At 34.9% G+C, this 144,179-nt stretch overlaps 2 protein-coding genes across 6 annotated transcripts; one reads left to right on the forward strand and one right to left on the reverse strand.

The window, feature by feature from the left end:
* Positions 1 to 14,992: 14,992 nt before the first annotated feature.
* Positions 14,993 to 80,615, forward strand: TMPRSS15 (transmembrane serine protease 15). 5 transcript variants are annotated; one of them, XM_039349352.1, is made up of 27 exons: positions 14,994 to 15,200; positions 18,613 to 18,734; positions 18,891 to 18,958; positions 23,966 to 24,117; positions 25,562 to 25,603; positions 25,707 to 25,736; positions 25,846 to 25,890; positions 27,380 to 27,493; positions 30,344 to 30,452; positions 37,771 to 37,880; positions 39,173 to 39,310; positions 40,817 to 40,963; positions 44,788 to 44,893; positions 45,618 to 45,768; positions 48,681 to 48,822; positions 55,700 to 55,789; positions 57,564 to 57,689; positions 58,860 to 59,000; positions 59,992 to 60,102; positions 62,928 to 63,060; positions 64,409 to 64,504; positions 67,791 to 67,840; positions 72,061 to 72,235; positions 75,545 to 75,726; positions 75,952 to 76,047; positions 78,000 to 78,139; positions 79,515 to 80,615. In XM_039349352.1, the coding sequence occupies exons 1-27, from the start codon at positions 15,056 to 15,058 to the stop codon at positions 79,671 to 79,673; spliced, it is 3,120 nt and encodes a 1,039-aa protein (XP_039205286.1). In that variant the 5' UTR covers positions 14,994 to 15,055; the 3' UTR covers positions 79,674 to 80,615. The 5 variants fall into 5 exon arrangements, 3 of the variants coding, with proteins under 3 accessions (XP_039205288.1, XP_039205286.1, XP_039205287.1); XR_005557430.1 differs by lacking the exons at positions 75,952 to 76,047; positions 78,000 to 78,139; positions 79,515 to 80,615 and adding exons at positions 72,939 to 73,039; positions 74,712 to 74,923 and having other exon boundaries at positions 14,993 to 15,200; positions 75,545 to 75,673; XM_039349353.1 differs by lacking the exon at positions 59,992 to 60,102.
* A 995-nt stretch (positions 80,616 to 81,610) lies between these two features.
* CHODL (chondrolectin) lies at positions 81,611 to 113,400 on the reverse strand. The gene is made up of 7 exons (XM_039349355.1): positions 112,892 to 113,400; positions 94,542 to 94,848; positions 93,622 to 93,779; positions 92,757 to 92,804; positions 92,300 to 92,386; positions 87,747 to 87,849; positions 81,611 to 82,992 (listed from the first exon to the last, which is right to left on the reverse strand). The coding sequence occupies exons 1-7, from the start codon at positions 112,983 to 112,985 to the stop codon at positions 82,908 to 82,910; spliced, it is 882 nt and encodes a 293-aa protein (XP_039205289.1). The 5' UTR covers positions 112,986 to 113,400; the 3' UTR covers positions 81,611 to 82,907.
* Between the last annotated feature and the right edge of the window lie 30,779 nt (positions 113,401 to 144,179).

Genomic DNA, 144,179 nt, shown 5'->3' on the forward strand with positions numbered 1-144,179 from the left:
AGAGAACAGAAATAGCCAGTAAAATGTTTTACAGTGGTTTATTTTCTTAGGTTATTTTTCCCAATTCAGTAGTAGCAGATTTCTGTGTTTTAGAATTAAGCAGGAGTGTTCTGCTTAAAAATATATGTGACAAAATAACTGCATTTTCAGGATTGCAAATGGGTTCCATGCTCAAAATTATTTGCCATAATGGATTTTAATAAAAATTAACAATTTGTATATGGAAAAAATATCAATTTACAGTCTTTTACTTGGGGCTCACTAAGGAGCATGCAACCACGGGGCTTATGTGTCCTGAAGCTCTTTCCTTGCCTTTTAATTAACTTTTAACATTGAATTTTAAATATCTTTGCCTCTTATTTAAATTTAATATACTGTTTTTATGTTTTTAATTTAGAAGAAGGAAATGAAATGCATATTTTTATTTCATCTGAAGTATCTTGATATATATAGTGCAGAGGGTGATAAAAGACACCAAGGCTTTATCTGTATCGCAGGAATTTATTACTAGCCAGGATACTGACAATATGTTGGCATATATTTTAGGTTGTCACATAAGCTTTTACTGCTGTATCTTGACCATCATCTTTACTTCTATGTTACTCACTACAGATTCCCCTGCTGCTACTGATGTCTCACAAATAGGATAGGGACTCATTCTCTCACATACAAATATTAGATCTTCTGCCTCTGCTTGCCTTGTATTTTAATTGTTTTTGCATATTATTTTATTTTGATCTCATTGTTTTCACCTAATTTTGTTTTGATCTAATAGGAATTAATATGAATTACAGTGTATTGATTTAATTTTCCATACTAGCATAAAGTTCAGTGAAATAATCTGATTCCACTGATATCAAATTCGTTTTAGAAACTATCAGTCCAATTAACTAGAGATATTAGATGGATGAGCAGTGTCTTATAAAATCAAAGTGTCACGTCGGTATGATTTTTCCCCTAAAATGTACCATATACAATATAACAAATAATCCACTTAATTTTTTTCAATTCAGACTTATAAAATGTGAGCAGAAATGGGTAGTTTATTAATACTTCCTTAATAAATAAAACTTTTCAAACTGGAAAGAATCCAACATCATTCACAACCCAGAGAATCCAAAAGAATTGCATGCATTACCTGTATTCTATATATTAATTTTAGCATTAACAACTGTGCCTTTTCTTCTCGGTAACATTTTCACACTATTATATGCCCTATTTTTTAAAAAAAAAATGCCTCTCCAGTAAATCATTAGCTGCTTCTGGCAAGAATAGACAAATACACCATGTAGTATCTTTAGGAAAATTCTCTTGCCTATTTTTTTAAATGCAACTCAATGCTTTGAGAAGCATGACTACTTGGAATTTGGGAATATGCTGCCCAATAAATTTTGTGTTGAACATAGGCATTTCCTACAATCAAAAGGCCCATCATACCAATCCTTTTTTCATATTTATTTCTCATTCCTCTTGTTAATTATCCATTATGAAGTGCTAATTAGGAGCAAGAAGTTAAATGGATTATCAAGGAGGTGTATCTGGAATACTTTTTCCTATGAGATTCTTAAAAGGTATCTTTCCTTCAATAGGTTCCCTGTTGACCATAGATTTAATAAAGTGGAAAATAGTAAATGTGACAGAGAATTTGAGAATCCAAAAAATTACTTCCGTCAAATTGTTCTCTCAATTATCAAAGGATATAACATAGTTTGTGAGCAATATTGTCATCCATTCATCAGTAAAATAAATGTAACAGATCAATGGGTAAAGCAAGAACATAATATTGTTTTTTCATGAGAGTTTTTTTCCCTTTCTCCTTACTGTGTATAAAAAAGGATTTTTAAAATATATATCATTTGCTTATACACTATTCAATAAAATTCTCATTAGCTAAGTTATGTCCAGTTGTATTTCTCTTCAGTCCAGTCAGGTGAAGCTGAAAAAGGAGATATTGATAATATGGTACAATTTAAAAATTACATTCACTGTGAATAATAGGGCTTTTTTTTTAGAGGAAATTTATCTGTCCCTGAACCACTTATTGCCAATTACAAGCATAATGCAAAAAGACCTGATATAATCTATGAAGCCTGAAGGGACTATAATATCTGAAAGATTGTCTTGAACCAAATAATACAACCGAGTCTTCATCTAAGTTCTTCTCCACGCTTTCCCACAACTGATGTTTGATGAGCAGCCACCGGCAACAAAAACTTTTGTTGCTTCTGCAAACTATCTGTTGCATATTACCCCAGAGAATTTGATCTAACAGTATCTTTGTTGTTGTTTCAGTAGGAAGTGAATAACTTTTTATTTGCCAAGGCATTTTAGCATGTCATTTAATTTGCCTTGGGTTTAGTTTTACTTGCTCTGCTGAATTTTATGACTGCTTTAATTACTGTTTCTGCTGTGATATTCTGTAACCTACAATGAGAGGAGACTTCATCATTTTATATAGGCACAGTAATAATAAATCGGAATATCTGGGTGGTTGAAATTGAGAATAGAATATATTAAAGGTGATAATTATGTTGTTCTGGGAAAAGGCTATATCCAAGTTCTTTTTTGGTAAATATATTTATGAGATGTGCTTTTTATATTTATTATGTAATGTATTATATATAATCTTAATTACTTAGTTGATGATACTGTTTCAACCCAAGAAATACTTAAGGTGACTTACATAATAACATGTTACATAAATAACTTATTAATAGTTATACCTATTAACATGCACTAAATGTGTTTTAATTATACTGCAAATAAAGCAGAACTCATAACGACAGAAACATATGTTGAAATATGCAGGTGATCTTTTTTTAATGGCAGGTATAAGACTTTGCCCATCACCTAGTTATAATTAATTATTGCTCTTCTCATTAGTCATAAACATACACAGTGGCACCAGTGTTACTTCACTGCCCTTTTTATCTTCCTGAAATGCTCACCTTTGCTGCTATTAATATTATCAGTACAGATACAAAACTGATTCAGTTCCAGTTGTATCACAAAACTTTACCTTTGGCAGAAAAGACTTTGGTACATCTTATGTATATTTATACAATAAATGATACTCATTTTCTAAACACAATTTAACTCAACAAAATTAAAATTAAGCCTGTAATTCTCCATGTTTCCCCCATGTCATTTATCTAAAAGAGCAGTGCCAAAATAATTTTCAATGCTGTGATTTGTGATTTAAGAAATCACAACAGGCTAAAGGATATAGAAGACTGGTCAAAATGTGATATTTTTGTAGCGCTACTCCAAGTAAAAGAGTATAATTATATATGCCCATAGCTGTAGATCAAACACCTGCGACCCCCAGGGAGGACAATGAATCTGTAGCACGCCCTGAATTCAGCTCTGGGATGGATGTTCAGGCTCGGTTAGAAGAAAGGGGAAGGGAAGCAAAGAGCAAAAGCAGCTGGATAATCAGCCTCTGGGCATTTGCAGGCGTGCTAAGGGAGTGACTGAGGGCAGGGGAACAGCTTGTGAACCCACCAATATGCTGATAGGTGCGGGACAACTAGGAGCATTACAGCCGATCAAAGCAAATGGACTGGTGACTCACTCAAGGAGCAGGGCACAAAAGCAGCTGGCCATGTAAGTAAACTCCCAGATCCTTTACTTTCACTCTGATGATGTCGGCAGTTTGGCCGATGAAAGCTAAGTGGTTTTATATTAAACAGTTTTGTTTATACTTTTATACTGGTGCTCAATTTCTTTTGTTTTTCTAATATTTTACTAGTTCATCTTTCAAAAAAAATCAGTTGATGAATTGGATGCTGTCTAACAGGATAACAGTATCTTCTTTCATACCCCATTATTGTGTTCTGATAATTGTAATATTAAGAAACCACCTTTGTTATTTACATAGCAACAATGGTTTTATTAAGTGTGATACCATATATCTATCCTAAAGTGTTTTTCTTTTTTATATTTTCTGAATGGGAGACTGCAATTACTAGTTATAGCAAAGAAAACTAATGAATTAAATACATGGCAAAATAATTAATTAAAATACAAATTAAATAAAGATATGTAGGGGGCAAGATAAAAAATCTACAAAATGGTGGGAGCAACATTGCTATCACATCCCTGCCTGTTTTTGTTTATATGAACTTAACATATGGATGACTAAGGCTTGACATCCATGTGTTCCTTCATATTACAAACTATTCTTACACTTCTCTTTTATGGCCTTTAAAATAAAAGGGAATTGGACAAAAATCTAAGGGTACTGATCTATTGACATTTTAATAGCAATAGAACAGACTTATATACCACCCCATAATGCTTTATAGCACTGTCTGGGCAAGTTACAATGTCAGCATATTGCCCCCAACAATCTGGGTCCTCATTTTACCAACCTCAGAAGGATGGAGGGCTGAGTCAGAATCAAACTCCAGGCTGTGGTCAGAGTTGGCCTGCAATACTGCATTCTAGCCACTGCATCACCAGAGCTCTTTAGGCTCCAGCTCCATTATTTCCATCAAATAACTCATAATGTATACATCAAAAATTTTGTTTTGGATTATAATTGATGTTTAAATTACAAATTATTTTATAACATGAATGTTGCTCATTTGGGTTTAGACTATATGTTTTGATAAGTTATTACAATAAACTACTCTGGCTCATAATTCATATGTTCTCTCTAGGAAGCTTAGTGGTTAATTATCATCATCAGAATGTATCATTTGAAAATTCCTAAATAAAACTATGGAGAGCAATTTTCAATTCATCTTGACAATGCTATTTATTTCTTTATTTTATTTATTAAACTTATTTTTCCCCGTCTCACCATAAGGTGACTAGCTAACTATGTTAGCTGACCCAATTGTTTTAATCAAAAGAAGGATAATGGAAGGGAATACTATATATTGGAAAAATTGTGTCAGGAGTTCATTCAAGCAGAAGACTGATCGATAGTTTGCATATTTTTTGCTGAAAGAGATGATTCTGGGCAAGGAGTAGGAGTTCAAAACTCCAATGACTATTAAGTAACAAAGAAATCAGGGGTAAAACCCCATCATTATCCAGGAATATCCCTTTTGACATTTTAACAGGACATCATGTTGATTTAGGTTGGTGCCAACTGCCAACATTTTTTCTAGGTTCCCTACATATAAATGATCCAAATATGGATAGCTTCTTTTAATGTAGGCATCAGCAACAACCTTTTCTAGATATTTATTGCAGATCTGTCAGTGTACTTTATCCACTTAGTTTTGCAGCAGCCAGCATTGCAGAATGGACCAATTATTTAACACAGCTGCCATAGAAAAGCTGACTCTGATTTCATCTTGCTAATGAAGGGCAATCCTGTGCACATAACCAAGTCATTTTCTCACAGATAACTTAGAAAAATGCCAAGGCCTGCCTTCTTTTTTCATAGATTTTAGCACTAGAATGCTTCTTAAAGAAATACAAACACAATGAGCCAAAAACACTACAGTAAAACTGTATCTCTCACAGGAACTGCACATAATGCTGAGATAGCGGATGTTTCATTACAATAGAAATCTCCAGAGTTACTGCATCAGATATCAAACCAGTGCTTTGGAAAGAAGCAAACAAGCTTCCTGGCCTGGCTAATTAGAGAAAACATTTAAATAACGTTAAATAAAAACACAACATTTAAAGAAAAGTAAATTAAAGTGAGATTTCCTTTCTGGCCATAAGCAGTATAAAGGTTAATTCCTATTAATTTAATCATGGTAAAGGATATTAGAATCCTAGTCAGCTATGAGGAAGTAAAGGGGATAAATGATGACCATGAGTGATGATATAATACCTCAATTTCTATACTTTTGTCAGGTATTGAGACACAAGTTGAAATGAAGCACCTGTGTGATTATATTATCACAAACATATGTTTGTGCAATTTGCTGCAGAAACTACTGATCAGAAATCATTGGAATAAAAACAGTACAGTGGTACCTCGGTATTCAACTGCTTCAAAACTCATTGAATTTGGTACTCGATGCTACAAAAGGAAGTGGGGGACAGCCACAGGGTGCAGACAGGAAGTTGGCTATGCTGAGAAGGTTGCTGCAAAAGTCAGTTCTACCTTGTATTTTAAAACATAAGAGGCATTCTCCATTTATGAAAGAGGGTTGACATACTTGACTTAGTAACTCTGAAAGCAGTTTGATTTTATTTTTAAATATAATGTTACCCTGAATTAGTTTGAATAGTATATAAATGTCTAATAATATATTGTGTACATTACACAAATATTCCCTGTAATTGTAAAGTACGACATTTGTACATAACCCTAGGTAGCAAAGTATTTCTATATCTATCTATCTTTATCTATCACTATGCAAAATGTTGCCACTTGAAAATTTAATACAGGGAGATAGCTTTGGATTTTCAGATTACCCTAACAGATTGATATATGTACTCTACAAAGTTTGTCATAATTTCTAATTTAGTCCTTTATTGTATTACTTTGCAGATGCTCAACAATTCCAGGAAAGAAAGGAAATTCTCCCAATTATATTAGTTGCCCTGATTTTCCCATATCGTCAAAAAGTTCATATTTTAAGTTCATACAGCAGATACCATTTCTAAAATCAGCAGAAGATTTTAATGATCAGAATAAGTTATATGATATACTGTATCTACTATAGCTCTCTTTAGAGGGAACAAAATCACTACTAAAGTCCAGAGTTTGCCAGCTAAGGCAATTTGGTGAAATTATACAATAAAAGGTTTTCTTTTAAAAAGGTTATTCTCAGTAAGCAAATAATTTAGAAATGATTCACACAAAAGAACAGGTTGTATTTTCTGTTTTCTGCCCTATTAGGGTTGATGAGTGATCTTACTGGTAATATAATGTATAGCCTTTTCAAAATTTGAATAACTTGCTAGTTCTAACCTTTATCACCTTATCTACTATTTTCCCTAAAATGGAGGAAAAAATATGTGAGACAGGAGGCATTCTGTATTTATGTCTTCAGTCTACTGAAGACTCTACATATGGAATATAGGAGTGTAAAAAAGACTCCCTGTTGTAAAGTATTGTTTACACCTTGAGGAAGAAAATGAGATTTTTCCCCAAGTATGTTTCTGACTGCAGTGGAAAATAATGTGGCACCAATTCCTCATGCTACAGATGGAAAATGACACATAAATGTGTCTTTAATATTGTTGTTGAGTTGTTAATACCATTTCTGCTATTCCTGAAATCAGCAGAAGATTTTAGTGATCAGAATAAGTTATATGATATACTGTATCAACTATAACTCTCTTTATAGGGAACAAAGTCACTACTAATGTCCAGAGTTTCCCAGCTAAGGCAGTTCTCTCAAGGTACTATTTGGTAGGACTGTCCATGAAAAAAACATAATAATGAACTAGCATTTTTTTTCCCAGCTACAGAAAAGGGCAGTTTTTTATTCCATGGAACAGGTATCCTCAGTTCTACTTTTACATACCTTAGTACTTCAATCATAATTTGTAAAAACTGAAAGATTATTTTAATTTCATGTTGAGTTGTGACACACATAAGTGCACTATACATATTAAAATATAAAACTTCTTTTTTAAAAAATCCAAGTTTACACCAGATTCTCCTTAAAATTTCCTTGTTCTTGTTTGTGAAAGTCTTCTAACCACATTGCATCTCCCAGGCTCCCAAAATATGTTAGGTGTGTTTCTTGTCCAATAAAAAGATTCCCCATTGCTGCTTTACATTTTACATGTAAAAAACAAGAAAAAAGGTTAAGGAAATGATTGGTACATTAGTGGGGGAAAGTGGCAAGAAGGTGACAAGCAACAGGGAGAAAGCAGAATTATTTAACTCATTTTTTGCATCTGTCTTTACACAAAGGAAAAAAACAGTCCAATTTATCAAAAACAGTACCATAAAAAATAGAATAGAAACACAAGTTAAGATAGGCAAGAAAATGGTAAGTGAGCAGCTGCCCAGCATAGATGAGTTCAAATCACCCAAACCAGATGGATTACATCCCAAGGTTCTCAAGGAACTGGCAGATGTGATCTCAGAACCACTGAACTATATTTTTCAAAGATCCTGGAGCACTGGAGAAATACCAGAGGACTGGAAAAGAGCTGATGTAGTTCCCATCTTCAAAAAAGGAAAAAAAATAGATCCAGGAAACTACAGACCTGTCAGCCTGACCTCAATATTTGGGAAGATAATCAAGGAACGAATCAGTGAACACCTAGAGGCAAACAAAGTCATTACTAAAAGCCAACATGGGTTTGTCAAAAACAGATCATGCCAGACATTGCATTCTTTGACCAAGTGACAAAATTAGTGGACCAGAGGAATGCTGTGGATATAATTTACTTGGACTTAAATAAGGCATTTGACAAAGTAGATCACAATCTACTACTTGATAAGATAGAAAAATGCAGGTTAGACAGCATCACCACCAGATGGATCTGTAGCTGGTTGACCGGCTGTACTCAGTATGTGGTCCTCAACGGAACTGCATCTACATGGAGTGAAGTGTGCAGTGAGGTGCCCCAGGGCTCTGTTCTAGGCCCAGTGTTCTTCAACATCTTCATCAATGATCTAGATGAGGGGATAGATGGGGAACTCATCAAATTTGCAGACAACACCAAGCTGGCAGGAATAGCCAACACTCCAGAAGACAGGCTTAATATACAGGAGGATCTGGACATACTTGAACACTGGGTGCTATCTAACAAAATGAAATTCAATGGTGAAAAAGTAAGGTTCTACATTTAGGCAAAAAAAAATGTACAGGTATAGTATAGGGGGTACCTTGCTCAATAGTAGTAACTGTGAGAGGGATCTCGGAGTCCTAGTGGACAATCATTTAAATATGAGCCAGCAGTGTGCTGCAGCTGCCAAAAGAGCCAACACAGTGCTAGGCTGCATTAGGCTTTTCATGCTTAAATGTAGAACCTTACTTTTTTCACCATTGAATTTCATTTTGTTAGATAGCGCCCAATGTTTAAGTCTGTCAAGCCTATATTCTGGAGTGTTGGCTATTTCCGCCAGCTTTTCCAGTCCTCTGGTAGTTCCCCAGTGCTCCAGGATCTTTGGAAAATATAGTTCAGTGGTTCTGAGATCACATCTGCCAGTTCCTTGAGGACCTTGGGGTGTAATCCATCTGGTCCTGATGATTTGAACTCATCTAGGCTGGACAGGTGTTCACTTACCATTTTCTTGCCTATCTTAACTTGTATTTCTATTTTGTTTTTTATGGCAATATTTTTGATAGGTTGGTCTGTTTTTTTCCTTTGTGTAAAGACAGATGTGAAAAAAAGTTCTGCTTTCTCCCTGTTGCTTGTCACCTTCTTGCCACTTTCACCCACTAATGGACCAATCATTTCCTTCACTTTTTTCTTGTTTTTTACATGTTGAAAGAAGCTTTTTTTGTTATTTTTGACTTTGGTTGCAAGCCTTAGTTCATTTTGAGCCTTAGCCTTCCTCACTTCGTCTTTGCAGGCTTGGGCTATTTGCTGATATTCTGACTTAGTTATGTATCCCTCTTTCCACTTTCTATATTTGTCCTTTTTATCTTTCAATTGATCAGAGAGTTCTTTATGCAGCCATGTTGGTTTCTTTTGAGAGCTGTTATTTTTCTTCTTTGTTGGTATTGTGCTAGACTGCACCTTTATTATCTCACTTTTCAAAATTTCCCAAGCCTCTTGAGTTGTTTTCCCCTGGAGGATTCTCATCCATGGAATCCTTCCCAAACCCTCTCTAAGTTTATTGAAATTAGCTCTCTTAAAGTCCAAGACTCTAGTTTGACTGTTTTCTATTGCTTGTGCTTCCATAATGTTGAATTCCAATATTGCATGATCACTTCCTCCCAAGGTTCCTATGGCTTCAACACCTTCTATCATTTCATCTCTGTTAGTGAGAATTAGGTCCAAAATGGCTAATCCCCTAGTTCCCTTCTCTACTTTTTGGGAGACAAAGTTATCTGCTAGGTTTGTCAGGAATCTGTTTGATCTTCCACTTGGTGCAGAGTTTGTCTCCCAGTTGATGTCAGGATAGTTAAAGTTCCCCATTACTATTGTGATGTGCTTCCTACATACCTTAGTTAGCTGAATAGTGAAAAGTTCATCTATTTCCTGTATTTGGTTGGGTGGCCTATAGTATACACCTATGGCAATGTCGTTTCCCCCCCCCCCCTTTTTTTTTATATTGACCCATATGCATTCAAGACAGTTTTCATCATTGTTGTGCTCTATTTCTGTAGAGATGTAGTTATTTCTTATATAGAGAGCAACTCCACCTTCTCTTTTATTTGGTCTGTTTCTTTTAAATAATTTAAATCCCTCTAGCTGTCTTTTCCATTTGTGGGTTTTATCCCACCATGTTTCCGTAATGGCAACAATATCATATCTGCCCTCATTAACCTGAATTTCTAGTTCACCCTGTTTGCTGTTCATACTTTGTGCATTTGTGTATAGACATTTGAGTCCTTTATGACCGACCCTGTGTTTACTTCCTACATAACCTGTGTGGTGTCTGGGTTTCCCTAATGGCTTACTACCTATTTGGTTAGTGCACTTTGTGTGGCACTCGCTATTAAGAGCCTGATTTTGCTTGACAGCAAGGTTGATGTTCTTGTTCACACATACATCTATGTTACATGCACTGATAGCCCTATAATTTTTAGATTGGAAGGGACAGGGATGTTCTGTTTCAGTTAGCTCACTGTCCCCGTTGTTTAGTTTAAATATTCCTCCAGAAAATCTGTAAATTTATAGCCAAGTAATGCAGTCCCTTTCTTTGATGTATGCAAACCATCTCTTTTATACATTTTTTCAATGGACCAGCTGCTGACATCGTGACCTATATATCCAAAGCCTTCCCCTTTACTCCATTCCTTTAGCTACATATTGAATTGTGCTATACACTGGCCTTTTCCATTTTGGGCCTTATACACTGGTAAGACCTCTGAAAAAAATAAGCCTACAGCAGCGGTTCTCAACGTTTGTGTGACGGCGACCCCTGTCACACAAACGTTATGCGCATGCGTGGCGCGGTGGCACCCCCATGCGCGGCGGCGCCCCATGCATGGCCCGCATGCACAGTGGCGCCCCCATGTGCAGCACGCATGTGCGGTGGTGCCCCGGGGGCGCGCCGCTGCCCCATGCGTGGCGCGCATGCGTGGCAGCGCCCCCGGAGGGGACAAAATGGCAGATCGCCGCTTTTGGCGACCCCCGAAAAGTGGTCGATCGACCCCAAATGGGAACCGCTGGCCTACAGCCTATTCTGCTAAGTTCCTGCTCCAGGCTCTGGAAATCATTCTGCACAGTGAGTACATCTTTTTGGGACAGATCATTAGTGCCAAGATGTACAATAGCCTCCACATCACAGTCTTTACTGGCATTCTTGATTATTTTACAAATACGCTTCTTGTCCCTACTGGCAGTAGCACCTGGAAGATACCTGACCTCATTCAAAACCTCATTTGAAGATCTACCAGCAGTGTTTTCACTACTAAGTCAGCCTATATCTATGCACACGCACAGACTTAAACGGAGGCTTCCAAACCTGACAAGCATACACATGTGGATGTCTGCAACCAGTCATTGCAAAAAATAAGGGAAAAGGGGGAGAAGTAGGCGTGACTATTTAAAGATCCCCACTTTTCTTTCCTTCCTCCTCTTTGGCAGTGTTGACTTCTGCACCTCCAATCCTGGCTGCTCCTCATTGTCCCTGCTTGCCAGCCACTGCATTCAACTTTTCTTTCATTTGCTTGGCAGACTGGGGAGAGAGGCACTCCCCTGCTTCTTTCCACTCCTGCTGCGGTGATTTCTGAGAGCGGGGAGCAGCTGCCTGCTGGGCAAGCCCCGAAAGCTTTCTTCCTCTCCCCAATCTTGCCTTTCTTGCTCACCCTCTGATATAGGCATCTGCCTATATCTCTCCCTCTTTCACAAAGTTGACATTCCAGGGATTCGGACCTTGCTCACTCCCGGAGTCACTTGGTGAAGCTTGAAGGAGAGGCCGCCTGCTCCTACCTCCTACAGAGCAGAACTGCTGCTTCCTTATCCTCCCAGTGAAAGAACCCCAGAGAGCTGGAAGACGTCCTTTCTCCCACTTTCTGCTTCTCTTTTCCAAGCACCCCTTCCAGAAACCAGTCGGTTGAGATTGCAAACTCCTCTTCATCTCCCTCCTTTCCCACCACCAGTTCTGGATCTGTGGATTCCGGCTGGTTTTTCCTCCATCCGTCAGCCAAAGAGGAGGAATGGAGCATCCCTCCCAGAGCAAGCCAGAAGCCTCAATTCCAGCCTCCCACAGCAGGCTGAGATAGGCAAGCCCAAGTGGCCATCTGCTGCTGCCTCGGAAGATTTGTCACAGCAGCTCCTTCTCCTTGTCGGCCTCTTCCTCTGCTCCCTCGGGACCTTCACACCAAAAGGCAGAAAGAAGAAAGTCCCAGAGAGGGAGAGTGTGGGGAGGGGAGGGGAAAATCTTTTCCAAGAAGAGGAGAAGCCAGGATAGCAGAGCCATCCATACCAGAGCTGGACAGGGGCATGAGCACATACCTTTTGCAGCTCCCAGTTTTTTCTTTTGTGAGAGAAACGGGTCCAAGTGGCTTTTTCAGTGTTTCAAATTGCTGACCCCTGGTCTAGTTTAATGAAGAGAAGGACGAGAGAGGACATAATAGCAGTGTTCCAGTATCTCAGGGGCTGCCACAAAGAAGAGGGAGTCAAGCTATTCTCCAAAGCACCTGAAGGCAGGACAAGAAGCAATGGATAGAAACTAATCAAGGAGAAAAGCAACCTAGAACTAAGGAGAAACTTCCTGACAGTTAGAACAATTAACCAGTGGAACAATCTACCTCCAGAAACAGTGAATGCTCCAACACTGAAAGTTTTTAAGAAGAAACTGGACAGCCATTTGTCTGAAATGGTATAGGGTTTCCTGCCTGAGCAGGGGGTTGGACTAGATGACCTCATATTGTAGTTGTTGTTGTTGTTGTTGTTATTATGGATCATCACACAATCAGCCAGATGTTCAGACTGAATTTGGCATTTTGTCTACCTATCTAGTCCTTACCCAGGACCTTGGATAGGCAGATGTGGATGTTTAATGATATTACAGATATCGTCGCAGGATGGAAGCAGTTCCTAGTAAGGCCGTCTTTTGCAATTGACTAATAGCGAATTTGTCAAGGCCAATGGTGTTCAAGTGGTGCTCCAGTTGTTTTGGGATTGCACCCAAGGAGCCTATTACTATTGGTACTACCCTTGCTTGCTTTTGCCACAGTCTTTCTATTTCTATTTGTAGGTCTTTGTATTTTATCTTCTCCACTTCTTTCTCGTCTATTCTGCTGTCTCCAGGCACTGCCACGTCCACTATCCAGACTTTTTTGTCTTTCTTATCGACAATTGTTAAGTCTGGGGTGTTATGTTGCAGGTGCTTGCCTGTTTGAATTCTGAAGTCCCAGAGCAGTTTAATTTTATCATTTTCTATGACTTTCTCTATTTTATGATCCCACCAGTTTTCACTTACAAGCAAATGGTATTTTTTGCAGATCTTCCAATGCAACATTGTTGCTACTTTGTCATGCCGCTGCTTGTAGTCAGTCTGTGCAATCTTCTTGCAACAGCTTACCAGGTGGTCCACTGTTTCTTCAGCTTCTTTGCATAGGCGGCACTTACTGTCTGTTGCTGTCTTCTCAATTTTGACTTTATATGCATTTTTCCTTAAGGCTTGGTCTTGTGCAGCCAGAATTAGTCCCTCGGTCTCTTTCTTCAATTTTCCTGCTCTTAGCCATTGCCAGGTTTTATTGTTATCTGCTTTCCCAGCTATTTTTTTCATGTATCGGCCATGTAGTGCTTTGTCTTCCCATGCCTCTATTCCGTTCTTCATTTGGTCTTTCTTGAAGGCCAGTTTGGTCTCTCCAGTAGTTAGTAAGCCTTCCTATATACTAATTTCAGTGCATCTTCATCATTGTTCTTCAGATATTCTTCCAAAGCCATTTTTTCTTCTTCAACCATCTGATGTACTTGTAGCATTCCACGCCTACCTATTTGCCTTGGTAGATAAAGTCTGTCAATGTCACTGTGTGGATGAAGGGCATGATTCATTGTCATTATTTTTCTGGTCTTCCTATCCATTGCTTTTAGTTCTGCTTGAGTCCAGTCCACTATTCCAGCTGTGTACCTAATGACTGGAATTGCCCAGGTGTTGATTGCCTTTATGGTATTTCCTCCATTGAGTTTGGACTTTAAGATCTTCTTCACTCTCTTGATGTATTCACCTTTAATCTTTTTCTTGACTTCAGTGTGCTTGATGTTGTCAGCTTGAAGGATACCGAAGTATTTGTAGTACTCTTCCTCATCCAGACTCTTAATGTTATTTTCGTGGGGCATCTTGATTCCTTCAGTTTTCACTATTTTTCCTTGTTTGATAGTAAGTGTAGCACATTTGTCCAAGCCAAACTCCATTACAATATCTTGGCTATATATACGGACAGTGTTGAGCAGCGATTCTATTTCAGATGATGTTTTTCCATACAGCTTCAGATCATCCATGTAAATTATTATTATTATTATTATTATTATTATTATTATTATTATTATTATTATTATTATTATTATTATCTTGCCAGATGCATAATTTGATCCATAATTTCCAGAATTTGCAAGTAATTATAAACCAAACAACTTAAAGTAACAACATGGAATATCATTGCAATTGTACTAGTAATATATCAAAAAAATAATGCAAAGTTGAAGATTAACATTTACAGCCCTGGGTGTTGAATATGTACATATGTTATCTTGAAAAATATTAACTTTTGAACAGGAGTTATGTATTCCTATCATTAATACTTTTCCTTTGAGTATAAAGTCTGCTATGTGACGGAACCTAGAAATGAAATTACTAAATGCATTATGATTAAAGCCTTTTGGGGCTTTTTTATGTCTTACGATATAAATCTCTTGAATCACTGAGTCCAGCAGTATATAAAAATAAATAATTAACTAGAATCATCTCATGTATATATCTATGCCTGGATTATCACTTTTCTTTTCAAAGTTACAGGGATCTGGCAACAATTTCAGTTCCCAGACTAAAATGAATCCAAAAAAAATGTTCAAGAAGACAAACATCCCTTTTAATAGCTATGAACTTTTGCTCACTGTTCTATTTATAATCTCCCTATGTATTTGTACTGTTTTATTAACATTTCTGTGGCTGTTCAACGAGACAACTGAACAAGGTAAGAAACTACAAACTTTGCAATTAGCTCTTTGTTAAAAATCTTAAATTGCTGTTGATATACAGTATTTAATTGCTCGTTCTTTTTGACACTGTAATGGCTACTGCTTCTTTGAAATATATATATATTAAAAGCAGACAGTTTGCCCTTAAAGCATTCTTTAGACTCTAAACTATATGTTTAGGAAGGAACTGACTCAATTCAAAGTTTATGTGAAAATGATTTGGTACTTACATCTTTGTGTAAATTCCTTTCATTAAAATGATTGAGAAAAATTATTATACCTAAATCATGTAATTAAATGTTATTGTTACGTAGAATGAAATGAAAATAGAAATAAAAAGAACTCCACTGCTCCCAGACCTTCTGTCTCCTGGTTGTGAAAGCTGGTGGCCTAATGGATGTTAAATTCTTAAGGAAGTAACATAATTTTTCATCAGAATTGAATTGTAGCATATTATTTATTTTAATGTTAAGTTTGCATACGTTCTTCCTTTCACTTCAGTTATTTTGTGAGTGACCATTTCCCAATGTTATGCTGCTGGTCACTGTTCTTTTGTTTTATTTCTTCTAAAAAGTATATTTTTGTTCAAAGTTAGTTGGCAAGGTTATACAGAGTTTCAAATGGTTACATTATTTTAAAATATACACAAACAATCTGTTTTCTTCTTGTTGTCATAGTGGCTCCATGAACTAAAAGGCACTATCAAGTATTTTTCTTTTGTTTTCTTTGTACTTTAACAATAAAGTACAAAGCAAATCTTGACCCCAAAGTCCAGACAATTAATAGATGATAGGATGGATACAGTATATGGTTATGAGATTTATAAGATCTCTATTCTATTGTATTATACCTTTTCAAAAATTTCTTACTGAGATAGAATTGATGAAGACAATAAAAATAAAATTTTTCCCATAAATGCAATAATTTCTTGAAACTCAAACATTTTCAAATTTTCTGATGCAGTTTCTGGAGCAAATAAGTAAAAACAGTCATACATTTTGGAAAAGTGAGCACTTTTCCTAAATGGATAAAGTAAAATATATACTATTGAAAAATTGTGGGCAAAGTTATTTAAATTTGGAAAACTGCATAGGAATATATATACTGTTTATATTAACACGAGGGGGAATGAGGGGGGACATGATAGCAGGCTGCCACAAAGAAGAGGGAGTCAAGCTATTTTCCAAAGTGCCTGATGGCAGACAAGAAGCAATGGATGGAAATTAATCAAGGAAAGAAGCAACCTAGAACTAAGGAAAAACTTCCTGAAAGTTAAAACAATTAACCAGTGGAACAACCTGCCTCCAGAAGTGGAAAACACTGGAAGTCTTTAAGAAGAGACTGGACAGCCATTTGTCTGAAATGGTATAGGGTTTCCTGCCTGATCAGGGGCTTAGACTAGATGACCTCCAAGGTCCCTTCCAACTTTATTATTATTATTATTATTATTATTATTATTATTATTATTATTATTATTATTATTATAACATAAAAGTACACAATATGAATATAAAGATATACGCTGATTAGGAAATATAGCTGATTAGGAAACGAAAAAATAATAAATTGAGCATAATTACACTGGCTTTACCTTTATTGCTTATTTATTATAATGAATATGGCTCTTTATAAATAATCTTTTTCTTGGCCGCCATTCCATTGTGGATTCCTATAGTTTTGGTAATAACCCATTAATATATAAGAGTGTTCTATAGAAAAAAAAGAAGGTAGATTAAATTCAGAACAAAAGTATTGCTCTTGAATTTCACATCTGTCACAATTATAGAATTCCAAAAATTATCAAATTGTACCTTGTAATAGCATGATATATTTATAGATGAGATATTTATTAATATATATCAGAGAAGTGAATACTATATTTAATTTATTTTAAACAAACTTTAAATCTATGCTCTAATTATCAGTTTTTGTAATATTGTCACTGTATACCAGTCGATATTAAACTGCAAGAGTCTTTTTCCAAATTTATAAGAAAACTGTTTCGTGCCCAAGAAAAATGTTAATCTTTGATACTCTGAAAGTATTTGCTTCCTAACATTATACCTGATACTAAATAAAATTGGCTGCCTATTATTGTTCTCTCAGTAGTATTTCAGCAATTTAATCTATTGATTTCAGACTAAAGCCACCTACATGTTTTTATATGTATTATATCAGTTTTCTATGTTTTTATTCGTCTGAATTAAAAACAACTGCTAAGCCTCTTCTTAGGTAATCTTTACAAGATGGTCTGTGTAATTCATTAAAGAAAATAAAACAATACAGCAAGATTGATAAAATGTAAATTAATAACTCTGTTTACATCATGTATGCATCAGCACTATATTATAAAGGAGACTAATAAGAAGAAGGCCTTTTATCTTACAATAAATATAGGGCTCAGTATATGACTAAGGTTGGATGACTATATCTTTAGATCTGTAAAAGATAACACAACACTATTTTCCAGAAACATAGATCTAACCTTTCCCAATTTGTATCAAACCCAAGTGAACTTCAAAACAGCAGTCTTGGCTTTTCAAAAAATACATACTCTCCTACAACTACATCCTGGTTTTCAACTGTAGAATCATTAGTACCGAATAGTTCAGTTGTTGTTTATGTTCTGTCTGGACTAAGGATAGTCCTGGAGTTTCTGCTTGTCCTGTTGTCAAAATGGACTGTCCATTTTTTACTGAGTGCAGAAAAATATTATGTCATTCTCCATCAGCTCCCATGTTTTGATTTGTTTTGTGTTCTAAGTTGTCTTAAGCCCTTCTAAGCATAGGAGTTCTATTCTAGCAAGAATCTAAACAACAACAACAACAACAACAACAATAATAATAATAATAATGTTTGAAGGTAGCTTGGAGGTCTTCTAGTCCAACCCACTGCTCAGGCAGGAAATCCTACCTACACCATTTCAGAAAAATAGTTGTCCAATCTTTTCTTATTGGGGATACAGCACTTGCCAAGCTCCCTCACCTCCAGTAGCTGATCATTAATCTGTGTAGCCATTTTATTCTGGCCAGCCAGGCTCTGCTGCTTTTTTAAAAATGTTTTTTTTTTCAGTTGTTCCAATGATTGTTTATTAACTCAATGAATTTTCCCTGACCCAGGTTTTCTCACCCTCTCTAAAGGCTCATCATTGCATTTAACTGTTACATCTTGCAGTGGGCATCCTTTTGGTTTCTATCTAAGTTTGGAAAAGCACATTTGCATTACTTCAGTGCTAGAAGTAGAATAAAAACTATTTATAATGAAAATATATACGATTGAATATTTATTCCATCTTTACTTGCATGAATCAATATTCATAGATAGAAAAAATGCAACAAAAAAAGTCTAAACCAACAGCAAAATGAGAGAAACAGTTTGCTTTCTCACTTCTATGCTTTTTTTAATCAGGAGCAAAAGACCATGAAGCAATGGGAATATTTACAATAAAATCAGGAGCAATGTTCAGCCCTGCTTTGCAAAATAAATCATCAGTAGACTTCAAAATTCTTGCCTTTGATGTCCAGCAAATGGTAAACTATTTTTACTGGGTTATTTCTGTAGTTCCACATTCCCTTTTTTCTGTCTGTCTGTCTGATCAGCTTTCTTTTCTTTTTTCTCTCTCTATATTAGAAAAATATAAAATATATTCCACATTTGTTTTACATTTTTTATATTTGTATATCTAGGTAGATGATATGTTACATGAAAGTGAACTTCAAAATGAATATAAGGGAAGTAAAGTTACGCAGTTTAGGTAAGTTAATTTTTAATGAAAATTAATATGTTTGAAATATTACTGAAACTTAGGATCTTTCATGCTAGAATTATAACATGTTTATTCTTCTTCATCTGCTTCTAAGGCTACAATTTTAGAGTTCCTGGATGGTTGTTTTATGCTCAGTATAGATCCTATTCTATGCACTATAGGGAAATTGGAATAAAATTTCCTTATTCCAGGTATGAATGAAAGAGTAGTAGTAAACTTGAATGAAAATGGAAATGAATGAAAAAAATCAAAAGTGGGGGGAAAGTTCCTTTGCTTTTCATTTATCATCCCAAAGTAATCTACTCCTGGATGAAGCATATTTACAAATTATGGATTGTAATACAGGTAGACCTCAACGTACAATTGAGACTGGAACTTCCATCACTAAGTGATGCTGTCATTAAGATGCACCCGATTTTATGATCTTTTTTGCGATGGTTGTTAAACAACTCACTCTAAAGCAAGTGACTCATTAAATAAATCAGGCCATCATTAAATGAATGTAGCTTCTGCCTTTGAATTTGCTTGTCAGAAGCCCCTGGAAAGGTCATAAAAGGTGATCATGAGACCCTGGGACTCTGCAACTATCATAAATACATGCCAATTGCAAGCACCCAAATTTTGATCATATGAATTTTGTGCAATGACCATAAATGGGAGGACTGTTCATAAGTCAATTTTTAGCTTCAAACAGTCATTAAATGAATGATCATAAATTGAGAACTACCCATATAACCATACTGGTCTGGTACAATTTGATAAAAATATATTTTATTACTTTCTATTCTAGAGGTGAAAGAAAGAGTAACTGATCAGCTTGGTCCTCCATACAGAGAACTGATTATCCCAGTTCATAGCCATTTCTTTTACCTGTCACAAAACTATGGAGGATAAATTTCTCCAGGAATCATTTTCTTTAGTTCATATCCTAATTAGATCTGTTAAGAAATACAATGCATTTCCTCATCATTAATTTTACTAATTTTTTAATATTTTTCCTAATGTTATTAAAATATAGAACCACCATTCTCAAGTTCAGTTGTTTTAACTGTCAAAATATATTATCTATACTATGTTAAATAAGAGGGGAAAAGTTTTGCTCTAATAAAAATGAAAGTATGTATTTGCTAAATTTTCACCATCCAGTATCATCATTCTCAAGTTCCACGACATTAGCTATCATGTTATATTAATAAAAAGTTAAATAAAAAGGGGAAATCTTTAACTTGAATAAGAATGAAGATATACAGAGAAAAACATCTCCACAGCAATATCCACTTCAATATTCCAAAACTCTCATTCACAGGCTAGCCCAGAATTCTGGCATTTCTGGTGGAAACTTGTCCAAATCATAACCGCTATTTAGCTTTTAAGGTTAGACAACCTCAGCTTGGTTTTATATTCCTCATTTCAATTAACAGATGGATTATTGTAATAATGCTCTAAATCCATTATTTTAAACATTATTTTAAATATGAGAGTAGAAATCATATTTTACATACCGTATTTCCCCAAAAATAAGACCATGTCTCATATATATAATGCCCTGGCTTGATGTTTAGGTGTGTGCCTTGCCCCAAAACTAGGGCTTATTTTGGGGGTAGATCTTACTTTCAGGAAAACACAGTATAATTTGTAGAGTTTTTTATCTTTCACTTCTCAATCTTTCTTCATACATAATATTTAAAAATGATAAAAATAGAAAAGGAGTGTACCCTCATACACTTGACATATAATTATAATTCTGTGTGGTTTAGTTCAGGTTTCAGTTTTAGCTTTATTAAGTGTGAAAACATTGATGCAGAGCAAATCAAGTTTATTTTAATACAGAAAATTGCACTAAGCTGCCATGGTCATTAGGACTTAGGCTGGTATATGCAAATAACCCCCACCTAATTATATGTTTGAGTAACATCTAATATTATACTAAAAACAACAAACCAACAAAGAAGCAATGCTATTTTGTTCTTTTCCAAATGTAAATCATAGGAGTAAAGTATTATGAGTGTATTTATATTAACAGATTAATATAAGTGACAAGTAATATGGGCTATAATTAAGCTCTAATATAGTCTGCTATTAATATGGCTTGTTTGGCTTAAAGTCATAATGTGCAAACTTATTTGTAATTTTATCAGTAAACCATGGGTTAAGAAATTGTGGTTTAACTGTGAAATGTGAACCCATAGAATGTCTGTTCGATATTTATACTTAAACTGTTCTTGTTTAATTAATTGCAAAACAAACCTGCCCAACTTGTAGACCTTTGATTTCATTGCTTTTTCTGCAGAACAACATGTATCCTTTTAATTCAAAGAACATTTCCATGCAATTTTTCTATAAAAGATATGCATTACTATGTTCTTTGGTGCAATATGATTTCATATTGGAAATTCTTAAGTCAGAAAGGTAGCATAGAAATAATTGCCTGAAGCATTATATGAAACATTTAAAAAATTAAAGGAAAAGTATTTGAATATACTGTAACCTTCCCTTTGACCTTAAAATAATTATTCATCTCTTACTCATGGCTACCTCAGTGACAAAATGCTGATATAGGTTTTTAAAAGATTAAAGGTTACTTGCTCTGTAACAAAAACAAATGTTTTTTTACAAAAAAATTATATAGTCACACATTATCCTCAGTCCTGATCTTGCTAGAGAAATTGATATAGAGAATAAATGACAATAAGAAAATCAAACTAAATTTCCTATTGATAAAAACAAAAATTATGGAAAATCACTAAAGGAGAATATCTGTAGCTCAAGGTTGAAATGGGGATAGGTCATTAGATGATATGTTAGCTAGTTTGTATAATCTGCAACATGTTAAATCTGCAATAAAATGACCAAGCTCAGAGAGTACTAAGGACCCTTCATTTGTGGAAAATGACAATATTCCAGTTAAAGCAAGGGTTCTTAACCTTTTTAATGCCGTGACCCCCAACCGGTCGTAAGTTGAGAACTACTCAACCGGTCGTAAGTCAAGGACTACCCAACCAGTCATAAGTCGAGGACTTTCCCTGCCCGGGAGCGCCACTCATGCGTGGTGCTGCCCCCTGCGCCGGCCGAGGCGTAGCTGGCAAGGGGCAGAGACGGAGCAGGCCGACCACCGGCTGGGCCACCAGCCCAAGGGAGGTAAGGCACCCGCCAGGCCCCATGCACACCAGCAACCTTCCCTGCGCCCACCGGCCTCCTACCTCCCACCCCTGGCCCTCTTTTACTTACATTTTTAGTAGTTGCTCAGCAGGGAGGGATGGAAACTTCCAGACAGCTCGCCTTCGCTGCAGACAACTTGCAGCACCGTTTGCAGAATGGAACTTTTGGCGGGCTCAGCAGGGGAGAGACAGCCTGGACAATTCCTATTGGCTTTTGAAAGCCAATAGAATTAGACTCTATTCAAGAGAGTCTATTCTATTGGCTTTTAAAAGCCAATAGAATAAAAGGGAGTAGCACAGCTAAGGAAAGGGGGGGAAAATGCCAGACTGCGTTGTTTGGCAACCCCCATGAAATTATCATTCGACCCCAAATGGGGTCACGACCCACAGGTTGAGAACCGCTGAGTTAAAGGATAGAAGAAACTTTTTTATGTCACATCAACAATAGTATACAGGAGAGAAACTAAGATAAGATTTACTATATTTTTCAGTCTCTAAGAGAGTAAATAATTTATCTCAGGGCAATTACCTTCTTTAGCAAAATCAATAAATCATATTTTAAATAGCATCCTTTGACCTTTTTATTTCTTGGCTGAACTGGATAATATTTTTAAAGATTAATTTCACTTAAAATGATGCCACATAGTCAAGATAAAGCTATAAGCCAGGAGAGTCCAACCATATGGGGTCACAAATAGCATGTTAACATAACAGTCTTGAAGAATATCATAGTTAATTTCCCTGGTGCTCTTGTGAATTTCTGTAGTGTGGCAGTATAATTAAAAAGAGTTATTTTATAGTTCCATGGAACAACTTCTTCAGAAAATGTCTTTCCAATGAAAATAAAAGTGAGATATTGGGTAGCTAATTACCTTATGTTAAATCCCCACACGTTCTTTAGGAAAATTGATTTTACTAATCTCCATTTATCTAAATTTATCAATAAACATAAATTTTAAATTTTTTAAAATTAAAGTTCAAGTTTAAATTTGTAATTTAAATTATTTTAAAATTAAATTTAAAAACTACATGTTAATTACTTTCAACTGCTATACTACAATTATTTGTAATTTGTACTTCTTTATTACTGTCCTTACTGAGTATCTCTATGAATATATACAGGAAACAGGGCAAGCAATAACTGATCATTATTCTGGGTTCTGTGAATTTATCTATATCTAGATTTTAAATTTACATTTTTACTTATAATCATAATTTCCTCATTGGTCTTAGACTGGTTAAGCAAATCTTTGAACTTACAATATTTTCAATATTAATCAGTCTATTTATTAATATCATTATCTCACTGCAAACATGATTTGCTACCTATATAAGACAGATGTCTGATTCCATCTTTTTAAAATTAATATTTTTAAGAAAATAGGAATCTATTATAGTGATATGAGCAATTGTCCTATTTATCTCACTGTGTTCTACGCAATGGGACTAGCCCGCCCCACTCATTCCACCAAAAGGGGCTTGCTATGGGTGGAATACTCTACCATTAGAGGTAAGGACTACTCTCATCCTTTTGGCCTTCTGGAATGGTATTAAAACATGTCTTTGTCCATTGGGCCCCATATTCAAACTGGCTCTCCAAGTTAATCAAAGTGGGTGGAAAGCAAGCATATTTTAAGCTTTTTTGCCTTTAAATTGTTACAAACAATTTCAGTGTTATATAGTTAGGTGTGTATGATGCTGTAAAGGAGGAAATTTTTAGCCATTAAGAATCATTCTAGTTTAGTGCCAAGATTCTGATTATTCATCTGTTATTCAGTATAAATTAATTTATGGGGGGTTTTTTTACTAATTTTTGTTGTTGTTTTCCTTTGGCCAGAAATGGTAGTGTAATTGTATTCTTCAAACTTTTCTTTGTACAATGGGTGTCTGAAGTAAAGATAAAGAATGCATTGGTCTATGGCATCAAGGAGAATAAAAGTGAACTCTTACAGACTTTGACCATTGATGTGAACAGCATAGAAATAATAGGTAATGCACGTTTTTTAAAACATAGAAAAATGTTATTTAATTAGATATTTTCTGCTGATTCTTGCTTCGATACTGGTATCTTCAATGCTGTATGTATGTTTTATATCAACACTTTCTATTGTTTTCAGAATTAACCATTCTAAAATATTTATGATCATCACAAGCACACAACTGCATGTACCTATATGAGCACATACACATATATACAAATGTTAACAAAATAATACCAAGAAGCAGACTGAGTGATAAATGAAAATTATGCCAAGTTTCAAAATTGAGAATTGGCTAGTGAATCTGGAAGTGAGAGAGAGAGACTTCATATTCAACAAAATGGGATTAAAGGGGTTTACATTAAAAAAAAGATTTTAAAAAAATAGTGTTGAGCTTTAAAATTCTGATCCAAATGTTATTTGAGATTCAGGATCTACTGTTCTGCTTTCAGCACTGAATCTGATAACTATGAAACACTGAGGTAATTTATTTAGTACATAATATATATACAAAATTTCTTCTGTTTTGTAATTAGGGGTCCTTGGTGCTCTCTGAGCTTGCTTGTTTTCTTGCAGACATTTCATTACCCAAACTAGGTAACATCATCATTTTGGGTAATGAAACTGCTGCAAGAAAACAAGCAAGCTCAGAGAGCACCAAGGACCCCTCATTTCAACCCTAAGCTAAAAAAATATTCTCCCTATTGTTGTAATTGGTATAAGCCATGCACTAGGCCGAAAATCTATTTTATAACTTACATTGTGTAGGAATATTTAAAGTAGCATACTTTATATTCAGAACTTGAACTCCAAATTGAAATTACTTGGAAAAACTCCATTTAAAAAATCCAGCATTTGGCATAAATTTCCTCACCTGTCGTTGGTTCCTACATATGAATTGCTCTCTTAACAGTTTATTTCACATGGCTGAAGATGTTTTAGTTGATGATACAGAAAAATGTCCAATTTTTTATTAACTTAATTTAGAAGACCAAATTCTGAAAGTGCTGTGCATGATTCAATTCTAACTATTGTTAGGAATTTAACAATACAAAGATGTAATAACATATAATCTATTGAAGGAATTAAAAGTCAGGAAGCTGACAAAATTATGATCACTTCTCACTACCAAACAATAAAACATTTTTATATTTAGCTTTGAACAGATTGGAACATTTGATTTAGAAAAAACTGTGCAGGGAAAGCTGTTCATTTCCTTTATTTTCTGTTTCATTAATTTTGGAATATTTGTATTACTAAAGTAAGCCTTTAGTAACACCTATTTAGTAAGAACAAGATTTATTTGCATGACAAATAAGAAAAAAAGTGGCCAACAAAATTCATTCACTTTTTTGCATTATTGTGTAAAGTGACAATAATAAATAAAAAATAATTTAGAAATATAAAGCAAAATTTGTATGTTATTTTTTAAGTCTGTTTGGTTCATTTGGCAGATCTGGGAATATTTACTACAAGCAGCTCTTTGACAACATCCGGTTAGTCAATATACAACATATATTATTGTTTTATTAATTAGTGAAAAACCCTTGAGAAAAGTATCCTTCTTTCTTCATTTTGTTTGTTTGATTTATTTTGCAGGTTTGGAAATATTTAGTACAACAACACCTGGTTAGTAAATATAGAATGTATTACTATATAGGGGAGCTTTTCACTCTATTAATTAATAAAAACTACTTTAAAAAAAATAACTTTGTTTTGTTGTTTATTCACTTTCCAGGACTGGGAATAACTAGTACTACAAGTAATCCTTCAACAACACCTGGTTAGTAAATACAGATTTTATTAGATATATATAAAAAAGCTTAGAAATGGTATATTTCCCAACTTTTCAGAATAAAATTGCTTTGCGAAACAAATTTTCATTTCATTTTCATTTTTGTTTTTGAAACTTTCATTTTCCAGGCCTAAGCACATTAAATACCAGCTCTGATTTCATTTAAGTTAATGTATGGATTGTGACATGATAAAAAAATTAAAACACATTAAAAATTCTGGGTACATGTATAAATAAATTGTATTTTATTTAATTTTCCAACTCAAAAATTCATAGTTATTTTTTTTAAGTTTACTAAGGACCTTCTATCTATTTTTCATAATAGAAATAATCTGTGTTTATTACTTATCTATTTCTGCCTGTAATTATAAATAGTTTATATTAATTATTTTATACAACATTCAAATACTGGATTCAAGAACATTTCTCTTTTTTCTGTAATAGTGAATTGATTTCCATCTATTTTAGTAACTGGAACCTATAACAATTAATAAATATTTGGATAAATAAGCCTCATTTTTAAAATTTACATTTCAACAGGAGTTTGTTGAATCTCTCTCTCCTCCTCTTTCTCCTTCTCCTTCTCCCCTTCCCTCTCTCCCTCCCTCCCTTCCTCTGTGTCTATGTGGTCTGTGTGGTCTGTGTTTGTGTCTTTGTGTATGTGTATGACTCTGTCTTGGAAAGAAAATCAGTCACTGAAGAAAACATTGCCAATGGATTCATTTTCCTTCTCCAGTAGATGGCATTGTTGTTTAGTTTTCAAAAGAATAAATAAAGAAAACAAAAGAAATAACCCTGTTAACATCAGCAAAAAAATTGTTCTGAAATTTGATAATTTTTGCCACTGGAATTAACCAAGGCTGGACTTTCTCACAATTAATAGCAGGATTAAGTTTCCAAAATAATGAGAATACATCCCATTAAAGAAAGGCATAGTTCATCTATTTTATCTATTTCTAAAAATTCTAAACAGTTATTGTAATCATAGTAATAGCTCCGGTATTATTTAATATTATTATCCTTTGTATCAGTTTATTGAGTGCATTTATAATTCATCTGCAATGCAAAAATCTGAATAAAAAACTACTAAAAAGCAAGCGCATTTTTATTGTCAGATGCTAAATACTGTAACAGCAGAAAGAGAATCCAGTCTACAGCCTCTTCAAAAGTTGTATTTTTTTTATTTCAGATGAGTAGCTGTATTACTTTACTACATCCATCTTCATTGCGTATTCACATCACAGAGTACAGTATATGTCAATGTGAAAGAGAACTTTCTTAGATAAATGCATTATGGAATTTTTCATTACATTTTAAGGAATCCTTTGAATTGACTGTTTCTGAAAATTTGTGTTTAGAACATGACACACTTTTTGGATAGTTTCTTCATTATATTCTACAGGTAGAATGTTTCTATTTCAGGAAGCTAAAATTAACCACGCATTCTATGTTATTTTCTTTTTGAAACATATGTTAGGTAAATGTTTGCCTTTAGATGGTCTTTGTGCTGATGATATAACCTGCATCAGAAAGGAATTATTTTGTGATGGAATACCACACTGCCCAGATGGCTCTGATGAAAACAAATGTGGTAAGAATTTAAACTTCTGTAATTAGTCTTTGAATTTCCAAAGGAAATTTTTAAATTTAAATTTTTAAAATATAAAAATAAATTAAGTCGAGCAGGGCTGGGATTTGTTTTGTTTTGCTTTCCTGACAGATAGATAGATAGATAGATAGATAGATAGATAGATAGATAGATAGATAGATAGATAGATAGATAGATAGATAGATAGATCTCCTGATATATATTCTTTAAACTTCCATTAATATTTTTTTCTTTTCTAAGGATATTAATAGATAATTTATTGTGGATGTCAATACTATATGACAGCTAATTTGGTTAGGGTGCCAGTCTATAAACATGAGTTCCAGTCCTCCCTTAACTATAAAGCCAATTGGTGATATTGGTCCAGTCAACCTCTCTTATCCTTAGGAAGCACCTAATGGCAATCCACTTCTGAAATCTTGTCAAGAAAACTGGAAGTTTTCTATGGTTCACTTCTATATGAAGTGAAATGCTTATAAAAAGCCATCTGAATTGAACCTTCAGAAGACTATACATAACTGGAAGCCAGTGTCAATATACTCTCTTCTTCTATGTAAACCCATACAATAAAAAGGAAACAGGTACTTCCATGCAAGACCATACATAGTCTTCCTTTCTTATTAATGGAATGGTATGTTTTTGATTACTTTTCCTTTATTTACTTCCCTTATACAGTACTTGAAAAATTCCATTTTCCCATCTGGCAAAAAAGACAGGTTGCACTCCCTCTCTGAGAATATAAGCAGTTTTCGATATGAAAAATTTCCTGAGAAAAACATAATATTTTTATAAAGAGAATGTAGTTGTGTGAGTGCATGCATATGCAATGGATTTTTCACTTTTGTCATAATCATATTTTACTCTAGGTTCATCAGATATTTAACTTTGTTTACACAACAGTGTTTTCAAACTTTTAATATCATTTTCTTATAATTAAGGTTATCTCAAAGTTCAGGATTCAATATATTAGTATAACAAAAGAATTATCGAAATTTGAAAATGTCTTCGGTTCTCTATATTTATTTAACCACCTTATTGGTGACATTTAAAGGCATTCAAACAAAAGGCAGAGGGAGTAGTGTTCCTTCTTCACTGATCATCAAGTAGATAATAACAAGGAAACAGCAATGAATATATGCAAATTGTAGAAACATTTTAGAGTGATACAAAGGTCCCTCTTTTCAGCTTTTCAGTCATGAAATTCATTAACTGAGAAATTAAATTTAGCTGATTATTCTCATTGAATATTTAACAAGTAAAAACTATGAGTTACAAGCTTGATTTTTTTCTAGTTAAATTAACTCAAACATTTCTACCAAGAATAACTTATTATACTTAGAGAAGGTCACTTCAATTAATATTAATGTCCTTATACTGAGGTTCCAATAATAATTGTATGTAGTCAATATATTAAGTTCCATTTTCTCACACTACGTAGTGTACATAAAGTACAGGATAAGAGATTTATGACTGGAATGCAATTTAATATTATTATTCATAATATTCAGAGCTTTAAATAGAAAAAAATTGAAGGGCCTAGATTAGAAGACCTCTATATGGACAATTCACAAAGAGCAGAAAGAAGATACTTGCAAAATTATAGTGCATTATATTTTGCAGCTTTTCGGTGTTTCTTTTTTTCCATTAGCCAAATAACAAAATCACTTCTATAAGCATACAAAATAATGTAGAGAATGGATGTGTGTATATTAGTAACGTAGTAATTAGTAATGTACTGCACTGATATTTAGCCAGTGCTTTTTTTCTAAAAAAAAAAAAAAAAAGCTGCTGGAACTCACATACTTCTTACTACCCGCCTTGCCTATTCTATAAGGTTCCATCCCAAAAAGGTGCCGGAACTCCATTCTGGGCTTTCTATGGGAAAAAAAGCCCTGTATTTAGCCCACAAAATAATATGTCAGTAGACCTCAGTATATGATAGGGATATAAAGCCAGGAGTCAGTTTGGTGGTTAGAAAGCTAGAAAGCAGGAGACCATGATTTCAAGTCCTGCCTTAGCCATGAAAGCCAGCTTGGTGACTTTGAGCCAGGCACTGTCTCTCAGCTTAGCCCACCCCACAGGATTGTTGTTGTGCGGAAAATAGGAAGAAGAAGATGTGTTGGATATGTTTACTACCTTGAGTTATTTGTAATAATAATAAAGGTGGAATACAAATTAATTAATTAGTTCAAGGACATACCACAGGAAAGGTATAATTTTAATAGTTTCAGTAAATCAGTGAACATCTCAGGTAAAATATAGGCAATGAGTAACACAAGAAGCCCTTCTTTCATAAAATTAAGCAACTATTCAATATCTTATTTGAGCTTTCAAAATACTGTACATACTGTAGTGAAATATGAATAATAGTAGCATTTTCTGAAAATCCAGAGTTGTGTAGAACATTTGAACAAATTTTATTAAGCAGGTTTTTTAATTTTTTTAAAGTATAGAGTAGGCATTAAAAAAAGATGTTGGCTCAGAAGGTTCAACTCTTTGAGCAATCTTTGTAGTTTGAAGTATTATTTTGAAGTATTATTTTAGAGTGGTGTTTTTTGTTGTTGATGATGACGATATTTATTATTGTTTACTAATTGTATTTTTAAATAGTTTTTCTAAGATTAGAATTTCATGTGAGCCATGCAGAATTTGTCTCTAGATAATAAAAATAAATTAAAGCTCCTAAATTCTGTTTTCTAATCAATGACATTATTTTTTGAATGGAGATATTTTTACGATTACCAATGCTTTACTTAATCAAAAACAAAATACAATTAGATTGTTTTATTTTCATCATATGCTGAAACCATTTTTATCACCGTCCATTTACAGCTACACCCTGTGATGGAAAATTCATTCTAGATGGTTTATCCGGATCTTTCCATTCTATTCATTATCCAGAACCCTATAGCTCAAATCTTGTTTGCCGATGGATAATAAAGTAAGGCACTTCATAACATTCTACATCTAAAATGGATACTTTCTGCAACTGAAATGATCTTTTCCTCTTATATTAATATTTTCATGTTCAATTTATGCAATCCAATCAATATTTATCACAATACCCCTCATAAATCCATGTTTTCCTAATATTTGATGCCTATCTAATTTTAAAACATAACAAACCATGCTCTGGTATAATTTTAAACCCCTATCCTAGTGGCTGTCATCTGAAAGTTCTTCCAGCTAATTCATGTGAGCCATTTTCATTTTTAAGCTACATCCAAATGATTATGGGCAAAAAAATAACAAAAGTAGAAAAAAATAGTAACAGCAAAGATAATATCTACTGCTATGTACAGTACATGACATGGGACCAAAGAACAAAATGCTAATATCAGTGTGGGGTCCCAGTCAATAGTAATAGTAATAGTAGTAAAGTTGGAAGGGACCTTGGAGGTCAGTTTTTATCTGTTTGTCTATCTGGTCCATATTAACTACTTACCTGAAGATTTTAACAGAATATCTTTTAATAGCCTTGAGACTACAATTTGCATTTGTTTCTGGATCCAAATATTAAAATGTGTAAAAAAAAAAAAAAGGAAACTATTCCAATTTATCAGGTGAAGAAACTGTTCACCTGCTTGTATGGATATTAATGAAAGCATTTTTTGGGTAATTTTGCAGTTCTCACATGGTGATATATACAAATATATCAAATTGCACACAACATTGTCATTATCTGCTTCTGGAAAAAGTTAATAACAAAAAAGCAGTATTTCATGATGAAACTGAAGCAGAATTTTTTTTATGATTGCTGTTTGTATGAGCATTACTTTTATGATGACATTATTGCTTCTTCGTTTAATTTTGTGTTTCTTCCTGAACCATATAATATTATTCTTTTTAATATACTGATAAAAAAGTTGACGTATTGTGGTCAAATGGCATTTTATGAAACAAATGTGTTTTACTAAATTGCATTTCCCAACAGTTTTATTGTGTTTCTTTCTTGTCAGATAAAATTTTAGAATTATTTTCTCATCTGCATAAATACTATGTAGGAATGAACAGGAAGAATTATAGATCACATGGAAATATGCTTAGATGCTTTTTCCAGACTGACTCTGACAAGTTGAAATTATTGGGGTCAAACATATATTTTTCATATCTTTTGGGAAGATAAGTAACTAAAATTAAAACAGTTTTCTGTTTTGGATTTCATGCTTGCCTCTTTAAAAATAACTGTGCTTATATAACAGAGACTATGATATAGCTGTGTAAATAAGCACTGTTTATAATTTAATGCAACCGCCATGTTTAATAATTAATATAATTTGCATTCAATCCTATGGTCCCTGGGGTAAAGTCCTAAAGTTGTAAAATATTTCTATTTCTCCAAATTCTCTTAGACAGAGACTTACAGCCTAAACAAAGAAAATAAGAAATCTGTTTCATCTTCTATATTAGATAACCATAGATAGTTCTTTCGGTAATTAGAAATCTATGATCTTAGAAAATTACAAAAAGATGTTATATAGAAGACCATTTACCACACCCTGAAATTCATATAAATTTACATCAGCTTGAGGTACTATTCCTACCCCCACTCTTCAGATTTGGAACCATTATTATATTCAAATAAAAAGCTTCCATCCCTCCTAAATATTATATTGCTGCACTGAATATAATAATCCTTAGCAAACCCACAAAACTATTGGTTAATTGGGGGAAACAGGACTGTCCCATTGGGGAGTGTATGTAGATATGACATTATATTCTGATTGGAAAGCCAGAAGCAGTAGTCATATATAACCAAGTTTAGAGAATGATAATCATTCACCATTCAAATTAAACCACAAGAAAGTTTGGCCCAAGTATCACAGACATCAATATCAAGTTTGGATATAGTATAGAATTAGAAAACAGGCAAAGGTTATGGGAAAGAAATGTTAAATTAACTAAAGCAGTGGCATATAAAGAAAACAGCTGGCATATGACACCAATGAGATTAGCAAAAATGTTTAAAAATACTTCAAACAGTGTTGGAAATGCAAATAAAGTCTAGGTACTTTTTACCATATCTGATGGACATGCCCTAAAGCAAAAAGATTTTGGTTAAAAATACATTCATGGTTGGAGAAACTGACTAAAAAACAAACAGACTTTAAGCCAGAATTATTTTTGTTAGGAATAATAGGAGCAAATTATGAGAAAGACTGTATATATTTAATTCTACATGTACTAACTGTAGCAAGAATTGTATTTGCCCAACATTGGAAAAATGAAAATTTACCAACTGAAGAATTAATTAAGAAAATTTTAGAGTGTGCAGAGATTGATAGATTGACTTTAAAGATAAAAGAGAAAGAAGATTCAATGTATTTTAGAACATGGGATAATTTTTTATTAATAGCTAGAAAAACAAGTTAGAGAGAAAAGAATGTGATATGTAACTTTGAATATATATTATAAAGAAGACTATCGAGCAATTAATTAACATATTGTTTATGATAATTAACTATTACTTTTTTAAAAACACATGAACCCAGACATTATGCTGTTTGCTAAACATTGAGAATACTATTTGAAAAAACCCTTACTCCAACCCACAACCCTAACCTCAAACCTAATCCAAATCCAAATCCTGACCCCACCTCACTACTAATCCCATAGGATAATATTAAAACAAAAACTGTTTAATATAAAAGCTAAAGCTGAGCCTTTCATCAGTCAGCACTACCGACATCATCAGAGCATAATGCAAGATTGCTGGGAGTCCTTTTTATGCTGCCCGGTGGCTCTGCGCTCAACTCCTTGACCTAGTTACCGGTCCGTCCATTCTCTCTACCTGGTTTGTTCTTAAATGGCCCATGTCTCTTACTATATTGGTGCTTTCCGAGGTTGCTGTTTTCTTTTTCCTGGATCCAACCGCTCTCTGTCTGCTAGCGTGAGCCGATTGTTTCTGCTCACTTGCTCCCACGTCTGTCATCTTTTCTAGTTCTATTTCGGGGTCTATCTGACCTTCCTTGGTTGAACTGTGCTTGTTTACATTCAGGGGAGGGGGGTATTAAATGGATCCGGACACCTATCGGCGTAATCTCTGGTGACTGCATTCCTGCGTGTGTTCTTCCAACCAGGGACGCTGCCTTCCTCCATGGGTATCCGTGAGTATACCACACCACGTGGGCTGTTTAAGAACAAACCAGGTAGAGAGAATAGATGGACTGGTAACTAGTTCAAGGAGCCAAGCGCAGAGCCACCCGGCAACATAAAAAGGACTCCCAGCAATCTTGCATTATGCTCTGATGATATTGGTAGTGCTGACTGATGAAAGGCTCAGCTTTAGCTTTTATATTAAACAGTTTTTATTTTAATATTATCCTGGTGCTCTGATTGTTTTATTTCATATATATATATATATATATATATATATATATATATATATATATATAGTGAGAAATAAAATGATCACCAGGGTAATAAAACTATAAAATTTATTAAAAAGCGCCTAGCTTTCGCCGTCACCTGCCGGCATCCTCAGGGCTAGTGCGCCAGGGAGTGAGAGAGTCACTTTTATAGGAGTAGTAAAGTCTGCGCACGACTCCTCGACCTCGTCATCGGGCATAAATAGGGTGATTGCGCACGATTGGTCTGTTCCTTTTTATTCATTTCAACTGCACGTTCATCCTCCTCCACCCTTCTTTCCCTCAGTCTTGGGGTGGATGGGCAAATGTCTCTGTAATTACAATGGTCTCTATGTTTTAACCCTTCTCCCTCGGGGGTAGGTGGCAATACACATTTCGTGTTTATTTTGCAATCCTCCTTCGTTTCATTCTTCCTATGGTAAGTTTTTCTTTTGGTTTTGGTGTTTTTATTTCTTATATAGATGTCATCTGAGTGATCCTGTAAGTCCTTTCGAGGTAGTTGTAATACACTAATGGTCTGGGGCTGGGCAATCCATCCGCACATGGAAGAAAATGCATTGGCTATCTCTGAAAGAAAAGAGAGATCCCCCTGTCAGACCATGACGACTGATATGGGAGAGAGGGAACCGCAGAGCATGATCGGAGACGGATCTCCGAATGGCATTGGAGAAGGAGAACGAACTCAGGGGACTGAATTGCTTCCCCCCCTGCTTGCGTACCCCAGAGAACTCCGGAGGACCCGCACAGCCGTCAACGACGCAAGAGAGAGGAGACAAGCTGAGGAAGGACACTGTGAGGATCAAATGGATCGTGATTCCATCATTACTCTCCCCCCCGGACCGTTTACCCGCAGTAGGAGACGTGCAGGACGGCTATGTGCAGTGATGACCGGGGAGCCGCCGCCCCCTTCCATCCACGATCGAGCAGCTTATCCCCCAGTTCCGGACCATCGACGAGCTGCACCCACTTAGGAGAGGTCTGTGAGATCATCTGGAAGAGCGAAGACATGATTCCGCCGCTACCCCCTCCGGACTGTCTGATTATGGTGCGGCGTGCATGAAATGGCCGGATGCGGGGGTGATCGAAGAATCGCCACCCCCCTCCCCCTCCGCGACTGAACGGTTCTCCCCCCAGCCCCAGACCATTAGTGTATTACAACTACTTCGAAAGGACTTACAGGATCACTCAGATGACATCTATATAAGAAATAAAAACACCAAAACCAAAAGAAAAACTTACCATAGGAAGAATGAAACGAAGGAGGATTGCAAAATAAACACGAAATGTGTATTGCCACCTACCCCCGAGGGAGAAGGGTTAAAACATAGAGACCATTGTAATTACAGAGACATTTGCCCATCCACCCCAAGATTGAGGGAAAGAAGGGTGGAGGAGGATGAACGTGCAGTTGAAATGAATAAAAAGGAACAGACCAATCGTGCGCAGTCACCCTATTTAGGCCCGATGACGAGGTCGAGGAGTCGTGCGCAGACTTTACTACTCCTATAAAAGTGACTCTCTCACTCCCTGGCGCACTAGCCCTGAGGATGCCGGCAGGTGACGGCGAAAGCTAGGCGCTTTTTAATAAATTTTATAGTTTTATTACCCTGGTGATCATTTTATTTCTCACCATGAACATTCCCAGGGTTCACGTTTTTAATTTTCTTAAACGCGAATATATATATATGTATGTGGCGCTTAATTCTTTGGCGCTCAGCCTCTCTCTCTCTCTCTCTCTCTCTCTCTCTATATATATATATATATATATATATATATATATATATAGAGAGAGAGAGAGAGAGAGAGAGAGAGAGAGAGGCTGAGCGCCAAAGAATTAAGGCTTTTGAACTATGGTGCTGGAGAACACTCCTGCAAGTCCCTTGGACTGCAAGGCGTTCAAACCGGTCAGTCCTAGAAGAGATCAACCCTGACTGCTCTTTAGAAGGCCAGATCATGAAGTTGAAACTCAAATACTTTGGCCACCTAATGAGAAGGAAGGACTCACTGGAGAAGGGCCTAATGCTGGGAAAGATTGAGGGCAATAGAAGAAGGGAATGACAGAGAACGAGATGGCTGGATGGAGTCACTGAAGCAGTAGTGTTGTGAATCCGTGCCAGCCTGTGCTCCCAACAGCTGAGTCGGAGGAATCTGAGGAGGAGGTGGAGGAGGCATTTGAAGGGCCATCAGAGCCAGAGGAAGGGTCTAATGAAGTACAGGACTCACAGTTGGGCCCTCCAGTCGTGTTTCTGATGAAGCTCAGCTGTGTGAGGAGCATGAGTCAGACTTGGAAGAATCACAACTGACGGACTTGCTAATTGACGCACGCAGACGGCGTCAATTAGCAAGAGTAAGTCAACAGAAGTCAATGAGGTACCTCCAAAGTAAGAAGAAACGGCAAGGAGAGGCACCACCTTGGGACTGCTAAATAAAGAGAGGAGATGTGGGTGGTGCTGGTTGCTGAAGGCAACCATTTGAAAACTGCGTCTGGGAATCTTGGTCTGTGACTTCTCTTGTGACTTCGTGTCTGCTTTTCATCGTGTTCTTTTGGACTTGAGTTTGCTGTATTTGACAGGTTTGTCAACAAAATTAAAAGGGGTTTTTGTTTTTGTTTGCAAGTCTCCAGCCTATTGTAGTAGCAGGGGTTTTGTCCTTGTGCAGTTAACAAGGACGGCAATAGGCTGGGATAGAACAAGTAGGTGTGAACTTAAATGGACTCCAGAAGATGGTAGAGGACAGGAAGACCTAGAGGAACGTTGTCCATTACATACATATATATATAAAACGTGAGCACCAGGAAGAGTTAAAACATTAAAAGTTTTATAAAATGTTAAAAGTTTAAATATAAAACATTTAAAAGTTTTTTAAAAAGCAGACCTAGCTTTCGTTGTCTCCTGCCAACATCATAAGGGTGCAAACAAATCAATGGGAGAGACATTTATAAACAAGCCAGTGCCTGCGCTCGACTTCTGGACCATGTAACAGGTCCCAACCGGCCAATCGCTGCACCTGTGTCAATTGCTATACAATTATTCAGTTTGTCCTCATTCCCCCCATCTACATGCATACTAGCTTTCATTTTCCCATCTCTCTGCATCTGTGACTTGAGAGGGCATACGGTCTTTCTACAATCCAGCATGTGATCATCATCACCAAGTTGCTTCCCCCCTCCTCTCCCTTGAAACCTTCTGCACAGATGGATCTCTTCCTCCCTTCACCCTTTCGACATCCATCACCATCATGTTCCTGCTCTCTATTCCGAGATCCTATTACAGACATCCTGCATGCACTCGCACTATCTGACTTCCCTTCACACTCGGTCTTTCTAACCACCCCCCTGCTGTATCCTTGACAGCATCAATCTCCTTTTTTCTTGTAATAGTTCCTATTCTATTCGGAGAACCAGTCCGTGATTCCTGCCATCCACTAAGCGGGGTGGCAGATACTCTCCGGGGTGATCGAGTCTGTTGTTGCCTATGATTTATGACTCTATCAAAGGAGGAGCACGAAGCTGAAAACACCAGCCTGAAGATGACGAATGGGATTTCGTCGAAACGTCGCCAAGACACTTCCAATTTTACGCGGGAGAAAACCCGAATAACCAAAGACATACATATATATATATATATATAAAATAAAAAAGTTGACATGTTTCTTAACCTGTTCTATTCAGCAGAGCATCCTGACTTTCAGGAGCATTTTCAGATAAGGCTGGAAAAGGGTGGTTATCAGGAGAGATTTTTTTTTCCAAGAAAGTGAGTTTTCCCTACTTTTCCTACTAACTAGAAACAACCAGTGATAACAAAAATTTCACTTCACATTATTTCAACTCTGCAATACAGCTATGATTTCCTAATAATTAATATGGCATATTTCCTGATGTTTTTCTTTTAGTATGGAGAAGCACCTATCTATCAAAATAAACTTCACTTCTTTTGAGACACAAAAATATAGTGATTTTTTAAGTATTTATGAAGGTATAGGTCCAACAAAGATATTAAGAGGTAAGATGCCTTTTTAATTCAATTTTAAAAATAAATGAACCCTATGATTTGAATAGAAATAAGTATTTTATGGACTTTGAAGGAGCAGGATAGAAAGAATATTTGGTGTTGGAGAAGACGTCTGAGAATATCATGAATAGTCAAGAAAACAAATATTTGAAGATCAATCCAGAGTTCTTATTCAAAGTATAAGTGGCCAGGCTTATGTTATTATATTATGGACACATTACGGTATATGAAAATCTAGTTCTCCTGAAAAGTTTATAATGCTGGAAAACATAGAAGAAAATAGAGTGGAATAATCAGCATGAAGATCAAACTAATTATAAAAGTGTACTATTGGAAGGTGTGTAGCACCAGGTTTGGACAGATCATCCTTAAGGAGATCTGTGTGATTGCTAATTTGATGGGACATAATCATCAATCAGAGGTACATTCATGTTTTGTAATGCATTTATACTATTCTGAGCCTTTTAGTATTTACTCATTCCGGTGAGTGTAGGAGAAAATATATTCAGTTTTTATTGCCCTATATGACAAGTGCAAGTTTTGAACCATCAGAGGTTTTTTTGGGGGGGGGATTTTAATATTTTCTTTTTTGCTTACACATTTCAAGAGAAATAATAATTACTATTTTCTCAGGCCCAGCACAGAACAGCATAGAACAAGCCAACCAAATTTCAATTCTTTATTTGCTCACACCCTCTGGACAAAATCTTGCCAGATGAAACCTATACCACTCTTATCCTAACAGATATACTTAGGGAAATTCTAGGGAGTAACTATCCTAAATCTCTTCCTCTGACTCCAATCACCACTGGGCTGTGTTGTCTCCTTCTTGGAATATGCTCCCTCTGTCCTGGGAAAATGATACTTCACTGTAGTCCATCACACTGCCTAAACCTTCATAGACAAAATCCATCCCACACACTTTCTGAAACATTTTCTTTGCATGGAATGATAGCTATGAAAAACCAGTAGATATAATCAGGCCTCAATCTTTTGTATGAAGATGACAGAGTTTACTTATATTTATATAATGGTTTGTTTACTTTAAGTTCGAGTTAGCTGCACTTGACTATTGTGACTAGAATCCTACTGAAAGTATAGATACACTTGATTTAAAATTGTTACTAAAAAGGATGAACATTAATGAAAAGATTTTTATATTCTGAAATAAATATAGTTTTGTATCAGCTTTCCACAAAACAAAATCTATTGACTCACTTTTACTTGAATACGTATAATATTATTCCATTCTGATTTTTTTCATTATGTTTTTTTGTTCTTAGCTGAAACCTCAGGTTCTAACCCTGGGACAATTTATATTTTTTCTGATAAAGCCACTGTTGAATTTGTCACAGATTTAAATAAAAACCTTAATGGTTTTAATGCAACCTACACTGCTTTCAATGCAAGTGAGCTAACCAGTAAGTATGCCTGTAATTTATATTTAAGCACTACAGCACAATAGAGATATGACTATTGTTTGAAAAATATAATTATAGCATACAGCTTCCTCTGTGTGCAACAGCTGATCAACTATGTAATTTAAAAATGACAAAGGAACAGGTCCTTTTTTATCCCATCCAACTACTCACTGAGACTCTACCATCACTTTCTTATTGCTATCTTGTCAGGGCCCACTTCAAAACCTCATCCTAAGAAAGCAGAACTCGTGGAAGCAGTTTCTTCCAAAAGGAACATTTATTAGGAGAAGCTGACAGCAGGCATAATAGACAGTATCTGAGGATTTCCCACTCAGATCAATGGGTTAAAAGTGTCCCAACAAAACCCCATCCCACGTTCAGTTCACATGGCCAATGCCCAGGTGTTAAGTCCATTGTGGGAAAGAGTTGATAATGCCAGGCTGTCTCAGGGTTTCAGCGATGTTTTGTCGATTCTTCATACCTTCCCTTCTGAGTGTGGAGATAAACCATTTGCTGGAGGCACACTCCATTCTCCTCCCCCCTTCTCTAGCTGACATCAAGGGGAGAGATAGTATGCAGGAACAGCAAAGTGTTACAATGTAGCGACAGAGGAAAATAAAGCAATAAAGCAACAGCCCACAGTGCTTTCCCCCCTCCCCTCCAGGAGCATGGCAGAACCCAGAAGTATAGAGAGAATATAGTTTGAGTTTAAGACAAGAAAGGGGTCCCCTTAGAATATGGATTCTGACATATCTGTTTTTTATAATTTTCTTCTTAATTAAATGCTTTGTTGGTGATAATATCACCAAAAAAAAAACCAATATGATAGACTGGAGTCCTGCATCAATTCCCTTCAATTAGGTAATATATTGGGCAATTAGGTCTGTTATTAATGTTCGTCAAACTCACAGAGTTGCTACTTTAAGAATAAAAATGCATCATCTTGACCTCTTGAGAGGAAAGTCAGCTATGAGATATCATAGTTCTTGTGATGCCTACTCTATTTCGGCAGACAAGGCTTTTTCCAGCAGTGCTGGCTATGAGAAAAGTGAATAAATAAAACAAACAAATATCATTGTGCGCAGCTTACAAGGGCAGAGTGCATGGCTGTTTCATGTGGAACAGCCATTACTTTAGAAGGATGTCCAACTCACTGTAACAATAATACTAAATGCTGGCACTCTGTCTGTAGCAGTTATTACATTAAATGCCATGAATATGGAAACCTAACAGTTCCTCATACATATATGTGTTCCATTATATATCCAAGTAATTGTGGGTTGTTTTTTTCAAAATCTCTTTTAAACTAATTTCAAAGTGAGACTTTTCACAGAGAAAGTACCATAAGTAAAATTATTTTGTGTACACTATCAAAATGATAATAATCAGGATTTTTTTTTCTTTTCATGATCCTGTAATCCCTTGATTCTGGATATAATCAGAATATACATTGTAGAATTTCACTGCTTGTTTACTTTATTATTTTTACTCCAACCTTGTTTGAAGACAATGAAAAAATCAATTGTACTTTTGAAGATGGGTTTTGTTATTGGATTCAACATATAAAAGATCGCACTGAATGGGAAAGAACTGATGGCCCTGTCTTTCCTACAACTGGCCCAGATTTTGATCATACCTTTGGCAATTTATCAGGTAAGAAATATTATGTGCAAAAGCAATTGTTGTTGTTGGTTTTCATTTTTAATGTATTTTGGAGACAATAGAAATATTTTATATTCTATTTCTTTTGCTTAAACTGAACATATCAAAGCAGTGCACATATCTGGAGGATTAGCCCCAATAAACTCAGGGCTTCAATCTATAAAGATGGCTCCAAGTAGCTTTTTCTTGCCTTAGTACTCTAATACAGTTATGATGTGATGATAATATATTGAAAAAAACAGGCCCTCAGAATATTTTATATGCATATTTATCCACATAATTTCTTTTCTACCGCATGCTAGGCAGGTGAACCTATGGACTGAAATAGAAAAATGGATGTCTCTTACAGAAATTCAGTATAGAAATTCATTAATTATTTAATTAATAGCTATTTATTTCATTTGATTTGATTTGTATGGCCATCCATCTTTTGCAGCATGGTTATTTTTATTAATCATAGTTTTAACTTGATGATGCTTGATGTATTCCACCTGTAAAATATCCAGACTCTTGTAGACCAGGGCTTTTCAATCTTTTCACCCATTGTACCACTTTTAGGATAAGGCAATATCTGAGTACCACCAGTCGCCCAGCAAGGTGTCAAAAAAAAAAGGAAAAAAATGATAAAGTACAGGTAGTCCTTGACTTACAACAATTCACTTCATGAACGTTCGAAGTTACAATGGCACTGAAAAAAGCAAATGATGACCATTTTTCACACTTAATGCTGTTGCAGCATCCTCAGGGTCATGTGATTTATATTTGGATGCTTGGCAACTGATTCATACTTATGACAGTCACAGTGTCCCAGAGTCATGTGATCACCTTTTGCAACTTTTTGACAACAAACTCAATGGCCAGGGGTGGCGTGGCCAGCTCATTACTCAGGTTGCGGGGTACCTGTGGGGGGGTGCAGGCAGGGATGTGAGGGGATTTGTGAGTCTCTGGTGGAGGGGAGTGGTACCTTCCTTTCCTCCCTCTCTCCCTCCCATTGTGCCTTCCTTCCTTCTTTCCTTCCTTCCCTCCCTCCCTCCCATTGTCCAGCACTACGGGAGTGGGGATGGCATAAAACAGCCCGGAGGAGACAATTGGAGTTTGGCCGCCACTGCCACCACCGCCATTGTTATTGAGCCAGATGGCTGCGTGATGGTGGCTGCTACGGTTCCTGCCCACTGCTTCTCCTTGGCTGCTTCCTCTGAAAAGGAGTGGCGGTTGCGCTCGGTGCAGCCGGGAACCCAGCACAGCTGCTGTTCTTCTGCAGGGGGAGGAGAGCACAGGCAGCGGAGGAACGCTTGGGGCAGGGAAAGAGCCACGGCTACCGGACTCCCTCTGGTGCGTTGCGCGTGGCTGCAGCCAGAAAAAAGAAGAAAGAGAGGAAGCGCCTCATTCATTGCTGCAGCTGCAGCCCGCAACCACACACAGCCCCGGGCATTTCTTTTATAGGCACGATGCAGCCTCAGCACCAGGCTGGACCCCAGGAAGCTACTCAGCGCCGAGCCAAAATGAGTTGCAGCTGCAGCAGCTCCAGCCCCTCCTGGATGCAAAGGGGCACTTTTTGGGCTCCAGCCCCATCACTACACTGACCTGCAGGCAAAAATGGGCCTTGCTTTCCAGATGACAGCCGAGCCCAGCGACCGGAGGGTAGCCATGAAAGTGGCAGGAAGAGCGGGTGGGGCCTTGCCAAGGAGGGCCACCACAGGCCCTCTAATGGTGATTGGAGTGACGACGCACAGCTGCCAATCCCACCCATTCTTGCTTGCCCATTCTTATTCCCTCCTCCCAAAAGGCGATGCTGTAAACTTTACAGCTTTCTGCAAGCAAGTAAGATGAACAGGAGCATGAGATCAGCGTTTCTGAGCACATGCTGATTTGCGCCCCTGCACATCTCACTCGCTTGCCGGCACCCACAATCTGCCCAGCCTCCCCTCTGCCTGCTTTACACAGCTCCTCCTGGGCCCTCTGCACCCGCCGTTAACCCTCCCGCTACCATGCAGAGTAAGGTTGGTGCCCCCACCCCTGCCCAGATGCCCTCGCCTCGCCCAAGCATTTTTTTACTCACCTGCTTTAAGTTGCACTCCCTTTCTCCTTTTGCTTCTCTGCCTTCACATGTTTTTGTGGGTAAAAAAGAAAAAAAAGTTCCATGAAACTTTCTAACTTCTTTCGAGAAATTGGAAAATCTCATGGAACTTTTCTTTTTGTCTTACAAACACATGAAGGCTGAGAAGAACAGGAGAAAGGGAATGCTGCTGAAAGCAGGTGACTAAAAAAAAACGCTTGGGGAAGGTGAAGACATCTGGGTGGGGGTAGGGGTACCCAGGCAATGCGTTGCGCAGCTCCAACGGAATCTCCACTGAAGACTGCTTGAGGCTGCCTGCTAGCCCCAAGGCCACCGCCAATCAGCTGGAGCTGCACGCTTTGATCCTGGGCAACATGCAGTTCCAGCTGACTTTGCCACAAAGCCTGTGCGGCACTGCTGCTGCTTCACCTCATCCACTTTTACACCTTTTTTTACATTTTTTAACATTTTTTTACATTTTTTTCAACCTATCCTACACATACCATAAGCCAGGTGCTCGCATACCACTGGTGATATGCGTACCACTGGTTGTAGACTACATCCCGATGGCTTCTTATGGTTTGACCATTCAGCATTTCAATTCCATTACTATTTGTGATTTTACCTCACTTTATTTCTATTGCACCACATTTCTCTAGACCAGAGAATTAAATTATGATTCAGGATCCAAATTTGGCTAAATACTTATGGTATTTATGGATTGGAACCATTTCAAAGAAGAACAACAATGAATTGACAGTAATAAAAAAATAAGAAAAATAAAAATAAAATCACCATTAGTTCCGTTGGCAAAACTGGTTCAAATTGGCATTTACTATAAATAAAGTCGCTTTTCTAGAAATCTTGGCAAACATGTACCGTGTTTCCCCGAAAATAAGACTCAGTCTTTTTTTGCCTCCAAAAAAGGTACAAGGTCTTATTTTCAGGGGGTGTCTTTTCCACTCACTTACAGCACTGACAGCCCCACCCAGCTGGCCCACTTTTTCTGCAGCTGAAGGAGCAGCTTCATTCTGCAGCTGAGAATGGAGCTCCAGTCTGCATTTCGCAGACCGGAGGCCTTTCCAGAAGGCCTATGCACCCGAGAACCAAGGTACGGATTGAATCGATAGCTCTGTTCTCAGCTGCACAGGCCTTCCACAAAGTGAAGGCCTGCACAGGCCTTCTTATGACTGTGAAATGCAGGCCCTAACTCCATTCTCAGTTGCAGAATGAAACTGCTCCTTCGGCCACAGAAGAACTGGGTGGCAAGGCAAGAATCAATCCATGGGAGGCTTGGCTGCAATGGTAAGCTCCAACACCTCATCCCTGCCCTAGCTTGATTTTTATGGATGCGCCTCACCCCAAAACTAGGGCTTATTTTGGGGGTAGGGCTTATATTATGCCCACCCCCAAAAATCAAGCTAGGGCTTATTTTGGGGCTGGGTCTTATTTTCCGGAAAATGTGGTACTTCATAAAGATATTACTTAAGTGTTGTGTGTATTTATCAATGCATATACTTTCTTTCTTTCTTTCTCTCTTTATTTGTTTTCCTTCTTGTTACCAGTATATTTAAAAAATAAGCTGACCAAATATAAAGGAGGTGGGATAAAAATAAAATCAGCAGCAGCATCACCATCACTGATTTGATATCCAAATTAGCAGGATGCTTCCATAACCCATCAAGAATCAGACATCCATATTGAATCTCTCATTAAGTGCATTTACACTTATATGTTTTTACTTTGATTTTTTTTTCAGGCTACTATATTTTAACATTAACATATCGTACAAGTGAACAACTGAGGATTGAAATATTTAGTTTACCCTTAGACCCTATTTCAGATGCATACTGCCTAAGCTTCTGGTATAGTAAATATTTTGTTTATATAATAAAATTATTATGATTTTTAGAAATAGTGATTCTTTAAAAGCTTGGGGAGAAAGAATTTTTTTAAAAAAAATGAATAATGAGTTTATCGAAAGCCCATAGAAAAATTCTGTGGAAGTATCCTTGCCTAAATAAATGGATGGAACACTGAACAAGCACATTCTGTCTGCAACTTGTTTACTTTTAGAAAACAAGATGTACAACTTTTTTACTTGTAGAAAATGACATATAAATTTATTGTGTGAACATTTTCTATAGACTCATGTAGTAGCTATAGTTCTGCATTATGAAAGGATCTTAAATGCTTGTGGGACAAGGTAAACAAAAGTTCATTTGTTTGAAGATGGGGTTTATGGAACCCTATTAGACACTTCTGAGCAGAAAGCTTTCTAACATCTGAAGCTGAAATAAGAAGAGGTCTGACCAACTAACTAAATAAATAAATGGTGGAAGATTCTGGTTTGGTCAGGGAAAGCAGGATGGACCTATATCTAAAAGGACATTAAGTGTTCTACCATTTCCCCAAACTGGGTGTAATTTAGAACAAAAATCATGTGTGCCTAAGAAATAAAAGCTATTTCTTCCCCAATTCCATCTACTACTGACAGAGCATGTTCTTCTGAAGTTAAATTGATAGTCCACTGTATAAATTTCATTTAATAAGATATTACATAATTTATGGAATTTATTTTTAATTTAGGTATTACATGTATGGTATTAAAATTTACCGTCTAAATGTTAAAATTATATATGATGATAACAGTGAAAAGATCATCTTCCAGAAAGAAGGAAATTATGGAAATATTTGGAATTATGGACAAATAACATTAAATGAAACATCTAAATTTAAGGTATGTTAATATATTCTTGTTCAGCAGAGTTTGTAATCAAGATTGTCTTCATTTTGTTATCGTTTCTCTACTTCTTTCATTATTCATAGCCAAACACACACACACACATTCACAATTATAGCACTGAGATAACAAGATCAGTTGGTATTCATATATATTATGCTGTCTTTTGGGCAGCTAAATTTATTATTGGAATGTTTCTTTTGCCTTTGGTAATTATGTCACTAATTGAGAACTAAGTGGAGTAATTAGCTAGAGTAATGAAATAAATATACAACTGATACTAATTTGATGTGCATTCGATAATGTTTAGTATAAAGCTTTTCTCTCCCTCCCAGCTTTTTGATCTCACAGAGGGATTTTAGACTCCCAGCTAATACTTCTAGCACTTGATTATAAATATATTTGCCTTGTCAAACTTGGCTTCTAAAGGGAAGGGAAAGTGTGGGAATGTGTAGTTTATAAATTATTGTCCAAGTGTGTCTGATAAATCATCAGAATCTACTACAGGGGATTTTTTTCCTTTATCTTCTGTGTACTCAACAATTGAGTTAGCCCATATGTTTTCAGAACTCATATCTCATCTTCCCAACATTTCTAGTAACAGTATTGTTAGCAAAGGAAAAAAAGTTCCAAACAATATCTGAATCTGAATTTTTATTAGATGTGTTTATGGGCAATAGAATTCCTTATAAAGCAATTCTAAAATTAGTAACTTATGGCTATTCACATTAATACCAGAAAGGTAAATGTTCTGGACCAATAGAGATAATTAGAATTTTGTAACCATGTCAAGATATTTCTACATAATAGAGGTCAGAGTGCAAAGAACCAGTTGCAAACATGTATTTTGGCAATTTGAGAAGATGGCACAAACCCAAACCTTCTTCTACTCTTTCTTTGATCTTTTTATAATTTTTCTTATAGATCAAGTAATTTTGATTACCTAACATCTTTATTTTCTATGAATGCTGAGAAGTCTGTTTATAAAAGAATTAAAATATCAACAAAGGTTGATATTCTGTTTTACAATATGCCAAACGCCTTTGTTATAATTAAAATAAAATGAGAAAGGAAGGAAACGTTGCCTATACATGATTTTTTTACTTTATAAATTGCAAGACAGAAATGGTTTCATTCAGAAATATAATCTAAAACATCATAACTCATACATAAGCTTTTTTGAATTCAGTGGAACATATTACTTGATATAAATTATTGTTACCTTAATCATTAATAAAAGTAAGTTTGTAATGCTCTGATATTAATTAATGCCATCAATTTTACATATGCATTCATATTTTACAAAGTTATTATAGGTTAATGAAGTTGCCAATCATATAAAATAATAATCCAATATTAATAGTCCATTCTCTTTATAAACCTTAATTCCAACTTAATACATATTTTCATTGTCATTTAATATGTAGATTCTAAATAAACAGAATCCCAACATTGTTCTAACAGCTGCAAAATTATAGAATGATTAGCTGTCTAATTTACTTCTTAAATGTCTCAATCTTTTTCACATAACTCATCCAGGATGAGTATTTAATATATATATATGGCTGACAAGAGTCCCAAACCTGTTATGATAAATCAACATAAGAGCACAAAATGTTTACAAAGTGAAAAAAAAATAACCTGATCAGCGAATATACAAAGATCAAGGTCTATATTCCTCGACAAACCTACAGATAATGAAACAACAAGTAGGAGATATTCACATATTAGATATCTACAGATAATATAGCATGTATGTATACAGTACACCTTCTATTCCCCACATCATTAATCATGCAAGATGCTGGATTTAAAAAAAAAAACTATCAGGCTGAACTAAGTGCCTTTTCTTAAAACGTGTTATAAGTATAAAGAATTATTCTTTCTTATTATGCATTTTTCTAGGCTTAATATTTCAGATTTTAGTACAGTTGTTGTTAGAAAATGAATTAAAAAAAAACAAAAATAGGTAAAAGCAATATATTTCTATGTACCATATTTAAATGGATATTTTTTCCTAGAAAATAAATTACACAAAATAACCATCGTTAAAAGGGAATTGAGTCAATCTATTTCATAGTACGATTGAATTGATTATTGATAGCAAAAGCATTCCAAAACAGCATAAACATCAATAGCACAGTAGTAATAAAAGCTACTTAATAATATTAATATTATTTCAATCACTTCTATAAATGATTAACATGTTTTTAAATGCTTGGGAAAAATAAAAGATGTCTAACTAAGATATTGGATTTACTTCTCGTGAAATGGGAGGTAACATAAATTTGATTAATGAATAAATTTCCTCTCTCAATTTTCTTCCCAATAATGTCTCTGGATTTATCACTAAATTTAAAATAGAGTAAGCAAGTGCCTTTCTCATCAGTCAAGCCTCTTTTTACAAACCAATAAGAAATTTATACCACATAACTATTTCCAAATTCCAAAAAGCACTAACTTATCAAGCTTCACTGCAATCCCCCCCAGCAGTTTTGGTAGGCCAGTATTAAAATGTCCCTATGAATTGCAATTGTAGCCCTGTGAACAAAGTGCTGTTGAAAGTACAGCTCATATACTGCTATATTTTTCCCAGTTTAAAGAACCAGGGGCTCACCTTATAATTCGTCACCTGGTAAAATACCTGGGAAGCACCTGTACAGTTGTTATCAGATCAATATGATTCAGTTTCTTTGAATGTGGCTAAATTTTGCTATACTGCCTATAAAATGAGGCAGACGTTTATTACCCATTGATGAACCCACCGCCAATTGTAATATTTTATCTTGTTTTGTTTTTACTTCATTTTTAATTTTAATGTGTTTGTTTGCAACTCTGGTCAGTGGCCATAATAAAAGTATTCATTTATTATACTGTAGGTTTGCTCACTCTGTAACATTTGTTTCTAGGTTGCTTTTGAAGCCCTTAAAAGATATTATTGGAATGATATTGCCCTTGATGATATAGGACTTTCAAATGGAGCCTGTGCTAAAAGTATTTATCCAGAACCAACTTTGGTCCCTACAATTCCTACAACATTTCTGCTACCAAGTAAGTCATTATTATTTCTTAATTATAGTTGTATGAATGTATATTGAAGTTAATATTAAGATTTCTAATGGCTAATTTACCTTCATCACTTATTGCATAACCTACTTCCAGTAAAGGGGAAAAGCAATCAGATATTTAGTATTTGTTTTTCATATATTCTTATGCTTTCCTGTTCTGTTTGAATCGTTCATATTTACTGCAAACGTGAGTCTCACTAGCATTACAAGTAGTCCTTGATTTACGTTACCATTCATTTGAAGTTACGATGAAGCTTGCATTTAATTGTGGCAGCATGCCCATGGTCACATGATCAAAATTTTGACACTTAGCAACTGTTTACAATGGTTGCATTGGCCCAGAGTTGTAGGATCAACATTTATGCCCTTCCTGGGGGCGGGGAGGGGGGGGGCTTCCTCAAAGCAAAGTCAATGCTAAGCCCAGATTTGCTTAAAGACTGTGTGAAATGCCTAACAATCATGGTGATTGTCTTTATGGCTGTGGTAAAAAAACTTTGTAAAATCAGGCACTACTTACTCAATTACTGCATTCCTTAGCAATGAAAGTTCCAATCCCAATTGTGGCCATAAGTCAATGTCTATCTGAATTGCATATTATTAATTACAATTTATATTTAGGATTATAAAAGTATTCTTAACTCTAAATTTTGAATATTTTTGCCCAGGTTTTATTGCTTAGCTTCATTTCACATTTTTAATTTATTGCTTTATTCTGCCATTTTGCATTTTGCAAAATGTTATACTACCATTAGTAATAGTTCAATGGTCAAAACTATTTTTTTTATCAATATGTGGCAGCAGATAGATGTTTTTTATAGGAATTCTTGCAGTTGTACATTATGTTATCTTTAAGTCCCAGGCCATGAATAGTATTCTTCCATCTAAACTCCTTACAGTAATCAAGTTATCCAGAAAACAATTCACAACAGAACAATCCTTATCCAAATTTTGTAAAATGTTAAATAAGCTTTGAATCCACTGGAGCTGTTAATATTCAGATACCCAATTAACATAACATATTGTCAAAAAATCCATATGTTGCATTATTTTATAGATGTAGATCATGGATGTAAACATTATGATACACAGCACATGATTTAAGCAAAGAACTAGGAAATCTTAATTAAATTCATTCATTTCCAGATTTGTGACTTCTGCAGTACTTAATGTTGAAAGACCTATCTGATGATGCATAGACCTAATGTATCAGTTTTAGGAGAGAATATTAAACTTATGTAATAAAAGCACAGTAAATTGCAAATGGGAGTAAGGTTAGAAAGCACAAAAGGACAAAAGTTCAAACGTGTATAGTCATGAAGCTGCTAATGAAGTTCAGAAGCAGATCAACTTGTTTGCATTATTCTTTGCTAACCCTAATTTATATTCTGCAAAGATTGACTATCTAGATTTATTATCTTCTTTCTGCAGCTAAACATTTTTCCCATATTAAAATATTGGAAATCTAGTGTATCATCAAACTGAATAACTAACCTCATATTTTATAAAGCCATGATATTAAGTCTGTCTCAATAAAAGCAGCCAATAAAAACTATCTAAATTCAATCTAGACTATCTGAATAGATATTGATGGTAATCTACTAACTGCTAATACTTGCTTACAAAAAACTTAATTAACTTGTGTTAATCTTGTAATACAGGAGTCTGAAAAAATGGCATATTTTTCCATTTTTCCACATATTAATATTCATCAAAATTATATCCCTTTTCATTTTCTGTTTTATTTTTTATTAACTTTTAGTACAGGTTAATACCATATAAATGAAGTTGTTGTTGTTGTTGTTAATTGCGAAGTCGTGTCCGACCCATCGCGACCCTATGGACAACGTTCCTCCAGGTCTTCCTGTCCTCTACCATCTTCTGGAGTCCATATAAATGAAGTAGAAATACTCAATTCATGGAATATATTTTCATAGAAACCAGGAGACACTAAGCCTTCTTTAGCCATAAAAATTAGCTGGGTAACTGGGTATAGTAGGATGGATGGATGGATGGATGGATGGATGGATGGATGGATGGATGGATGGATGATAGACAGACAGACAGACAGACAGATAGATAGATAGACAGATAGACAGACAGATAATTGAAAGAGAGAGAGAAATACTAATAATCAATACAACCACATCAAATATACAATATAGCTTCATTAGTAATTGTGTTTCTTCACAAAATGGCTGCTGTGGTGATAGTAATGATATTTTTTGGAAAAACTAAGGGATGAATCTGAGAAATATCAAATCTGAAGGAAGTCAGATTTGTTTAAACTTTGCTTTACAGAAGCAAAACCAAAAAAAAATTAAATAAATCTAAAGGACAGTTTTCTGTATAAGGACTGTATGATCATTGTTGCTAAGGTGGATGCACTCAGTCTCATCTACAATTACTAGAAAAATAAACTAATTCCTCAGAAATCTTTCTTTGTGGCCTCCCTTTGCACAAAATTGATGCTAGAACATGCTCGAACATGCAGCTTGCATGTTATACTTATGTTATACTCTTAGTTTCTGTTTTTGCAGTGTGATAATTGCCAAGCCACACAATATCCAAGAGTTCAGAGCCCATTTCATTCTTACATATAAGTATAGCATGTCTGCATGTGCATGCCTTCTAGTTGCTATTTTTTGGAGGTAAAAATAATAGTACTATAGAAGAACAAATAAAAAAAGCATGATTACTCACACTCCGTTCTTTGTCTAGGATCACAAACTAAAGTCAAACAAAACTAAAGACTTTTGCAATGTACTCAATATATGTTATAACTGCTTATTCTTTGATATATCATGTTTGCTATCTGTAACACAAAACATTTAACAGGGTTGATTTTATCTTTGTCACTATTTTTAATCAGTTTTTTTTTTTAATGGAAATGTTAAGAACATACACATTTACCTATCATGAATGAAGGCAAATATATTTATCCCAGGATAATGTTGCAGGATCCAATCTGGGTCAGTCACCAGGACCAGAGGTTTTGGACTTGTGCTTGAGCCCATCTTCAGGGAACTTCTCTCTAGCAAGGAAGAAACTAGAGAGCAGTTCCCTGAAGATAGGTTCCAGCACAAGCCCAAAAACTCGGAAGAGAAGCCTCTGGTCCCAGTGACCAACCCAGATTGGATCCTGCAACATTTACCTATAAATCAAATTCAGCTTTTCTGAAAACAAGTTACCTTGAGACATACAGAAACAACATATCGGCACCTTCTTTGAAAGCACTAAAGCTTGAAATTCTTCCACCCACTTCTGGCTTGTTACTTCAGAGTTTTTAAAGCTGAATGCTCTACAGCTAGACCTCATTGTAGAAATGAATAAGCAACTCTCAATCTATCTTCATTACATGATGGTCTGCAGCTGAAACAACGTTGTCTAATAAAAGGGTATAACTGGCTGCATGAAGCACTATTAGAATAGAAAATCTGTTCCACCCAGACTCGTCAAATTATCATTAGATTTAATGGCAGCATTATAAGCACAATGGCAGATCCTATAAGTACTTCTTTCAGCCCATCTGTATCTCGACTGCTGCTAATATATTTTGTTAGAGCAAGAATAAAAGATGCCATGCTCAGTGAGCTGTTTAATGTAAAATTATACTTTAAAATTATCTTAAAACTTAGCTCATTTTTTAAGATAATGATAAGCTATTCTATTTGGTATAGTAATTTTGTTTGGCTCATTAGTGTCATGACCCTGGTTCATTTTTTCCCTAGGATCATTTTAAGATATCTTAAGATAACTAGCTTTCTTTTGCAGACACCCAATTTCCTCTTGTATATTTTAAAAAGATATCATTTGATGTTTCCATGTTGCTATTAATTCTGAAATGCTAATAATAACTTTTAGTATTATACATAAATATTAGAAATGATATAATTAGATGATGTAGCTCTTTCCCTAGTTTTTTTTTAAAAAAACACCTGATTTATGTTATGTTATTTTTCCATCAACAGTCAACAGTTATCATACTTTCTGTATTAACTGTTCATTTCTTTAATTGGAGTTCCAAATTTTTGGGAATGTTGGAGAGTTTTTCAGATTCATAAAGCATGTTGTGTACATTGATTAAAAAATGTCTTAGCAAAGTATTTAATTACAAAATGTCTGCTAAGTTGAAGGATTACCTGTTCTAAAGCAGCTGCATATCAGAACATATCATAGCATCTTCAAAGAGCAAATATAAACTTTGAAAGCAAGGAGCTGCAATCAGAAAGTATAACTTTACCGCTCACAATATTTTATTTGAAACCATGCCTCAGTTATAATGGGCATCTGAAGGACATTAAATGAAACTCGTATATATCCAACTATAACACTAAGTACCTATAATATCAATGCTGTGAGAAAAGCCTTAGCTATAAGGAAGCAAAACAATTGAAAATCTGCAGCAAAGTTTTTTAATGGCCATGCAAAGAATACAGTGATAACTGGTCTCCCAGGTAAAATAACATTCTACAAGGGCAATTTGGAAATAAACCTTCATTTGGTTATCAATGACAGATACTCACAGATACAGAACTTTTATTATATACATTAGAAAACTACAACATTACATTACTTTTTGACATAATCACTATTCAAATTGAGGCACTTGTCATAACTTCTTACAAGGTTTGAAATTCCCTAGTAGTAGTCGCTCAGTGCCAAATCTGGGCTATGGGGATGATTAAAAACATCCCAACTGGAACTGCTTCAAAAAATTTTGGGCATGTCTAGCAGTGTGCAGATGAGCATTATTGGAAGTGGTGTCATAGAAAATCCCGCCAAATGTGAAGGGGCCAAAGGAGTACTGCTAGTGAAGTTCATGGAGCGTGGTTCAACCATCATGTGAAATGTTACAAAAACTCAGACAAGCCATCCAGAAAAAGCATCAGGGCATGCTGATTCCGGTGTGGTACTGGTGCACGATAATGCTTGTGTGCACACCACTAAATGCACCCAAGAACTTTTGAAACAGTTCCGTTGGGATGTTTTTGATTATCCCTTCAGATTTGGCACTGAGCAACTATTACTAAGTAATTTCAAACCTTGTAAGACATTATGACAAGTGCTCAATATGAATGGCAATAATGTCAAAAAGTAATGTAATGTTGTAGTTTTCTCATGTGTGTAATAAAAATTCTGTATCTGCGAGTGTCTGTCATTGATAACAAAATGGAGATTTATTTCCGAATTGCCCTCGTATGTACAAAATTGTATAAGGCTAGGAATATTAGATAGATAGATAGATAGATAGATAGATAGATAGATAGATAGATAGATAGATAGATAGATAGATAGATCGATCTTTGGTTATTCGGATTTTCTCCCATGTCAAATTGAAAGTGTCTTGCCGACATTTCAACGAAGTTAGTTTCTCTTTTTTGACTGAGTTCTTGTGTTTTTCAATGCATGCACTTATTCTTCTGTTGGTTTGTCTGATGTATGTGGTGGGGCAAGTGGTGCATGGGATTTCATATACTCCCTGATTTTCTAACTCAATTTTGTCTTTGGGGTTTCTTAGGATGGTGGATATTTTTCTCTTTGTGCAGAATGCTGTCCATGTTGTGTTTGTGGAGGATCTTGCTGATTCTGTCTGAGGTGCCTTTTATGTATGGGAGGAGGGCTTTGCCGTTTTCTTGTTCTCTGTCTTGGATTTTGGTGGGGGTTTCTTTTTGGATTAGGTTGGTAATCTTATTTCTTTGGAATCCGTTGGATGTTAGTACATTAGTGAGAGTGTGTAGTTCTGTTTTTAGGTGTTGTTCATCAGCTAAGCGTTTTGTTCTGGAGATGAGTGTCTTGGCTATGGAGTTGATCTGTGCTGGGTGGTGGTGTGAGAGTGCAAAGGATTCAACACACCTCCACCCAATCAGAACATAGCCAAGCTCCCACTCAATCAGTTCATACCCCCACTGGCAGTTAAAAGGAAGAAACAGCTATGATCACACATTGCTCCTAGAAGCACGAAGCCGAAAACACCAGCCTGAAGATGACGAATGGGACTTCTTTGAAACATCAATTTTACGTGGGAGAAAACCCAAATAACCAAAGACATACATATATATATATATATATATATATATATATATATATATATATATATAGAGAGAGAGAGAGAGAGAGAGAGAGAGAGAGAGAGAGAGAGGATATACATAAGGATATGGTGGGCAACTGGTCCTTAACTGGGATGATGGTCCCTAGAGGCCATCATGACAAGAATTTAGCAACCCACATTAGTATAATAAAAACTCAAATAGTATTTTAAAAAATCTGCATCTGACTGTCCTTTATTGTAGCAATATCTTATTCATACTTTCCTTCTAGAGTCCCAAGAAATACCAAATAGGGCAATTGGCAAGAATAATTAATCTGTCACAATAAAACTATATAAAAGACAAAAGGATACTATACGGACATGCAGGCTCACAAAAGGGACCTTTATATATTGGTCACATAAAAGAATTTTCATACAACTACAAAATATATGTAATAGTATAGATCATTTTTAATGTAAACTACATATGCAGAATATCGTACACCAACAAGCTGATCTGATGATTCGCCACCTCCTCAAACAGAATTTATATATTGTTGAATTTGGAAATATTTAACAGCAAATCAGGACATGAGTGCATACATTTTCCAATACTTATAGGAGAAATGATATATAAGTCCTGTCACCCATATTAGAAGCATTCAAAAGATGAGATAAGGACATCCAAAGTATATATGTAGATATAGGGATGAGGATTTGGGTTAAATCATTGCTTCTTAATTTTTAATTCAATAAGCAATTGACCTATGCAGTTCTTTGGCTATCCAAAACTCAATGGTTTGCCATCTCTGATCTACTTTATTTCTTCTAGCTGATTGTGGAGGTCCATATGATTTGTGGGAACCAAACACTACATTTACTTCAATAAACTACCCAAACAACTATCCCAGTAAAGCGTCTTGTAAGTAAAATGTCTTCAAAACTTTAGACAAGTTTGTTTAAAATATGGCATATGCTGTATGGCCATGAATAGAATTTATGAAGATCATATTGAAAACCTTCATCAGAAGCTTTTGACTTCAGCAATAAATTTTCAATAAAGCTTTTTTTTTAAAGAGAGAGAGAGAGAGAGAGAGAGAGAGAGAGAGAGAGAGAGAGAGAGAGAGAGAGAGAGAGAGAGAGAGAGAGAGAGAGATTATACTTTTCTATGATCTTTTTGAAGGAGCACATGTTACTGTAAAAATTGTAAGAAATATCTCATAATGTCTCATTTTTTATCTGGTAGCTGTTGTAGCAGCTAGAACCTAAGAAAGCAACCCTTGAACAAAGCTAAATCCCCATTCTCATTTAACTAAGCTTCAATAATACAGGCAGTTCATCATATCCACAAACAAATGGTAAATGGATACGTTCTTTTTATCCACACATCTGGCATTAAAATGGAGTCAAAGTGATTCAATGGTCTAGCTCCAGGAAAGAGGCAATTTGACCAGAGAGAGAGAATTTTACAAAACTTTTCCTAGGCAGTCCACCCAATTACCCATTCCTATGGCAATCACAATCCACAGTTTTGTTAAATTCTATGCTAAGCCTCCTCTGACCTAATTTCAGTAGGAGCAACAATCCCACCCTATACTATGCAACCCACTGAAATCCCACTCCTGTTTACTTCATTCTAACATGCAAACACTACCTATGAATAACCACTGGTCAATCTCTGTTGGACAACCCTTCTATAAAGCTTTACCACTAGTAGGATCTTAGGTACGTCAGACTTCCTTTGTTCTACTTCAGGATATACAATCTTACTTCACTTCGTGTCTCTTTCTCCTTTTTAAAATTTGTCAGAATTATACATACAATAGAAGTATAAAAATATTTTCTTTCAGAAAAAACTCTATATATGGCTTCCAGTCTTTTTAAAAAGCCTTTATTCACTTCACTTACTGTTTCTGTACAGTGGGAAATTTCTTACTCCATTTTTTATCATAACACAACTACAACTATTCCAAAGCTGTGGGCAGAAAAACAACCTGTGTCATCTCTCATGCATCACCTGCCTCCAATCTTGATCCCTTGATTATCTGACTGCTCATCAAAATCACATCATTCTGCATCTTTTCCTATCAAGCACTAAAAATAATATTTTTTAAAATCAAAACACCATTTCCAGTCACCCTCCACTGAATTTGCTCAAAATGTGAAGAATATATTAATAATATATTAATAAAAATTAATTTATTTTTTTAGAATATATTAAAGAAGTCTGATTTGAATAAACACAGCATTAGTGAGAAATAATAATAGTAGTAACATAATAATGGTGATAATAACAACATCTTTGGCTAGTTGTGGCCATTGTGCCTCAGATGAACTTGGAATCCCATAATATGTTTTTAAGGTGCAAATGCTAAGAAGAATCTCAACTAATTCACTGCCCAACTATCCAATCAATGGTTAAATGGTTAAATAATTCAGGTTATCTTCCTGAAATTGCCTTTTTAAATACTAAGTTGTCTATCTTACCCATAAGGCTATGTCATATTGAGAATTGTTAACAGAAATATTAAATTGTTGTAATACTATTATACTTTGAGTTATTGGAAGTGTTTTAATATATTATATTAATTTAAAAAATGATGATGACTAACTATGCAACCTGCTTCTTTTGGGAAACTATTAACAAATTAGTATTTTTGATATCCTTTCATATCCTTTTTAAATTCATAATCTAGGTGTATGGTATTTGAATGCAGAAAAAGGAAAAAATATTCAACTTCATTTCCAGTATTTTAATTTGGAGGATATTTATGATGTCGTAGAAGTCAGAGATGGTAGAGGAGCTGAGTCTTTATTTTTAGGCAAGTATATAAAATATATCAATATGTATGAAAAAATTATACTGAATTGGAATACTTCTCTAATTATGCTGTACTTTTAAAAAGAGTATACAGTGAAAGATATATAGTATACAGTATTTTTAACAATTCCAGAAATCTGTAAATCCCATAAGTTGAATGTGACAATATCATTTTCATTCATAAAAATGTTCATAACAATAGTATTGTAGATAAATTGTGATATACTTTCATACATATAATTAAACTTTCATGTTGATTGATATAATTTAAATAAAGTTAACAAAGCTGCAGTATTGGGAAAACTAAGAAGATTCTGGTGTGGATATTTTCTTTCTCATCTATTGTTGCATCATTGTGTCATTTGCCATATGATATGACAAAAACTCTTGCCATATCAGAGAGAACTCTCATAGAATCAGTCTTTCTGATATATTACACAAACTGGATCCAGTCCGGATAAATTTCCCAGCCCAAATTATTAAGCAAGTACATATTTATATTCAATATCACATATCAGTGATGACAAACCTTTTAGAGACTGAGTGCCCAAACTGCAACTCAAAACCCACTTACGCATTGTCGAGTGCCGGGTGGCTTGGCCCATTGGCTGGGTGTGGCCCATTGGAGGGGTGACCCATGTGGGGTGGCCATTGGGTGGGCGTGGCTGCAGTGGTAACAGCAGACTGGGTGGGACTAAAATGTTCAATCAATCAATTCCAACTTTGCAAGTATTTTTTTCCCCGAGAAGTTGAAATTGACTAATTGATTGAACCTTTTTTTTTTTTTTTGCACACGGCAGTGGAAGCCTAAAGCGAAAAGGTTTTATAAAACCCAGCTGAAGGCTTAGGACTGGGGCGACAGCGTGCATGCCCACAGAGAGAGCTCTGAGTGCCGCCTCTGGCATCTATGCCATAGGTTCGCCACCACTGTCATATATGGATAAAGAACATTTAAGGTTTAGTATTTATCAAAATATTTAAAGATTAAATCAGTGTTGGTTGATTCATTTGTTTTTCCTAGATTAAACTTAGAAGATCATCCATGTTAATATGGATGAAAAAAGTAGAAGATCTTTTTCAGTCCTATACTTGTTTTATTTTCTATCATTCTAATATGTAATAAAATTATATTAGTCTTTGGAGTAATGATATACTTTTCCTTACTATGAAGCTGTATATACTGGAAAATCCCCATTGCCAGATATATTCTCTACAACTCACCAAATGACTGTGCTCTTCATTACGGACAAATCTGTAACCAGAAAAGGATTTGTAGCCAATTTTACTACAGGTTACCATCTTGGCATGCCAGGTGAGTTTCCTATATACCACATACCACACAAAAACATAGGAAACAGAAAATAGAGAGAAAAAAATATTGATCAGTTCCAACAGCTTCTCTTTGATTCATTCTTGTTTTACTTTATATGTTATATACCTGCAGTCCAAGTCAGTGGTAAATTTTCACCTGCAGTATAATTGTGATTACTTATTGATTAATTGGTTGCTTTTACTGCATTGATATACCTTCCTAATCAAAACATGTTTCTATAAATTAAAAAAAAGAAAGCAGAAAACAATATACCAAACATTTTAAAGCAACTATGTTCAAGGTAAACTTACTAAAAACCATAAAAAAATGGAGCCCATTGTTATTTTATGGTGTAGGATGATTTGCAACAAGGAAGCAGTAAATTAATAATTTCCTTTTTTGGCTGTAGTTCCCATTAAATTCCTTCCAGCATGATACATCCTGTGCAATAGCTGTGGAACAGTTCTTCAATTGAGCATACTGCATTGTACAATTGAGACAGTTATGGTTTTTCAGTAAATCATGATTAAATGAAGCATGGCTTAAAGCAGTGTGAGAACCCTGCCAATCTTTACTTCATAAATATGCTTTTCTAATTCCAAAATTTCTTGAACATAGCTTTTCAGAGACAAACAGCATGGGGGACAGTTCAAGCAACTTTCTGGCTACTTTTCTTCACTACAAATTATGTGCAAAGAAGAACAACAGAAATAGTTAATTTTGGGGTTATCATTGGCTCAAATATCATTGACCTTTAGAATAGTCCCTATAAAAAGATTCTTTATTAATTGCAGTTCATATTTATTCTCAGTGTTCAACTCTTGAAATTATCTGGCTACCGTGTATCAGGAGTAATGTATAAGATAGATGACACATTATACCCTATACATGAGATATAAGAAATGTGCTCTGTATTATAAAAATCATTAAAACCACTGATTTATTCACTAATTTTTATGGACCACAGTATGTATGTCTTCTTCATTAACAGCTACATGTGAACTGAATTATTTTCAATGTGGAAGTGGAGAATGTATACCCCAGGCTCAGATTTGTGACCAATTCCAGCATTGTAAAGATAATTCTGATGAAGCAGATTGTGGTAAATATTTATAAACAAAACAATTTCTAATCCCAAATTCAGGGAAGGTAACTATTTTCAAAGTGATAACCATGCTTCACAAGTCCGCTGTATATAAAGATAAAATCCCAAATGTATCCTGAGCTCTGATTGTAAAAGAGGAAAAGAAATGTTTTTTGTTTGAATGAATGGTGAAGCTTTGAATAAGAGAGTAGAATATAAAAAAGAAAAAGAAAAACCCACACATTCTAGCAACCATAGGCTGGAAAACTGCTATTTTAAAATGGGCAGGAAAGCTAAGTACATTTTTGAGGAGTTATAGATCCCTTTTAGAGAAGGGACATAGTCTTTTTGAAAAGAGGCTACCCAACCGTTTCACTAGAAAACAAACACAATTTGTACACAGTTTTCTTTTACCTGTTTTAGAATAGAATAGAATAGAATAGAATTTGGCCAAGTATGATTAGATACAGAAGGAATTTGTGTCCGGTGCAGAAGCTCTCAATGTACATGTAAAGCAACAGAATAATAATAATAATATATAACGAATAAAAGGGGGTAGTAGAGAAGATGAAAAGGATAATAATACCACAGCCATACAACATGGGTAAATATATTTATACATAAAACAACACTATGAGGATTAGGTGTTCAGAAGAGTGATTGCACAAGGCAAAAAACTGTCCCTGTGCCTAGTTGTTCTGGCATGCAGTGCCCCTATAGCAGTGTCCTGTGGGGAGGAATTGAAACAGTTTATGTCCAAGATGTGCAATAACTGTGCAATTTACAAGTCTTCTATGAAGACAGGTTAGTTGCAATTGATTTTTCTGAAGTTCTAACTATCCATTCAAGTCTCTACCTGTCCTGCCTAGTTGCTGTACCAAACCAGACAGTTATAGAAGTACAAATGTCAGACTCAATAATTCCTATGTAGAACTGTATCAACAGCTCCTGGGGCAGTCTGAACTTTCTGAATTGATGCAGGAAGAACATTCTTTGTTGTGCCTTTTTAATAATGGTTGTAATGTTAGGTGTCCATTTCAAATCCTGGGAGATTACAGAACCCCAGAACTTGAATTAGATAACATCATCAGCACTGAGGAACACTCTCCTTTTCTATGAAGTGAAATAGAAAATACTAGTAAGTGAGTATGTCAAACTAATATTCTGTACCAAAATATATTCATTCTGATTTATGCCCATAAGAGCAGGGTGCTTCTGTCAGTGCAGACAGACAGACAGACAGACACACACACACACACACACACACACACACACACACAGAGAGAGAGAGAGAGAGAGAGAGAGAGAGAGAGAGAGAGAGAGAGAGAGAGAGAGAGAGAGAGAGAGAGAGAGAGAGAGAGATGTTCTGTTCAGTACATCAAAAAAACCCCATTCTTAATCTTCTTTTCAAGGAAATTTAGAACCAAACATAAGCCCAGTAAAAGTGTTTGACAGGAGCATAAAACAGATGTGATGAGCCACATTTCAACTGTTTCACAACACAGATGCAGGTTACTTTGACAACAATGACAGCTGTTGTCACAGCACCATCTGTGGAGGTAGTTATTTGCAAAATTAAATGTTCTGTACATAGCTCTGTTTTACATAAACTAAAATAATAGATTCTGCACAATGTTTTACATGCATATTCAATAATAAAATGATGCTGAGGGCTGGTAAAAAAAAGTGATAGCAGTAACAGTTAATTGTCTGTGAGAACTGTCAATGTTTCTACATTTGTAGACATAGTTCTTTGCCTCACATTGGATAAATCTTAATTGTTAGTACAAAAATCTTAAGACATTCCTTTTCAGGTATCTTATCTTCACTTGTCATTTTGTCTCCTCCTATGTTTGTTGAAAAAAGAGAAAACGTTATTGTTGCTTTTCATAAGCGATCCTTAATAAAAGCACACCAAGCACATGATATTTAAAAACTGGAAGTATTTTGCAAAAATTTCCTTAGCAGGTTAAATACATGAATTGCAATATGTGGAGTAAACTTTCCATTCAGATCCAATAGAGTTATGGTTGGATAGCAGTATTTGTAACATTCAGACCCAAGAGTTAAAGATATAACCCTCATTTAAACATACAGTCATATGTCTCATCAAGCCAGATTTTCAAAATGTTCCTTATTGGTCCCTATCAGCAGTGCAGATTTTTGGGAAATCTGCAAGTTATTTAATGCAATTTCTGCTTATCCCAAAGGTGCTTTTTCAGGAGGCAAGTGAACTTTCTTGTTTTTCTTTGAAGACATTTCCTTCTCATCCAAGAAGATTTGGGATAACTATGATCTGGATTACTGAGAGTCTCCATAAATTTCTGCCTATATACTATCTGTCACCATAAGAACATCTAGAGCAATGCTTCTCAACCTCATGCTAACTGGGAAATTCTAGAAGTTAAAGTCCATACATTTTAAAGTTGCTAAGGTTGAGAACACTAATCTATAGTACTAAAGACTTCTTCCAAGGTGTTTATCTAAGTGTTTCTATGTATACTATATTAGGTGTCCATCATCCAAAGGTCCATGCATCCTCAATTAGTAAATACACTGTTTAGATGGATCCCAAATAATGTAAGAACAAACTATGGAACTATCAGCACTAAACACATCAATGTGACACAGGAAAATGGTGTATGCTTTTTTTAAAAAAAATGTTCATTTCAAAATCTAGTTTTATTACAGTATTTGATTTGGATGTGGAAAGGAAAAACAGGAAGATGTTCAAATCATACCTTTTCATATCTGCTAAATTTGAACTTGAGCACATGCAGTTTGTGATGAATAAAAATAACCCTTAATCTGTGTTATAATATTAAAACTTATTTTTATGATAGTGCACTTGATCAATGGTTCTCTCAGCTCCAATGGGTTAGTTCAATACAAAATTGAGACGCAATGGTATACAGCCTGTGCTAATGAGTGGACAGAAGCATCATCAACCACTATCTGCAATCTGTTAAAACTAGGGTAAATAATGTTTTTCATTATATTTTTATTTCAGAGCTAATTCTTCCACTAATACTTTATATGACAGATATAATACTGGTTTGGAAGAAAGAGCAAGTATAAATCTGTACCTCTAATGTTCTGTATAATGTACCTAGCTTTCCCAGTGGCATTTCCAGAAGCAGAAACTTTTTTCAAGGACTAAGGCATGTCTGCTTAATGCCAATTTGATTACGCTTTAGTCAGGAAAAATAATGATTTGGGTTGTTTACCAGCACATGCTGAATGTTATTATTATTATTGTAGTATAAGGTATATTAAATTATGCATTTAGTTGTGCTTTTATGTTACTCTTTTAATATTAAATCTGTAAGTGAAAATATAGATTTTATAAAATAAGTGGATAAACTTCCAGAAGGTTTATTAAACATAATTTACATGTCAAATCCAGAATATCTTTGAAAACTTGGAAATTTCCCCTTTTCTACTATATAAAGGATCTCTTTTAAAAATAAGAACAGCAACAATAATGCTGGCAATAACATTTTTAAGAACAAACACATTCACCAAAAAAAACCTGGAGAAAATAAGATAATGAAAAAGAAGCTTCCAAATACAGGTTTATTAACCATTTGTATTTTCATAGTTGCTTTATCTGGATGCCAGGATATCCCATCAATTTTTAATGACTTCTATTAAATTTATTTCAACATTCAGTATAGAATTTGGTCTATATTTTCAATATGCAACAATAGAACATGAAATTCCAAATATAGTACTTTAACATATAGTAATATTGATTAATTACAGTGGTAAATGAAGTCCTAAATTATATCAATTCTCTCCCTATAGCTCTCTCCCCTATCCCCATACCAGCACTGTTATATTGGAACCAAGCTTACAGATTATGTTTGTGTTCATTTCTGAGCACATGTACAGTTTTATTATTATGCAGAATTTTAATCACATGTAAATGGCTACATGTAAATGTCTACAATAATTCCATGTCTAGATTAGACATGTGGATTCACAAATACAAGTTCTTAACTTGGTATATGGGGAACAATATCAACAAATGACTAATTCTATTTTGGCTATCAGTTTGGGAAGTTTGTAGCCCAAGTCCAAAGTAAGTTCCAAACTGTAGTAAATGCCAAGTTTCTCTTTATGATTCCTTGTGTAAATAGAAGTATTGGCATATTTTGATTGCTCAGTTTCTTCATAAGAATGATCATTTCCAAATATGCTAAAGAAATATGTTTAAGAAGTAATTTCTTTATCTTGTTAAACCACAAAAATATAGCACAATAATTTCAATTTTTGTATCATAAGTTAAAGGATATATTTTAAGCAATGTTTTTCCTTACAGGACTGGGAACAAGTCATCTCCTGTCTTGTATACCGGGGCAGGTCCATTTGTAGAAGTTAAAAAAGCAGCTAACAACAGCTTCATGCTAAAACCAAGGTAAGGCTTTATAAATGACAGTTAAAAATGATGAAGTAAGTATAAGTAAATCACTGAAAATGTGTTAAGGGGGAATTTCTATTTTTTTTTCCTTTTTCTTTTTTTACTGCTTAATTCTGACATTATTTATGAGTTAAAAATTGTCAAACGGCATGGAGATTTCTCTATAAACTAACAAACATTTACAGAATAAATGAACATTTAAGTCAAAGTAACAGTTCCCTCACTGATATTAACTATAATTGTTGAAATCACTTCACATTCTGATATTAATAATCAGTTGTTGTAATAGAACTTCTCTTAGGTCAATCTTGAGTGCAGGTAACTATGGATATGGCAACAATATGGAATCTGTTTGCCATTTCCCTTTTTCTGCAAAGGCTTTCCTATACCCAGTACCTACTTCTCCATCTAAACACCAACCCTTGGATTTCCTAACAATCACTGCCAGAGTAGATCCTGCTTAGATTTTTTTAGATCAGCCAAATCAATTATGTGTTGCCATCTAACTTGACATATGAAGAGTTGGCAAATTTAAGATTTCTGTTGAGCAAGGGGTTGGATTAAAGATTTCCAAAGTCCCTTCCAATTCTACTGTTCTATGTTGTATTAATTTAGTATTTGGGATACAGTATATATAGGAGTATACTTTTTAATTGTTATTTTATTTAAGCAGTGGTGACAGGGCATATTTTAAAACAATTTCATCAAAAAAACTTTGCATATATTTTCTGTTTTCAACTTTCCCTCCAATATAAAGTTTTTGAAAGAAAAAAATGGAGGGAGAGACACTTGAGAAACGGGTAGCACTTGATTGGAGAAGGCATTTCTGTCAGGTGCATTTCTTACAAACAATAGAACTGCAAATTCATTTCATTCCCATAGAGAAAAATTATTTTGATAAGCCCAGCCATTGAATGAAAATATGTTACAGATTGAGTTTATGTCTCTATATGCACCTTTATTTTGTTTTTGTTCTCTTAGCCCAGTGCTTCTCAATTATTTTCTGTCATGCCCCCCTAGGAAGAAGAAAACATTTCGCGCCCCCCGCGTGACTGTAAAAAATTTTTTTCTGTACAGAGGACCGATTTCCAGGTCTAAAAGTCACACGGGCGGGTTTGGCCAATCAGGATAGAGCATCATGTCTATCCAATCGGGTCCTTTGCATGTGTCACGTGCGTTGGCGGTCATGTTGTCCTCCGCGTCGGGCTGCCGCTTGCGAGTGAGTCGGATGATCCGATCTAGAAATCCAATATGACAGTATTTGCCAAGGTCAAACGAGCCCCCCTTTACGGAGCCTCGCGCCCCCCCTGGGGGCGCGCCCCACTATTTGAGAAGCACTGTCTTAGCCATTCCAGAAATCTAATAGAAACTAGAAATTTAGTTTTATAATCAATTTGGTAAAATAAAAGTTCTAAAGCTAGGCATATTTATTGGTATTGAACAGTTTAAAGTGAATTAAAAGCACCTAAGACTTGAAGATTGGATAGTGGCATGTAATAACTTAATATTTAAACCATAAAGAAATAAACAGAGTTAATATTTACTTGTAATAAAAGTAGCACAAATTATTGTTAGTCTCATTTGTGCTTGAATTAAGCAATCCATTATATACATCAAGAATTCATTTTTGCATCAGTATTTATTTCAATCATTGTATTTATAAGCATGTATTTATTTAAAAATATTATATATTGTTTACAATCAAAATTGAAAACAATAATAAAACAGTAATCATTAATATAAAACATGTTACATTAAAATGGTGGATGTGGGAGAAAAAGTATTATTTGCACAGGACAACAATAGGTCTTAAGTACCTAAATAGTATAATGGTGGGTGACCCTAAAATGAGGGAGATTATTCCAAAGTGCAGGTTCCATCATCAAAAATTTCTCTATGGGATCACAGCTCACAGCCCTGCAATAGGAGTCATTGCTTAATCATAGTAATAATGCATGTATAATAATAGAAGGCTGTATAGAACATATCCTGTCATTAAAGTTTTATATGCTAAAAATAAACAAATGAATTTGATTCAATGTCTAACTGAAGTTAATCTATGGTGTCATAGGAAGTGGTTGTAGATGACTGATTTTGACTGGGATCAAAAGCTAAGAAGTACTAACCCAAATAGGATGCCAGAACACGAGGCTAGATTAAAAAGAAAAAAGAAAAACCTTCTCAAGATAATGGCAAACCATTTTGAGTTGTAATCATAAAATTGTATAATTATGAACATTAAGTCACCTATGCAACTCAGAGACTTGATCTGTGTTTTTTTTTTTTTTAATCCATGGAACACAAGGAAACAGTGCAGATCTCTGAGGTATTAACAAAAAGAGCGTGTGTAGTTCTTTTAAAAAACATTATTTAAGCAATTGAATCTCAGAAATGCTGGAGTCAATCTGATCCAAAGATTACGTATTTCTTTTCAAGTCATATTTTCTTAATCGTTTCCATGCTTCTTTATCCCAACAAGCTTTGGAACATCACATCTACTAAAATTGAGTTGAAGTCCACACATCTTAAAGTTGCTGTGGTTGAGAAATCCTGATCTAGAGGGCTAAAGATTTATTTCTCTGGATTACCTAAATCAGAGATATCCAAGCTTGGCAACTTTAGAACTTGTGGACTTCCACGCTGACTGGGGAATTACGGGAGCTCACAATCTCTGTAAGTTTTCAAATGTCTTAGAATCTTTCATTAGTCACGTCCAATCTTTCATTGGACTTCCAGCCAGCATGGAAGTCCACAAGTCCTAAAATTGCCAAGGCTGGACACCTCTGATCTAAATGCTTCTGATTGATTTTTCTACTGGCATCTATGGAAAGGCAAAGAGCAATGCATGTCATGACATCAAAGCACAATTCATGAGGTTTATATTCTTTTGTCAATTGTCATAACATCATCATGCAGTTGTGCATATGTTAGCATTTTGACATCATTGTTTGCTACTGATAACCATTTTCTCACTCATCAAGCTGATTTTTAAAAACTGATCATAGAAACAAACATGTAAAATGATAGATTATTATCAGGCAGAAAATTCTACAATTTATCCTTTCTTAGGATTAATTATTATAGAGAACTATATTGGAAATGATTGGCTTTTTAAAAAAAAACCATTCATAACCATAGAGAAGTCAAATTATATTTTAGATTATTTGCAGAGCTTTACAAATTGTATTATTGATAAACAAAATATAGCCTTTGATAAAAAAATACACATTCTTTATGTTTGGACTTTATTATCTGATTTGTGTTAAATATGCTCTCTTTCCAGGGTAAAGTGTTTGAATAATTTGGTGATTCATTTGCAATGCAGTGGTAAATGTAAGTTTATGAAAAATGAAAAAAATCAACATAAAAGAGTAACTGTTTATGTTTTTCCCAATACATTATTTTCTGTTTACATTGTGTCAGTCTGCTAAAAAAATATTTCTCATGTTATTTTTAGAATCCTTTAGAATTTATTCAGAATTTATATTTTTGAGAATATAGTATTGTTGCACTATTTTACCCCACCACTTTATGTATTTCTAAATGTATTAATATGATAAAAATGTAGGTAGCATTTAGTGTCGGAAGGAGGTGAGAGGAAGAATCAGATTTTGTTGCATATTTTCATGCTGCTGCTATAATAGCCGGCCACTGCTCAACTAGACAAAAATCCAGATCTATTTAATAGAGCAAGTTTACTACAACCTTTCATTGTTGCTAAACTGTGCAACTATTTATTATTTCATATTAGAATATTTTGAACTTGATAATATTTCTTTGATGTTTTTGATTCTAAATAGTTTTAAATTATTTCAGAAGGTATATTGATATTGTTTATCTTACAAAGCTCTTTATTTCATTGTTTCATAAGAATGGTTTAAATGTGAAGTTATTGAACTATGTAAAACAAGGAGGACAAAAATTGCTGTAGTGTTGATTATACAATGAAAGTCAGGATATCTGTAAATTCCCTCAAAAAATTTTCACCTTACTATGATAATTTTCACTTTTTCTAATATCTTGAATTTCTTAAGCAATACCTTTTCTATTAATGAATAGGAATTGCAATAACAACAGAAACAATTTATAACAAAAATATTATTTACCCAGTAATAGTTTTCTTTTTTTTTATTGAAAAGTTTTATACAAGTTTTAAACAATATCCCCCCCCTAAAATAACCCCTTCCCTCCCTCCCCCCCTCACTTCCCAGAGCTGGTTACAGGGTTACAAATCCAACTATACAAATAATAAAATCGATAATATACTTTAGCTCAAATACAAAAAAGGGGAAAAAATTAACAATATAAGCATTTCCAAATTAAAAACTATAAATAATTCATATCTGCATAATTTTAAACCCATATGATAACCCATATTTACTCTACCTATAATTTATCCATCTTCACCTCGCTGAGGTGTATATTTCTTTTAAACAACCATTCGTCCATAATAAACACAGAATTTTCCCTCCAATATAACCTAACCAACAAACTTACATTCAATAAAATTGGCTCTTTGCTTTTTACCCCTAAGAAAGTCTATTAATACCCTTCTACTTAAAAAGTTTCAGCAAACCATTCATCTTCTAAAATTCTCACCAACAGAGATCATTAAAATTTTGAATTCTTTTACACATTTACCCATAATATCTCATAATTATATTTCACTTTAAATTAAGAATGTATAATATATATACTCCCAAATATTTAAACTTTTCCACTAAATCAACTCCTTCTATTATTCTTTTACTTCACATCTACATACTACACAAATCATTCACTGTTCCTTTAAAACAGTGATTCTCAACCTTTCTAATGCCGTGACCCCATAATACAGTTCCCCGTGTTGTGGTGACCCCCAGGGGTGTGGCCAAGTGGGTGTGGCCACCAATAAGAGGGAGTAGGACAGCTAGGGAAAAGGGAAAAAATGGCGGACAGCATGGTTTGGCGACCCCCATGAAATGGTCGTTCAACCCCAAATGGGGTCCCGACCCACAGGTTGAGAACCACTGCTTTAAAACATACTAAATACAAATCGTTCACTTTTCCTTTAAAACATCTTCTATCTCAAAAAACTACTACAAAAGTTCATCATTTCCTTTTCTTTATTCCAACCATCTTCTGCAGTTCTTTTAATTTACATCTATAGGCTGCACGAATCATTCTCGGTTCCTTTAAAAAAATCTTCTGTCTCAAGAGACTGCTGCAAAGGTTCAGCCTGTTTGTCTCCCACACCCAATAGGATAGCACTTTCAACCAGCTGCTCTTCCAACTTTTCTTCTATTATCTCAGGTCGTAAAGATAATGGAGAACCCACCTTCAAAACCGAAATATAAAAATCTTTTGCCTTTGACATTGTATCAAGTCTATAATATATCCCCGCATAATTCAGGACTATTCCAACTGGTATATCCCATCTGAATCGAACCTGGCGTTTTTTGAGCTCATCAACCAAAAAAGCAAAATCCTTTCTTTTTCTAAGAATTTTTGAAGGTATTTCTTTTAAAATTATAACATCTTGAGCTGCAGTTTGAAATCTCTGCTTATAAAAAGCCTGTAAAATTTCATTACGAAGTGATCTCCTAGAAAAATGGATAACCACATCTCGAGGCAAATTCCTTTGTCTCGCAACCCTAGAATTAACCCTAAAAACTTTTTCCGTCTCTCTCAATATTTCTTCAAGCTCAGCCCCCAAAATAAGAGCTATATCTTTTACCACCACTTGTCTCAAATCCTCTTGAATATTTTCCTTCATTCCCCTTATTCTTAAAGCAAATTCCATGTTTTTGTATTGTAACATAGTAACTTCATCCTGTATTATTTCCACATTATTTTCCACTTTGACAATTCGATCTTCCAGTTTTTCAAGATTTTCCACAACAACATCAATACGCTCATCCAGAAGATCTATGCAACCAACAAACTTTTGAAACGCAAACGCTCTGTCCTCTGTCAATTTCATGAATTTATTTTCAATAAAAACCTCCATCTTTTCTTTAATCTGTCGTGCCTTTTTTTCCAAGACTTCCTGTAAATCTTTAAGTATACATGTTGGAGACAATGGAGAAGGTAGTGGAAACTTAGACTTAGCTTGCTGAGCTGTCTGCATTACTGGGAAGATTGAGGCTTTAGAAGCAACAGAAGCTTCGAGACGCTTTGAAGCCACTTGTAAAAAGTCTGCTAAAATCTTATAAAATCAACAAATACCCCCCCCCCCAAAAAAAAGAAAAAAGGAGAAGGGGAAAAAAGACAAAAGCCCCCTTAAAAGAAAAAAAGAAGATTCTTGCAATTTATACAAATACAAAATCTGTTACATTGTTCCAAGTAGAAGTTCCGGTCCTAATACATGGTCAATGAATCAACATCTCAGCGCCATTTTTCACCACTCTTAATTAAAGGAAGGAGAAGATAAGTTCTTTTCCAGAGTTAAAGTCCGAAATAATCCCCATTTTAGTCTCTCCTGGTCAGCTCTGTCTGCTTTAAATTTTACTCACAAGTTCATTTTAAGCGCAGATGTGGAAGCAGCGTCTAACTTTGCCCTGGAAAAATCAGGGCAAAGGCATCCTGGAATGTGGAGAACACCTCAGACTCCGTGGGAGCTCACCCTCTGACCACCAAAAAAGAAAACTTTGGGACCTCAGGGAGCTCCACCACTATCTGAGGAAAGCTCACCTCCTTGCCTTCGCCTGGGGAGAGAGGTTCCAAGCCACGAGACAGCTGTTGCTCGCTGTCTCAACTGGCTTTCACACATCCCAGGGCAGACGGCTGAAGAAAGCTGCCATCGCCACGGCCGTCGCCACCGGAAGTCCAACCCAGTAATAGTTTTCACAGAAAATAATACATGGTCAACTAAATATATCATCTTAAAATAATTCCAAAAGTTAAGTGATAGTGTTGAGTTATGAGAAGACTTCAATGTTAAAGCTTAAGTGTCATAAATATTTACCAAAAATGTTACTGTGAGCATTATATCTATCCATATAGGTATGGGCTTAAATATATTTTAACACATGGCGATCTCCATATATTTCTATACTTACCTTAGAAAAAGTTTTATATATAAATACTCCTTGACTTATGACCACAACTGAACCCAAAATTTATACTGCTAAGTGAGACATTTGTTAAGTGAATTTTGCCCCATTTTACAACCTTTCTTGCCATAATTGTTAAGTGAATCACTGCAGTTGTTAAGTTAGCAACATGGTTGTTAAGTGAATTTAGACTCCCCATTAACTTTGCTTGTCAGAAGGTTGCAAAATTACATGATTACATTACTGCAATTGTCATAAATATGAGTCACTTGCCAAATGTCCAAATTTTGATCACATGACCATGGGAATGCTGTAGCACCGTGGTCATAAGTGTGAAAAATGGTCTTAAGTCACTTTTTTAATGTCATTGTAACTTTGGTCACTAAATGAACTGTTGTAAGTCAAGGACTGTCTTATTCAAGAAAATATTCAAAACTCTATTACAGTGTAGGCGAAAATAGCATATCTGATTATTCCTCGGAATGCAGACTTTTCACCTTTTATTTTCCTTACTCATAGCTTGTGGGGAAAAAATGATTACCCAGAAATCTAGACCAAGAATTGTTGGTGGTTCTGATGCTCAAGAAGGTGCTTGGCCTTGGATAGTCTCACTATATTTCAATTACAGGCCAACTTGTGGAGCTTCTCTTATCAACAATGAATGGCTACTCTCAGCTGCACATTGTGTATATGGGTAACTATTTCCAGAATTCAACAGTTCTTATGCTCCATATCTTCATATGTTCTTAATTTTTTTTTTGTATGTCAGAATGTATATGATCTTTCATGAAGAGTTAAAAGATCAAGTAGAGACAAGGTACATATAGCCCTTGTATCTCTAATAATGTAAGTACAGTATCGTATGTGATATTATAATAGAGAGATGCACAGGAAGGGGGATGCACAGGAATCATATTCAATCTTGTTATATCAGTCAATTCAGTGTAGAGTTCACTTGAATTACTACTATTATTAATAAATATACCACCATATATTTTCCCAAAATGTACAACATGAATAAAAAATGCCTTTCATAAAAAAGATTTTACCTTAAAAGTGCTTAAGAAAGGCATCAGAACGATGAATAATAGTTATTCACTAAAATCCATTATTATCACATCTGAGCTGCAAAAATATGCAGCACTATGAAAAAACAGCCAAGAGTTGGATTATTATATATTTCTTTGCTGTCATGTGATAGTATACTGATTTTTACAAACTAGATGAGGTACCATTACATGAAAAGAAGTATCTGCACCAGTCCTTTCTTTAAATACTGTAATTATTCTTGTTCACATTTCAGATTATGCTAATGGTCTTATTTGCTTGTATCTAATTATCAGATTCTTATAACAGTAATCAAATAATCATATTAGATTTTTATCTTGCCTTTATAGGCAACTCAAGGTGATGAATATACCTAATGCTTCTTCCTCCTCCTCCTATTTTTCCGTCAATAACAACAATCCTATGTGATAATCAGTTCTGGTATATGCAAGTATGTTGAATTAATAGAATATTTAACATTTATAACAAGAGATCTAGATTAGAAGAGTTTCATGGAACTTCATGGAATATATATATATATATATATATATATATATATATATATATATGTATATATATTCGTAGATTTTCACGGGTACAGGTATGCAGGTCTTGGTCTATTCGGGTCTTTTCCCGTGTAAGATTGAGAGTATCTTGGTGACGTTTCAACGAGGTCCCAGTCATCATCTTCAGGCTGGGGTCTTTGGCTTCATGCTTGTGCGAGCACGTGCTTATCACTTTGCTCGCACAAGCACGAAGCCGAAGACCCCAGCCTGAAGATGATGAGTGGGACCTCATCGAAACGTCGCCAAGATACTCTCAATCTTACACGGGAAAAGATCTGAATACGCCAAGACCTGTATATATATATATATATATATATATATATAAAATTAACATAAAAATTGAGGAACGTAGTCTCCTGGGTGTATACATATTCAAAAGATAAAAACAAGCACCAGGAGGTAAAACAATTAAAAGTTTAATAAATAAATAACCTAGCTTTCGAGCTCCCCCACCCTCTGGCTTTTAACACCCTGACGATGATGGCAGCAATATAGCCATCGAAAGCTAGGTTATTTATTTATTAAACTTTTAATTGTTTTACCTCCTGGTGCTCGTTTTTATCTTTTGAATATATATATATATATATATATATATATATATATATATATATATTAGAGATATAAGAAATATTACTCCTAATGCTTTTAAAACATTAATTGGGAGTTGGCTGGAAAATTTTCTTGGCTCATTAGCAATGTTCATATTATGCATTGCAGAAGCTGTCTACAGCATATTAAAATGTGAACTTTTTCTCGTAATGTAACTAATATATTCAAAGCATTTCATTACTAAAAATGGAATCCAAGGGTGGTAATTCTTCAATTACTCTCAACCTTACATCTCATTAGTTACAACACAGTTATAAGTACATCAAGAATGATTTAACACTATACTAGCCTAAGTGTTCCATTTTAAATATAATCATTTGTATTCCTCTGAAGTGTTGCCAATGTGTGATTAAAGAGTGTCTTTTAGGAAATGCATCTTAACCATTCATATGAAACAAATCTAAGTAAATATGAATAATAAATTGTTCATATTTAGTTTCATAAGAATTTGCAATATTTATTATCAGCAACAATGCTACTCAAACTTGAGATAACATTTTCTATGATGCTTGTATGATTCTATATTATAATCTAAGCTGTTCCTGTCCTAACAAAGACCATTAGCTCCTCTCTTTTCAGTGCTAACTTGTTGCATATGTATCAGATTTCTGCACTGTTTCAGCTACATCACTGCTGGCATATCATTGCTCAATAATAAGAGACATTTTTCATAATCAAACAGCTCATCTTATTCTTCTCTTATGCTTACTCACCACATTGTGAGACATTATCTCCCTAAGGATGCAATGTGTTTCAATACAGTAATATAAATGAACATGAAGAAATAAACTTGGAAACAATTTTCAAACATATGATGCCTATGTCCACAAATTAATGTGGTTTCTTTAATGTATATTTTGTTAAATTCTGCAGTGTATTACAAACATTATAGATTTTGTTAAAAAAATATGTCCCTTATTAAATGTGGTAAATATTTTGATTTCACAGCAAGTAGTATCATCTAAGAAACATTGGCTAATTTGAAAAAATGTTCAGATCTAATTAATAGATGGAGAAGAGATCCTTAAGAAATTGCAGCTACACTGAGACATAAAAAAAATCATGGACTTCCATACTGCTGATAAGAAACATAGATGGACATGACAATAAAACCTTTTGGAATGAAGCTTGACTTGAAGAAGTCTGACTTAATAATGCTGGTAGCATATCTAAGCAATTTCACATATAATTTGAGTTTTGCCTATTTTAAAACTTCTAAAAAGGAATATGTGAAATGGATAAAGTTCAATATTGATAAACTGTAGTTCTTAATATTGAGTCAGCATACATCTATTTTAATATAATGCATATTATTTCCCTATGATCAGTATATATTGTCTTAAATATATTATGCTAGTGACATATAAGATAGATGAAATAAAATAGAATATTGCTACTATTGGACTGTTACACGGTTGAAAGGAGAAATAGGCTCCTCATTCATTTTATGAGAACTGATCAAAAATAATTTCTAATTTTAAGTCTTTTACAAAAACTTACTCTCTAGTTGCCATAATTTTGGGAACATTAGATATAAGACAGTAATGAGTAATTTGACAATCCTTAAAAGTTTGGTCTCCAGCATAAATGACCGATGCAAAGAGATTGTGGAACATCTAGAGATTTGGTATAAGTCTATCCTGATTCCCAGTGGTACTGAAATCAGTAAAAGTTGTGTTTGAATATATAGTGTTAATATGGTTCAAATGTTAAACTATTCAAAAATTACACCTCACAAGCTATTTCAAACTATTATTAAAGCATGTATTATTTTGACTTAGGAGAAATTTAAAACCATCTCAGTGGAAAGCAGTTCTTGGCCTGCATACGAATCTCAATCTATCATATCCTCAAACAGTGAGCCGAGAGATTGATCAGATTATCATCAATCCTCACTATAATAAGCGAACAAAAGATAGTGACATTGCTTTGATGCATCTCCAATTTAGAGTGAATTACACAGGTAAAATGATTTTCTGCTGCAGCTTTGCCTTTGTATTATTAACAGATTAGGATCTAAATCTAAAAAATATTTTAAAAATTACAGTATCATTGCCAATAATCATCATAATAAAAGTGGTAATCCTGCAAAATTTCTTTGGGGTTTATTTTTCAGCAAAACAATTTATGCAATGTTATCATCAAAGACTGGAGAGTGCAGATATAATTGTTTATTTCTTTCATACAGATTATATTCAGCCCATTTGCTTCCCAGAAAAAAATAAACAATTTTTGCCAGGAACTAAATGCTCTATTGCTGGCTGGGGAAAAACCACACCGGAAGGTATGTCACTGTACTGTTAAATCATGGAGGCACTCTCTATTTCATCATTTTATTATATTTTCCTGATGCAATCACTATATCTTGGAGTATAAAAACATTTCTCTTTCAGATGTATCCACTGTCATAATATTAGAGTACATTTTATGAAACAGATCTATTGAAGCTTTGTCTTAATTTTCCATACAAAGTAATGGTTGGGAAAATGTACATAAGTGTTTCTTTTTTTCCAAAAACAAATTTGGATTTGTTTTTTTTTAAATGTTGCACAGAGTATCACAGTAAAAGGACAAAAGGAAAACCATTGAAATTGTTGACCTCTCACATAATTAAATGATAAACTAATTATAAAGAGGTAAAAGATTCCCACACAAAAGCAGTTTTTTATGATTAAACAGAAAATGAAGATAAGTAGGATTAAAACAAATTACTATAGAAAATTCATTTATTTTAATAAAAGCATCTTGAATAACCAGATATTAAGTGACCTACATAAAGAATACATATTATTGACAATAAATTAAATTTAGACTAGAAATACATTTCAAATAATGGAAGCCACCACTAAGAAGTCCTTATTCATTATTCATAATTGCAATTCACACCACACATAGCCAAGGAACATGGAACATGGCCTCAAATTATGAAAGTAATTGCAGGAAACATAGAAACATGTAAAAAGGTAATCCTTGGTACCCCCAAGTGGCTTTAAATTTAGCAAAAAAAATGTCAAAGAATGCAGCTAAACATAGTGCAATGCCTTAAAATAGTTGTTTTTCAGTTATGCACAGATCTTCCCTATAGCATATTCCTTGGCCATCTAGTAGAATTTGCAGTTAATAACACATATATTTATTTTGCAGTTGCAAAGCACTGAAACTTTTCTAAATTGGGATCAATGAACTCAAACTATAGCATAATATGAAAAATACACATAATGTCACTTTAGTCCCAAGCCATCAAATTGACCATGCACAATAAATGTCATTTGCAGAACAATATTGAAAAGTACTAATAAATAAGGTTAGAACAAGCATCATGCAGCACTTTTGAGACTAGATTTATTATGGCATAAATGGTAATGGACTAGAGCATACCTCATTAAAGGAATACAGTGATGCACGAAATGTTGTGCTCTGTTGTTACTACACACATGGGTGCAGAGACTAAAAATTATAGACAATGTATCTATGCCATAATCAATCTGTTCACTTTAAGGATGCCACAACCGCCAGCTATTCTATTCTTCCAGCTGGAGCGTACTTATGTCAGAAACACTGGATGCTAGAGATTTTCTATTAAAAAAGCAGAAGTGGGAACAGATACTTAGTTCTCTTTTCTAGTAATATGATTCTCTGTAATTATAAATTCAAAGGTCAACCCTATAAGTCAGGATAGAATGTCACACCACCTAATCAAGCACATTTTTAGAACTAATAACTTTTTGATCTTGAAAAGCAAAAATAGATAAGTGAGAAGGAGGAGCAGTTGCTGGAACAAGTTGAAAGACAGAAAACTCTGTAGGAGCTTCTTATCTGTGCCATTCTGTGAACTTTCATTAATCTGCTCCTATAATCCACTATGGATTTTGTTTACATCTGTAGTGAATTGTGTTCTGCAGTATTACAACTGTATTGTACTGTGCATGAATAGAAGCTCCATCTGATACTTCCAGGCAGTTCCTGGAAGTGCTGCTTGGAGAACTGCATGGAAACCTTTTCCATTTCTTGCAAATGGAAGTTTGAGCTGGAAGGTGAAGTGGTAAGAGAGCCATATTGCTTCCATGAGATGTAGCTTTTTGACAATGAAAACCCAATAGGCCTTGCATAGGCCTGCTCTGAAGGTAAGTCATACAGTATAGGAATGACTAAATACTGTATATTATTTGACTTACGTGATATTATCATTTTATCCGTTACAACAATATACAGCATATATTTCTGGTTTTCAAATAGATTCAATTTCAAGTATATTGCAAGAAGCAGAAGTCCCTCTTATAACACATCAGAAATGCAAGGAACTGATGCCTGAGTACAATATTACTGAAAACATGATATGTGCTGGGTATGACAAAGGTGGAATTGATTCCTGCCAGGTAAATGGTAACAGTGTTTGCATTGTTATAGAACAGTCAATAAATTATTCATCACTTTTTCTGGTTCTTTTTTATAATGCAAGCTTTTTATATAGATAGCAATGAGATAAAAAGTAGTACTATGAGAGATGTTTTTATCATAATTATATCACTGCTACTGTTCTGTTTTCATTTACCACTGTATGTTACTTTGAATTAGTTTGAAGAAAGTATGCTGAACATTTAGAAATAATAAAAATATCATTATTACAAGTACTGTTATCAAAGCCAATGTACTGTGCACTGGTCAAATCCATTATTCAAACTTAGCAATATTATTAGCCAGGTGTTCTGTCTGGATAATAGTTACCTATTAATGGATTCCCCTGCTCTTTAAACTTTCTGCATATGTTGAAAAGGAAGCCATCACTTTCCTTTCCATGGAGAAGTGTGTCTTTGAGATTGTGTAGTTTTCACTGGTAGACATTTTGCATGAGTCCTGCTACCTTGATTCTCTTCCCCTCAGTTGCTTATGCTTAAGTCTTTTCCATATGGCATATCTCCAAGTATGGCATCAGGAAAAATATTATCTTTTTTCTAATCCGTTTGGTTAAAAGGAAAAAATAGTAGTACTATTGTCAACTTAACAAGGGAGAAAGGTGGAGAAGGAATGAAGGTTCATTCAAAATTTCACTGGTCCATCCAAGAACCTGTTCAAAAAACCCTGGTCTACTATTGAAATCCAATAGCTCACTAGTTCTTCTTGATCAGCTATAAGTAGCGTTTCAGAAATTATTTTAAAAAATCACCTATTTAATCCCTGTTATTAGCATTATAAAATGCTAATTTTATACAACACCAAGGGACTAAAGGCTTCTGTGGATGTGTCCTTCTCCTCAGATGTAGATGTCCCCCAAAAATGCTACAGAGAGCAGTAAGTATTGACCAGAGGGAATGGGCCATGCCACCATTCTTGTAAGCAATTAACAGAAGTGCATAAATTGTGCAGATTGAGTTGATATAACAGCAAAGAAACAAAATGGCCAAGTCCATATAGGCACAAGTAATAGACATCATTTTTTGAACAGAGCAACAAATTATGGTTGAAAGCTCAGGGTGATAAATTTCTCTCCGTGTGATTACTACAGCATTTCATGCCCATGGTTAGCAGGTTGGGTAAAGGATCCTTATGAAAGGCATTTCTTTCTCCAATACTTATATAAGCATCATGACATAACTTTTACACAGGCCCAGTACATTTCATTTAAACTTATGACTTATAGAGAAGCTTGCAGAAATATTATATAAAACTGACAGTCATCTTATTAAACAGTTAAGATCATAGTAATAGTGTTATTAACAGTAACAATATTTTCATTTTTCTTTCTCATTTCAGGGAGATTCTGGTGGACCTCTGATGTGTCAAGAGAACAAAAAGTGGTTTTTAGCTGGTGTAACATCCTTTGGCTACAAGTGTGCCCTTCCAAATCGCCCTGGAATTTATGTAAACGTTTTCAAATTTGTAGACTGGATAAAACGTACCATTAATTATTAACTAGAAATATAGGATTGAAAAAGAAAGACTGTGATTATAGCATCTATATAATAAAGTTTGGTAGAATCAGGTAAAAATTTATCATTCAAATTATGGCCAAGTTTGTGTTAGAAGTGATCTGAACAAATCTTTGAAGTTTCACTGACACTCACACAGAAGTTGCAATATTTTTCTACCAGCTACTCTCTTAATGCTTGAATAAGAAAAGACAAGGGTAACTCAGATAACATACTGATTTGTTAAAAGTACAACCCTCAGTAAAACTGTGCCTTTAAATTTACTGAGAAGAGCAGTTTTAATAATTTTCCAAGACAGATGACATCATGAATTAAATTCTTATACAGAGTCTACTGCAGATAGGCTGTCAATCCATTTAAATATTGTTTTTCTTTAAAAGATTTTTAAATGACTGTTTTTTTTCAAATAGTAATGATATTTCGGTATATGTGTCATTACTAAGGTTCCAATCAGAAAACCTCAGTCCTACACCTCCCTGATTATTCCTATTAACTCAGTTTATTAGGAAAGAAATCAATGCAAAGTGTATGTATAGTTTATGCAAAAATTCAGGATACAGTACTGTTTAGCAGTATTTATGAAACTCTCATGTCTAGTCAAATGAGCTAGAAAATACTATGGATCAAATTATTTGAATCAAGTAAGTAACTTTCTATTCTCAATTTAATTAATTTTAGATATTTTTCCTGCACTGCCTGATAGAATAACTAAACAAGTACTGCATCTTACTATAAGATGGAATGTTTGAAAAATAACCCATAACTATAAAAAAGCTTTCTTTTGAAATCAACGGATATGCTTTTATACTATTTTTGTGAAATCATGTATGTACCTATTTCATTCCCTATTTTAAATCATACTGTCAGAATGCGTTCAAGACATTTCTGTATTTTAAATAACATTAAACTGAACTGAGATAAGAAATATTGCAAATTCAGAAACAGCTACTGTAAACTTATCCATGTAATGAGAAAACTTTCAGTTTACACATAAAATAGTATCAATAGTCACTAATATAATAGTAATAAAATTATAAATCATTTGATTATGACACATTAACCATTCTGCATGGTTAATGCTCTCAATTAGCTCTCAATTTATAACTCATAATTCTAAGAGTTTTTTTCTTAAAACAATCCTCAGTTTTTCTCTTGAAAACTGCAGGAAATGAAGCATTTATCACACATCAGGTCTCACTAAACTGAATTTATATATCTGAAAATACCATTGTTTTCAATAGAAGCATTTTGTCATTTATATCTGCAAATCACAGAATGTTGGTACAGAGAAATGAGAATAGCTCCAATATGTATGCTTTAGTTAGTCCATTGCTGCTAATGTACAAATACTTCTGCTGTTAACATATGTTTCCATATTGGCCAAGGAGACAAAAAAAAATCCCAGCATGATTTTCTTATTTTTAGGAAATGATCAGCACAATAGCATCAAACTCAGCTTTTGGTGATATCATAGATATCTCAATGTCATTTTCTTGGCAACAGTATGGAAGCAATTTGCTATTGTCTTTTATTTTTTTGAGGGGAGAAGTGGGGCAAGGGAATACTTTTTTACTTACAAGTCTATCCTACAGCCCTGGTATTTCCTGGAAGTCTTTAATTTAAACAGAATCATTAGGATAAGGAATATTTTTCAATAGCATTGTATGCATAAGTGAGGCATGCTAGATCAAATTGATATAACTGCTTTATGATGCAAAGTTGGAAATGGCATCTTTTGCAAATCTGAATGCACGCTTACTATTTGTATGCAGTTATTTACAGATTCTGAATATAGAATTGTATGCAGTTATTTACAAACTCATAGAGTATGTGTATGTGTGTGTGTGAGTGAGTGAGTGTGTTATATAAACAATGCCATACTGAGGATTTGTTTTGTAGATCAGAGCAATTTTGAGGCAGTTTCACAAATATTTTTGAGGACTTCAAATCTGGACTATACAAACAAAATTTTCAAAAGAATAAAAAAAAACCTCTTAACTGGCTGCAGGAAATATTTGGAAGCTATTCTTTGTGTTAAAGGAAATATTATAAGATAGATATTCAATGCTTTGAATTCTACTTTCATTATTTTCTTATCTTGAAATTATTAAAAAAAAACCTGCACACAATTTCTTTATATATTCAAGTATGCAAAAGGTAATACTATATAGAAGTGGTATCAACTTCTGTCATTCAGGGACCATGAAGTGGGATTAGGAAGGAAGGAAGGAAGGAAGGAAGGAAGGAAGGAAGGAAGGAAGGAAGGAAGGAAGGAAGGAAGGAAGGAAGGAAGGAAAACTTCATGACAGTCTTTACATTTCATAATTCTGAAATGATTAAGAGATAGCATTTCTAAGTGGCATCATGGTGACTTCTCTTTCCTAGGATTTTATAAACAAAAGAACAACAAAAACAGAACAGAACGAGATACCTGTATGGAATAAATTGTCAATCATACATTTCTGCCATTGCTTGTTCCAACAGTAAAGCATACATAGGAAAAGCTACTTTCTATTTCAATTTGTTTTCAGGGAATTGAATTGAATTGAATGTACTAATTCTGCTCTTTTTGTACTAATTAATATGACCTGAGTAGAATAATTTGTGCTAACACTGGACAAGCATTATCAAAAATAGATGATAGCAAAGAATAATCAAGTACTGTGCATCATTTTCTTTGCCTTAAAAAAAATCTCATCACTCAAAGGAATAACACTGATAAATATTTTTACATATATGAGATTACACTCATGTTCTAGTGTAGCTTTTTTATGCAAAGATAAATTATCTTATTACATTGTAAATTCATATTAGCTGGAATTACAGTCCATTCATTAGTGAGAAATAATACAATACTATATATTGTAATTAATAATAGCAATAAACATTAAAAGTTAAATGAGAAATATTTGTTCTACAAATATACATAGAATGAATTCAAAATGTTCTGTCCGTCTCATTAGTAGCTGTAGCCAAATTACTTTCCTTAGCAAAATAATCATATTCTTACTTTCTTTTAGACAGCTATGTTTGCTATGGGATTAAAAACCAAACACCATGTATTAAAAAAATTAATCCAAGCAATTGCCCCAAGGGGGAGCTTCCACTTCATTCTGTTGATCAGTTGCAATTTCAAGCCATTCCAAATTAATGTTTGACAAGACAAATTTAAGAGATCCTGAAAAGTATCATTCCTCTTTTCTTTTCAGCCAATTCTTTATACTTCCAGGTTACTGTCCTTTCTTGGGTGCTTAGAAATCCACAATGTTGACTGATCAGGACTGGTTTTTGTTCTTCCTTTACTGAAAAATTAAAAACACAAATGCATGGCTATACATTTGGTGCACATAATTTCACATATTCAACTAGGAACTCTGCAATAAGGGAGGGTGGTAAAGAATAAATTGTAAAAATACCTGAATGTTTGTATTAGATATATTGTTTCATTTACCCTGGTTCAAAAGCACTATATACATGTAACCGAAAACTGATCTTAGACTTAAGGAAGGAAGCCAAGCAGCCTATAAGTCCTATGCAATATTTAACACTCAAGGCCTGTACCAATTGGCATACCAACTTAGTGCCAACTTCTGCATTAGTATAATTAAAGCATAAAACAATGTATATGGGTCAATATAAAAGAGAAAAAAAGTGACATTGCCATGGGTGTATATTACAAGCCACCCAACCAATCAGAAGAAATAGATGAACTCTATCAACCAGTTAACAAATGTATGTAGGAAGCATACCACAGTAGTAATGGGAGACTTCAACTATCCAGATATCAACTGGGAGACAAACTCTGCAGCGAGTGGGAGATCAAACAGATTCCTACCAACTTAGCTGACAACTTTGTCATCCAAGAGGTAAAGGAGGGAACTAGATGTAAAGCTATACTGGACTTAATGTTTACTAATAATGAAGAAGCAATAGAAGGAGTTGAAGTTGCCAGAACCTTGGGTGAAATGACCACGTCATACTGGAATTTAATATAATGCAAACACTAGCAATATTAAACAATCCAACCAGTGTCTTAAACTTCAAAAGAGTCAATTTTAGCAAACTCAGAGAGAACCTAGGAAAGATCCCATGGATGAAAATCCTAAAGCATGGGAAACTTTGAAAAATGTGATCATAAAAGCTCAAACCAGCACAATACCACTGAAAAAAAAAAAAACAAGAAATTCAAGAAGAAACCAGCATGGCTGCACAAAGATCTCTGTGATAAACTGAAAGAGAAAAAGGACAAATACAAAACACAGAAAGAGGGGCACATAACTAAGGCCAATTATCAGCAGACAGCCAGAACATGCAAAGATGAAGTCAGGAAAGCAAAGGCTCAGAACAAACAAAGACTTGCAATAGAAATCAAGGATAATAAAAAAAAAGTTTCTTCCAATATATTAACAACAAGAAAAAAGTTAAGGAAACTATAAGTCCACTAAAGAGAGAGGATGGCAAGGAAATAATAGACAACAGGGAGAAAGCAGAGCTGCTTAACTCATTCTTTGCATCAGTCTTCACACAAAAAGAAACTACAGCACAACATACCAAAAAAACCCATTGTAAAAGACAAACTAGAAACAAAAATTAAAATAAGCAGGAAAATGATAAGAGAACACTTATCCAACCTTGACGAATATAAAACACCGGGACCCGACAGACTACATCCCAGAGTTCTGAAGGAGCTGGCAGATGTTATCTCAGAAACATTGTACCGTATCTTTCAAAAATCCTGGAGCACTGGGGAAATACCTGAGGATTGGAAAGGGGCTGATGTGGTTCCCATCTTCAAGAAAGGAAAAAAACACGGACCCAGGAAACTACAGACCAATCAGTTTACCATCAATACCTTGGAAGAGCCTAGAAAAGATCATCAAAAAACAGATCTTCGAACAAACTAGAAGCAAACAAAGTTATAACTAGTAGCCAGCACTGGTTTGTTAAAAAAAGATCATGCCAACCAATCTTATTTCATTCTTTGATAAAGTGACTAAACTAGTAGACCAGTGAATGGATGTAGTATACTTAGATTTCAGTAAGGCATTTGATAAAGTAGACCGCAACCTACTCCTTGGTAAGCTAGAAAAAGGTAGAATAGACAACATCCCCACCAGATGGATCTGTAGCTCGCTGGCAAACCGTACTCAACAAATAGTCCTCAACCACATCCACATGGAGAGAAGTAAGTAAGTGGGATACCACAAAGTTCTGTCTTAGGCCCAGTACTCTTCAATATCTTCATCAATGATTTAGATGAGGGAATTGAAGGGGAACTCATCAAATGTGCAGATGACACTAAACTGGCAGGAGTAGCCAACACCCCCAGAAGACAAATTTAGGATCCAAAAAGATCTTGACAAACTTGAACAATGGGCCCTATCTAATAAAATGAGTTTCAATGTGGAGAAAAGCAAAGTTTTACATTTAGGCAAGAAAAATCAAAGGTATAAGTACAGATTAGGTTTTAAAACAGCAACTGTGAGAGGGACCTTGGAGTCCTAGTGGATGATCACTTGACTATGAGCCAACAGTGTGCAGCTGCCGCCAAAAAAGCTAATACAATCCTGGGTTGAATAAGCAGAGGCATAGAATCAAGATCACGTGAAATATTAATACCACTTTATAAAACCCTAGTAGGACCACACCTGGAAAAGTTGTTGAGAGTTTGGAAAAAATTCAGAGAAGAACAATTAAGATGATCAAAGGCCTGGAAACTAAAACATACGAAGAATGGCTGCAGGACTTGGGTTTGGCTAGTCTAAAGAAAAGAAGAAATAGGGGAGACATGATAGCAGTATTCCAGTATTTGAAGGGCTGCCACCAAGAAGAGAGGGTCACATTATTCACCAAAGCACCAAAGGGCAGGACAAGAAACAATGGTTGGAAACTGATCAAAGAGAGAAGCAACCTGGAATTAAGAAGAAACTTCCTAACATGAGGACAATTAACCAGTGGAAATGCTTGCCTTCAGAAATTGTGGGCACTCCATCACTGGAGATTTTTAAGAAGAGGCTAGACAGTTATTTGTTTGAGATGGTATAGGTTCTCCTGCTTGAGCAGAGGGCTGGATTAGAAAATCTCCAAGGTCCCTTCCAGCTCTACTCTGCTCTGCTCTGCTCTATTCCATATTGAATTAAATTACTCTTTTAATGCCATCTTTGAACAAAAATTGCAAGCTTTTTGACAGTGAGGGCTGCATTTTGAATGATGTGCCATGGACTGTTTTCCCCAAAGAAGGGCAGGATAGAAAATAACATTTATTATTCTTTGTATATTTAAAACTTTTACTTCTTTCACATTAACAATTGCAACTCAGTGGCAAATTTGTGATAGGTTGCAATCATTTGCCTTTTGGATCATGATGCTGCTGCTGATGATGATGATTCATTTGATTTGCTTCCCATTTTTCTTCTGAAAAGGCATTCAAAATGGTTGTTTTAAATATTACAGCAGCATGGAAGGAAGCCAAATAAAGTTATTAATGTTGCTGCTGATTTTAAAGGATTTTCTCTGAACAAATGTGGCAAAAACATATTCCCCAAACTATTTGTTCAGTAGGAACACTGCTAACTTCCTATGAGTTTATAGAGTTTATCGTAATTTCAAGACTGTCAAAGCTCAAAGTAATCGATGTTTTTAATTTTTTAGAAGAATACTGGGTAGCTTAGGCACTGACATTCTACCTTCAAAATAGAATCAGAAGATGACCTTAGAAATGAGCAATGTACCAAGTTAGAATCTAAATGTTCTGTAAGGGATTCAGATGATAATGGAGATGAATCACTGAAGCAGTTTCTCCTTGCTTCCCTAGAAGAAAGAAAGGGAAAGCCTCTAAGCATGAATGGTTTGCCATAAAGCACAGAAGAAATGCTTGGTTCTTAATATTATGGGTTAATATCTGCATGTCTGATATAGATTTCCTCGTATTAACCAAATATTTTTTTCAGTTTTGGTAACCTATTCTTTCTAAATATTGGATTTAACTTCCATAACTCCTCACTAACACATCACACATTTGGGAGGCAAGAGAAAATTCTTTGCTGCATTTTCTGGAGGAAATAAAACCAACAATTTTTGTATCAGCTCCTTCCCCTTATAACATTTCATTAGTTCTCCTGTGTTTTTTATCCTAGTTTCTGACTGTACATCATACACCCCTGGCAGAGAGTAATATATATGGTAATGATGATTTATATGCATATTATTTATATGCATCCTTCCTGACCACCATTGTTGTTTTGGGGAACAGTTTGCAAACTGATTACATAAATACCCCAGAAGATTGTGGAAGGAAGTTCTAACAAGATATCTGGTGAAGTTTTTGGACTAAGTAGATGCCCTTGACTTTTTATTGTTTGCTTTAGGACCTTGCCACTTACAATATATTTGACAGGTCCTACACTGCCACAAAAATTGGGAAATACTACAATCAAGTAAGATTAAATATTATGAAAATAAGTGGCTAGAAACTTCCATACTGGGAGCATTGTTCAACTCTTTCTTCTGTAACAGCATTCCCACTTCACAATACAAAATGAACAATGACTATAATATTCCAAGAGGGGGTGGAAAATGAACTGATCCATCTTTGGAAAATGGTTTCTTTGAATATTTTCAAAGCAGGAAATACTATTATGCATAATTGCTTTTGCTTAAAGCAGAATATATAATAGAGCATATTATGGTTCATATTGCAAAGCCTGTATCTTAATTTTGATGTTAACCTGAAATGTTAACTTTCTAATGAAGTTATACAGAAGCAACAAGCTTACCTATATTGGTTTAACAATACTATTTGATCTATGACAGGGCCACAACTTGCTCCCTCTATATATACTGCATGTTTTATCTTTGAGTAGGTGGCTACATTTTTAAATACATTCTTTTTCACAGTACATGCACTATGCAATATGATGGATGTCATTCAGGATGGATAGTCTTGTATGTTATGTAGACTGGACTTGAATAGGAGTAAGTGGCTGATGTACACATGTATTCCAAAGAACATAAATCACAGATACAAATTGTCATGTTTGATAAAACACTGAATTACCTTTTATGAAGCATCTGGAAACAGCAAGTCCCAAAAGCCACTAATATCAACAACAACAGCGGTATGGTTGGTATAACAACATAAATTAAATTAGGAATTAGACCTACAAAAAGAAAGAATATTATTATACTTTAATATGTATGTATGTATGTATGTATGTATGTATGTATGTATGTAACTAAATCTTTTCATCCTGAAATTTCTTCAAAGCCTTCTAACACTAATGGCAAAAATGATATTCCCCTATAATATACAACTAAGAGAAAGTTGCAAAATATATCTTAACATTGCTTATTCTAGCAATTCATCCACCAGTGGAATAAAAAAAAGCATTCAGACTTATATACCACTTCATAATGCTTTACACCAGTGGTTCTCAACCTGTGGGTCAGGACCCCATTTGGGGTCAAATGACCATTTCACGGGGGTCGCCAAACAACGCAGTCCGCCATTTTTTTCCCTTTTCCTTAGCTGTGCTACTCCCTTTTATTCTGTTGGCTTTTGAAAGCCAATAGAATAGACTCTCTTGAATAGAGTCTAATTCTATTGGCTTTCAAAAGCCAATAAGAATTGTCCAGGCTGTCTCTGCCCTGCTGAGCCTGCCAAAAGTCCCATTCTGCAAACGGTGCTGCACCAGTTGAGTAGTCCTCGACTTACGACCGGTTGAGTAGTCCTCAACTTACGATCGGTTGGGGGTCGCGGCATTAAAAAGGTTGAGAACCACTGCTTTACACACTCTCTAAGCAATTTACAGAGTCAGCATATTGCTTCCAAAAATATAGGCCCTCATTTTACTAACCACAAAAGGATGAAAGGCTGAGTCAACCTTCTGCCCATCAGGATTGAGTTCCTGGCAGTGAGCTGAGTTAGCCTGCAAAACTGCATTCTAACCACCACACCACCATGTCTCAAAACTGCATTCTAACCACCACACCACCATGTCTCATATAACCAAAAATCTGAATAAAGTATATCTTAAAACCTTTTCATTTATCTAGGCATTGATGAAGAGAAATTGCCTTGGCCCATATATAAAATATATAATACCGTATATTTAATGTGTATAAAACACATAATAATGTTAAAGGTTTACAATCTTTTGGGCCCACATTATAGGCCACAGGCCACCGGTTAGACACACCTGTCTTAAAGCATATGAATCAATGTTTTTTTCATGAACAGAATTCCATGGTTTATATGAAATTTGTTTTGATGTACATTCAAAGTCACATTTTTTAATCTAAACATTTCAGCCAGAGAACACATTTTAAAGACAGTGTAGAAACCAACTTTATAGTTTTGATTGTTAAGTATGTATAGCTACAAACTGAGCCAACTTGAATTCAGTTTAATAAATAATGTTCCTTAAATGCTATGCACTGTACATTAAGAAATTTGGAAAGACTCTTTCTTTCCCAAATATCTTATTTTTTATTCATGAATATATTTACATGCTAGACTTATTATCTTCATCTGCTCCAAATAATCCTTTTCCTTCTGACTCCCTTATCTATAGCATTCATTCATTATAGTTCATTTTAATCCCAGCCTTTTTAATTGTATTTTGATTCTTTATCTATTTTTCTACAAATTAAATGAATCCCTCTACATATCAGTCATAAGGGGTTGGGAAGCCTGTTGTAAGAATGCCAACAAAAATGGTAGACAATAGTAATGGAGCATAGCAAACCATGAATGCAATTCTGCAGAAGTCTTCCCAATGTTAATTATCATAACTTCATTTAAAATTTATAATCACTTTGCTCTCTTTAGTTTAAGGAAAGATCATTGCTGACAAATACCTAAAAACCACTTTCAGGCTTCCATATTTCTAATGGGGGGGGAAGCAAGAGGTCTATCATCATTTCCTTAAACAATATGCACATAAGAGTATAAGGCAAATTTCTTCTTCGTTGAACTTTTTTAACATGGGTGGAACGCAGATTGGTGAAGAGTTCACTAGAAAATGGGCCAGAATTGACCTCAATTATGTAGCAACTAAAGAACAAAGAGCTAGATTTAATGTATTCAATTCAATATATTCAATTTAGCACCAACCAAATCCAAAATGAATCAATAAAGCCAAATGAAATAGAAAATATAATAAAAGTTATAAAAAGAAAAGGAATAAGAAAAGGAATACAGAAGAACAGATTGTTAGACCACTAATAACATTCACACCCCAAACATATTCAACAGGATTTCCCTACCCTAATACTTGGGTGAACAACCAGGATGTTAGAACTTTCTGGAATGCCATCAGGGTGGGTGCCATATGAATATCATAGAAACTTCAATCCAGATGGCAAATGCCATCACAAAGTTGACAACGTGTATCCTAATAGATGACAAATTTTAATTAAAGGGATTATGAAAATTCCAACCCAGAGCAAGGCCTCCAAAGCCAGAATGGATACAATTAGTACACAAGATAAATCTGTGCGAAGGCCCCCTCTTTCAACAGGAGCTGTGAGTCTAGAACAGGGGTAGGCAACCCAAAACACTTAAAGAGCCACTTGGACCCGTTTCCCACCAAAAACAAAACACTGGGAGCCACAAAACCATTTTGATATCTAAAATGAAGATAACACTGCATATATCCTTTTTTACCTTTATTATCAGTGTGTGTGTTTGTGTATGTGTGTGTGTTTGTGTGTGTGTATGTATGTGTGTGTGTATATATGTATACACAAACACACACAAACACACAAACACACACACACACATAATAAAGGTAAAAAAGGATATATGCAGTGTTATCTTCATTTTAGATGTCAAAAGGGTCTCTCTCTGTCTCTCTCTCTCCCTCCCTCTCTATCTGCCCTTGGTCTGCCACTCCTCTTCCCCCACTCTCTTTCTCTCTCTCTTTCCTCTCTCTCTCTCTCTCTCTCTCCCTCCCTCTCTCTCTTTCTCTCTTTCTCCCCCCTCTCCTATCTGCTGCTCACCTGGCAAGCTTCAAGCTGTTGTCCAACAAGCAACCTCGTCTCTTTTATGACTCATGGACTTCAACTCCCAGAATTCCTGAGTCAGCCTAGCTAGGCTAGCTAGCTCTCTCCTGCCCTTCCTGCTTCCTGCTTCCTGCAGAGACGCAGCAAAGGGAGGAGCTCCACCCAGTAAGCTTTTCAGCTCCTCGGATAACACTGTGAGTGCACTCTCTTTTTTTTACACACACACACACACACACAGAGAGAGAGAGAGAGAGAGAGAGAGAGAGAGAGAGAGAGAGAGAAGCGAAGCGAAATTGCCTCTCTCTGTCTCTCTCTGCAAAGGCAGAGGAGGCTGGGAGCCACAGGGGAAGGCTCAAAGAGCCGCATGCGGCTCCGGAGCCGCAGGTTGCCGACATGTGGTCTAGAAAGACCTCAAACTGTGTGCCAACTCTGTGCCACCCAATCTTGAGTCAAAGATGATATATCACCAGAACCTGGGGTACTAAAAACCCAAAGCCACTCTATCTTGCCAGGGTTAAATTGGAGCCAGTTTCTTCCCAAAGCTTCATGGTATCCATGCGCTGCAGCACATCACCCAGAATATAGATGTATAACTTGATAGTAATTGACATACTAATGATGCAGCACATCATGCCATTGAATGACCTCCCCCAGGAGTTTCACATAGATATTAAAGACAAGCAGTCAAAAATCTGAACCCATCCCACACCACAGGAGCTAGGGTTAGAGCTATCCCCACCTGAACAACATTATAAGTCATAACCAGCAACTTGAATCACACTTGAATCTTACTGATAATTAGTACAGCTTTCAAAACAGTGGTGTAACGTAGGCATGCCAAGGCATACCCATAGCATTATGGACCAGTTGAAGCTCCAAGTAGCCTTTGAGGGCAGACCCATGTATAGCATATGATAAGAGTCAAGCCTGAGATAACAAAGGCATGAATGATCCTCTGTGCTTCCTTATCCAGAAAAGGATATAGCTGGTATACCAGTTGGAGCTGTGTAAAGATCTTTCTGGCCACAACTATTTATTTTGCTACTTCCTTATTGATCCTGAAGATGCACTACGACTTAGAGAGGCAAAACATTCACCATGCAAGCATATGGTACCAAGCATAAAAGTTATCATGTGATTAATCAGCAATTTTGCATATTTTTAAGATGCTAGCTTTGAGAATTCCAAGTTTCCACGAATGTATAAGAGCAAACTTGGTACAACAGCATACTCTTATTGTCATGGCCAATAGAGCCACTTCATTATTTATTTATTTGTTTGTTTGTTTGTTTATTTATTTATTTAATGAGCTACCATTTGTAAAAATTGAATTAAGAAAAATGTTAATTGGAAAAATACAAATTTCAAGTTTGTTCACATGCCAACATTTTATTGGATTTTGTTTTTATTGCTGTCCATTTCTCCTGCATTCATATTCAGCTGGCATTTCCAAAAAATTATACTTAAAATTCCTTATCTCGCTACAATTTACTTTCTGTTGAATTCAAATTTATATCATTTTTCCTTTAAAATGCTAAATGCATCTAATTGGTCTTTCGAAATAGCCTTCTGAAATGTGATCTAAAAACTAAACGTATCAATTACCACCAGTTTCAGTAACGACCAATGGAAAGTCATCTTCTGACTTGCTTGAATCATTAGGCTTCACGGCTGGCACTGTTGCTTGAACTTCTGAAAAAGCAATTTTGGGGGAGGAAAGTACAGTAAACTTGTTTTCTATATCTTTACATCTGCTTTTGTAATTGTACTTTTAAAAGATTAAAAAAATCTACAGCTAATCATTTTTAAAAGCAAGTGTGGGCGATAAATTCTGGCTATAGGTTTCTTTGCTACATTGGGATCACATCTGGAATAAAAGTTATCAAAACTGCAATATTCTAAAGGGTAGCTATATGCTATAAAACACACAGTTGGATATTTTTCTGAATTGTAATGGTAGTTAAGATGTTTCAATTTAGCCTGCTTTTTAAATCTATTTTGATTTAAAAAATAATTCAGATTTCATCTCTCAACACCGCAGTTCTGTCCAAAATGTTCTTACCATGATGTGGATCTGTTCTGTCTCCTGATTCTTTTTCTAGGATATCTTCTGTTAAATCAATAAGAAACAATTAAAAACATTATTTTTACTGTTTTGTACATAACATCAAAAATAACTTTAATAAACTTTTTTCAGTCTTTATAACTAACCTTTCCTAGTCTACTTCCATTTGGAAAAGCAAATTGAATACTCTTTCAGTTCATTTTTCAGATGAACTGGACTTGTTGCTGTAATTTTTAAGCCTCAAGAGGCACTAAATTGTGGAAGACTCATTGAAACATGAATGTGCAGCACTGTATTTCATGGAATGAGATTTAGGAAAAAACAAGATCCAGAAGTTTAAAAAAATATTTTCTATTTTTATCCCATTCTTATTTCAAAGATCCTGTAATATATATGTGTCCTATTTTCATAGAATATCCAAAAGTAAAAACAGTGAAAGATGTATATATGAACTATACTGTATATAATAGAACAGAATTATGGGGACATGAACTAAAAACATTCTTTTACACAAATATTTTATGAAGCACATTGATTTTACTTGGTTATTATTTTGAACATATTGCCTGACCAAGTTATGAGACTACTTAGGTGAATTTATCTGAACTTCTATAGCTCAATATCAGACCTGTAAAAATCTATTAGATTGCTATTGCACTAAATGATTTAGCAGTTTAAATGTCATCAGTATGAAAAATGCAGAAGACAAACACAAAGACTGTAACATTATTTAATAGTAAACTATACTAATCAGGGACTTCTCCCTTGGTTCTGAATCCCAATTACAAGGAAAGTACCACTATTGATTTATCTGTGATTCAAAAGTAAAAATTGCATCAAGAACCTGGTTTAACAGCCCTACCTGACTTATACTTGCAGATGAAATTGTGCTTCATATTACATCTGTCGTCATTCCATTGATAAAGATAAGGCCCTCCTAAACCTGGATTTGCAGATGGCTGATGATACATCACAACACAAGCTTCACTCCCACAGGAAGGCTCATCAGTATACCAATTTCTATAAAGCAGAAACATAACAAATGCAAAATATAACTTTTGAATCTTTATTATTCTATTGAATAGAATAATATTTAAATAGGTTTTTTTCTTCCTCTCAGTTTTTCCACATTCCTAAGTTAGTAAGAAGTTGGGCTTTGTGCAACTCCTTTGTTAGATTTTTCCATGCCAAATAAGTATAAGTTGCAGCAAAGATCTATTTGTACTAACGTTTTACAAAACAAAAAACTAAATGGAAATTGTTGGCATTCAAACCCATAATGGAAGGAAAAACTACAGTACATGTTCTGTAAAATATGTTTGGAAAAATTATTGAATGACAGTGCAGTATATGGAAAGAAATATGTTATCCAAGATTCAGGAAGAAGTGAGACCAAAAATCACATTCCAATACATCCACTATTTCATGGGCAACTCTTGGTAGGATACTACCTATCATCTCAATAACACTATAATGAACTCTATATGAACAAGGCAGAATGGAAAAGAATGGTACAAGGCCTACAGATAATGATAAAAAAAATCCATGCTGGTGTGGGGAGGCAATAGAAAAATAGACTATTAAATGCATAACTATCTGATAAAACCAAGATAATGGAAGAATGAGAAAATATGTGACATCTCAACACAATCCCCAAGTTGGAAGGGGATTTATTGCTCTTAGCTCATATACTGAATATCTTGTCTACTGGAAACATGGACCTGAATATGTCTTAGTCTTCTATTTCTAGAAGTTTGGGGATAAAATATTAAGAGCTTTTACCTGAAGAGAGAACTGCTTCCATCTGTCCATTTGTAAAGATCAGGGCAGGCACTAGATGTAGTTTGTCCCTGTCTCCATAGACCAATCCAGAAGTCTCCATCAGAAATCCCAGGCCCTGATTTTGTGAGATTCTGCAGCATACTTTCTATCAGTTTCTGTTCTGTTTCACTTTCAAAACTGAGAAGTACTCCACCTCCCATTTCACAAGCTTGGCGAGCCTCTTGAAAACCCACACGCCGAGACATGTCTTGGAAATAGGCAATCTTGTAGCAGGGATGTGCTGAGTCACCATAGCATATCTTTTGACCTAAAAAAAAAAAAACCCCACAAAATAACACTATATAATTTTTATTAATATCCATAGATTTCAGCTACATCTTTTATTATATTATAAGTCATTTATGTTCAGACAATATTGCTTCCCCTGCTTCCTTTCTCTTTATTGCTAAAATTAAAATTTTAAAAGGCAAGATACAGTACGTACATAATGTACTTTGCTTGGTACATTTGGGATTATCCATTTGGAAACACTTATTTCACCCCAACCTATATGACATGAAGAAGGCCAAAGGAAAAAAAAACGTGGGTCCACTTGCTTCTCTCTGAGTACATGAAAAATAAAGTATTGGGAGTCCACTGAAAAAGCAAATAAGTTGTTGGCATGTTATAGTTTCATTCCTTACTGTATTATTGCCCATTATGGGCTGTGTTGGAAAGCTTTATCTATTCCCCTTGTAGTCATGACAAGTTCTTGAAACAACATACATGAAAAGGTGTTTTATTTCCAGGAGGCGGCTTTCCTGAAATGTTTCAGCTTATTCATTTTTACAATCTGAGTATGGGTTAGATTATAATGTAGCCGAAAACATGACTTTATGCTTTCTTTCATAATTTTTCTATCAAAATTATTCAAATCTAAATATGGAGTTTGAACCACTCAATATACTTGCTCCACCACTGAATGCATTACATGTCATTACTTGACATTCAAAAGGCTTTATTTCTGTCTAACAGAGGGGAAGGGATACATCACCATCTATCTCCTGGAGAAACAAGATTATGTTTTATTTTTTTGCTTGTGGATATTTAATAAATTATATGAAATGGTTAAATATGCAAAATTGGAAAGGTATTCTAGCTATGAGAATGCACAGTGATGAGCAATAACCCATTTTCTAATTGTTCCCACACACAAGCCTAGCTCACCTAAATGTCTGGAGCACTTGGTTAATTGGGGACAACTTTTATCTCTTAAAAATTATCTACCTTAAGATAGATTTCTCTATCAAAGTCTGGTATGAATAATGAGGCAAAATTAAAAACAATGGTCTCTTAAAGATCCAATGGTCTCTAGTACCAAATCAATACAAGGCCCAGGGAAATTAAATAATCTATTCCTGCCTAATATACACATGTGTCTGGTTTGTGGTGCATGTTTCTCTTTTCTCTTATTGCAATTTATATCAAATACAAATGATTACATCCAATATCAAATGTTCTGTTAAAAAGCATTTTACTTCTTTTCTTTGCATAACCTCTCAATGAAGTTATAATTTCACTAGATAGGGGCAGAAACTAATTGCTTATGGAGCTACTACATTGTGGAGTCCTCAATAGCCAATACCATAAGAGGGGCCATTATGCTGAAGCAAGCTGGCAACAGTTGGAGGAAAATAATGACTGAGTAAAGTAATGACTAAGCAGTGAAGAAATAAGATCTGATGAAGGACCAAGACTTTGTATCACATAACAACATCTTAGAAAATACCTGAAGATCAGACTTGATGATAGAAATGGGATTCATGTTGTACAACTATACTGAAATCCAAGCAGGGAGCAAATTCCAGAAGACTTCCAGGAAAAATCTCACTGGAAGAACTTCAGCAATTAGTCTTGGAAACATCCTGGAAATCAGAATCAGAGTCGGATATTGACATAAAATAAGATTAGGATCTAATTTCTTCTTCATCAACTAAGATGAAGTTGAAAAGGAAATGTAGACTAAAATGTAGACTTAAAAGCTAATTAAAATCTATTAAACTGAAGAGTAGTAAGAAACATAATAAACCTGAAAAAGACCTATTTAAGCTATTTTATTAATTTAGTTTAAAAATGTATTTAATTTACTATGAAAATAATTAAGTCTACATATTTTAAACTTGTTCAATACCTTCTCAACCTGTAACGTAATATACGCTAGCTAACCAACAATGTATTTTTGCCTTTCCAGAGGACAAGCAGATCAGTCTCTGTAGAAAAATAAATAAACAAACAACAACTGATCTCATGTCAACAACTGCAACATTCAGGAAGAAATGACAGAATATTTCAATATTCAGAGATAGTATATTGCTGACCCTGAGGTTACATTCTCCAAAATAGAAATTTTATTAAGAAACTCCAGATGAATCAGAACTAATGAAGTCTTGATTCCATTCATTTTTGCTTGAATAAATACAAAGGCTTGTCAGTTCTACTACAGGTGTTGATTAACATAGCAAAACTGAGATTGCCACCAATTACAGATGTTATGAATTTTTACTTTTAGATTTTATTGCATTTGGAATTATTTCCAATCTTTGTGCATTTATATAAGTTTATAGAAAATTGGAGATACAAGAATCAGTTCAGAATAATATTTCATGTGTCTGCTTTCCACAAAAAGTTTGTATGGCATAGTAATAGTATGGCATATTAATTTTGTATGGATAGTAATTTTCTCACAAAGTTGGAAGTAATTAACAAAGCATGTAAGTCATCATAAGATTCCAGCCATTCAATTGTTTATAGAGAATAAGAAAAAATAAGGATAAAAGATTATTGCATGGATAAAAAGGGATATTTATTTAAAATATTTGTATGGCCACTCATCTTAAAGACAAATGTGGGTGGTTCACAGGATAATGTCTATTTTCTGTTAAACTATTTCTCATGTCTCCTGTTTTCATTCGCAATAGTTTATTTACTTTGTAATATATCTGTTCCTCTAATATGGTCTTTGGCATATTGTTTTATCATTTAAATTAGGTCTTCTGGAGTCACAGCAAAGAATGGCTCCATCTATAACCTATGATATGATTATCAATCATCCTACCTTACCATTTTGTAAGAACGTTAATCTGTTGATTAATTAAATTAAGCACAAATGTTTTACTGCAGTGTTCTCCTTTGTATTTTCATTGTAACTTAGTTAGAAATAGAATCACATTATATTATGACGCTTCAAATGCAGCTGCAGGAGTATAATTTCATAACTGTACTCAGTACCATTAGGAACAGAGACTTATATAATTTAAACACTTTTTTGCTGGCAAAGCAATTTTTTCTGGTTTAACATTCAACTAATCTTTTATCTTTCTGCTCAGAAATTATTTTATGTCACGTTCTCATAAATACAATCCACAAAACTAGTCACTAGTCACAAAACAATCCACAGTTACTGATACCTTATAATTTTGAACAGTGTTCAGCAATAATAGAAGAGCCATCTAATAAATTACATTAATTAAAGATTAAAATATAATTCTAAACTAGACACAATGGTAAGATTCAAATATGTGAACAACCAGTTGTCTGTGTGTATGCCGCTTCCAGAAGTCCATTCTGGCCTGGGCAACAAAAAATTACCTACTGTTCTGCCAAATTGGTGCAAACTGGCTGAATCCCACCACTGGCTAGACATATTAAATATTTATTAAAAAATAATGATCACTTATCTTTCTTAAAAGACAATTAGGATGGAGGAGCCAGCAGTTTATTCCATAGTATAGGCAAACCATCAAAAAGATCCCCCTCTTCTCTAATCTCCTCTTATCTCACATGATGTTTAGCAGATCTTCTCTAGATGCCCTCATAGGACAAGTAATATATTAGATAAGTTATTCCTGATTTTTCTAGAGGCTACTGTATTATGATTCTAGATGACATTGTTGTTGTTAGTTGCAAACTCGTGTCCAACCCATCATGACCCCATGGACAATGTTCCTCCAGGTCTTTCTGTCCTCTACCATCTTCTGGAGTCCATTTAAGCTCATGCCTACTGCTTCAGTGACTCCATCCAGCCAGCTCATTCTCTGTTGTCCCCTTCTTCTATTGCCCTTAATCTTTCCCAGCATTAGGCTCTTCTCCAGTGAGACTTCCTTCTCATTAGGTGGCCAAAGTACTTGAGTTTCAACTTCAGGATCTGGCCTTCTAAAGAGAAGTCACAGTTGATCTCCTCTAGGACTGACCAGTTTGATTGCCTTGCAGTCCGGGGGATTCGCAGGAGACTTCTCCAGCACCATAGTTCAAAGGCCTCAATTCTTTTGTGCTCAGCCTTTCTTATGGTCCAACTTTCAGAGCCATAAATTGCAACTGGGAAAACCATGGCCTTGACTATACATACTTTTGTTGACAGGATATGTCTCTGCTTTTTAGTATGCTGTCTAGATTTGCCATAGTTTTCCTCCCCAGGAGCAAGCGTCTTTTAATTTCTTGGCTGCATCTGTGGTGATCTTGGAGCCTAGGAAGATAAAATTTGTCACTACCTCCATTTCTTCCCCATCTATTTGCCAGGAATTGAGAGGGCCAGATGCCATGATCTTGGTTTCCTTAATGTTGAGTTTCATGCCAACTTTTGCACTCTCCTTCTTCACCTGCATCAAGAGGATCTTAGTTCCTCTTCACTTTCTGCCATTAGAGTGGTATCATCTGCATATCTTAGGTTGTTGATATTTCTCCCGGCAATCTTAATTCCAACTTTTGATTCATCTAGCCCTGCCTTTCTCATGATGTGCTCTGCATATAAGTTAAATAGGCAGGGCGACAGTATACAGCCTTGCCGGACTCCTTTTCCAATTTTGAACCAATCAGTGGTTCCGTGTCCAGTTCTCACTGTTGCTTCTTGACCCGCATATAAGTTTCTCAAGAGACAAATAAGATGGTCGGGTACTCCCATCTCTTTAAGAATTTGCCAAAATTTGTTGTGATCCACACAATCAAAGGCTTTAGCATAGTCAATGAAGCAGAGGTAGATGTTTTTCTGGAACTCCCTAGCTTTCTCCATGATACAGCATATGTTGGCAATTTGATCTGTAGTTCCTCTGCCTCTTCGAAATCCTGCCTGTACTTCTGGAAGTTCTCGATCCACATACTGCTGGAGTCTAGCTTGTAGGATTTTAAGCATAACTTGCATGTGAAATGAGTACAATGGTGCGATAGTTTGAACATTCTTTGGCATTGCCTTTCTTTGGAATTGGAATGTAAACTGACCTTTTCCAATCCTGTGGCCACTGTTGAGTTTTCCAAATTTGCTGGCAAATTAAGTGTAACACTTTTACTGCATCATCTTTTAAGATTTTGAATAGCTCAGCTGGAATACTGTCACTTCCACTAGCTTTGTTGTTGCTCAGCTTTCTTAAGGCCCATTTCACTTTACATTCTAGGATGTCTGGCTCGAGGTCAGTGATCATCCCATTGTGGTTATCAGGGACGTTAAGCTTGTTCTTGTATAGTTCTTCTGTGTAATTTTGCCACCTCTTCTTAATCTCTTCTGTCTCTGTTAGTTCCCTGCTATTTTTGCATGAAATGTTCCCTTCATATCTCCAATTTTCTTGAAGAGACATCTGGTTCTCCCTATTCTATTGTTTTCTTCTATTTCTTTGCACTGTTCATTTAAGTGGGCATTCTTATCTCTTCTAGCTATTCTTTGGAATTCTGCATTCAATTAGGTTATCTTTCTCTTTCTCCCTTGCCTTTTGCTTCCCTTCTTTCCTCAGCTATTTGTAAAACTTCCTCAGAAAGCCATTTTGCTTTCTTGCATTTCTTTTTCTTTGGGATGGTTTTAGTTGCTACCTCTTGTACAACGTTGCGAACCTCCATCCATAGTTCTTAGGCACTCTGTCTATCATATCTAATTCCTTAAATCTATTTGTCACCTCTACTGTATATTCATCAGGGATATGATTTAGTTCATACCTAAGTGGCCTAGTGTACTTTCTTCAATTTAAGCCTAAATTTTCCAATGAGAAGCTCATGATCTGAGCCACAGTCAGCTCCTGGTCTTGTTTTTACTGACTGTATAGAGCTTCTCCATCTTTGGCTGCAAAGCACATTGTCAATCTGATTTCTGTGTTGACTGTCTGGTGATGTCCATTTGTAGAGCCGTCTCTTGGGTTGTTGAAAACGAGTGTTTGCTATGACCATCGTATTTTCTTGACAAAATTCTATCAGCCTATACCCTGCTTCATTTTGTACTCCAAGGCCAAACTTGCCTGTTATTCCGATTATCTTTTGGCTTCCTACTTTAGCATTCCAATCCCCCATGATGATAAGGACAGCATTTTTGGTGTTGATTCTATAAGGTGCTGTAGGGACTTCATAGAGCTGTAGGGCTTCAATTTCATCCTCTTCAGCACCAGTGGTTGGGGCACAGACTAGAATTACTGTGATATTGGATGGTTTGCCTTGGATTCACAATGAGATCATTCTATCATTCGGGGGATTGTATCCCAGTATTGCTTTTCCTACTCTTTTATTGACTATGAAGGCTACTCCATTTCTTCTGAGGGATTCTTGCCTTCAGTAGTATACCTGATGGCCCTCTGAATTAAATTCACCCATTCCTGTGCCTTTTAGTTCACTGATTCCTAAGATGTCGATGTTCAGTCTTGTCATCTCTTGTTTGACCATGTCCACCTTGCCTCGATTCATGGATCTTACATTCCAGGTTCCTATGGAGAAAAGATCTTTACAGCATCGGACTTTCCTTTCACCACCAGATGCATCCACAGCTGAGTGTCCTTTCGGCTTTGGCCCAGTCGCTTCACTCTTTCTGGCGCTACTAGTACTAGCCGTCTGCTCTTCCCTAGTAGCATATTGGACTCCTTCTAACCTGAGGGGCTCATCTTCCAGCGTCATATCTTTTTGCCTTTTGGTACTGTCCATGGGGTTTTCATGGCAAAGATATTGGAGTGGGTTGCCATTTCCTTCTCCAGTGGATCACATTTTGTCAGAACTCTCTGCTATGACCTGTTCGTCTTGGGTGGCCCTGCACAGCATAGCTCATAGCTTCATTGAATTACGCACACCCCTTCACCATGACAAGGCAGTAATCCATGAAGGAGAGATGACATTGTAGCTGCAACTAAAAAAGTTTCCCATATAGACTTCTTACATTGATTGGTGGTGATCTATAGATCTTCCAATATTGCTTAGAGTTGGTATAAGAAGCAGCATAGATTCCACTTTCTTTTAGCTTACTGTTGCTCTAGAAGCATTTTCTATTTTTATTACTTCACTATTTTCTGATTAATACCTTCATAGCTTCTTGTCAAAGAACAATGCTTTTAAATAAAAGTATCATTCAAGAACTTTGAAAAGTGGTTTAAATGTCAGTATAACACACAGGTGTCACACTCACCACATCACGTGACATGTCGTGACTTTTTTTGCATTGCTGGAGCTCGGGTGGGCACAGCCTCCACATGATGCAACTGGCCTGCAGGCCAGCAGTTTGACACCCCTGGTATAACATATATACTTGATGGTTGTATGGAGAAATATTAAAAATAGTATTGTTATTTATAGCTGTAAAGTTGCAGGCATTCCCCCAATTCTTTCTGGTACATGACCACTAGTCATATATATGGAAATCAAGTGATGTATTGTACATCCGTGTACTGTATGCATTTACTACATTTAATGTAAAGCAATATAGTATTTCTAACTTGATCCTGATGAAAAATTCTGGTTATATCCACCCAAACAAACCTAAGAGGTCCTAGGTAGTTTAAAATATTTAATATGTAGAGTAATTGGATTAATTAAGAACAGTTCTGTATTTGCAATAATACTGTACACCTTTGAAGTGGAAAGAGTATATGAAAGAACAAAATTTGTATGCATATCTTAGTCAGCAATGTTTTAGTATTCATAGATTTCCAAAAGATGTACAGATCTAGTTACATTAAGTGATACAAGGGAAATGTTTTTTGAATCACCAAATAAATATAAAAGAGAAAGTGAAACAATTTTAGTTGTTTAGACATTTCTTAAGAAGAGAAAATATATTATTTTCTCTTGCATTTGTGTACCAAATTATTAATTATGACAATATTACTATTTTCTATGTAAGTGGCAAATGTATAAATGTTGGCATTAGTTCTCCTCGATAAATTTAAGACAATATAAAATAAAAGGCTGAAATACATTTATTATTTGTTCACTGATAGAGCTTTCTTTGCTGTTCCATGATCATATGGAACTTCAACTTTAAATAATGTAATTTATATTATGTGATTTAAATTTTAAATTATCCTGGCAACCAATGTGAAGATGTCTCTCAAGAATATGCCAAGAGTCTATTCATTGCAAATTGATAACACCAGTGTCTTGCAGAAATGTATGGTAGCCTCCCTGTCATTAAGCCACATGGGTGTAGACACTCTGAGAAGTCACAAAGGAACAGTTATTTTCAGTTGACAGAAACAGTACAATTTTGAAAACAGAGGCTGAAAAATATTTATCTTCGAAAACCTAGTCTTACTCATCAATTTATCTGCAATATCTAAACTGAAGACATTGAAATATATCAAATTTGAATGCTGAACAATAGACCAAAATATGTGATTTATGGAATTACCTACTTACTGAGACTTGCACAATGCACTAAACCATAAGCTAATTATACTGACTGGATTCACATAACACTGTAGAATCAATGTGGTTACCTAATCTATGGTTCAACACATTATGCAATTTTAGCCAAAGACTTAAGAGTCCTACTCGGATTACACTGTTTAGCTTCTCAAGGGACTCAGACAGCACATAGAAGACATGAAGTATTGCAAGCTTTGCATATGATATAATTTTATAAACATATTCAACACCACAAATCTTTTTTATCTTAAGAATTTGAAGTATATAAGCTTGTCCCTCAGAAAAGAAACAAATTAAAATTTGACAACAGCAGACAGTGTATGGCACATATATACAGTAGATTCACTGAGAGGACAATATTCTAGTAAAAACTTACTATGTGGTCTTTGGAAAATGTCTGAGTTTCAACTGAACCTTTTTTTAAAAAAAATGTGGATGTAATATACCATGCAATAAAATCAGCTGAAAGATGTTGTTGTTTTTTCCCTATCGTCCTAACAGAGACAGGGGGAATGTAAGTCTGATAAAATCCAACTGACCACTTGGTCAGAAAGCACTTACTGTAGGTTTATAAAAAATTCCTTACTGGCTTATTATAAATATGTTTCAATTTTAATTTCAAACTGAAAATCTTCCCAAAGACCATTAGACCAAAGATCACATCTTTAATTAATTATTATACTGTAAGCATAGCTCAGTACCTGAATACAGTTACAAGGCCTCTCTTTTGAAAAATGTTCAATAATAATAAACGAAGATGTCATCTAAGCAAGTGTGTGTGTGTGTGTGTGTGTGTGTGTGTGTATTCGAATCTCAGAAGGGTATGGCTGACTGATGAGAGTTAATTAGCTCGAAATAGCTATCCCAGTCTCCCTCTAACTCTTTGCTAGCAATCCCCCCCAAAAATTAGTGTGTGTGTGTTGGTGGTTAAATCACTGCCTAGTATGTAAACTGCCCAGGTTCGAATCCCATAAAGGGTGTGGCTAACTGAAGAGAGCAGAATGAGCTCGAAATGGCCATCCCAATTTAATTCTTTAATTCTTTGTCAGAAAAAGAAATTTGGATATATATATATATATATATATATATATATATATATATATATATATCACACTATATGTGTGTGTGTGTGTGTGTGTGTGTGTGTGTGTGTGTAGGTCTTTGGTTGTTCGGGTTTTCTCCCGCGTAAAATTGGAAGTGTCTTGCTGACGTTTCGATGAAGTACCATTTGTCATCTTCAGGGGTTTAAGGAGAGAACACAAAATGCCGCATGCAAAACATATTGCAAACCATTTCACTCGAGTACTAAAACTCAGGGATGATGCATCAAGGACCTGCAATGTCAGGCCCTGCTCCTCGTCGTCCTCAGGGATGCATCATCCCTGAGTTTTAGTACTCGAGTGAAATGGTTTGCAATATGTTTTGCATGCGGCGTTTTGTGTTCTCTCCTTAAACCCCTGAAATGACGAATGGGACTTTGTCGAAACGTCGGCAAGACACTTCCAATTTTATGCGGGAGAAAACCCGAACAACCAAAGACCTATATACAAACACCCGCGAAAACCTCAGAAAACATATATATATATTTCTCACCAACTCATAATTAAAATATTAATTAAAATATTGAGGAATAAAATACCTGGGTCTTAGCCTTGTGTCATCCTTCTCAATCTCTCTCCAATATGATGTAAGATTTATGCTGTTCTTTGACCGTAATAAAGGTTGATTCATTGATGTAGGATTATTAAAGAGCACTCTTTGAACCTAAACTTCAAGACAGTTATATATCCACTTAATTGTCATGCCATCCAAGTCACATTCAGCTAGCTAGCTAATCAGCATGTCATAGGGTACTCTGTCAAATATTTGGCTGAAGTCAAAATATATTAAAGCTACATCTATTCAGGAAGCTACCTGATCAAAAAATGAGATAGTCTGGCAACATTTGTTCGTAATAAAAACTATGCTGCTTTCTGATAATTATCACATTGTTTTCCAGGGGCTTATATATCAGTGTCTTTATTATCTTCTCTACAAATTTCTGCAATATCAATGTCAGAATGTCTGGCTTCATAGTAGTCATTCATGGAAAAGTAACAACTCCCAAAGCTAAAATAATATATAGAGACCCATTATTGTGTTGTTTAGTTTCCAGACAGGGCAGGAAGATAACTATTACTGTATTCTAAATTCCCTGTTATATAGATTGATATATACTCATTATTTTCTGCTTGTATATTGTAGAAGTGTAGTTATTAGTTGAACATTATTAGCTTTATTGAAAATCTGCCTCTGGATTGTGCCATTCTTTAGTACAGTTGTTGAATATCAATAATTTTATGTCTGCTTCACTACTAAATAGTTTTTAATATTCCACTATCCTACTTCAATATGTAAATGCAATCATGTACATTGACACTGCAGAAAAAAAATCTCAAATAAAAACAAAATGAAAAACAAAAATAAACTGACAGCAAACAACAGTCCTTAAGGAATAATGGCTTTGATTAATATATTGGTTGTTAAGTGGCAACTAATAAGATTAATTCTCTTCTCCCTTGCCCAGCAGTTACTTAAAGTAATTGCATTTTTTGAAAACTGTATTATCATCATTTTGTGCTATGTGATGTCATAGAAACAACAGTGTGGGCTATGTACCACTCAGCAAATTTTCCTGACTCTGTCATCATAACTTTTTAAAATCTAACACTTCTGCCAGCTGAAGACATTCTAACCTATTGTATTTTAAATAATAAGCATAGAAAATAAACAATATGAAAAATAGTCATAAGGCACTTAGGAGCAAGTGAGATAAATACCTATAAAATACAGTAAACTTCATGTTGTGAAAGAGCCAGAACAGTAAAAGGTGGACTAAGTAATAAAGGTCAGGACTAGTTTATGGAACTCATTATGAAAATTCTGAAAATTCAAGGTATCTTTTTTGAAGTTCATTTTAGAGGTAAAATTGCCCATTGTCTTTGATAATGCAAAACAATTTACCATCACTGTTTGATTGTACTTAAAAAGGGGAACGAAGGGAAAGTAACCACTCTGGACAGACTTAGTGCACATCTAAACTGAACCCTTAATCTACTCCTCTCCTCTATTCATAGATAAGAAAATCCTGATTGAGTCACTTTGGCAGGAGTTGTGACTACATGTGACTATGTCCTCCTCCACTGGACTTGCTGCTGTGCCCTCCCACTTCCCTTTTCCAGGAAAACATCTTCCTATGGGGGAAAATTACACACATGTGCAGAAATATATGCACATAAACACATTTACAAAGTTCAGTTAAATTATATGTACAAAGTTAAGGCATCAAGAAGCACGTATATGACCCATAATGGCATAGTGGTTAGAATGCAGTATTGCAGGTTAACTCTCGGAGCTTGCTTGTTTTCTTACAGATGTTTCATCTGTCCTAGTGATGATGTCACCTAGTTTGGGTAATGAAACATCTGCAAGAAAAGAGCATCAAGGGTCCCTCATGTCAACCCTGAGCTACAAATATTCTCCTTTATCAGGTTAACTCTGCTCACAATCAGGAGTTTGATCCTGACCAACTCAGCTTGATTCAGCCTTCCAGCCTTCCAAGTGAGGACCCAGATTGTTGGAGGAAATATGATGAGAGTGCTATAAAGCACTATGGAATAGTATATAAGTCTATGTGCTATTGCTATATATTCAAACTCAAGGACCATCTTTCAGAAAAAAATTCTTTTCTTGACACACTGTTGTACGCTACTGTCTTCTAAGGCAAAGTAGAGTTGAAACAGGAATGCATCATTTCATGTTTTTCTAGATCCTTGAGGGCAAATGTTTTTGTTTTTTTTTTAGTTCTCGTAGAAAAGCCCTAGGAGAAATGTTTTGCAGATTTCAAACTAAATATGTCCAGTTCGTTAAACAAAGATAATAGCAATTATTCTATTTCAGTCCTTTGTTAAAAAAAAAAAAAAAAGATCTAGAAAACATTAGAGATGAGGAAGGGCAGCTATAGACTCAACTGTGTTAGTATTTCTTCCTCTACAAAGTAACTTCTTATAACTTCTGACCTGCTTATAAATCTACAGTAAAATGAAGTAAATCACTCCAGTCAAAACAGAGAAGTCAAGATGACATGAGAAAACAGTATATTAAAATCACAGCAGAGTATTGTATATATAAACTACTTCCTTACATGGTGATATTGCAAGCTTCTTCTTTCGAATAACAATTATAGATCTGTTTTAAATGGGTTCAATTTTTTTTAAAGCACAAGGTACAGTATCTAGAGTTCCATCCTCTGATGATTCTTCCAAAGAGAACTCTTTTCTATAAAGTAGGTCCGAAAGCCACTCTAAATAGCATACTTTGCCTCTCTGAATTTACAAACCATTAGTATTAGAAACTAGCATTTGCTTAAGGGGCTATGCCTTTTATGGAAACATACCCTAATAAAAAGAAACAACATTTGATGTTATTTCTGCTATCTCTGATTACTGATGTAACACTACTAAAGTCACTAGACAGCTTACAATAATAATAGGAAGAAATCATTTAGACTGCTAATAGAAAAATGATACTTATAATCTAGATAGGACAGAAATGTGGTATGTAGTTGCTAAAACCAAAGATATCTGAGGAGCTATTTTTTTTCCAGTGGAATTAGCCCACTAACTCATGCCAATGGAAGAGATCACATCTACTAATGAATTCTAGCAGACAGGGTCAAGGAGAAGAGCCTTTACATTGTGGCCCTGTCCATGTGGAATATTTTATCACCCGAGGTGAGAACTGTTCCTATCCTTTTGGTCTTCCAGAAGGGAATTAAAACTTGTCTTTCCCAGTTGACTTGTTTTGCTTGGGGGGGCACTCACAGCTGGAGGTGATTGACAGAATAAGAGGACTCATCCCTGTGCTATCCATCTCTTAGTCTTTGTGTTTTGTATATTTCTAAATTTTTAACTTAAAAAATCAGAGTCATAGATAAAAAATGCATTTCAATTTATGTTGTTTGCCTTGGTGTTTGTTTAGTATTCCAAACATGTAAGAACTGACAGTCAGTAATTTCTTGACAGACTATGATAAATAAGATACATAAAGTACCTGATCCCAAACCACAAATAAAGCCAAACGTTAATGAGAGATCATTAATATTTTTTTATAAATGGCACCTTGTCTTCCTAGGTCTGTCCCATGAGCAGCACAACAGAGTTTCAAAAGCAAGCATATCTAACAAATCTGAATGCTACGTAGATCATTTTGGATCCACAAAATAAAAGCAGAATGAACTTTCATCTAATCTGGATTGAATTTTGTTGGCATTCATCTGGTTCTTTACTAATCCAGACTCCATTCATCTAAATCAGATGGCAATGACTCCAGAAGAATGTCAGCAAACATCAGCAATATCTTGTTCCAAATTCTGAAATCATCTTATTCTCCTAAAGGATATTGCCATGCATTTGTCCAGACAATGTATCAGCTTCCAACAGTACTATTATCCATGTCTCTTCAAATGCTTTTACAGAATCAAGACTACACAGTTGTACCTCCTAACCTCCAATAAGATCTGCTCCTTCCCTTTCACATTTATTGGGCCAGCATAACTACAGGTAGGCATATAGACTAATGGATCAATACAACAATAAAGCAACTAATGCCACCATTGTCTAGTGTCTCAGTTCTGTGGAATATTTAAAAATCCTTACGTTGAGTACAAATGATGACTTAGCAGTCTGCATATACAAAAGAGGATTTGGAATATGAATTATGATCACCTATTAATCATCCACAGGAACAATACTTTTCTGGCAGAAATATCACCAGGAAATTCTTTTACTCTTTTAGTTGTGTTACGTTTAGCTCATGCTATTGTGGGATATCTGGGGACAAAAGTGTTTTCTTAATCCTTTTCCATAAGTAAGTGTATTTCCTTTCCACTGTGACCAGGACCACTGATTTCTTTCCTGCTCGTGGCCCAGTCAACACTTCTGTCTAGATTGAAATGCCACTTCTTCTTATTCAGAAGATTAAAAGGCAGCAGTAAATAAGAAGTAGGTGGATCAGAAGTTCTAGTTCTTACAGAAATGTTCCATCACATCAGTAGATAAAATGGATAAGGGTTTGTTATATATCAGCTGAGATGTATCATACCTAAGAGAATCCACTGAAATGTGTAAGGGTAGACATTTTTTCTTGTGCCTTTTTTTTTCTTATATCCAGATTCCTATCTTTCTTTTACCTGCAACCTGATGAGAACTAAATCTAAAAATGGTGGCAGTGCAATTGATTTTAAAATAAATTGACTTTCTAATTCATCAAATCAAATAAGATCTTTATTGAGTAACTGGATGACTTAATGGGTATTTGCATAGGCCCCCACCTTTTTTCCTAATGAATTAACCATTTTAATTCAATCATTTCAGTTGGACTATGTCAGTGTTTCCCAAACTTGACAATTTTAAGGCATGTGGACTTCAACTCCCAGAATTCCACAGCCAGCATTGCTGGCTGTGGAATTCTGGGAGTTGAAGTCCACATGCCTTAAAATTGTCAAGTTGGGAAACACTGGACTATGTGATAATGACTTTTTGAATTCACTTGATTTTCCAAAATTGAATCAACAATTTTAAATGGATTGGATCTATTTTGCACAAGCCTATTAAAGCATATTGCTTAGAATTAGAAGCCATGTACTTTGCTTCTCACAATCAGTTCGAATACCAATCTACAAGTATTCTCAGTATAGAAAAAGGGAATATAATCTGTATACCTCAGTATGTGAAATAATGGTTGACGACAAAGAAATGTTATTCATCTTTAATAAGGCTGGACAAATCTTTTAAGGAGTACTTTCTTCTGACAAAGATGTGTGTATCTGCACACTTCTTTCACTATGAGATCACCAGAATAAATCTGCTCACTTGGAAAGAAGTGGGAGAAGTCCAGCTGAGGACCTGAATCTCTGAAAGGGTTTCATCCACAAAGAACCCATACCAGAGCTTTCTCAATGGTGGTGCCTATTTATGCAGTAAGACACATACATCTATCATAATTCATGAATAATAAAGTGATACACAGGAAGATTAAAAACTGTCACAGAGTAAAGTGGTTCGACCATATTGGACAATATTTGCTTCTGCATTCTCATAACTAAAGGGAAAAATTTGTCAACACTGTAGTTAATATTGGCCATTTGGTTTGCCAAAAGCAACTAGCTAGTCATCATTCATCATATGGATCATCCAGGCCTTTCATTGCAGATCTAACTAACAGAATATATTTACAGTCATAAAATTTACAGTAGAAAGGTGTGCTATGAATATTCTGTAGTCAAGGGAATCACATTGGTACTTATTAATTGTAGAAATCGTTCATGATATGCTTTCAGTGAGAGAAAACAAGGAAACATAATTAGGGCAAATAGACAGCAATATCTACAGAATGTTAAGAATGGGCAGCCCTTTAAAAGAACAGCTGGTCCTTATATATGGACCAGCTGTTCTTTTAAAAGGCTGCCAAACCTTAACAAACTGTAGATATTGCTGTCTAACTTACCCTTATATATAAGAATTATCTCCCCACTAACAAATATCTATAGAAAAGTAAAATGTGTTTCCTTTGGGTATTAGATTTTGGTATCTATTCCAACTTGTGAGTGCCATTATCATCTTTAAAATTGTCATGTTTTGTCACAAAATCCACATCAAAAGACAAATGTCATTCTTGGCCTTGATAGAATGGAGCACATTGTTTCTGTGACACAAATTATTTTAACACAGTGAATCATATTTGTCCTAACCAGCCTAGTCTTTCATATGTCATTAATTTGTTTCTACTGTATATGCCATAAATGGAATACTTGTGGACTTCCTGATATTGAATTTGTCCCAGCCAATCCAGCAGGGACAACAAGGAACAACTGGAGGGGTACAGATTACTTACATCCATGTACTCTGCAACTTTATACACACTATACTCAATTTAAACTTTTTTAAAAGTTGAATGCAGCACACAATCACAGTTATAATGAGATCAGTATCTCTGTGGTAATTCTTGGCCCTCCTATGGTAGAAAGCTTCCCCATCTTTGATTATTTGCGGTGGTATGACATGGGTGAGAAAATCCATTATGTAATGTCTCAGAAAAATGTAGGGTCCTTGGTGCTCTCTGAGCTTGGTCCTTTTCTTGCAAATGTTTCATTACCCAAACTAGGTAACATCATCAGGACTCTTCATTTCAACCCAGAGCTACAAATATCATCAGAAACATGCCTGCTCTATTTTGTAACAATTCTGTATCCAGAATTGGTCAGTTATAGCATTAAGGGAAACAGTATTTTGAACTCTAGCCCTTAACAAAGAAAATGTAAGTCAAGTATGTAATGTGAACTTTTTGTGAAAAAAAATGTAAGCTTTCTTTGAAAAAAAAATATTGACATCTCTTTTCTTATAAACAAAGACACGGTATGTTAGACTTTATATAAGCTGAACTGCCCTCCAGTTCTATTATTCTCTAAAGATACATATTCCAAAATGACTAACTTGAAATTGGTTCCCCATTTTCTATTTTAGTGAACCATTTTCATACAAATAACTACTACTAATATGTAGCAAATAGTTGAAAGAGAACTTCTGATAGTGATACACTCTGCTTCAAAGATTATGTGGTTTGGACAGATGAGAATATTTTAGGATAGAAAAATATCTTCATTTAATCAATTTTGGTATATTTGCTTTTAGGTATTCATAAAGTAAAAAGAAAGACTTATACTCTGTTTATACTTTACAGAGTCACTGACTCTAATTGACAACTGTTCTCAAAACCTGAGCTTTCTGAATCACATTATCAATCAGAAGATTGTAATCACATCAGAAACCTTACACATATGCAAAAGATGCTTCATACTTTTGTGCCCCTGGAGCAGAATAGGATGGGGAAATAACTGCAGAATATATTATACAGCCTTGATGGAAGAAGGGTGAATACTTTTGTTGGTATTAATTGAAATTAAAGTTTAGTGGATGCTTTGGGAACAAAAAAAAAAGAGAAGATTAGAATAATTAGAATAGATTGCTTAGGAACATAAGCCAAAATCTAGAAAAACACATTTTCATTATACCAAAATTACTATTAGTTGTATTTATTACAGAGTCATTCCATCATAACTGTTATATGATTTTGAGTATTTTCTTCTGTGAGAGTAACATATTATGATGTTTAATGGACATACTATTAATAGCAGAAAAAGGCAGATAAAGCAAACAACATTTCAAAGTAAGTAGTATGGGAGGAGATGGAGTGAGAAGGCAAACATGCCTGGAAAATCAGAAGACTGAAGGATATAGATGTGTAGCATCTCAGCAGTGTTCATGTCTAAATCTAAGTGTTAAATTGTCTCACATAGTGTCATCTAAACTCTATTTCAACTGGCACTGCTCATTTCCCCGGCTGTACAAAACTAGACACAGATTACTTCTAGATATCCATGGAATGCATCTACCTTATCACTAAACGATCACAATGCACTTGGGATTCTCTTTCGAAACTTTTATCCTTTGTTCAAAGGACCGCGAACAGCTCTTGGTCAGCTGCAGCAGGAAACAAGAGGAGGATAATAAAGAACAGCCCTAGAGATTAAAACGGGACCTCCTGGAGGAGCGGAATCCAAGAATGAACTTTTCTCCCAAAAGGGAATAGATTGGATGCGTCTTCCTTTTACTCACCGCTCAAGAGGCGCTGGGAGAAGCAGCTCTGCGCCCACAGCAACCAGGCGACCAGCAGCAGCGGGATGGGAGATCGGCCCTGGGAAGGCAGCATAGCAGCGACCGGCTCAGGGAACGTCTCACCAAGCCTCAAGAACAGCAGAAGACAGCTTGCAGCAGCAGCGCCGACACCTCCCTGGGAACAAGTCACCGAAGGGTCTCTGCGCTGGGGGCGTAGTAAAAGTACTAAGCCGCGGCAGCTGCAGCAGCTAAGGCTTCCCGAGACCCCGCCTCCGGTCTGGTTGTGACCCTTCCACTCATCTCCTGCTCCAAGAAATGCAACGCCTTCGCTGGTCAACCCCAGCCCCAGGCAGACTTGTCCGTAGAGACCAAGACGTTTGTTGCCGGAGCCCCTGGTTGGCTTGCCCTGCCTGCTAATGCTGGAAGCCAGGGAGTGGGAAAGCTTTAGCTGCTGTCTGCTGGTTATATAGGCCTTTTGCCAACCGGGAGTCTCAGTTGGGGAAAAGCCGTCCCCATCCTATTGATCTCTAGTCTGAATTGAAGCAGTGGAGCTTTCAGAGGGGGGAGGGGGCACTCGAAAACAGCGGATTCAGCAGCCCCCTCCTTTCTCCCGAGCGTGTTGTTTGCAGGGGCTATTAAAAGCGGTTGCCAAAATTCATCTGGCAAAAGAAAGCCGTCACCATCGATCTTTCTCAGTGTTCAGGTTTAATTGAGGGCTGCCAAGAAAGTATGTGGTTTTATTTTGCTGGGTTTTTAAACTTCCCTTCTTTTATCTGCATACACATCTCCATCTGATAACTACCATAATCTAGATATTATTTTTTTCAAATTTGGTATTTGATGGTGATGCTTAAAAGTTATTAATGAGCATACATAGAGTGCCTTTCCCATAGCAGGAGTGAATAAGCATATACAGCCCATCTCAATGTGAGGTAGTCTAGAGCAGTGGTTCTTAACCTTTTTGAAAGAATCACCCCCTTGAGCCAATGAGAAAGTTGTCATCGCCCCCCTCCCCCAACATAACCTCTCAATCACAACATAGGAAATAATTCTTCAATTTATGCAAACACTTTTTTTTATTTTCTTTAAAATTGTCATCAGGACATATTGATGCAAATAATTTATTTCCAGTCTTTTTCCCATATCTCAACTGTTTGAAAAATTTTGATGCCACCCGTCACTTTATTCCCAAACTTCGTGATACATGTATTTCATTATTATTTATTCAAGACACTTAAATGTAATGACCACTGAAAACAAAATTCAATTGCAAGAAAGTGAAATGCCCGAAAATAAAAACAGTAACATTTAATGATTGAATTACAAGTGAAATTTAAGGCACAAAAAGAAATATAAAAAGGGTAAAGGCTGCTACGCAACGCGCATGAAGATAAGCGATGCGTATTCACATATGTACGGCGTTCTGTACTGAAGCTAGCTAGACGAACATTTGAAAACACAATTCAATCCACTAATAGCGAGCGATCTGATGTTTTTATTCCATCGCCCCCCCCAAAAAATGAAATCGCCCCCTGGGGGCCAATATCGCCCAGGTTAAGAACCACTGGTTTAGAGCAAACAGATCTCAGCATATCTTTCTAAGACTGATAAATCACAAATGGCACAGGATCAAAGAATGAATCCTTGATGTCAGATTAGTGACCCAGGTGAACTATAAGGCAACATGTTCCATTATATTATTAAAGTATAAATGATCACATACAGTATAACATTTTGTTACAAAAGTCAGTTTTACTATTGAAGATGAAAACAAGTCACACTAAAATGCCACTTAATTATGTTAGAAATTATGTGAGAAATTGGATTCCCACATTGCACTGACATGGTTGTTTGAACTATTGCCTGCTGCATAAGCTTTATTCCATGGCTGGATTCACACATCATGTTAAATCAAAATCCCCAAACTCCATATTATGGCTTGTATAACATACAGAGGCCTCTAATACTTTCTTCTGCTGGGGATTATATTCTATTATTTCAAATGGGCATTTAATCCATTATGTTGTATCTAGTTTCAATGAACAATCAGGGGCTTATATTAATTAATACATTTCTATTCTATGCAAAAACCTACTATAGATATTGCTGGCCAAATTACTTATTCCAAGGAAACAAATCATTTGCAGTGATCCTTTTGGCACAGAAAATACTGTATGGATTGAGCAAATAATGGATTCAATTAAATATCAGTATATTCTAGAATAGGATATCTCACAATGAGTGAAGAAATTCATTGAAATATACAATTTCACCAGGGGTACCCAAAATATCCATTGAGTTTCTAACTGGACACTAAATTATAAACCTTTAAAGATCAAAAACATGTAGGCCTCAGGCACATTTAACTCTTGTTTTCATTTCATGTAATCTTCAGCCTTATTTTTTTAAAGAGGGAGACAGAGAGAGGCAGAGAGAGACAGAGTCCTTTCTTGTACGTAGAAAAGATGGATAAAGAGGCTGAAGAACAAAAAAAATGTAATGGAAGAAAAAGTTAAAACAAGGTAGGTGTTTAGTCTACATTTGGCCCCACACAGCACCAGGATGCTTTAAACCCTGGAATAGAGTTCAGTGCCATTTTTGGAGAACGAATATATCTGGTTTACAGAAGTATAGTGTATGCTCTCACAAAGTACTGTCATGGATGAAGATATAGTAATATATACTTGCTCCCCTTCATAAAATACATTTCTTCAGTTTGAATTTGTCATTTAACAAAAGGCAAACCAGTGGTTCTACTTATCCTTTGTCCCCTGCAATCCTATTTACTAACTAACTAACTATCTATCTATCTATCTATCTATCTATCTATCTATCTATCTATCTATCTATCTAATTCAAATTCACTTAGCAAAAAGCACGTATCTGAATCTGCCCATCAACAAATATTTGAATAAAATTAGTAAACCAAAGAAAGAAGTTGGTCCTGACACAGTTTCCTCTGTGTTTAGAGCAGACATCTGATTAACTTTAGCTAGTGTCTTCACCAAAACTGGGGGGGGGGGTTTGGGGGAGGGGAGAATTCAGATGTGATTGCATGTAAGAATAGCATAAGAAAAGCAATACAGCATTAATGCTACTCTGAATTTACTCAAGTCCTTAATAGCTTTATCTAAAGGACATTAGCTTATGTTGATGATATTTGCTCCTATTGACATGTTAATACATGTCTCCTCTTTAACTTTCAACCTATACTAGGATTGGGCATCTTCCTCTTCCAGCTTCTTCCAGATCAAGGACTAGGAAAAAATCTAGTGACTACTTGAAATTAGAAAGTTGTCACCTTAAGGGTCAGTTAATTAAATACGTCTGACTATAAGCAGAGTAGATTCTACATGAATCCAGATTTCTGTGATACTTGCAGATTGGAAATTTTATACAAACATCTTTTAAATTCAATTAGTTGTTTGATCTAATTATTCTTATCTAGAATTACCATATCTATTTCTTTCTAAATAATACATCTCTTTTGTCCAGCATAAAGATCACCTACTAACCATTTCGCAAGCACATTTGCATGCTTCTACCTATTGTTTAGCATTCTCCTTCAGTTTGAAATGATCTGAGGACAGTTTAAGTGCTTTTTTTTAATACTCTGATATAAATGCTGTGTTTAGGAGTATATGATGCACTGAAATGGATTGAGGAGTTGGCCTGAAATGGCATGTTCCATGCCAGCAATCTTTTGGTTCCACTTGTTCAGCCAGTTACCTGTGGTTCAAACCTATTATTCTGCTCCCTGATCTCTTCATCCATATCTTAGTTCTTTTCCTGCCTGCAAAGGAAATCCAATTCTGCAATGACTTTTCTTAAAAATGGCTTGATTGATTCATTAATCCAGTGATCAACCCTGAAAGTAAAAGCCAGGAAACTGAGCAAGTCATGTATGCCATAACTGAAAGTGTAATTGAAAAGAACTTGGCAGTCTTTTTAATAGAAAATTCACTCCCAGGGGCTGCTACTTCTAGTAGGGGTTGATTGTAGGGATTCATAGTTTAGATCAGGCATGTCAAATTCACGACATCACGTAACATCACCAAATGTATCACAACTTTTTCCCCATTGCCGGCAATAGGGTAGATGCGGTTTCAGTTTGATGCATCCAGCCCACGGGCCAGCAGTTTGACATGCCTGGTTTAGATTAATCTGAAGTAGATTCTGTTAGTTTACAGCTCTCATATAAATCCCTACAACAAACCCTCTTTTTCAAACTCTAGCTTTTAGTAGCACATATCTACTGGCTCCATCTTGACTGGATGATCACTAGATGGCAATCAAGAGATCTCTGAATCGTTCCAATTTTAGTATATGTGCTGCCGAAGTGAGCACACAATCAAGAGATCTCAAAGCATCTGCTGGTTTATAGCTTGAATCGTTGACTGGTTGAGCAGTAGTTTCAAGGAGGCATAGATAATGATTTTTTTAAGGGAGGAAGTTCAAACATGTGAAAAATAAATAAATGGTGTTAGGAACAAAGAAAAAAAAGGGGGAACCCTTCCAATGCCTACAGTAACCAGAGCATTGTCCATGCCATTTGGAGGTGGATTTACCCATGCAGGACAATGTTGGATGGACCTGGAATTTTAGCAGAAGAAATCACCAGTTATGGCACTTACATAAAAGCTGTATGAGCAGAAATACACGGACACTGTTCCATGTGTGCAGTAAGGCCCACTGTCTGAGCAGCCAGATTTGAAATGTCTTGATTTCCTACTGCTTCCAGAGGAGAGCAGAGAGAACATGGCAAAGTAGCTGTGTGAGTGTCATCCAAGTGAATTACAGTATAATGAATCTGATGTACTGTATGTGCCACAAGTTCTCAAACAGTTCTTTCTTCCCATGTCTATCAATATACAGTGTACATTGAATTTCATGTATGGATTCAAATGAAAGATAGTACAGGGGATACTTTGAAAGCTCATAAAGCTCAACAAAATTTATACAGCCAAGAGCAACAAAAATATAAGCAACACTAAATGGAACTGAAACAACCAAATGAATTGTTCAACATATGAGAATCTATAATTTGCACAGTTCGGATACATTTTCTATCTCAAATACATATTAACAATCTTTCAAAAAATACTTTGGGGGAAAAAGATTAAATGCTAGCTTGTTCTTTATAGTTCCATGGTAGATTGAGTTAATGAGCAGCTATAGAAAATCAACAGAACTAATCAAAGCATTTGGAGACTGAAATCTTCATCAGCCTCATTGCCATGTCTGAATACCCAGGATGGTGCTTTCAAGATAAAGCAAGAATTCAACCAAGTAATTAAAAGGAAATTGCTGGCTCTTTGGCATTCACTGTATGATTAACAATCTGGAAACAAAGTACTACATTTCTACTATATTTTCCAAAACTAGCTCCTCTCATGACACAGAGAGGATAGAGTAGATATCCTTAAAAAGAAAAAGGGGGGAAAAAGCAAGTATATGAGCCCCAATATAAATTCATCTCCCTTGTGAGTCTACAGTTTTATGGGTATGTGACAGCGTAAGAAGAGTCTAGAAGAATTATACCAGGGGTGTATAGTCTAATGGTCCACAGTATCTTCATGTTCCCATAAAGTTTTGGTGCAGCCTACAGACACCACCAGAAGTTGTATAATGTGTAATATAATGGAAAATAGAAATGGTTAACTATATGCAGAACAATCTGTTCAGTTTTCATTGTAGGAAAATGTGCTTTGGATTTCAATACAGTTTTTGTCCTAACTTCATCTGGTTTTTTTAGGGTTTTGGCATCATCTACATATTTGAAATGTACCCCCAATTATCACTCAAAGCCCAACTCATTTGTTTTTAATAACTGTGTATCTTTCAGATATGCTAGCGTGTAACTCTCATATTGCCTGGCCAAATTAGTATGGAAATGTGGAATTGTAATTCTATATGTACGAAGGGCAAAGGGCGGTAGATGGTTATTCTTGTTCAATATCCTCTTTCCTACAATTTGAAGTACAGAAGAAAAATATGAAAACAATTATTTCTGTCCTTTGTCCTGAGAATATTCTATTCCATGACAGAAATTTCTACTAAATTTCTAAGACTTTACTACTGCTTAGCTTAAAGCAGTATTTCTCAACTTTAGCAGCTTTAAGGTATGTGGGCTTCAGCATTCTGGCTGGGGAATTCTGGGAGTTGAAGATCATAGAGCTTTAAGTGGTTCAGAAATTGTGGCTTAGAGCATGGTTGTTCAATACAGTACATCTAGTATTCTTCCTTATTGACTATAAAATATCATATTTCAAATAATTTGCAAGATCACCCAACATTAAAGCTTAACTGAACTAACAGAATTTATTTGTTGTGGTCAAATAAGTAAATTATGTCTGTGGACCATGCAAAGCTGGATTTTGAAAAACTAACCCTGGACTACTGTAGCATTGTCATATGCTCCTACCATAGGCATAATTCTGGATTACCATGCAGGATTGCTATAACTCACAAACTGTCAGAGATTATCTTACTTTTATCTCCTATTTAAGTGACAGGTTTATATGCTTTTTAATTATTATTATTTTAAAAAAAAAGTTTGGAAACTTAGAAAAACTACTTATTTTAAGAAATAAAACCTGAATATTACAAAATTCTGTCCTTAAATGTCCTTTTTAGTTTTGAGTAAATAGATTATATTGATTCAATGGTGGCTTTGGAACAATCTTATTCCCATAGCGTAATAGTCTTTTAGAAGCAATTAACAATCTTCCTATCTAGAAAGGTTATGCTTCCAAGTACTAGTCCTGCACTTGTTTCTTGTCTTATTACCATTTCCCATAGAAAGCAATTTAACTCTTACCTTCCCACAGATCTGGAGTACTTTGCATCACGTTTTGCCTCTCTCCAAGAGTCTAGCTCTTCCTTCCATCCTGCTCCATCCATTTTCTGCAGATATTTATTTCAATCACTTGTCTTGTAAATCTCCTTCTCACCCTCACTTCTGTTTTGCCTCAGGACAAAGAGTGCTAATTACCAAGAATGGGGTTGGGGGACTCATGGGAGGGTGCCTACTTTTTCCCTCTCCCATCTTGAGGCACCCCATGGTTCTCCAAACAGAACTTTCTTTCCTTTCCAGCCAAGGGTGGGGGGGGGCCTTTGGATAATACATCTTTCTATATACTATTAGCAAGGAAAGGCTGGAGAAAATATCTGTGTTTGTGATGTTTATGTGTTACCCATCTGGGCCACAGGGCAGGGAGGCAACACCTCTAACCTGTTTGTGGGTAGAGTTGTTTAAGTGAAAGGGAGTTTAAAACCATTTGCTATAACTATGTTCTCTGAATATTGCAATGAATGCTTCCCCACAGTCTTTAAATAAGGCTAACAAGGTATATGTACCAAGTCTAGTACATTTAGATATATAACATCTTCTGTTTCTCCTGCAGATTGAAAGAAAACCCATCTGGTTAAACAGAATATTTCAGTCTTAAAATTAATGGTGGCTCTTTTACATCAACGATCTTCACATTGGAAGTTAAAAGAAATTAGAATGTTAATACTTGAAATATTTCCTTCTTATAAATATTGCAAGAAGTACCAAAAGAGCATGTGAGTCTTTTAAATAATTATATTTTAACAAAGTGATACTCTAGTCGAATTAGAAGAACTACTTTAATGAAAGGTTTGAATAACTAATTTGAACTGCAATTCATTCAATAAAGCCATGGCTAACACAAAACATGGCTTTGCTTAAGGAACCCAGTTGTTTTTAATCATTTATAAGTTTCAATGGGATAAATGACTGGTAGGTAATTGTTTTATTTGATTCACCTGCAAGAATTAAACATGTAAAATAGCTACAAGGAAGTAGGAAATTATCTTTCTTGGGGAGGTGGCTAGAGTATGATTTATTAAGGTTTATTTTGCTTGGTTTCTGTTGTTAATGTTTGCCAGCCTAAAAGCAGTAAATTTGTATTAGTACAAAGTGGGGAATTATACTTTTATAGTCATATGGTCTAGCAGGCTAAGTAAAAATAGGAATATATATTTTTATCAGTAAATAAGCTATAACTTTGTACAATTTTGTAATTCTCCCTCCTAAGTGATACTTTAATTTCAGTTCTTTCTTATTATACCACCTTACATCAGGAAGTTTTACCAAACATGAATGGAATAAGAGATGTCTGAATGTTATATTTATGCTTCGAAATGAAATTTATTTTTTCATCTTGTGTTCCTTTCTCAGAGGTTTATTTACTCCATGGAAGAAACAGAGGATTCTGATTACTTGGTTTCAGATGAAGAGGTAAGAATGCTTTCTTAGATTTATTTTGATAAGTTTCTTTAAATGAAGAATTAGATAGTCATAGCAATTTTGTCCATTTATAGCAGCATATCATTTAACTAACAATTAAATAAACCACTAAAATGGTTACATCCTAGCTGTGTTAAACTATAGCTTTGATTTATGAAAATGCAGGCATGGAAAATCCTTAACCTTCCAAATTACTGCCTAGATTGGGAGTCTGCCAGACTGATTTCTCAGTTTTAAGTCTCAAAATGCAGGATCAGGTTTGAGATGAAATTTAGTTTTAAGGCTTCTGGCCATTTTCTAATACCATATACTGAAATAAAATCTAAAATGAAAAATAAATTCTGCACTTTGGAAATAAGTTAACATTTCCCTTATATCTTTAACCCTACTGCTGAAAACTGTAGCCCTTTCCATAATGAACAGTGTAGAAGAAAGCATACCTTAGTGTATAGAACAAATAGCTTAGCTTGTTCATGATATTAGCTTGGTAAAGGAAAGGTATGAAAAATTCACTAGCATACAGTAATTGCTTTGTTTGACTTCACATCCTTAAACTAATAGTGTGATAGCTGTGGGAAATGTAGAAAAAACAAGATACAGGAAAAGGTGGATACTTTTGAAAAGCTGTTAGAGACAATGCTACTGAACAGTTACTTCTACTTAGTAGCAATAAAACATAAAGTCATTTATAAATAGGATGCAGTTGAAAAGTAGTAACCAGATTCAAGGTGGTATACTGAAGTGGAAATTCACCAGGTGGAGTTTGCAAAATCTGCCCCACGAGAAGCATAGGATTATTACCCTTCATGTAACTTTAAAGAAGGCAAGAATCAATCTATGTTTGGCTGTTTAAAAATGTTTATATGATTGTCAGTTATAAAGTTCTGATGTTTTGAATGTTGGTGACTTCATACATTATGCTAGCAAACTAGAATATCTATGGACAGCATAGTTTTAGTTTGTTATTTAAACTCAGAATTTGTAGCTTATTAAAAAAAACTAGTATGGTATAATATGTGAATTCAGTTTTTATGTGCCTGGTAGATGACCTAGGCGTGGAGCTGAATGAATAAATTGATCCTTGCTGATCTTTCTGAATATCTCATTAATTTTTGATACTTTTAAAATTATATTCTTTTAGAACAGGAGTGTCAAACTGCCAGCCCGCAGACCGGATACGTCATGCCAAAACCGCGCCCATCCTATTGCCAGCAATGGAAAAAAAGTCACGATACATTGTGACACATCATGTGACTTTGCAAGTTTGACACCCCTGTTCTAGAACACTTTACAGTATAAGCATGCAATTAGAGAATTTTATTTTGCTACTAATTTATGCAAAAGACAAGTTTGTAAAAGCCTTTGACTTTCAAGAATGCAACAATGTTTTGTTTTGTCTGCCATATGTTAAAAAAAATACTTGAAACTCTTTTTTGTATGTGTAAGCTTAAATATTATTAATAGCATGTCACTTTATTATATCTATATGCTACTTCCTGTATAACTTAACCAAACATAATGCTTCCACCTATTTTCCCTATAACAACTACTCTTGGAAGTGAGTTAGGCTGAAAAAAGTGACTGGATTAAAGTTACCCAACTGATTTCTGTGCCTAAGAGAGGATTAAAGCTCGCTGGTCTAGCACTTTAACTGCTAAACCCCATTTGCTCCGAGTTGATTCAGATGTTTGATCCCAGGGAAACAAGGCAATTTACAACTTTCTGGTTCATGTTAAGCTGAACTTTTGACCAATTATGGCTTGTAGATTAGATAAATAACTACATAAAATGAGCCTGATGTCCATCATTCATATGCTGGTTATTTCAGGCCTGATTACAGCCAAGCTTTCATTGTTGTTTTGTCTTCTGTTTGAACAACACTTATTTTGATGTTCTGGCAGGTGAGTGATTTAAGTCACTCATTTGTTAAATATTCTTGCTTTTTATAAGATCTTGGACTTTAAAGACATAATAATAAAAAAGTTCTATAATAATTCAATGTACAATTTTAAAATGCCTGCTTTCCATCCTATCTTTCCATTAATTTAGATGGGTAGGTAATAACACAGCCTTCACTATGGTTACCTCAAATCCCCTGAATGTCTCTTTAGATTCACCAAGCTGCTGAGTTTTTTTCCATGAGGAAGCAAAAACAATACATCTGATATTTTTATTAATATGATTTAAAGAATGGAAACATGGCCAATACAGGTAGTCCTCAGCTTATGAATGGTCACTTAACAACTGTTCAAATTTACAACAGACTTTAAAAAGCAACTTATGCCCCATCCTCAAAGCTATGACTGTTATATCATCCTTGTGGCCACATGATTCATTTCATTCATGTGGCAACTGACTCATATTTATAACCAGTTGCAGCATTCCATGGTCATATGATCATGTTTTATGACCTGGTAAAAAATAGCAAAAATGTCAATTGGATAAACTAGATTTGGATTTATGCATTGTATTTAACAACAATGGTGACTCACTTAACAACCATGTTAAAAATGGTCATAAAATCAAGTCAAGGTAGGTAGTGACTCAACATACAATCACAATGGCTTATAATAAAAATTCTAGGCTCAATTGTCCTCAATTGAGGACTACCTATACTGCCTTTTTAAAAAAAAACAACACTACATGTTTGTCTAAATATGTATTCTGATGTTTATACATTTAGGATATTCAACGTTTATTCAATTTCAGATTTCTACAAACAAGGAGAGACATTCTCGCCTTGGAGAAGATAATCTAGATGATACGCTGGAATATGATTTTGCTGGTGAATGTTTAAAAGTGAAAAAAATTGAGTTTGTGAATGCTAAGAAGAGTGATGTATTGAATGATCAGAATATTGGACAAGAAGTTGAAGCTGAAAAATTTCCAGGTTCCAGAGAGCTAATAGTATCTGATCCTCTGACTCCTATTCCAAACACTCAAGCATGTGTCCCATATTGTGGTTGTCTCAATCCTTGCATCTCATACTTAAAAGCTGAAAAAAATGCAAACATAAAGGAAAGTATTACTGATTTAGAGAGAGAAAAAAATATTTAAAACTTCATGTCATATGGGTCAGGCAATAAGTGAGTTACAATTTAGACTCAGTGTTATCCTTCCCCATATTTATGCATTTTTTACCCAATTCTTGTTTGCAATTAACTGCGGGATTTGGATTTGATGAAATACTATTTAAGAGAAGCTATTGTATTTATGAATAAATAAAAACTCTATATTTAAATCTTTGCAACATCAAATGTGAAAAGTTGATCACAAATGTTTGAAGGCAAAAATAGAGGAATTGTCCAAATACATCAAATAAAATTATGTTAATGTCTTTCCTTCAGCCAGTAAGGGACCACATATTAGTATACTCCTGTTTCTATAACTTAATAATTACACTGTCATAGCTGAAAAGAATAATTTCTACTTGATAGTAGGTTACCATGGTCTGGAAACCATGGTTGGTTGGTCTTAGTTTATGAGTGGGAAGCTAAAGTTTTCTATATCTTTATGAATTGTAGCCCTATACCCAATGGAGAGAAGTGCTGAAAGATACTAGGTAAGGTTCAGGCCTCAAAGCCCTTCAAATTGAACCTTATCCAAAGGGTAAGTGTTGAATTCTGTTCAATTTTAATATAGATATCCTCTTTGATTACTAAAGTCAAAAAAGGAATCAAAGAGGCTATATCAGGCATGTCAAACTCGTGATGTCACATGAACGTCACTTGATGTATTGGGACTTTTTCCCCATTGCCAGCACTGGGGTGGGTGCAGTTTTGGTGTGACATGTCCAGCCTGTGGGAGGGCAGTTTGACATGCCCTCCCACAACAGAGGGAAGGAATTTGATACCGCCTATCTCCTGTTTACCACACAATGAAAGCTCAATGGAAAGTTCCAACCCATTTGCACACTGATTCAGGTGACTTTGAAGATACAGATGAATCCCCAAGTGGCCTCAACAATTGTCAGAGTGCTAAGGACAGGATGACTGGAAAGAATATAAATCCTTCCATTCCCCACAAGTTAGTTAGAACTGAAAAAGCTGTTTTGATAAGTGAAGGTTTTCAATGAAAAAAAAAACCCAAGAAAGTCCAGTTGCCTTTTTCAAAAAACAAAAGAAAAGAAAAGCACCATGCAAGAATAATTTAATAAATATAACTTAGTAGACTGATTCCTATGTCTGGAATAGGGCAGCTAAAAGATATGTTGTTCAAGGATCAGAAGCAATAAATCTGAAAAATGTGCTGTATTTTTTCATTTCTACAAGTGGTGAAAACTTGGCAATGCTAGAGAGAGCATCTCAATTATAATAAGTGGATGAACAAATAAAACAATTCTGCTGTTAGTCTATACAACCAAGAGAAAATGTATTTAAACAAAAATGTATTTAAGTTATAGAAAAGCAGATTCCAATTGAGTATTAGGTTGGAAAAATGTCCTAATAGTAAGATTAGTGTAGCAATGGAAACCTACTGTCCAGACAGGAGGTGGACTCGCTTTTCTTTATTGTGTTCATGATCTGGATATATTCCCATCTTTCTGGAATGCTTTAAGCTGAATTCCTGTTTTGAACACTTTAGATTTAGAAATAGAAAGTTTTAAGGCTTGACAGGCTAAATGGTTTCTTTCAACTTGTGATCTTACTATTCTAGTTTATAAAAGATTATTTACAATGTCTCAGTGTTTTCCTTTCATGATAGGAAAGACACATTTTGTATCAAAGCCTGGATTTCAGATAACATTGATTATAGGAATAGACCACTCATGGAAAGACTATTGTTAACCTCAGTGTTTTACAACCCCCTTTTAGTTACAAAGTATTAGAGAAAGTACCACATACAGTTAGTTTTACTTTGAAATCAGTTTTACCATGTTTGGTGGATAGAAATCCTAAGAGTACACATATGCTGAAATCATCTGCTGGGAGCCTTGACAATTTCCCAGTTTTATGAAAAATTCCTTATGTGCTGAATTCAATGCCTTGGTAGTTGCATTTCAACACTATCAGAAACGACAGGATTTGAAGCTGAGTTATCTTTTTATAGTATCTCTCCCGTTTAAGTATTTATAGAAAGTACATGCAATTTACTTTATCACAGCATGAAGTAAATCACCAAATATAAAAGGCAGAATTTTATATTTATGAAACTGGAATTATGCCGCACAACTGCCAGATTCCATAAATCCATAAAAATGGCCAACAGCCATGTGCATTGAATTTCTGCTGAATATAGTTAAGTGAAGACTGCTGCAGAAGCAAACTTAACCACAACTGCAGTATATCATGTTCTAGTCTGCAGGGTTTTTTGGGGGGGTTGCACATATTTCACAAAAGGACACAATTATCTTATTAAATGTTCCTTTCTTTTAAAGTATATAATGTTTGATTAAACTGGTTCATATTTTCTAAAGGGGAATAAAATATCAGTTACATTTCAGGAGTGCCTCTAGGAAAGTTTGAGGCACCTGCACTTCAATTAAGTACATCAAAGTATAAATATCTTATTACAGCAAAAGAAATACATTTCTCTCTCCTTATATTAAATGTGTATACTTCATTCCTTTATGGAGTAATATGTTCCAAAACTGGTTTTCATAAAGGAAAGAGATTTTATATGCAGTTCTCACAGTCATAATTACAGTGAGTTTTCAGATAATTCATTCATGTACATCACCCACCAGTAGCAATATATTTTAAAAAAATATGTGGATGTTTTGGAAAACAGGAAATTCTTAAATCTTTTGGCATCAAAACTTTTTTTTTTTTTTTTTTTTGCTGCTGCTGTCCTGTAATGCCCCCCTTTTGTCTCTGCTCATGGAATTTCCAACTGCCAAAAACAGTTGGATCCCTTGTCAGCTTCTGAGGCTGAACCTCTTTCTCTGTTCACAGACCATTCTTTCTGCATGTTGAAGGAGGATTTTTTATATATATCTTGGGATGTCCATACTCTGACAACAAGAAACCAGGACCAGAGAAGATTACTATTTGCCTACTACAATTTTTATTAATAGAGCTAATTCTGAGAACAGAGTAATCCCCTAGTAGGCTGTTTTAGAACAATTGGAGGCAACTAATAACAGGAATAAGACTTTTCTGCAAGAAATAGATCAAGGTTCCAGTAAAGACTGAGGAGATGCTGTAGTTTGTCGTATGAGTCTTTTCTTCAGAATGAAGCGATCCTATTTTATAGAGTATTAAGAATAAATATACAGAATTTATAGGTCAATCAACATAATAGGTTAGTATCAGGCTCAGTAACATATATTAGAAGTTTCAGTTTAAATTTGGTACTCTGGGTTATCATGGTAAATGTAAGCTGAATTACAAATGAGAGGTGAACAACCACCCATTAGAAAGATTTTAATCTTAGCCAAAAGCAGCCTGGTCCAACTTTCTGAATTTGATGTCCCCAGAATGATGGAAAATAGTTTCCAGAATTTACCACCATCAGAGTTTATGTAAAGATAACAAATTGGCCTTGTCTCTTACAAAATTTGGAAGAAAAATCTCTATACTGTCAAGCTGAAGCTATTTGCTTCATGAATCAAAGCAATAGAAAATAGTATTTCTTCCTTTTCCATAGATAGAAAAACTACCTGCAGCCTTTTGAATGTTTTAACATTAAAAATGGGATAGCATCCTACACTGCATTTGAAGACAATAGCATTTCTGGCACCCTGGAGAGATGCTGCAGTGGCCCCTGCATTTTGCCTTCAGCATCTCCACCTGAGGCTATATTCTCATTCTGCTTAATTCCTGGACTAGCTCTACTGTGTGCCAATTCCAAATAATTTTGGCCAAAGCCATTTGGAATAAAGTCTTGTGTTTTTGAACCTTTATTATAAAATGTGTGCATGGTTTGCATTTCCACATTCTTATTACCATACTGCATTTGGATGATTGCTACCCAGTGGTAAAATGCTGAGTGATCATGTTCCATAAATATATGTTAAAAAAGCCCTGTAATACTTTATTAGTTTGCATTTATGCCAGAGAAGCCTCATAATTTAGAATTCTTCTTTTCTAGTGCTGATTAACAATTTACTAATGGTTTGATGCCAGAAAGCTATAAATGAATCAAGCCTTAACTTTTCATAAATAACCTCTTCCACCTCTTTGGGAAAGAAAGAGTTATAGTTTCACCTTAAAATCATTGATGATTTGCTTGAGCAGTTAAAACATTTAATTAAGATCTTAGTAAATAGTGCAAAACATGGATGAAGGAAACTACAGCAATTGTAAGAAATGATTGATGACCAATTATTGTCATTTGCTTTCAAAATAAGAAGATGGATGTCTTCATGTCTATCATCTGTTCTGAAGCCTTCTGTTAAAAATTGAAGAAGATGGCATGTCTGAATCTAAATGTTACAATCCTGTTAGACTATAACTCCTACCATTTTAATTAAAGCTGATGTTAGCTTGAAATGAGAAAAATGTGGGCAGACAATTTGAGAAAAGCCACTACCAATACTGTTTACCTTACTGGAAATGTCAATTTATTTATTTTTTGTCCTGAAAAATTAGCAATGTAAAATTTTGTCTTCACATCCCAAATCACAATAATTTTCATTTTGTATATTCCCATTTTCTAGTTATAGTGGAATGGGTAAATAAAAAATAAAAGTAGCATTTTGAATGGGCCATCTAACAATATAAATAGGGCTCTTTGAACAATTCAAAGGAAGTTTGCTTTAAAGAAAATTCCACTTTTGTGAAGAACATCGTCACTGGCAGTTGTCTCATGGTTGTAGCTATATGCTTAATTATTTAGGAGTGGCAGAAAAGACAGGATAGCACAATGAAATACAATGCCAAAGAGAAAAAAGCTGATACAAAAACAGTATTTGTAGCCTTTCCACTAGTGAGCCCTTGGTCACTGCTGAATCTGTCCCAAGAAGCACAACCCAGACCAATATATCAGTTATTGTCTTCAACTGGCATCCAATATATATTCCTTCAATGTAAAGAGACTTTTAACATTTCCCAATTGTGCATCTAAGTTGAGTTCCCATTCGAGATAGCAGGACCAGCACAAAATGATAATATTCAATTAGCACAAGACAGAATAAAGGTTGTGCCTTGTGGCTGGCCAAGTTAAAGAAATTGAGAGCTAAGAAACTGAAATTGAAAGTAACATCAACTTTTCCATTCCAAAGGCTCTGACAGGCAATACGTTTAAAAGAGGTGAGAAATCTCATTGAGTCATTGGGCTGTGGGGATTGCTCTATTTTAGCCACAGAAATGTTTCAGTGCAACCTAATTAATTTGCTTTTACCCAGATTCCTACTTTAAAAAATGGAGATTTACCTTGATTGGCATGTTTCAGTCTAAATTTCATCACATAGAAATTCAAAATGTTTTAAAAGATGATTCTATATACTGTACCTACAGCCATGTTGGGATAATATTGCAGGAACTAAACGTGCACGAACCTTCAGCTATATATTACAGAAATCCTTGTTGTAGAATTGATTTGTAAATGAAAAATAACATAGAAGAGAAAAATGATATTAAGTAAGTCTGTAGCAACAGTTGAGCCTCTGGTTTGTCTTTTTAGTGATCAATAATAGATGATTTTAAGAGGAATAATTGTGATGATGTATTGCAGCAAAAGTGAGAAAGGATATTAGTTAAAGACTGACATAAGGGACCAGTTCTCACAGGCTAGAATCATTTTTGTGAAATAAAAAACAATCTAATATTGGCTTATATTCCGATATGTAATATTGAAAACAAGGTTGGGAACAATTATCTCAGAAGAAAATAAAGTGCAAAAAAAGTATTATTGTAATGATAGTTGATTAAGAATTGTGTTCTTAATTGTATTATTGTAATGATAGCTGATTAAGAATTGTGTTCATTCACAAAGCAACATCAATAGTACTTTAAGAAGTAATTATTTTTATCCAGTTTTTCCTTCTTAGGAAGTCTCTGATTCCCTATACTTGCAATGATTTATTTACATACATACACAGGAAGTCTATTGAATATTATCTTATTTATCTAACTTCATGTTACCTGAATAAATAAGCTTATCTAAAAGCATTTTTTTCAATTGCTGCAGGTGCACTAGAAATAGAAATTGATTTTTGTGAAAACCAATTATTGTGATTGTAGGCTTGCTACTAACTATGATATTGTATGAGCAAATGGAATTATTGGTGCTATTAGTTAATGTTCAGGCTAATATCGACCATATATTTTCAACAATAAATATAACTATCCTCAACAGAGATGTCTTTTCAGCATTTTCTCTAACAACTTGATAACACAGTCAGCCTGAAATTAAAGTTGTATAACCATAATAATTAGGATTTAGAGTCAGAACTTCAATTCATCTCCATTTCCAACCTGTACTCTTCATTGTTTTGGAGTAGAAAGAGGAAATAGCTGTCTTATAGAAATAATCAAAGAAAGGAAAGAATTTGGATTCTTTTATTAAATTGAAGCTTATTTCTCCATGACTAAATAAATATTAACAAGAAAAAAATATCTTGCTTAGATGGAAGTCACTTATTACCATTTGTTTTCAACCCAAAAGAAGATGTGACCACACCTGATTTATATTTTCATGAAATCTTACAGCCATCTTGATGTTTTCAGTTTTATAATTGTCAGTTATTAGGCTACTATATATGGTCAGCAAGAAGCTGGATAGAAATTAGGAGCAAAAAAATATAAAAACATTGACACTTTATTTTAACAAACTAGTTTGGGAATGTGTGCATATGTTATTGAATTAGGATCATTAAATCAAACGGTGGGGAAGTTACTTTAGGAAAGGATTGGCAAGATCTGGGGGCAGAGTTAAAAGAGGAATCAGCCTAGAATCTTACAGTTTTCTATTTGCAACTCTACATTCTTATTTCCACACATATTCAGCGCTTTTTTTCTAAAAAAAATAGGTGCCGGAACTCACACACGTCATACAACCGGCCTTGCCTACCCTACAAGGTTCCATCCAAAAAAGGTGCCGGAACCTTTTTCCTATGAGAAAAAAAGCCCTGCAAATATTTCTTTTGTACAACAGGATAGTCTTAAGTAAACAACAATTTCTTCATTTAGCTTCTGCTTGAGGGACAGGTGGCAGCTATGGCTAGGAGGGCCTTTGCATAACTCAGTCTGGTGTACTAGTTACAACCATTCCTGATTCAGGGAATTATTTCCGTAGTCATTTATACCTTGGACTTCTCATGATTGAACTATTCAATATATGTTGTGTGAGATTGCCTTTAAAGTCCATCCAGAACCTATAGTTAGTCCAAAATGCAGGGACTCATATTGATGTGATTTGTTATACATAAATGGCACTGTCCAATAAGATTCAAAATGCAAATGCCTAGGCTTCACCATCAGGAACCTTCTCCACTGCTGCCCCCCTTCTTTGGAAGTGCATGCATCGTGAGGTTAAACTGTCACCAATCAGCTGGGTTTAATTAAGCTATAACAATATTTTTCACTTGGTATAAATGTCGCTTCTGGCTAGTTTGTGCACTAGGAGATAACTGTTGTTCTTTTTTGTTTATTGTTTGGAACTTTTTACTATAACTATATAGAGTTCCTTTATGATTAAAACCCCTGTTCCCGATTCATTCTTACTTGGCTCTTTTACGTGACATTGGGTTTTGTGATGGAACCATGCATTCAAACTCTTTTACTGTTTTACTGTTGAGTTTGGTTTTATGGTTAGTCTATTAGGCCAGAACTTTTCAAATTCCATACATTTTTAGGCTCAATAAGCCTGGGTCAGTAGTTGTGTATCAGCCTAACAAACAGCTATGAGGATAAAATGGAGATCCATGTGATCTTCATTTGGCTTATAAAGAAAAGGCAAATGTATAAATATGAAATTCAAAATTATTTCTGATCTAGCCTGAGGCTATTGATTTGCTTTAAAAATTGCTAATTGCTCTCTCCCTAGTTCTTATAAATATATGGATTACTATGCTGGCTGGAATTCAAGAAATCTAAAATGTCTGTAAAGCATCAGGTTAAGTAATAGTAATAGTAGTAAAGTTGGAAGGGACCTTGGAGGTCATCTAGTCCAACTCCCTGCTCAGGCAGGAAACCCTACACCATTTCGGACAAATGGCTGTCCAGTCTCTTCTTAAAAACTTCCAGTGTTGGAGCATTTACTGCTTCTGGAGGCAGGCTGTTCCACTGATTAATTGTTCTCACTGTCAGGAAGTTTCTCCTTAGTTCTAGGTTGCTTCTCTCCTTGATTAGTTTCCACCCGTTGCTTCTTGTCCTGCCTTCAGGTGCTTTGGAAAATAGCTTAATTCCCTCTTCTTTATGGTAGCCCCTGAGATATTGGAATACTGCTATAATATGGAAAAGCTATAATATGTCATTTGTGTGTATAAGAAAAAAAAGGCCCATGTGCCACTCCATTACCCACCTCACCCTTTGACATCCACTCCAAACACAGGATTGGATTCCTTTTCCCATTCAACTGTGACCACACAATGCAGCAAGATTGATTAAGCCTTCCCACCTAACTCAAAAATGCTTTTCCAAAAGGCAACTGGACTTTTAGGGGTGGGGGTGTTCTTGAAAATGTTCCATTTCTCATCTTATAAGAGAATCAAAATGTTTTCAAGAAAGAAAGAAAAAAAAAACAAGAAATCAGCTAAGCATTCTCCCATTCAGAAATTAGTGAATACTGACAAACACTGTCATAACTAAATTTTCCAGGTATGGAAATTCTTTATCCACAAAACCCAGCTTTCCCAATATAAACATATTGACACTTATATACATGAAAGGAAACAAGAGGATTGTCAGATTCTGTGGGGTGAAAAGCTTGCATTTCTTCCCGAACTGTCCTCCCTGCTCATTTCCCAAGGTAAACAGGCTAGTCAGCACATCCACAGAAACGCAAGAAGCTATTTCCCACAAGAATGGCCACCTCTGTTCATTAAGGTAGGTCCACCTTCAAATTGTTGTCCATTCATTTTGCTGCTCAGCTTTTCAAACAAAATGCTACTTCTACTTCAAGCAATTGTTCTGCGTCCTTCATTGGATAACCCAGCTTGTTATCGGACCAAAAATTCTTCTAACATATGCAATGTCTTAAAAAGCAAATCAAGTAAGTTTTCCAATGCCATTAGAAATCTTTCAGTTTAAATGATATAGTGAAAAACACCAAGATTCATATAATTAAATAATACAGGGGTCACCACTGAAACCTTTGACATTAAAAAAGGCACAAGACAGGGATGTCCACTATCTCCATTATTATTTATACTAACACTGGAAGTATTAAATAGAAACATCGGACAAGATATAGAAATTAAAGGATTGGAGATAAAAGATGAAAAATATAAACTACAAGCATTTGCAGATGACTTGGTTTTTATATTGGAAAAACCACTTGAAACAAGCACTAAACTTATGGAAAAAATAGAAGAATTTGGAGAAGTGGCAGGGTTGAAAATAAATAGAGAAAAGACTAAAGTGCTAACTAAAAATCTAACAGAAAAACAAAAAAACCAACTAGCAAAAGAAAAACAAATCTTCTAATAGTTAAAGTTAAAAATTTGGGAATTTATTTAACAGCAAGATATGCAACAATAAAAGAAGACAATTCGTAAGATTGCTAAAACAAATAAAATTGGATTTGGAAAAGTGGAAAAAATTACAACTTTCAATGCTAGGGTTAATAGCAACAGTAAAAATGAATATCTTACCAAAAATACTTTTTCTATTCCAAACAATACCTGTAAGACTGGGAAAAATCTTTTTTGATTAACTAAATACAACAATACTGAAATTTATCTGGCAAGGAAATAAAGCTAGAATCAGACTGAAAATATTACAAGAAGCAAAAGAAAGTGGAGGATTTGGATTGCTGGACTGGACATTATACTACAAAGCAACTATATTAACACTGTGCAAACGACAAACAAAATGTTATGGCTTAACATGATGGGTGAGCCAACTAGTTTTTCCATCTCACTTCATTGGGCTTCTGTGAGGTAAAAATAAGATGATGAACATATGATAATCAGAGACTACATATCACAGAACTCTTGGAGAATATTAAATTTAGAATAGCATCCAGATGCTCTCAAAACAAATATTTTCACTCTCGGTACAATCTGTCAGTACTGTGTATGGCTCCTGAGGCATCAAAATGAGAGATGAGAGAAATGGAGCAGTAGAACTGGCCTCATAAAAATATTCCCTCTTCCATCTATAATTTCTCACTTGGAACCTTGCAGACCTCTGAGCAGACATTACAAAAATTGTTTAGGAGCTGAGAGTCTTCTGCATTTTCCATACCGTATTTCATATATAAGCATGAAAAGTTTGAGAACCATTGTAATAAGTATACCACTATGCATAATGCTGCCTAAAGGAGTTGAATGATTTTGTTTCCTTGAAATACTAGTAAGGAGATAATGTAAATTAATTAATCCCAATTCTCTATATATTTGCAGCAATTTTCTATATAATGTCTCCCACCTCAAAAAAAGTTTAAACTAACTTAATAATCCATTCATTCTTTTGGTTAGTTGGTTATTTCTGAAATACTGCAATTTTGTAAGGATCGTTCTCATTTAACTAGAAATATCAAGTCAGGCTGCCCATTGGAACTAACCATTTGCTAGCTGTGATAGGTTCAAATTCATGATTTTCACTTATAATGATGTGCAGCACAGCAAAATCAACAAATTTATATATTTATAAGAGATATTTTGTAAAATCTATAATTAGAGTACACAATTGTTCCTGTTGTTTTTCTAATCGAACTTCACCTGTTGAAAAGGGATGAGTTTTTTTTCCTTTAAATAACAACATCAACAAACAATATTTATTAGCACTGTTTATAAAGTTACCAATAAAACCAAGATGCCATATATTTTAAACAATATTTTGGTAACTGCCACTCCTAAATAGCCATTAGTAGATTAGATAATCAATAAATTATTAAAATAGCATTCTCAGTAGTAAAGTTGTACATTTTCACCAAGTATAGAATGTGAAGACTATTTTGTACATCTTTCCTTGCACATAGCTGCAAACAGAATGGTAGAGAACTTTGTAAACTAGTACCAATCCTGGATTGGACATTTAGAAATTCTGGGCTAGATAAAATATGAAATACAAACACAATAAATCCTTACAAATTCAAGGGTACTGGGACTAGACTTCAAGGATAGAAGTGGCAATATGTCTTAGGTGTCCATTGGAAAGTATAGGTAGAATGATGAAAAATGCATTTTGAGATCACAATTCAAGCCCCTTTCATTCATCAAGACGCATGGCAAAAGGCCACAGTTCCACTGGGATGTCACAGTGCATATTTCATCTTTTTTTTTTCTTCATCCCAGCTAGTAGTGGACACTTATATATATCTGTGTGTGTGATCCCACTGATTCTCTGTACAGATCCTTTATGGGGAAAAAGAGCTTGGCCCTGCAAATAAAAATGCTATTAAATGTTATACAAGAGAGTGATTAAAAAAAACCAACATTGCCAAATATTGGCTCATCTTTTTAGGCTTTGGAAAACAAATTATTAGAGGAGTGGAGTGTGTTTGCAAAATAGAAACATAGAAGAAATGTAATTGGCACATAAAAAGGTAATCTTAAAGTACCCTGGTTTTATCAAAGTTTCTGTGGCAAGATAATTGATTTTTCTTTTATTGAGCTAATAATTCTTTTTTTAGAGATAGTAACAGTAGAAAGGCGGTGAGGTAACTAGAGGTTTGTTAATTATAATATAAATCTATCTCTGCTACCATCATCTATTACTTCTGCATGTGTATGACTCATTTTCTCCTCCTTTCTTAAATGTATAAAATGTTCCTTTTGTCAGAATGAGTTTCTCCCATTATTTTCTGAAGCGAATTCTTCCTATTGTTAACAATAAATACTGCAGTGAGCTTTAATTATTAGTGTTTTACTTTATTGAGCTCTAAATAGTAAATTAAGTTATTGCAGAAAATATGTCAGGAGTGGCTAGTTACATCCTTCTTGGATGAGAAGGAAAAGAAAAAGGTGAATCTATCACTTTGGAAGTTGAAGAGCTACAGTAAAATCTTTGTAGTATTAGGCTGCAGCCTTCACATCTAAATTCCAGGGCCATAGGACCTATAGTTTGCAGTATGAACAGTGAACCCAGTCCCTGAGAAAAACAACAAGGATACATAAATGGTTAGAGTATTAAGAGAACAGCACTTGAATGCTTGAGAAAGAACTGTGGCTAATCTGAAGCTTGGCAGCCTCATAACTTTGTAATCAAGGCAACTAGCATCAACCATGCTTGCATGGACCAAAGAGAATCGAGGTGGTTTTAAGTATCATTCCAAAACAATGAATAATTTTTATGTGGTGTGTTTTTATATTGAGCTCTGGCTGTTCTCCCTATTTGGCTTGATAATATTATTTGCCTTGCTTTTCTTTTGCTAGTAATGACTGTTTGACTATGATCTATGGCAGTATTTGATTACACTGCACAATATGTTGTTCTTTTGTGCAATTGATGCAGAGTACATTAAGCTGAATGGGCTAGGAGAAAGGGGGGAGCACCAGTGTATCCAGGAGGAAAAATGCTTTTCAAAAAATCTTATATATTATTCCTTTCTAGAACATTACAGTTGATAAAATGTCACTTATTTTAGCAGCAACCCATTTTAGTGAATGACACATTGAGAGAGGGGCTCTGGAAAAAGGAAATTGTATGCTATGGACCACAATTTATCCAGTCCTGATCCAGTGCTTATACCTATTCTATATGTATTTTCTATGGCAGGATCAAAGTCAACTTGTAAAATAGTAAAATAGTGGGTTCTGAGAGCATAGGCAGATTTGATTATTCTGTCTTCATTCATTTGTACTTCCAAACTGAAAATGTAAACTGCCTGAATGAAACCAAATTGAAATTTGATTTCTTCTTTTTTTCTGTAATGTCCATTTATACATGCTTTTCACGCTTGTAGTCCCCTTTGAGCAATTTAATTGTTTTCACCTTTTGAACTTGTGGCTTGTCATGTCTGAAATATGCATGACCTCCCTGCAGAGTTTTGAATTTTATGCTAGAAACAATAAAACCTTGACTTATATGTCAGATTTTGAGGAGAATTTGTTTTCCTTTTTTCCTTTTGTTTGCTGGCAAAGAAAGCTTTTTCTCAAATGTGACAAACAACAAAAACAAAAATAGAATAGAATAGAGCTGGAAGGGACCTTGGAGGTCTTCTAGTCCAGCCCCCTGCTCAAGCAGGAGGACCTATATCATTTTAGACATATGACTGTCTAGCATCTTAAAAATCTCCAGTGATGGAGTGCCCACCATTTCTGAAGGCAAGCTGTTCCACTGTTTAATTGTCCTCACTGTCAGGAAGTTTCTCCTTAATTCCAGGTTGCTTCTCTTTTTGATCAGTTTCAACCATTGTTTCTTATCCTGTCCTCTGGTGCTTTGGTGAATAACATGACCCACTCTTCTTGGTAGCAGCCCCTCAAATATCACATCTCCCCTATTTCTTCTTTTCTTTAGACTAGCCTAGGGGTAGGCAACCTTGACTCTTTTATGATTAGTGGACTTCAACTCCCAGAATTCCTGAGCCGGCCATGTGTGATTGGATGCATAAGGAATTTGTCTCTGGTGTAATATAGTCATAAGAAACCAATAGGAGAAGGTAATAGAAAAGATGAAAAGGATAAAAGAATGCCCACAAACAGACCATAATTGTCCCAATGTTCCTTTATTTATTAAATTAAATATATTTTAAGAAGTGTAAATATATATAGTAGGTTAGGTGGTTAGTTAGTACAGGACCAGTTCAATAACTCTTGCTTTGGATAATTACGAGTATTATTGTCTATAATTGACTACCCAATGTAATTCCTTTCATCTTTGTTCTTTTGTTTCTGGAAAAATCTTGATTCTATCTCTTAAACCAGCAATTCCAGGGTCTTGTACATAAATGCACTGGAATTATAAATTGCCTTCTTACAATCCAATGGCTGAGAAATTTATAGCTTTTTCTCATTCTCAGGTTGATATCAAAAGTGAAAACAGACATTTTTGAACAATTATTGTTAATTGATTTAAACATTTGTATGCTATATGCCTTCTATCTTCATTGTGGCATCATGTAAACCACTAGGCATGTGTATATTGGAATACTGTAGTACTATTATGAAATACCAAATCCTAACACATATAAATGTTTTCAGAATATTGAATGATGGTTTCAGCATACTTTATGTCAAGGAAAAAGATGCTTCACAGAACAGTTGCTCTGATGGAAAACAAAGAAGTCCTGTCCCTCATTAATGCCAAATGAACATTCTGTGGCTCCAGTATGAGGAATCCCATCGATGATCTCAATGAAATGGCAGGTCTATATGAAGAGAATATTTCTTCCATGTATGCTGGTCCTAAATTGATTAAAATTTGCTACAATATGCCAAAAAATTAAACCTGGTCCAACAGCAGATTGGCAGCCACTGCAGCTATTTCAAGAACCCTTTTATGTGTGGAAGTATCTGAGCACATTATATACAGCAGCCTAGTTACTCCCAGACAATGCATGACAGCAGCCAGCACTAAGGATATTACAGTACCTGAGGATCTGGATATAAAACAGGATTTGTAATATAATTATTTTAGTTGGTCTTTATTTTGTTACACAAAATAAATTTCTAGGAGTCTTGACAAACTAATTTGTACGACAAACACCATGTCATCCCAAAATATTGAAATATCACTTTATACCCTCTGTGGTGTTGCTACTTTATTTACCCACACTCTCACAGTTCTTTCAGGCCAATAGATAAGTAAATAAAAAGTTGGATCTTGCCAAAAAAAAGTTGTCCGTATTAGCTCTAAGTCATGGATTGATTAACTATTTTTTGTACGATTAGCTAAGTTCATATATCACATTAAGCCATGAACCATTGTTTTTAATCTTATTTCATACAACATGCTAACCTATACTGTTTTTTGTTGTTTTGTTTTGTTTAGACACACATTGTCAACAGCCCCAAATACTTTGCTAGTTGAAATGTAGTGTTTCACAACTGACACATCCAAATTGTTCATGACTTTCTGCAAATAGTTTTTATTTTATTTTGTGTATAAAGGATTTCCATGAGCCAATAGACTATTTACTAAATCTACTTAAAGTCACAAATTTAAGCAGCCCATATCAATTACTTGTGTCTCTGATTGAAATATAAAAATATAATAATTTGTAAATCTAGCTATCTATATGCACAAATCATTAACTATCTTACAAAGTATACCATGAAACGCTGTCCGCTTCATCAGGTCCAACAGATTCAAACTTTCCAAATAACTGGGTAAGCCCCCAGGTATCTCACATGGACCTGCATCATCAACTGGAAATGAATCCAAGTAACTTTGTCTGTCAGGTATTGAACAAATTCCTCTGCATGGTCCTGAAGACGATTGCCCATGCTCTCCTGTTCTAGGAAGGACTGGATGATCTGGAATAAGGCCATCAGGCAACACAATAAGGGTTAAAAAATTGTGCTGTTTTGCCACTCTTACCTTCATGAGATTGGTCTTAGTAGCAGTTCTAAGTCGTGGTCCAATTGGAGTCATCCTTTGTTTTCCTCCAGTGGCACTCTAGACATATCTTAACAGTGGAAACATACCCAACACTGCCCATACTGACCAGCTGTAGCTCCTGAGTACTCTTCAAAGACTAATGAATTCTTGCCTGAGAGGAGAGATCAGTAACCTCAGATTACTAGTTATGATATGATATGAAAAATTATATGCCTGCCTTAATTAGAGAGGTCTTACAAAGCTTTCAAATTGTTATGAAGCGTGGACAGCACTATAAAACAGCACTATATTATGAAGTAGCTTCCAGTGTGTTTTCTTTCCAAGGAAAATGGTCCTACTGTTCTTACACTGACATGATAAATCTCAGGGATTTTTTTAAAAAAATTCCTTCGCCTTTATCTATATTTTATATAGAGTCCACAGGAGGTTCTTTAAAGTTATAAACATAGATCAATGTACATTACTCTCTAACTGCTATAGCATAGTAATGTAAATTGTCTTTAATAATGAAGGAGATGATGTGATGTAATTCAGAATTACTTTGAATATTTAGAAATGAGAATTACATGTTTCTTTTAATGATGGATTGGTATTCAAATATTTCATCAATTTACTTATATATCTTATGTTATCAATTTATTTGGTATGGTTGTGTAACACTGTAAATAAAAAGCTAAGACTTCCAGAGGAAGAAATGGCAAACTGAAAACAGCTCCAAACAATGGACCTGATGCCAATGGTGGAACAAAGAGCCAGCGAGTAGACTGGCTCTATAATAATTCCTCTCTGGACAAGGAGAGAACTTGAGATCATTCACACGTGCTTCATATAGTTGCAAGAAATTCACAAAATAGCTGTTTTCAACAGGCTTAGCAGTCTGGAAAATAGCCATCTTGCCAAAGTCACAGTTGGTTCCTTTGAAAAGACACTAGGCATATTTTTTTAAAAAAAAAAACCTTTCACAAATTATTAACTTTCCAGCTTTTCAGCTGGAACCTTGGGAACGTTTGGATTGACAAGTTTCCTTCAATCCTTAGCCAAAAAAAGTTTTAACTAGAAGTTTAAGAACATACATACATACATATATGTTGGAAAAAACAGCAAAACATTAATTAGAATTTTGATTTTACAAACTAAGAATCCAGATGAATTTGAAATAAGATTTTTGAATTAATTATAAAGAATTATCATGTGGGAAAATGCTTTTGTTCTGATTTTTAAAAAATAAATATATGATAAGATTTTAAAAATTGGACACTGGAGCAAACTAGTGGGAACTAAAGATAACAATTAAATAAGAACACTTAGTACCAGCAGAGACCTATGGTCTATGAATAGACTGTGTCTGGAAGATGTTGTGGGGAAGAACAAGTTCTACTTGGCAAACTTGAGACTGAGTTGAAAGTGGATTTATAAATGATAGGCTACAAGAATGACAGGAAAAAGATGTTACACTGGACTATACAAAAGTAACTTGCTAATGGCTTAATGATTAATCAATAAATTAAGAGCCTGATATTGATATTATTTCTATACTGGATTTACAAAAAAAGCTTGATAATGTTTTGAAGAATCTTGTGAAAAGGGATAAAGCAAAAAAATGGAAAGAAATTGGGTTCTATGACATTATTTTAATATAGTAGTGTCTGTTGTAAAAGTCCAAAAATTGAAAAATTAAAGTTTTAAAGGTTGATGAAGATGCACATTGGAGTTTTGTTGTTATTATTTTAAAGTAATTGATTAATATGATCTCAAGAAGGAGTTGATGGTCAGACTTTGATGATCTTTTGGGAATTCTCAGCCTCCAAGAGAATCTCTACTAAATGTTTTTATAAAGAGCTACTGTTAATCTTGTTGTTATATAATGTCTCAAGTGTGATTCTAAAAGGCTTTATCGCACTGTATAAAAGCATCAACAAATTAGTTTGATTCATTCTTCTACTGTATAAAGTCCCTGAAGACAAGTCTTTTAAAAGACTTTAATAAGTCAACCTGACCACACTGTGCATTTATAACAGGATTTTACTTAAAAAACAGTTTCCCTAAATGTCTCCTCAAATCAGCTTGTAATAAATGGGGAAATTATTGAGATTTAAGGAGGGGGAAACTATTTGATTAAAAATAACTGTACAATCCCTTTTTGTCTGGCAAACTGTTTAATACAGATGTTTACTTCTACATGACATTTCCATGATTGTTCTCCATATGATTTTTCAGTAAATAGACAAAATCAAAATGAAGAATGGATATTTCTCTAAATTGCTTCCATTTCTCAAATGAATTCATATTGATTGTGTAAATGCATCTTCCAAAGCAGATAATCTATTCCTTCCAGTTTCACTTGTCAGTCATCACTTAGATTTAATTGCCTTGCAGAAACTGTCAAAGAAAAGAATGATGGCTAGATGGAACAAGAAAGATTCTTCACATCTCAGATAGCTGGCCCCAGTAAAGATGAGGGAGGGGATGGATGGGGAGGGACAGAGAGAGAGTGGGAGGGAGAGGGAGAGGGAGAGAGAGAGAGAAAGAGAGAGAGAGAGAGAGAGAGACCACCTCCAAAAGTAAAGTCATATTGAATATTATCACTTTTTATATATTACCTATCTTCAAATCTTATAAGCTAAGATTTGGATTTCTTTATTTGAAAAGAAAAAAAACCTTGATTTTAGACATTTTTCTGGCTAGAATCTTGATGACAGGCCTATAACTCACTAATTTAAAAATGTAGTCAGACATACAGCTATTGTGATTTGCTGTGTCTGTAAATTTCTGGTTTTTGTAATATAAATTAAACAAGAAATTATTATAAAGATGCCCAATCTGAATCTCCCACCAGTCCTGCCATGAATGTTCTCATCCTGCAACTCTCATGCCCCCAAGGCATGTTTAAGTCCTACCCCCTCCCACTAGAAAACTTTCCACCCTTTCTATAACATCTAGAGGCAGCAAGCGAAAGAATCTTAGCAAGTTGATATTAAAATAGCTGAATCAAACTGGCAACAAACTAATCTCAAAGTCTAAAGGCAAAACCAGCCACTCACAATGACTTTCCCAGCCAGATATATCTTTCGTAGCATTTTCTGCTTATGCAGCTCTTCCTGTCCCTGAAGAAATAAGTCCTGAACTGATTTGCAGACCTTTAGGATCTCAGGTACGATGTTCCAAACCTTTAATTAAAAACTCAACCACAGAAACCACTTTTCTTGGCTTACTGGACAGCCAAGAAGCAATTGCAGGTTTGACTTTTAACATAATTGATAAGGAGCCCTAGTATTTAACATCAACAGAATGAGTTGGCTGCTTCTCCTGGCTGGCTGCTCTGAATGTTCATGGTGCCACTGCTGAGCTTGAAAGCATAGTACAGCCTGTAGTCAGCAAAATATAAGAGCAGAGGAAAGTGCAACTCATGGCAAGGAAGGCATCAGCAATCACTTAATTAATACACAGGTCCTTAATGCATTTAACAATTAAACTTTAATTCACTTTCTTTTCTAATTCTTTTAAATATCACTTTGTAGCAACTAATTCTTTTAAATAGCACTTTGTGATACACAGATAGCAGTATGCAGTATGCAGATAGCACATGCATACTTAGATATGAAAGTAATATTGATGTCATCTCTAATACACTGAGCATAAACATTTTGGACAAAATATCTAATCTTATTTGCCAATCTTCAAATCAATAGGAGTGACTTTACCATGTTTTTGTGGTGAAAATATTTTTCAGTTTTCATTACTCTTTTTTTGGGGGGAGGGGGTATCTTGAAATCAGTCTGGACAAATTTATAGTGTAGACAAAATCAGCTTCCTATTGAACAACTACCACAAACCAAGGCATTATTCTAAGGCTACTCTTAGAAAATTATGTTAAATGCCATTAAGAAAGTAGACATGGGATCTAACACTCTGCTATTTCCATGCCCCAAGCAAGTCTGAAGCTGAAAAGGATCAAGTCTAAATTAGTAATCTGGCATAATACTGACATATTGCTGGAAATTCTAGAAATTGCAGTCAAAATATATCTTGAAGGAAAGCTTGGGAAAAGTTGCAGAAAACAGGACTACAAGCTACTTCTTTCTAATAAGCCAAATTTATATTATTGAAATTCATAGCCTTTTTTTCTGCCACAAAAATAAGCATTTGTATAATAGAATATAGTATGGCAAGATTAAAATATTTAGAGGAAAATCAAATAAGGGGTAAGTTTGCATATATGGAGATCACAGCACTTTGTTCCTCTGAGCTAAAAAAAATTATAAAACCAGATTGACATATAAATATTAAGTGAAATTGTAGTAATTTTTTATTTGAAAAGTATTCATTCATTTATTTATTTACAATTTTTATCATCATCATCAAGAAATAATAATAAACCAGCAATGGCAGTCCTAGTGGTAAACAGCATCACAAAAAATCTTGGGCAGTTCATAGAAAATCTGTATGTTGACAAAATTTTATC

This window comes from Crotalus tigris, unplaced genomic scaffold (genome assembly GCF_016545835.1).
Source record: "Crotalus tigris isolate CLP2741 ecotype Arizona unplaced genomic scaffold, ASM1654583v1 scf7180000018265.1456218, whole genome shotgun sequence".
Lineage (NCBI taxonomy): Eukaryota > Metazoa > Chordata > Lepidosauria > Squamata > Viperidae > Crotalus > Crotalus tigris.

Bases quoted from the DNA above. Each gene is read 5' to 3' on its own strand.
- TMPRSS15 (XM_039349352.1), top strand. From the start codon at position 15,056: ATGAATCCAAAAAAAATGTTCAAGAAGACAAACATCCCTTTTAATAGC. The intron at 25,891-27,379 runs GTTAGTAAATAC...AACATATGTTAG, and splicing joins TAATCCTTCAACAACACCTG to GTAAATGTTTGCCTTTAGAT. The intron at 55,790-57,563 runs GTAAGTAAAATG...TTCATAATCTAG, and splicing joins CTATCCCAGTAAAGCGTCTT to GTGTATGGTATTTGAATGCA.
- CHODL (XM_039349355.1), bottom strand. From the start codon at position 112,985: ATGCTGCCTTCCCAGGGCCGATCTCCCATCCCGCTGCTGCTGGTCGCC. The intron at 92,805-93,621 runs GTAGGGCTGTTA...TTGATTTAACAG, and splicing joins CATCTGCAAGTATAAGTCAG to AAGATATCCTAGAAAAAGAA. The intron at 87,850-92,299 runs GTAATTGATACG...TTCTTTTTGTAG, and splicing joins GGTCGTTACTGAAACTGGTG to GTCTAATTCCTAATTTAATT.